The following is a 144,179-nucleotide window of genomic DNA, read 5'->3' on the forward strand; positions in this document are numbered from 1 at the left end:
ATGGAGTGGAAGAAGGGAGGAGATTTTCGAACGAGGAAAAGGATCACCGTAAAAAAGATCAATGTACCACTATACTCTTGCTTTCTTTGCAGTACCTACAAAAGTTATTCAATGGTAAACCGTGAGTTGATATACCTCTCTATCCTTCACAATACATTCTTGAAATAAAAAAATTTCTCTATCCTTTTGTGCACCAAAAAGCTTTTGTCTTGCCATACTAGACACGTTGAAAAGAAGACAAAGCAGATTCCTTGTAATTGTTATGATCCATTCCATACTCTATGCTTTCGATCAAGCAATGTGCATGTCAATCTAGCTTTTTAGATAATGAAACTGATTGATGGTGTAGATTAGACATAATTCTTCAAAAATATAGATTTGACATCTGAAGCATATCAAATTCTGAACAGAACAATCTAGAAACTAGAGTCTAATTTGCCTGTTGTTTATGGACAATCTGCATTTCCTTCTACTACTTGGTAAAACTTGTCACTCCCCCTCCCAAATAACCCTCTTTGGGTTTTACCATTGACTCGCAGATCTTTGTTGCTTTACCTTTTCCATTTATATGCCCTTTTAAGAAGATAAGAAATCATAAATACATGCAAACGATAAAGAGAGTACTGAGTAACATTGTAAATTCAGTTACAACTTTACCTTTTCCACTCAGTTCTACTGACGGAAAGGTACTCTGGGTGTTATTTGGAGTGAATGATGGAAACTGGGAAACAGTTGGTGGAGTTTGGCAATACGGTATTCTTCAAACCTTGGGTCTGTATGGAATTAGGCCAAAGCGTTTGGGGGAATCTAAATTTTCTTTATTTAGTACATATTGTATCATGTGCTTGGAGTGGAGTAGGCCAAACAGCAAGCACTATATTACATAAGAAAGTAGCTGTAGGTTTAAATGAATTTGTTTCTTTTGTTTTATGGAACACCAAAGATATCATTGTGAGCTAATACTATTGCTAATTTATGGTTGGAAATGTGCAGAGTTTCAGCAACCTGCTGAGCTACTTCAACAGGGCCCTGACATGCTTGTTAGCTCCCCTGCACGTGAAATCCCACCAAAGACATCCAGACGCAAGAAGCACAAGGGTTCCTCTGCAACAAGATCTTCTAAACCTCCCAAGCATAAAACTTCAAACGCAGATAAGCTGGTACAGATGCGTGTAGAGCACGATGAAAGCTGAACTGAGTCTACAACCCTCATTACTTGGTGCAAGTTTGTCATGACCAAAACACTTTGTTTGCAAAGTGCACATATTGTTGGACAATCAAAGTGCATTTAGGAATGGTTGGGTACCACCTTTTATGAGAAAGATAAGCATGATTGGTGTCAATTAAGTAGTGTTGGTGGTTATTCTTGGACCCCTCACGTGAAGGACAAAAATGGAGGAATTTGGACAGACTACCATATGTAAATTAAATTTATTTATTTTTTAAATCTTTTTGTGAGATAGTGTGGTTTAACTTTAATGATTTAGGCATGCTATGTGGTTTTTAGTTTCATTTCAAACATTCTTTATTCCTTCTAATCTTTCACATTGTGAATTTTTCAACAAATTATTTGAAAGCGTTCGTCTTGATTTGCTAAAACTGAATGAAAATGTGGTGATTGATTATCTTCTTTTCCATATGCTATAAATTCTCTTCCATCATCACGACATGCAATAAGAAGAAAGCGTGATGGGATCAGGTGCAATCACATTGCACAAATGCAATGTGCCGCTGCATCTGATGACCATCCATTTGCTGTTGAGCCCCACACGTCAACAGAAGATGGAGGGTGATCAGGTGCAGCAGCACATTGCATTTGTGCAATGTGATTGCACCTGATCCTGCCTGGAAGAAAGCACTCTATACACACTCCCAGCTTCTTAATGGGAAGTTGGGACGAACAGAAGGGATGGATGTCGTACTTCAAGGCTTGCTAAGTCTGGCAGTGAGCTTATTATTAGATCTGCATAAGCTTTAGACATGAATCATATTCGGCGAAGGCCTAATGATGCTCCAGTTAGAAGGATGGAAAAATGGAAAAATATATTAGTTAAAAGAGGTCGGGGTAGGCCTAGAAAGACTTAGATGGAGATGATAGGAAAGGATATGAATGCTTTGAACCTCATCGAGGACATGGCATTGGATAAAAATGATTGGAGGAGAAGGGTTCATGTGGAAGACCCAGAATGATTTTCTTTGTTGGTTCATATCGCCGACCCCAATTGTTTTGGGATGAAGGCGTTGTTGTTGTTGTATAAGCTTTAGACAGGAATCATACATAAAGCATAACTTATAACAATGTTTGAGAAACCAACAATGTTTGGAAAATGTCATGACTTAAGGTGAGAGAGCGGTTCCACTCATCCCCCATCTTAATACCCCTCTTAAATCTTGCAATGCAAGTTGTTTTGATTGAATTGAGCCTTATTGGATTCAGCATGGTCGATTTAATAAGAACTGACCCTTGGATTGTATTTTTTTACCAAAAAAATATGATTTTTTTAAATACAAAATTGTATGTTTTGTCAAGTGTTGGTTTTTGAATCGCCAAAAAATACTGCACACAAGTCAGATTTCAGCGATTTAATTGTTGATCTTTACTAAATGAATGGCGTAAATCACATCTATGGAGATTTGATTAAAACAACTTGAATGGCCGCATCAAATTGCACCAAATCCCTTGAGTTAATTTATTTGTTTATGTTATATTAGTATTAATTGTTTTTAGTTTCATGTTAAATGATCATCATTTAATTATTAAGTCCTTAGGCATTGTTTATTTTTTATCTTTTATTTGAAAAAACTTTTTAATATTTTTTGTGAAGCTTACTCTTTACATCTCACTAAGTCTCAATGCTATTCACAACATTTTTTCTTAGGTACCGTTTGGATTACACCCAAAACCCAGTTTTAAACAAGGTTCTCGGTGTAAATCCAATTTTAGGCTCAAAACCCGGTTTTCAGCTAATTGAAAAAATTATCCTCCCTTCACTACTAAATAATAAATATCAAACTTGGTTTATCGAGAGGGCCCTTAAACCTTTCAACACCCCCCCTCCACATCCAATGATGGTCCGATCATTTCCGGCTGCCCAGCAGCTGGAAAATGATTGGATTCCCATTCGGCCATTTTCTGGTTGACGGCTGACCGAAAATGGTTGAAAAATGTTCTTTTTTTTTCTTAATTTTCTGGCCATCTGACCATTTTTTGGCAACCTACTGGCCAAAAAATGGCTGAGATGGTGTTGCCTGGTGTGGGGGCAACACCATCCTAACCATTTTCTGGCCACCCACAAGTTGGAAAATGGCTGCGATGATGTCGTTCAGAGTGAGCGACACCATTGTCCAGCCGATGGTTGGTCGGACTTCTATTTTGATTATTTTTAGATTTTTGACATTTCGGACAACCACCGGCCGAGAAATGATCGAGATGGAGCCATACTTACCGGCCGGACACCATTCAACCATTTTTTGGCCCAGTGGCTGGCCGGAAAATGACCAGTCTTATTATTATTAACTTTTTTGGTCACCCAAACAAGTTAAAAAATTGGTTTTCTCATAACCAAGTTCCCCCTATCATTGAAAGGCCCCCTTAAAAGGTTGTCCTTTTTTGTGTAAAAAAAAAAAGCACAGTACAGGAAGTCACAAGTTAGAAACCCATGAGTGGGCATCCTCCTTTACAGTAATGTCGAAGCTGAGTGTAGTCTCTTGTAGGGCAAGGGGGCCCTCAAGTGTTTTACCAACCTAAGGTCGGTGGACTACAAAAAAAAAAAAGGGCAGTAAGTCAAATTTCTACTTAGAGGTGGGCACAGGGCCCGGCAGCCCATGGGCCGGCCTAGCCCACAATGAACCGGGCCTGGGCAAATATATTTGGCCCTGGCTCGGTCCAGCCTAAAGCGGGGGCCAACATGGGCTGGCCCGGTCCTACCAGTTATATATATGTTATATTATATATATAATATATTATATAATAGGCTCGATTAGGCTATGGGCCTAACGGGCGAGTTTGGGCCAGGGTTTTCCCAACGGGCAGTCCGAATCGGGCATCATTGATGGGCCAGGCCGTTGACCGGGCGGGCCCGATGCCCCCCTTATTTCTAAGTATGATCCGGAGTCCGGACTGGGTTGAAGAGGTGACAAAGGTACTGTGAGTGAGAATGGGAAGAGGAAAAGGAAATAGAAAGACTAAGAATGAAGCATTGTGACGAATATCTCGAGAAATACGATAAATTCACTCAACGATAAAAAGCTTTGCCAATTTGGCGAATTTCTTGCGAAAATTCCGTTTGTGACAAAATCCTGCGAGAAATTGAAAATCTCGCAGCAAAAAATCGCTTCCCTTTTGTTTTTTTTTTAAACAAAAGGCACCCAAAGCCCAAAAACCCCATCTCCCGCTGTTGCCCTTTCCCATTTCATTGCTTACTTGTCTCTCATTTTTTGCCTCTCAGAACCGGATAACCCTAGCCCCATCGGAGGTCGGATTGCCGGGTGAAGGGGCATCGACAGCCAACCAGCGGTGCGGTGGCGGGTGACTTGGTGATTGAGGCATCGTCAGCACTTAGCAGTGCAGTGAGTCTTTCTCTCTCTCTCTCTTGGCAGTGGCGGTGTATGCTGGTGTTGGAGGTCTGGGTGATGGGGCAGTTTTTTTTTTTTGTGTCTGGGCGATGGAGCAAGAGTTGGTGTTGGAGTTGGGATTGCTGGAAGGGATGGAGATGGGTTTGATGGTGGAGGGGGTGGTAGACTTGGTAGGAATTTTGTGGCCTACCATTAACCGAATTCTTCAAGTTGGTCTGACCATCGTGAATAATGAGAAATGACCCAAATAGTTTTGTAGTAATTTCATAAAGGAATATGTTTGTAAAGTGAAATTTTGTTAGAAAACTTGCTTGGTTACCGTATGTTTGACATAATTATTGATCATGAAACCATAACTAAGGTTACCGATTGATTTCCTGGTTTACTTTAGTGTCTCTAGGTTGCATCTTTCCCATCATTTTTACTTCCATGCAAATGGTTTGATCATGTGCTGTGGTTTACATCCCTGAAGTGTGTCTTTTATGCATTATGATTGTGTATTAGGTTGACCTTGTACTTATGGAAGTCGTTATACATTTGTGCAAGTCTTTTTTGTTTTTGGATAATTTTTGTGCAAGTCTTAATAACTGAAAATACGTTGTGTTATCTTCCCTTCTTTCGTTTGATTTATTCTATTAGGGCACGTCTGTTACACAGCGGCCAGAGGAAAAACTGTCACAAAAAAAACCCCTCCCATGGGAAAATCTCATAGGGGCATTCATTTCACCTGTCTGCTTTCACTCGTTTTGGGCTGAAACAAATGTGCCCTTAAGGCATTTTTAAGCACAATTTAAATTGGAACTACATTTTCCGCATATTTTAGGCATAGTCACAAATATCTGTCTCGGCTATATCTCGGCAAGGAAATTTCTCGTGATAATGTAGGTTTAGTTGATAAATCTTGGGAAAATCACGGAAAAAACTAGGTGCTTAATTTTTTTAAAAAAATATAAAAATAGTATAAATTAAGAACAATAACATGTCTGGATAATAAAGTACACATGTAATAAAAGAAATAAGTAAAAAATATAAAAGCAAGAAGAAAAATGTAGTTAAGATGTAGAAAATAAGTAAAAAAGTAAAAGGTAACTCATAATATCATGATAATACCCCGACAATATTGTGTCATATATAAATTTCTGATATTTTCAAAATATCGTGATATTTTGCCTTTAGTATCGTTTTATGAATTTACAGCTATGTTATCGCTATATTTTCAAAATGTCACCTATAGCTGTGACTATGATTTTAGGATAGCTTCTTCACTTGATTTTGTGTATCAACATTATTTTGCTTCCACTTACAGGAATAACCAGAGGTGCCAAATATTTAGAAGGATCAAATGGAGATGGAAAATCCACCAAATGATGAGGTAGAAGCCTAAAACACTTCATCTTTTGATTTGTATAGACCATCATTTTTGTTTTACATCTTCCTTACATGATATGTATATGGAAGTCTGTTTTTTGTTGCCTTTCGGTTGTGATCTGAAGGCAAAACCTGTCGATGAGGACATTTCATGCTCAATAGGAAAGTTGCATATTGGGGAGACATCATCTGCCAGAGCTGGAACTTCATCAATTAACTTCAAGAGAAAACCCGTTATTATTATAGTTATTGGGATGGCAGGTATAGTCCCTGACAGAATGTGTTACATGATTTTTTCTTGCTTCTTGTTTTTTCATGAATATGAAGTTTTGGCAGAGTTATCAATTAGCTTTCTAGATGATGGTAATACAGGCAATACTGTCACTGTACTCATTCAGGAAGTGGAAAGACCACTCTGTTGCATCGCTTGGTTGGACATACCCATGCATCAAATATCCGGGGATATGTCTTAAATCTGATCCAGCAGTCATGTCCCTTCCATTTGGTGCCAATATTGATATTCGAGACACTGTTAGATATAAAGAAGTAATGAAGGAGTTCAATCTTGGGCCAAATGGTGGTATTCTTACCTCACTAAATCTGTTTTCTACAAAGTTTGATGAGGTATCAACTTAAATGACCTATATTTTGCTGGTTACATTTGTTTTCTCAGCCATGTTTATTTACATCTTTCAGATGCATATTTATGCTTTAATGGATTATGTAATAGGTGATATCAGTTATTGAGAAGCGAGCAGATCAATTGGATTATGTTCTTGTTGACACTCCTGGTCAGATTGAAATATTCACTTGGTCAGCTTCAGTATCAGGGGCCATAATTACTGAAGCTTTTGCGTCAACGTTTCCTACTGTGATTGCATATGTTGTTGACACTCCTCGCTCAACAAATTCTGTGACTTTCATGAGCAACATGCTCTATGCTTGCAGCATAGTCTTAATACTCGTTTGCCGTTGGTGTTAACATTTAATGAATCGGACTCTAGTGCAGCATGAAATACGTCAAAATCTTGCATCCACTGAATGGTGACAACAACATTGACAATATGTCAGGGAAAGACAAAGTGCAGAAAACTGCAGCATTCTTTGTAGAAAAATAAAACTAGGAAATTTCCACACAGGGACACATGAGATCATGACACATCCTAGGGTTTGCAAATGGGTCGGATCCAGGAAGAAGAATTTGCAAAATTTAGCTGCCCCAGATCCGAACTGACCTGACTCCCCAATGTATTTTGGGATCCGAAAACCAACCCGTTTTCATCCCTAACACATCCTAAAAGCCACCAAACTAGAAGTACAAGTACCTCCAAAGCAAACTCATGTCGAGCCATACATCAACTTTGTCTAGAAGCCTTTCTCTGGTGCTCGATGAGTTCTACAGAAACCTCAAGTCTTGTGGGAGTGTCAGCACGAGATGGTGAAGGAGTTGACAAATCCTTCAAGGCCATAGAAGCTAGTGCAGAGTACATGGAGAGCTACAAGTACAAATCTCTGATGTTTCTTCTGTCAAATTAGTGTGCCTGCATTTAGGATATCCTCTGATTGGCAAGTGCTTTTCTTTTGCAGGGTTGATCTTGATAAGAGACGAGCTGAGAAGCAGCGATTGGAGGAAGAGCGTCGGCGTGCAAACATGGAGAAGACAGGAGGTGAGACTGTGGTCTTGAGCACTGGTTTAAAGAAAGAAGAGGAAGAGGAAGTTGAAGAAGAAGATGAAGAGGAAGATAATCAGATTATCTCTGACATGGAAGAGGAAGAAGATGACGGCGAAGATGAGGAGGTTGCAAGATTCTCATTTTGAAGATGTGAATCAATGAACTTTGATCGATTACAAGGATGATTTGCCATATGAAGGGAATAGTCCAAGTACAGAGTGAGGCTTTCTGCCATCTGTTCTTTTGTGTAAAGTAGTTTCTTGCGACTTCTTGTGTTATCTGAGGCAAGCTGGCCCTCTCCCTTGTGGATAATTTTGCGTTTGACTTGTTCATTGATCATGTATCCGAGCCAGCCCAGTTCGAGGATAGCCGGGTTTACCAACTATGCTGTTCACAAGCTCCCTAAGTTATTATGTTCACAAATTTATGTGGTGGTACGTTAGGGAGAGAAAGAAGCAAAAGAGAATCATCATAAATTGCATTATTTTGTTCATGCATTCTGCATTATACCCATCGTTCCAATTTAAACTTGTCCTTGTGAGGCCGGCCATAAAAAGGCATCCGAATTTTGGTCATTTGTGGTCATAATTTGACACTTTTAAGAGCTGTGTTGAACATGCATTTCAGTACTTTCGACACACCTGCCTTGGCATGTTAGTCTCAACCTAACTCGTACTACAAAAAATGCTTAGTACGCGGATATGGATGAGTTCGTTAATGGAGAGGTCCAATCAGAAGAGTTGCATGACTTTTAGATGCACGTCTGCATTACTGCTTTTGTAAAAAACTATAGAGCTAGCAGTTCTTAAAGCCGAACCGGAGGAGTGAAGAGTGTCCATCTACGTGCTTATTTAACTTTTCTTCATGTAACAGCCTTTTAATTTTGACATTTTCTGGCATTGACCTGCCCCCTTCATGACATAATTGGATTTAGCTGTCCCCTGGGTACGGGTAAGGAGGGTACTATACGGCAATTCCAAAAAACATGGGCATGGGACATGGCTATATATATATATATATATATATATATATATATCAACAACAACAACTACGCCTTCATCCCAAAACAATTGGGGTCGGCGATATGAGCCAAAAAAGAAAATCATTCTGGGTCCTCCACATGAATCCTTCTCCTCTCATCATTTCTATCCAATGCCATGTCCTCGGTGAGGTTCAAAGCATTCATATCCTTTCCTATCATCTCCATCCAAGTCTTCTTAGGCCTACCTCAACCTCTTTTGACTAATAGATTTTTCCATTTGTCCATCCTTCTAACAGGAGCATCATTAGGCGTTCGTCGAATATGTCCAAACAACCGTAAACGATTTTCTCTCATCTTATTTTCAATGGATGCAACGCCTACCTTCTTACGTATCTCCTCATTTCGAATTTTATCTTTTATTGTATTTTCACACATCCATCGAAGCATACGCATCTCACCTACACTCATTTTTTGAATATGATGTCACTTGGCAGCCCAACATTTCGTACCATATAATAAAGCGGGCTTAATTGTCGTCCTATAAAATTTTCCCTTCAACCGCAATGGCATTCTATGATCGCACAACACTCCAGTTGCACTTTTCCATTTCATCCACCCAACCTTTATCCTATGGTTTATATCTTCATCAATTTCTCCATCATTTCGAATGATAAATCCCAAATATTTGAAACAGTCATCCACCGATATTTCTTGCTCGCCAAGCTTCACTACACTCTCATCACTATTGCGTTGCTTACTAAACCGACATTCCATATATTCTGTCTTACTCTTACTCAACGTAAAACCTCTTGCTTCCAATGTCTGTCTCCATAATTCTAACTTAGCATTAACCCCAGCTCTATACTCATCAATCAAAATATATATATATATATATATATATATATATTAAAAATATAAAGTTATAAACTAAAAATATAATTATAAATTATAAATTGAATACAAACTTATATGTACGAAGGTAAAATGGTGTGTCCAGGAGTCTACGTGTTGACACGGGGACACGCTGATTTAGTTGATACCGTCTGTCATTTCTGATATCAGCCTTTAAATTCAAATGTATTCCATCTGTGTTTTCACCTCTAAAGCTTCAATTTCTGCTGTACTGTGTTTTCACCTCTAAGGCTTCAATTTCTGCTGTACTGTTACTGTTCTCCTTGCCCCTCTTGGGGCCATTCCACATGGTTTCTTTTCAAAAGGTGAGACTGTCTTGTAATCCTGACCTATACGCCAAGACAAGAATGCAACTGTTGTTTCTTTTATAGATGCTTATTTTTCAAATGTGAATGATGCTTTCAAGAGCACCAGGGGAAAATGGCAACACGGGAGCTGTTAATGAGCTTTTTTATCTTTTTGGTAAAGATTCTGAACTGATATGGTTTGTGGTTGTTAAACTTAGTACATTAATAAGAATGATTAAACAATCAAATATAGTAGTACATTAATGGGTTCACCTAAACACTATTTCAACCAATATGCACATTTCAGAGTAAAAAAATGAAAATGTAGAAGATAGTGTTTTTCTCAAGCTTCATGTCAAATTGCTGATACTTTTATTAATATACAACAAGCTGCCAAAATGTTGGCGATCGTACATGTATGACAACACAAGATATACAGAGACGATCCTGGGAACACCGATTTTAGAAAACCAAATGCCCCAGCAATAAATACACAGATCCAGTTCATCCGTCTTGTTGAATGCAAAGGAAAATACAGGGAAAGGACCAATTCAATGTGGGCTTGATCATCACAATAAACAAATCATGAAATTCAACCTATATAAATTACTTAGTCAGCTTGGCTGCTGTTTTTTTTTTTTTGAATTTTCCTCCCTTGTTATGAGGTGTGCTACATTCAATCAAGAATCCATGCTTAGACCGTATTAACGTTCTTCTTGGCCTGAAAAAGGAAACAAAACTTCAAGCTAAAGCTCCACAATTGGTAAAAGAAAAGGGGAAAATGTCGCTGGGTTCACTGACCTTCTTTAGGTACGACTTGTGAAGCTTAATAGCAGTGCTGCATGCTTTTCTTGCATCCAGATTTCCGGTAAGATCATTCAAAATCTAACTCCCATATAAAGACGGAGAGAGAGAGAGAGAGTAATCAATAAACAAAAGCAAGATAGAGCACTTTTTGAAGTTCAAATTATCAATAACCTCAACAACATACAGAGGATGGCTTCACATGAATATGTACCTTTACAACGTCATCCAGACCTCGTGCTTCCTGCAGAAGCTTTGCACTATTGCCCTTTAGAATACTCGCAACAAGAAAGACTGATATAGGGGTGGGTTCAAGGTTCTTTGCTCCATTTTTCATATTCTCCCGTTCAAACTTTCCAAATTGTTTTCTTGGCTTTTCTTTGGACCCCTCAGCTTTTTCATCGGCCGACCCAGGCTCTTCGTACATAATGAACAAATTAGGATCGTACTCCAAAGCCCACATCATCTACAGCAATGTTGACAGATAAGTCAACGAAGGTTTCCAGAGGAGAAACTGAAACTGAACATAGAACTAAAACATAGAAATTGACTCTTGACATAACACTAGTGCATGTAGAGAAACATAGACACATGTATACAGATGCAACCATGAATCTGTAGAGCCTTGGATATGAAGTATTTAACATATACATCCAAAGATGGAAACATACAACATAAATTACCCAAGCACATGGAGCACACACACAAACATAAACACGCACTAGCGCATGGACATGCATATAAGTATACAAATGCAACCATAAAGAGGCTCTTCATGTAGGCTTGCAGATGATAAATTCAGCATACATGTCCAAACATTCAAGCATACAACATAAATTACCCAACCGGTGTGATATTCACATCCACACACACAGTGCATAAGCATGTACTAATGTCACATAGGTATGGATCCAGGAATGGTGTACAACAGTTACAAAAGGTCTAAGAAATTTTCTAAAAGAATGATATATGAGGATATGACCACACACACACACAAAAAAAAACACACGTAGAAAGTGCACAATTATGATACGATTTATGAAACGCCCTACATAAAGTAGTAGACTGCCACCACCGCAAGGCTCTCCCGCATGGCCAACGCAGTGGTTGTGAGGGTGCTGATATGAAAGCACTGGATCAAACCCCACTGGTGCAAGGGTGTGTCCGTAGCTTTCAAAAGTGGGCCACATAAGGCAGGGTGGTTGTGAGGCCCCACCCGGGGCTTTCCTCGCCTTGGCGAGGGTTGCTCATCATAAAAAAGAAAAATTTACAAAAACATGCCTAATTTTTGAAGGTGTTTCTCTCAAGTACATTAGTATAATTAAAGATATGTATGAAGGAGTAGTAACCAATGTCCGCACTTGTGGAGGGGTGACAACCAATTTTCCGATAACGGTTGGGTTACATCAAGGATCTGCTTTAAGCCCTTTCCTATTTGCGATAGTGATGGATGAGCTTACGAGATCAATTCAAGAAAATGTACCGTGGTGTATGTTGTTTGCTGATGATATTGTTTTGATTGATGAGTCTAGAGCTGGGGTTAATGCTAAGTTAGAATTATGGAGACAGACATTGGAAGCTAGAGGTTTTAAGTTGAGTAAGAGTAAGACTGAATATATGGAATGTCGGTTTAGTAAGCAACGAAGTAGTGATGGGAGTGTAGTGAAGCTTGGTGAGCAAGATATACCGGTGAATGATTATTTCAAATATTTGGGATCCATCATTCAAAAGTATGGAGAAATTGATGGAGATGTAAATCATAGGATAAAGGTTGGGTGGATGAAATGGAAAAGTGCTACTGGAGTGCTGTGCGATCGTAGAATGCCATTGCGGTTGAAGGGAAAGTTTTATAGGACGACTATTAGACCCGCTTTACTATATGGTACGGAATGTTGGGCTGCCAAGAGACATCATATTCAAAAAATGAGTGTAGCTGAGATGCGGATGCTTAGATGGATGTGTGGAAATACAATAAAAGATAAGATTCGGAACGAAGAGATACGTAAGAAGGTAGGTGTTGCACCCATTGAAAATAAGATGCGAGAGAATCGTTTACGGTGGTTTGGACATATTCGGCGAAGGCCTAATGATGCTCCAGTTAGAAGGTTGGAGAAATGGGAAAATATATTAGTTAAAAGAGGTCGGGGTAGGCCTAGGAAGACTTGGATGGAGATGATAGGAAAGGATATGAATGCTTTGAACCTCACCGAGGACATGGCGTTGGATAGAAATGATTGGAGGAAAAGGATTCATGTGGAAGACCCAAAATGAATTTCTTTTTTGGTTCATATCGCTGACCCCAATTGTTTTGGGATGAAGGCGTAGTTGTTGTTGTTGTTGTATGCCTAATTTTTGAACTATTTACAAAAACAACCTAACCTTTGAAAATTTACAAATAGCCGCCTGAGTTGAGAAACTAATTCTCAAAGGAATGCTCCCCTAACTGAGCTGGCTTTACCATGGACTGGCATAATAAGATTACTTAATTGCCCTTCTAATGCATCTTTTAGTCATTTTATCCTAAACTTGAGTCAAAACCACTCTCTCACTCTCAACACCTTCTCATCTTGTGCTCTCAATCAACACCCATCACATGAAAAAGGGAGGAATCACACCCACATGGGGTCGTGGGTGCAGATCAGAGACGAAGGGACTGGGACGGAGCTAGAGTTTTGAAATTGAGTGAATGCCCATGGAGATTAGTCAAGTAACGGATGGAGGAGACAAGAAGGAAAGAGATGGTGATAATGATGGGAGATGGATGATGGGTGATGATAATGATTCTCTCTCTCAATCAGGAAGTCTAAGACGTCTTTCCCCTTACAAAAAGAAAAATGGGTCACTGTTTAAATGGTGTTAATGGCAGCTCTCTCAAACTCATTTGGCTTTGGAGAACAAAATTCTGTCGTTTTTGCTCCATTCACACCTTAGACATGCTGTATGCCACACAAACTTTGGCTGGCGGTGGATTCTTTTTGTTTTTGAGGTGTTGAAAGGTGATGAAGCAAGAAGACCTTTCAAAACCTTCTTGATTGGCTGTTCCTCCTTCATGTTAGTTTAATGTTGGAGAGCTCTTATTATTTTTTACATTCATGTTGGAATAAGGGTTTTCCCCAAGAGTTTTCTTGTAATGATTTTGATTTTATTGCCTAACAATGTAGACCTTGTAGATCATTGCTAGAATGTTGGTCTCTTGTTTGAAAGAGAGGGAGAGTCTAATGATTGAGGGCCTTCAACTAAATGCATAATGAAAACTCAATTTTTTCTTTTTAGTATATTTTCTGTTGCCATAAGTGGCAGCCATGGAACGACAGAAGATTTAAACACCATTATTGAGAAACAGACAGAGGAGAGCCGTAAAGTAATTTTGTCATGCCAAAACTTAGCTGAACCATAGTAAAACCATTTGAGTTGGGGGAGACATGTCTTTGAGGATTAGTTTGTTAACTCAGGCAGGTATTTGTAATTTTTCAACAGTTAGGTGTGCTTTTGTAAATAGGTCAAAAGTCAGGCGTGTTTTTGTAATTTTTTCAAAAAATAAAGTTGTAGACCATCAATTACGAGATAGATGTGTTAAGTATGTTAAGATATAAAGCTTACTAATAACTAATAATCAACAAACATAGACTAATGTTGACATTTTGATCCTGAGAGTTGACAACAGTTTGACTGGGTTATAAGATGGACAAACAGATAAAGTCCAAACTCATTGACCTATACCTAGGAGTACCTAGTACCAATACCCATGTTGACATGGGTATGGAGCTGAGTAGGAGTACCCATGTTATATAGGTGCCATGTACTTGTGTAAAACTGCTCGTTGAAATGGGTTGTACTACCACAATAAACTTAGTGCCATTCACAGTAGTGCAAGGGCTAGATGAGCTGATGATTGTTATATAACCCACATGGCTTCTAGTACTAGCATAAAATAGATGAAGCACACCAAAATCACCGTAATTAAATTCAACAGTCACTAGAAGCCTCAAAAAGTACAATGATTATGTGAAGCAATGCAATGTACCATACAAGGTATCTCACAAACAGATGCAGGTGAGAACATATAGGAACAACATGATTCCAGGATCAGTTTTAGTTCCACTTCCAAAATTCTGCTAAATAATTGCATACCTCCCAAAGAAATAATGAGTCTCCAAATGAAAACTCTCTACGAAATAGCACCATCAGCATGCGGAATGCAAATAGGTAGTCTCCTCCACCAAGTGTCTCTGCAGTCAATGAATCGTCTTCCATCATATGATGCAACTCATTATCAAACTTTAACATGCATTGCATTTTTTATTTTTTGAAATGAAATTATCGAAGTGCCATAATAATGAGCTATTCTATCTTATTCAGTTTTTCCAAAATAAACTTAATTCTCACACACACTTGAAAGATACCTTGAAAGGTGCATGTGAAGCTGTTGTTCTCCTACACAGGACCAAAACAAAATGAAACCACAAAGGTTGCAGATCACAATGATCATGCACAAATACAAGAGATTTTTATTCAGGAAAAAAGTTCATAACTTCATAGAAATTGAGGACCTAATGTTCGATAGATTTATCACTATTAATATATCATATATGACTTCCAAAAGGATTGGAAAAATATTCATGTACAATTATGGAAATGACTTCACTGGTTCAATCATGCAATGCCTTAATTCAAAGCTAACAGTAAGCAATTTGAATAGTTGAAGGTGAACCAACAACAAAAACAAACCCAGAAGGAATGAGAAAGAGTTAATTTACCAAAGTGCTGATGAAGCTTTGGATCAAGAACTTGAGTTATTGATGCTAGACTATGAAGCTGTTGCTCCACCCCCACTGAGCTCTCTGTGCATCTAAAGTTTCGTCGCTTTAAATTTCACACAAAGGAAATATGCAACGTAAGTAACTATCTCATGGAAAAAGTATCACAAAGAGAGAGAGAGAGAGAGAGAGCAATTCAAATAGCACAGGATTAACATTCACCCATTGAATGAACATTATTAAATATCTCAAGCAATATCATAATGTGATAAAGGACCAGCAAGTGGTTGTGGAGTTGTACTTAAACAGTATAGGCATTGTATTCCATGGTTGTATAAAAAATGTTCACATCAGATGGATATTAAAGGATCACTGAGCACCAATGAGAAATTATACAAATTTGAGACTTGATACTAAAACTGCACCAATAAGAAATTATACAAATTTGAGACTTGATACTAAAACTAAATACAAACATGCCATCAATGGAAAAAAAAAAAACAAAGTAATATAGAATACATCATCTATAAGATTATGGAGATCATGTGGCTAATACCATTAAGGACTAAAAACTCACACAAATGCATGTTCAAAACATAGTCACAAAAATCCTTCCAGGATATTTTTGTTATAAATATTTTTCCATGATACTTTTGACCAGGTAATATTGGTGGATATTTTCAAGAATATCTGTTCTTCTAAAAGAATCTTAGCAAATAAAAATAATGCACAACACATCAGTACTATACAGAAATATCGTCAATATCATTGAGAATCGGCCAATTCATATCATATCAGCTTAAAATTGATACGAAACCAACCTGTTTTGGCTTATTTTAAATATTTTGTAAAAAGGCTTAAATTAATTTTTGTAATATTTTAATATCTTAATATTATTTTAATATTTTTTGTGACATGTGCCATTTTCTGGTTAAAAGTTGGCCGATTCAGTTTGATTCAGCTTCGAATTGGAATAGGCCGATTCCCTGAGACAATTCTTACAACATTGCTATACAGATAACCACATATGTATGATATAATATATTACTCCACACATACTAATATAGTATACATAGAATATAGCCATAATTCATAATTCATCATAGACTAATATTGGCATATGGGATACAGGATCCATGCTAAATATGGCACGATGCTAAATGAAACATTTTATTGGATTTTTGGTGTTTTTCAAATTTCTGACCGTACAGATGTGTTCAGCGTGATTGATTTACTAGAAATAAACACTTGGATCATGCATTTTGGATGGAAAAAATGGTATTTGGAACCTCGAAAATTTATGAAATTTGTACGCCGTTGATTTTTGAAACCTTATAAAAACCTATCCATGCATCGGAATCAAAAGCTCCAATAACTGGTTCCTATAAAAACAAGCATACATATCACATCATCTGTACGGTCAGATTTTCGAAAAAACACCAGAAATCCAATAAAATGTTGCATTTAGCACCGATCTTGTATCCTTGGCATATGAAATTTAAATAGCTATGAAGCAATATCATGCTTACTGTTTTTCAGTCCTGTATCAATGAGGAACACTCCAACCATTATAAAAAGCTTTCCCATACCTTTGAGTCCCCATTATCCAAGTGTACCTTCCACATGGAATTCAGAGTGGAATGAGTTTTTACTTTATATTGCAAAATCTGTGGTAAGGTCCTTCTGATTGTATATGATGGCAGAAATACACTCCATGAGTTCTGGTGAAAGTGTTACTTCTAGGGACCTCTCTTATCTACCAACTTATGATGCTGGGGAGAAAAGGTTTAACACCCAAAATTCCCTAAAATTTGCTGGTATATTATAAATCATGATTGTAACATGATTTTTTTCATAAAATCACAACAAATAGAGAATATAATAAATTCAACTTATCACTTTTTTCCCTTTATTTAAGGGTTTCTTAATTTATTACAAAAAGCACAGTAAATTGTAATTATTGGCAATACTTGTGACTATGGTTCGAGGTCCTCAAGGACCATGTGTTGCTTATCAGCAATGCAGCACACAAATGCTTGCAAAATTTCGGTGGACCAATAAACATTTCTGTGCAACAAATATATCTAGAGGATAGGTTGCAGGCAGAAGTTGTATAGAGTACCAGCCTGCACATTAGGCGCTCAAAGCACCAGAATGCATCAGCTTCATCCTCAAGGAGAATAATCATCGGAGAACACAGATCACTCATCCCTGCATGCAATTGCATACAAAATTCTATGAACAGAAATAACAAACAATACACAATTCCAGCTAAACTTTTTAAGAGCAGTAAACTAAATAAAAACATAACATGTGTCAACTAACAAGGGGCAATTATATTTCTTAATTTAACGAGCAACAGGAAAGTACAAACATACCTTGGCAGTAACCGACATCCTTATCTATCCATGCATAAACAGCCAAAATATCCCACAGCTTTGACAAATTTTCTTGCTTCTCATAGAAAACTAATGTTCTATCAGTACGAACAACATCCAAACCTAGCAAAGAGATCAATCATGAGAACTTCACCAAACATCATAAAATATATGATATGAAGTTACGGAAATTATATTTTCATCATACTAAATCCCTCATTAACCAACCAGGCAACCACCATAGAGCCAAAAAATATGGATAGTATATACTATTTACATATTCTATTTCCAATTCCAAGTGCTATTGGGAAGCTCCTAATGACCACAAACTTCCAATAAATGCACTGACAGGAATAAACTATAGGGAATATTATAGACTGGGTTAGAAAAGATTCAACATCTCTTCCTGATCATTTTTCATCTCATACAATAAAAGATTTCATTCCAGACATTCTCAACTGATAGAACAATACATGGCAAAAAGTAGAAAAAGAAGCAAAATATAACACAAAAGAGAAATAACAAGATGCAAAAACAAGCATATTAAATTAGGAATACATCACTAATCATATTGTAAAGGCCATTGTAACAATGAACCAACAGTGTTGAGAAGAGATGTAAAAAACTGCTTAAAATAGAACAGCAATGTCCAATGTGCTGATTGAACCACCAATATATCAGTTGGACTTAAAAGGTCAAAGAAAAGACCTGAATGGTGGAAAAACAAACCATACAGTTACATGAAGAATACTTCCCAGCCATGTTCACCATAGCAGCAATGGATATGATACTCAAAAGCATACCTTTTGGAGTTCTCAGAAATCAAAAGGATCAATTAAAGTTGTACGACTTTTATTTCTTTCTATTGTTTAAGCAACAACAGGAGAGTTTGATAATGATTATAGCAGCTCAATGTAATAGCAAAAGATAAAAAAAAAAGGTTTGTGTTAGTCAAATGCTTTGATTGCAACACAACATTTAAGTTGCAAATTGAAGTACGGAAAATGCCAAACAATATGATGGTTATTAATCACGTGAAAGGGATTAAAGGTCTCTGATAAACAAATGACCTATATCTGTTTGTTGAGATATCCTTACAAGTAAAAATGATATAAGGCATACAATAATGAACAAATGGCAAAATACAGCCTTAAAGGTCAAAGAATTTAAATGCAGAATTATCTATATATGCTGCTACGTGGTGATCATATCATCAGATAAGCAGAATTATTAACTACACAGGCTGCAGAAACATGATACAGACTGGAAAAAGAAAACAAACGTCTACCTATCTGGTGCAGAGTAAGCTTCCACTGAATTTCTTTCTTGTCTAATGGAGCCCTTTCAGTAGACTCTATTTTATCAAACCCAGAAGCATAAGCATTCAAACTCGATTCGTCATGTACTCTACTTTCCTGATCTTCTCCATTGCTATCATTCTCACTTTCATCACCACCACTATCATGCTTGATTGAGGATAAATCTCTGTCTGGGTTAGCTTCCAAAAGTACTATGGGATCCTGAATAGGAACACCATCTTCAGTGATTATTGGTGCGGTTATAATCCTTCCACTACCAATGACGGCATTCAACTTTCGACATTCTTCTTTCCACACAGCGTATTGCTCCCTACAACCAAAGATGAAAAACTCATAAAAGTAAGCAAACTTATGAATTTCCTATAGAAGAAACCACAGTAAATTCACAAAAAAAGGAGCTTGAAAATTGAAAAGGAGAATTGTGGAAATAATCTAAACACAAACTTTTATTCTCATAAAATCTGGCACTAGTATCCAAACTGACTAAGCTTTCTGATGAAGAGAAAAATAAATGGGTATCACAGGAAAGTCATCTATATAGCAGAATAGAAAGAACATAATGAAGTCCCCCAGAAGAACTATATACTTTTACAAGTTTAGAAACATCTATATGGTCTTCTTTTCACAAAAGGCAGATCTAAAAGATATAAATATGAAAGAAACTATAAAATATTCAATAAATCACAGCTAATATAACATGAACTCATAAAATTTATGTTTGTGATAAGAAAAAAAAAAGCAATAAGAAAGAGTCCTTTATCAATCATTTGGCCATTTTACATTAACAAAAAAATACCTATGGAGGATCCCATAATTGAGGATGTTACAAAATGATGAAGCTATTGAAAAGAACTGAGGGAAAAAAGAAGGATAAAAGTATAAGGATGAAATAAACCCAAGAAATGTCAAGGGTAACATAATTTCATAGAGAAATAAAAAGTGTTCTCCTTAGACTGTCATTACAATCATCTCATCTTGTAGGTACTTTGAAAGAGAAAAAGATGATCAAATAACACCCTATTGCAAAAAAATTTAAAAATAAAGTCGAAGTATGATGAGAGATAGAAATAGCACCAGCATATGTACATACTAGTAGTATAAGATAAAGATAAAGAATCTTAAACCACTGGAGAAAACCTTCTAACAAGAACTTACTATGGATCTGATGCTTCAATTAGGACTAAAGCTACCAAGGTAAATCAATGAAACATGACATTCTTGAAGAGAAAAGGAAGTAGCAAGCAACCATCTGTGGCCTACAAGAGTGTCAAAGATAGTAATACAGTTTTATGTTTATATTTTCTGTATTGTGCATATATGGTTTTGTCCTTTACCCATATTGTACAGATTAGTAGTTTTTGTCTATAAGAGTAGCTCTGTCCATGAGAAAATATATGTGTATGGCATTGAGATATTGAATGATCGATGTCACAAAAGTACCATAGGACCCAACCTGTGACACAAGTTCATAAATTTTTTGAAAAATAAGATACAATTGCACACATTTTTAAAACACTTATCAACAAAATTTTCTTTTGATATTTTAATACAAAAAAGATATCTTTTTTATTGTACTATTAAAAACAATACAAATTTTATTAAAAGTAATAAAAATAACATCCATATGTGTCATTGTCTGTGAGGTCGTATCACCAAGGACACCACAGCCAAAAATGGCATGTCCCTGTAACATAGTGAATGATAGACATTCTTTTTTTTCTCTTTTTCTCTCTCACTCGACCCTCATTCACTTCCTCTCCTCCTATCTTTCTTACTCCCATAGGACCAATTCACAATTCATTGTTGCATACACGCACTCCATTTACACCAACAGCACATTACACCATTATCAAAATGTGGTAGTGCATGGCTCAAGGGGACCATCTTAACCATATGTTTTGTAGAATTTCAATACCAAACTGCTCAGTTAGCCAAACAAAATGAAGTCCCAAAACGTGAGTACAGAGGAAATTGTTGACATACCTTATGCAAGCATTTCGATATGAAATTAGTATGTTCCCTATGCAAGCCAAACAAGCCATGAACATGATACACACCTGCAGAAAACTAGTCCTGTAGGATGACTCAAACAAAGGAAAAAATAGCAGGTATGCAAGCTAAGCACCAACAAATCAGGAGGATACCTAGCCGAATGAGATGAATGGCCTATTCTAGTGTAAAGAAATGAAGTCCACAATTGGATCTTCAAATGATGCTCACAACCAATCTCACAAAAGAACCACGAAGGTTCACAAATAGCATGCACTCACAAGACCCACTAGGGTTCATACAGCAAACTCAAAAAGAGTATGCAAAGCAAAAGGGAATAAGAAAATACTTTCATTCAAGTGGGAGAAACCCACACTCAAGAATACAAAATAAGAGGGGAGAATCCCCTATTTATAATACAAGAGAATGAGAGGGAAGAGGGAAGAGGGAGTCGTTGGTCTCCCAACGGCTCTATTGAGAACCGTTGGGAGTCCAACGGCTCACTCTTCTTTGTGCTTTTTGACTTATGCTTTTTGACTTTGGTCAAAAAGCACAAAGGCTAAAAATGTCTAAAAAGAAACTAAAAAAAAAGATAACTATCCTAACCCTAACTAGACTATGTAACTAAACTAAAAAAAGATTACATATGAGGGATGTATTACATATGAGATAAGCTATGAGATTACAAATGATAGTTTTCTTTTAACACTCCCCCTCAAACTTACGGTTGAATAACCAAAAGTTTGTCCAAGAGAAAGTGAAATTGAGAAGCAGCGAGAGGTTTGATAAAGAAATCTGTCAGTCTATGTCACAGGGATTCGGCTAGCAGGGTGCCGCACCCACGTCGACGCGACTCGACGCGGGTTCGGGTGCAGTCAACCCGACCCTGGGTGCGTTGACCGCACCCAGGGTCATTTTGGTCCATTCTTGGCGGAAGCGGGTGGCAAGCTGGGCACACCGAGGACGATGTCGATGCAGAGGTTCCCGAGCGTCGCGATGTCGACGTTCTTCGCCTAGATATCGCTGGCTTCGCGAGCTCCCGTCGATTGCTGGCGGTCGGAGTCGATCCTCTTCGGGGTGGCGGAGCCGAGATCTTCGCAGTTCCTGATCGCGGGAAGCCCATGCTTGATGCATGGGAAACCGGGGGATTTCGCGAAATCGGTCCTGAAAAAACCGGGAAAAACGCGAAATCGGGAAGATGGGTAGAAACAGAGATGATTGTCGACCGGAATGGGGCTCTCCGCGATCGGAAATCTTAGGGTTTGGGGATGCATCGATGAGAGAGAGAGAGAGAGGAAAAATTGCGGGAAGACGGGAGCGAATATTTCGTTCTTTATTTATTCCAGTTTTATTTTTTTTTCAGTAAATTTATCGGGTTTTTTCTAAAGTAAATTCAATAAACCCAAAACTTATCTAACATTTACAAAAGCAGCTTAAACTTTAATTATTTGCATTTAACTGTGATTGAGTAGATCGTTGATTTGCCAAATCGATGTTATGAGATCATCACCCGTTCGTTCTCTTCATCTAGGGCTGTCAACGGGTCTAGTACACGACCCATTAGGGTATATCTGACCCCCCCCAAATAACAAATCACAGGCTCGAGTTCATGTTCGGGTTTTATCGGGTTACAAAAGTGGAATTCCAGATTCAGACCTGCATAATTTCAGATTTTTTATTATAAATAATGCATTTTATACTTGGATCGGGTCAGGTACATGACAAAAATCATGACCCAAATCCCGCCTACATATTACTCCCCTTAACAGCCCTAATCACCACCATTTATTGTGCAAAGGACCCAAGCTGATAGCCCACATAACGTCACTATTATCAGCAACCAATGTTCATAAACAACCCAGCTTGGGGTGTTCAAACTCGGCTTATAACTCCAGCAATCCGATCAAGATTGAGCTCATGACAAGCATGAGTTGAATGAACCACACTCAGCTGGCTCAATTGCAAACTGCTTTTTTTTTTTCAAAATTGGATGCAATAGGATAACCCCCGGACCCCCTTATATGTATATATATTTACATTTTTGCCCCTGCCGCACCCCCGCACCTGGGTTTTTTGAAAGTGCCGAATCCCCGCACCCGCACCCGCACCCATGTGACATAACTGTTAGTTGATATTCTGAAGAGACATATAAAAGATCAATGGTGTCGCATAAGAATTTCTCTCGTACGTAGTGACAATCCATCTCGATATGCTTAGTTCATTCATGGAATGTTCGGTTGCTGGCAATGTAAATAAAACTTTTGTTGTCGCAGCACAACCGTGATGCTCTTGTACACATAACTCCCATGTCTTGAAGCAATCACCTTAGCCAAACTATTTTCATGGTGGTTGTAGCCATGCTCTGTACTCGGCTTCTGTTGATGAAAGAAAAACATTTTGTTGCTTCTTGCACCTCCATAAAATCAAAGATTTACCTAGAAACACAAAAAAACCAGTAGTTGAGTATCGATCATTAGGATCACCTGCCCAATTTGCATCAGTATAAGCAGTTAATTCTAACGAGGAAGAAGTAAATAAAAAAAGTCCTCTAAAGATGAAAGTTTTAATGTATCTAATAATGTGTAAAATAGCTCCCATATGAACAGTAGTAGGCGCATGCTGGAATTGACTTGCGGTGTGGACAACATGCGCAATGTCGGGTCTGGTAATAGAGAGATAAAACAACGCCCCGACAAGTTGTCTGTAAGGTGTAGGATTTTTCAGTAGCTCTTCCTCATCAATCTTCATTTTGATGTTCACCACTTCAGGAGTGTTAACCTGTTTTTCATCAGAAGTACCAGACTTGTCAATAATATCTAGGGCAAATTTAGACAGAGTTAACAAATAACCTCTAGAGGAATAAACAACTTCTATACCAAGGAAAAAATTTAAGAATCCCAAATCACTCATTTTGAAATGTGTTTTGAGAAATTTTTTGATATTGTTAACTCCCTGTTTATCACTTCCTGTGATGATCATGTCGTCCACATAGAAGAGAAAAATAATAATACATGCATCAGAATTCTTAACAAACAAAGTTATGTCAGTAAGACAAGATTGAAAACCAAAATCAAGCATAACTTGACTGAATTTATTATACCACGCCTTTGGGGCTTGCTTAAGGCCATATAAAGCTTTATGTAAACGAAGAGCTTTCCCTTGAGGGGTCTTAATACCATGAGGTGGTTTCATATATACTTCCTCAGCTAGGCTTCCATTGAGAAAAACATTCTTGACATCTATCTGGTATATATGACATTTCTTTACAGAGGCAAGAGCAATTAAGATTCTAACTGTGGTCATTCTGGCGACTGGTGCGAAGGTTTCTTCATAGTCTATTCCATATTCTTGAGAATAGCCTTTGGCAACTAGTCGGGCTTTAAACCTCTCAAGAGTACCATCACTCTTGGTCTTAACTTTGTATACCCATCGACATCCTATGAGCTTTTTACCTGGCGAAATATCTTGAATAAACCACGTATTTGCCTTTTCTAATGCATTTAACTCTGTTGTCATAGCTTCGACCCATTCAGGGTGTTCTTTTGTTGTATCATAATTAGAAGGTTCTGTGTAGGAGTGTATTAAAACGATGTAAGCTTGATGTTTCGGTGAGAAAGACTCATAGGATACAAATTTTCTGGGAACCTTTGACACCCTAGATGATCTCCTGGTTACTATTTGATCTTGTGCTTTAGTATATTTTTCTAGAGCACAAGGTTGTTCAGAGTTACCCCGTCTGGAGTATTGAATACAACCTTGATTATCATGAGATGATTCAGTACTTACTATGTCATTTTGATCTTCGAGATCAATATCGCTTTCACTGATCTTTGGAGCTAAGTGCAATAGGAAAGAGTACTTATCTATTTCTCTAGAGTTCTTGACTTCAAAAAAACTTTCTTTTTCAAGAAAAGATACATTCTTTGACACATAACCTTTTAGTTTTGAGATCAAAACATCTATAACCTTTTTTATGGTTTGCGTAGCCAAGAAACACACGAAATAGCACAAGGAGAGAGTTTGTCATTTTTGTTAAAAAAAACAAAGCATTTACACCCAAATAACCTTAATCTCGAATAATCTGGGATTTGTTTGAAAAGTTTTTCAATAGGAGATATATTGTTTAGTGAAGATGATGGCATTCTATTAATGAGATAAACTGCAGTTAGAGTAGCTTTGGCCCAAAAAAAATTTGGTACTTTGTGAGTAATGAGTAAAGTTCTTGTTGTTTCAATAATATGTCTATGTTTTCTTTCTGCTAAACTATTTTGTTGTGGAGTATACGAACATGACCTTTGATGTGTAATTTCATGTAAATTCAAATAGTCTTTAAATTCTTTTGATAAGTACTCTCCCACCGAATCAGTGCGAAAAATGAAAATATCATTTTTAAACTAATTTTTAACTAAGTTGTAAAATATTTGAAAGTGTAAGAAAACCTCAGACTTATATTTGAGAAAATAAATCCAAGTATGCCTTGTAAAGTCATCTACGAAGATGACATAATATGTAAAACCTCCTTCGGATATGACAGGTGCAGGGCCTTATACATCTAAATGAACTAACTCAAGTGGTCGAGAAGAGATAAAATTTCTTTCTTGAGAGGGTAATTTCTTCATTTTTCCAATGCATTCTTCACATTTAAAGGGCTCAAAATTACAAAAAATGCTCCATCTTTGGAAAAAAATGAATCTTGGATATACTAGGATGGCCAAGTCTCTTGTGCCATAGATCCAAGTTCATTTTTTGAACATTACAACATAAATCATTCTTGGGAATTTCCAAAAAATATATGTAATAAAGGCCTCATTCTTTATGGCATTCCCCAATCAATTTCCCTGACTGGTGATCCTGCACTCGACAACCACGAGAGGAGAAGGAAACATTATATCCATGGTCAAATAATTGAGAAACAGATAAGAGATTGAGGTTTAACTTAGGGATATATCTAATTTTTGGAATGTAAAAACCTTTTGGGTCTTTGAAATTATTTTCAAAATTTCCTATTCCTTTGATTTCAAGTGATGTCCCATCAGCGATAAAAACATTTGATACATTTGAGTTATGGCATTCCGATAATATGTTTATATTTGGTGTCATGTGAAAGGAGGCACCTGAATCAAGAAGCCAAGGAGATTTACCTGGATCAGAAGTGCTAACGAAAGAGACTGTGGCTCCAGCTGATGAAGATGTTTCCTTGAGTAGTGGTTGAAGTGCCTCCACCAATTGAGCTAAAGACATACTTCCAATAGAAGATTCATTTGATTCTTGTGGAGGTCCGACAGAGGCAACCTTTTTATCATAAGGTCTCTTCAATTTTGGACAATGAGTTTTGACATGTTCTGGTTCACGACAATAATAACAAATAATTTTTCTTTTTTCAGATTCATTTCCTTGCCTTTCATCATTTGTTATTTCGTAGTTTGGGGGTTTGTATGTTCGAACATTATTTCCTGGTCTGGATACAACAAGAATCGAGTCATCATCACACTTGGTGATTCTACTCTTGAGCCTATTTTCTTCCATACTTAGCTCTTTCTATGGTGTCTTCTATCGAAGGCACCTTCCCTCGATAAAGAATAATGAACTTAATAGATTCGAACTCCGATCTTAGTCCTTTAATAAATTGAAAAAAGTGCTCTGCATTTATTTGGTTTTGGCAGAGTTCTATATCTTGTGGGCAATGCCACTTCAGTTCAAAAAGTGTCAACTCTTCCCATAACTCCGATAAGCCATTATAGTATTCTCTAATATTCTTGCCTCCTTGAACCATATTTCTAACTTTGATTTGTAAGTTGCACATGTGCAATATCTTTAAGAGAATAAATTCTCTTAAGATAATCCCAAGCATCATTGTCATGCTCAAATTTTGCAAGGCTTGAGCATTTCTTGATGTCCACGCTAGATATGAGCCAAGACATAATCTTGCGATGTCCCATTCTCCATTCTTTGAAAAAGGTGAAAAGGATCCGACCCGATCCATGTCGATCCATGGATTGTGTAATATTCATACTTATGTATTATAACCCACTTAGACTGTCGGGTCTGGATACACCAGACCCGGATCCATATCTCTGTGTTGCAACATTATAAAAACACCTTTTAGTTCACGATTCTAAGGATGAGAAATAAAAATCGTAACAGCCAAAAAGGCCTTGGGTTTCTTCCTCGTCTCTCTCTCTCTCTCTCTCTCTCTCTCTCTCTCTCTTTTCTCTATACAGGTGAAAAACTTTCATGGTATCAGAGCAGGTTCGTCTAAGGCTGAAAAGGATTCCGGCAAGAGCGAAGTTCGGAAAATCAATGTTTTTTTTTCCTTTCTCCCTTTTCTTCTGTTCCTCTCCATTTCCTCCCCTCTTTGCTCACTCGTCCCCTCTTTCTGAAATCTCCTGTGTACCCACACCTCACGTGGGTTTCTTTTCTTTGTGAAACCGTAATCCACGTGACCTCTATTCACGTGGGTTTCATATTTGGTGAATCTGTGATTCACGTGCACCCTGTTTACGTGAACACAGACTGTGGGTGACTGTTTCACGTGAAACACTGAATCTCTCCTTAATTTTTTCTTGATCTTCCTTACCTAATCTCCTCTAAGTCTGTCTTTGCATATTCGATTTTTTTTTTATGATTCTTTACTGCTATGTTGTGAAACTTATTCCTTTATTATCTATTTCTATTCTTATAAAAAAAAGGAGTTCTTTTAACGTGTGAAGGCATTCTTCATCACATCAATCTCAGTTTCTGGACTGCATAAAAAAGGTTCAGAAACTGAGTTCCCTGAATCTGACAACCTACGATTAAAAAAAAAAGGAAAGCGGGCTGAACTTTTTGTGAACACTCTGGTTGACATTCTTGTTGTTTTTCATTCTCAAATGGACCCTTATCTCTCTCAATCAAATCTTTCTTCAAGCTTCCTCAACCAACTCGTTTCTGAAAAATTGAATACCTCAAATTTCTTGATTTGGAAGAGACAAATTATTCCTTTTATAAGGAGTCAAGGTCTCTTAGGTCACCTGGATGAAACCACCCTTGTTCCACCAGAATTTGTCCCGAGAGAAGAGAAAGATGATCAAGGGGCGAGTTCGATCGTGTATGTCAAAAATATAGAATTTCTCAATTGGGAAAGGAAAGATCAATCAATTGTCGCATACATCACCTCAACCCTGTCTCAAGAAGTTCTAGTTGCCATTCTCGACAATTGTATAGCGCTACAACTCTGGGAGCGACTGGTTCAAACGTATTCGCAGGTTTCTCAAGCAAGGATGGTTTTCCTGAAAAGGGAATTTCAGTTGTTAAAAAAAGAATCCATGACCATCAAGGAATATTTGAACAAGATGAAGACCATCACAAATCAACTTGCAGTTATAGGATGTGCCGTAAGCGACAATGACATGGTGCAACAAACTCTGAGTGGATTGGGATCTGACTACAATATGATAGTCAATTCACTATTGTGCCTTCCTGCTCTTTCTTCCTTCGATGCGTTACGGGCGAAATTGATTCAGTATGAAATGACTCTGAAGGGATTCTCTGAAGAAACTCACATCCACACAAATTCTCAAGAAGTTTTTGCCACAAGAGTGACTTATGGTAGAGGACGAGGACGAGGAGGACAAGGGCGAAGTGGATACGGAGGGCGTGGTCTGCTCCCCACTCCAAATATGTCTGCTCATGCGCAGGGATCAAGATCCATCCCCACTTGCTTCTTTTGTAACAAAAATAGGCATATCATGGCGAATTGTTGGCACAATCCAGAGAATAAAGGAAAGGGCCCACAGACAAAAACGAAAAGAAAGTTCACAAATACCAGAGATAGTGGAGAGATGAAAGATCTACTAATATCTGCCTTGTCAGAGTTGAAATTGAAGCAGAGTGATGAAGGCACTTGGTTTGTTGACTCAGGAGCAGCGACTCATGTGACAGGTGATGCAGGTAAGATTACTAATCCTATTCCTTATTTTGGAAAAAGTAAGATTGTTACTGGAGATTGATCCCACCATCCTGTTTCTCATGTTGAAAAAACTGTCATTCTCATGTCACATTCCACTCTTACTCTTTCTGACGTTCTTCATGCTCCTGACATTAAGAAAAACATTATCTCAGTCTCCAAGCTTATTGATGATAATAATGCTTCAGTTGAATTTACTCCCTTCTCTGTGCAGGTCAAGGACCTACGCATGAGGGAAACATTCGCTGAAGGAAAAAGACGAGGCAATATGTTGTTAAAATGTATCTCTTATATATATATAATATTGCATCAATACCTGATAGGGGTATTTTTGTAAATTCACATAGTTGTTTCAGAAAACAACTATTTTCAATTTTTTGTTAAAATGTATTTTTCTTTTCTTATTTTTTCATTTATTTTTTTGTATTTTTTAAAGGCCAAAAGGGGCTTCAACCATAGAGTCGTTGGAGCCCCCAACGGTCACAAATGTGACCGTTGGGGGCTCCCAACGACTCCATGGGAGCCCCCTTTTGGGCTCTCCTTTTGAGGCATTTTGCCTCTCTTTCTCTCCTCTCCCTTTTGTATAAATAGGGGTGATCCCCTTGTATTTTTATCATTCTTGAGAGCTCTCTCTTTTTTCAATAAGAGGCTTTTTATATCGAAACCTAAGCTTATGCTCACAAAGGACGAAGAAGGTCAAGAAAAGGCTCTTGAAGGAGATGCTCGCCTCAAGGCCATTGAAAATCATCAAAAGGAAGTGGAAGATTGGGAAAGCAATCACGCAAAAATCCTTGTGTGGTTTATGAACAATGTTGAGCTTAAGGTATGTGCTAATATAGCTAAATTTCGTAGAGCCAATGAGACTTGGTCCTTTATGAAGGGTATGTATACCCAAAAGGATCTTGCAAGAGCATATTTCTTGCAAGAAAAGATTAGAACCACCAAACAAGGTGATTCTAGCATTCAAGACTATTATAGTGCCCTAAACCCACTATGGGATGAATTGGCTCTCTTGGAGCCAAAATAGGTTTCTATGGAAGATATTGATTTAAGACAAAAACAAATGTAACAAGAACGATTGTTTCAATTCCTTTTTGGGCTATGTCCCGAATTTGAGCAAGTGAGATCCTCACTTCTCCATAGATCTATTTTTCCTCCTATTGAGGATGCTATTGCCAAAATCACTCAAGAGGAGACAAGACTTGGCATGAGTAAACATGTTGATGAAGTACTTGCCGTATCAAAACCGGGTAACAATGTTAGAACCTATAAACCTCCTCATTTTGGAAAACAAGGAAACTACAATGGAGGAAGAAAAATGATTGTTTGTCATCATTGCTATGAGCCGGGTCACATTAAACCCGCTTATCCAAAGCTTAATGGAACTTTCAAGCCTAAGGTGGCCTCTCTTGAAGAAACTATCACCAAAGAAGACGAAGGCAAGAACAATGACATCAAAGAAACTCTTGGACAAATATCTATGGCTCTCCAACAAATTCTAAAAGTTTCTTCCTCCACATCGGGTGCGGCTATTGCTTCGTCATCTTCACCCGGTACGTATTCTTAGATCCTTGACTCCGGAGCCTCTTTTCATATGACCCCCATGAAAATGCACTTATTGATGTTTGCACCAATTCAAAGGACTCTTGTGTCTCTACGGCCGATGGAACTTTTTTAAAAATTTCAAGTATTGGCTCTTTTAAAGATTCTCAAAATTTTTGTGTTCCAAAAGTAAGAGTTGTTCCCAAACTAAATTTAAATATTTTTTCGGTCTCTCAAATTGCCGACCATGGATGTGAAATATCTTTCTCATCTAATGGTTGCTTTGTGCAGGATCTCCGGTCCGGGAAGCGGATTGGGCAAGGCCATAGAAAGGGAGACCTCTATTATATGGACCATCTCGATCTCCCTACAAATTATTTTTGTTCTTATGTCCAAGAAAAAAAAACATAGAAACTTGGCATAAAAGACTTGGTCATCCAAGTTATTCCAAAATGTATCTCTTTCCTTTTGGAAACAAATTTTGTAAGGAAAAAGAAATTAATTGCAAATATTGCATTTTTGGAAAAATGAAGTCTATTCCATTTCCAACTAGAACTTTTCTCTCATCAAGACCTTTTGAATTCGTGCATTCGGATGTTTGGGGGCCTTCTCCGGTTATGTCTAAAGGGGGTTATTCATATTATGTTACTTTTATTGATGACTTTACTCGGTATGTTTGGATTTATTTTCTTAGTCATAAATCAGAAGTATTTACTTCCTTTAAAGATTTTCATAAAAAAATTCAAAATCAATTCCAAAATAACATATCTATTTTAAGATCTGATTCTGGTGGTGAATACTTATCCCACGAATTTCAAAACTATTTAACCCAAAATGGAATTTGCCATCAAAAGTCATGTCCTAGGACTCCTCAACAAAATGGCCTAGCGGAAAGGAAACATAGGCATATTATAGAAACCGCTAGAACATTACTTGTCTCTAGGAATATTCCAAAGAAGTTTTGGGTTGAAGCCGTTCTAACCTCAACTTATCTAATCAATAGAATGCCTTCTTCCAAATTAAAAAATGCTTCTCCCTATGAAAAGCTCTTCAAATTTTCACCTGATTTCAATCGTCTTCGTATTTTTTGTTGCAAATGTTTTGTCTTATTACATAAAAGGGATAAGTTGTCTCCAAAAGCAATTAAATGTGTTTTTCTAGGATATGGTGAAAATAAAAAAGGGTATAGATGTTATGATTTTAAAAATGATAAACTATATGTTTCAAAAGATGTAACATTTCTAGAAAAAGAGAACGGTTTTGATAAAATAGAAGAAACAAATGAAATTGATTATATATTCTTATATGACCTTATTTATGACATACAAGAAGATTTTCTTGAAAACATAGAAGATACACGTGAAGTGTCCCATCTTGATATAACATCCTCAAATGATAGTGATTCAAATATAAATGATAGTGATACAAATATAAATGTTTACTCAAGAAGAAATCAAGAAAATCCTATTAGTGCCCTTGAAAAATACTCTCAAATTTCTGAATCTACTGAGGAACCACAAGTTAGACATTCTTCTAGAATATCAATACCCCCAAATAGGTTTGTATCCTATGATTCCTTAACCCCCAACTATCGGGCGTGTTTAATAACCTTACATTCTTATTTTGAACCCGCTCACTATAATCAAGCTAAATCTATACCACATTGGGTTGAAGCAATGCAAGTTGAACTAAATGCATTAAAAAAGGCTAATACTTGGGAAATAGTTAATCTGCCCTCACACAAAAAACCTATTGGGTGTCGTTGGGTCTTCAAAGTTAAAACTAAAAGCGATGGCTCTTTGGAACGATATAAAGCTAGATTAGTCGCTAAGGGATACTCCCAAGAATATGGCGTTGATTATGAAGAAACATTCGCTCCCGTAGCCCGAATGACCAGTGTCAGAACCTTAATAGTTGTCGCATCAACCAAAAATGACTTGTTTATCAACTTGATGTAAAAAATGCATTTTTAAATGGCAGTTTAAGTGAAGAAGTTTACATGGATCCGCCACCCAGAATTAATGTTAAGCAAGTCGGCTTTTGAAGGCATTATATGGCCTCAAACAAGCTCCTAAGGCTTGGTATGATCATTTCAGTGATATCATGGTAAAGTTAGGATTTCACTCTTGTTATACTGCCACTGCTCTTTTTGTTAAAAATGCAGGTACTAGTATCATAATATTGTTGCTTTATGTTGATGATATGATTATCACTGGGAATGATCAAAATAGTATTATTGATGTTAAAAATATGTTAAAAAATAATTTTGATATGTCTGATTTAGGTTTTCTTAGATATTTTCTTGGAATTGAAGTTGCATATTCTTCTCGAGGATATATTTTGTCACAGATGAAGCTTGCTGCAGATATCTGTTCTAAGTTTGGGATTTCTGATGACAAGAAAGTAGAGATTCCCGAGGCTATTAATGTCAAATTACGGTTGGAGGATGGGGTTCTTCTGGAAGATCCCACACCTTACAGACAACTCATTGGGTCTCTTACCTATTTAACCATCACCAGACCAGATATCACCCATGCGGTTCACTCAGTTAGCCAATTTCAGCATGCTCCTACAACTGTGCATATGAGTGTTGTTCTCTGAATCATCCGCTACATTCGGAATACCATCAATAAAGGGCTATTTCTATCCTCCTCTTCTTCCTTAATTCTTCTTGCTTATACTGATGCAGATTGGGGAGATAATCCCAATGATCGAGTCTCAACTACTGGTTTTTGTGTTTTTTTAGGGGACTCTTTGATTGCTTAGCGATGCAAGAAGCAGCAAAAAGTTTCACTGTCATCCACGGAAGCTGAGTATCGGGCTATGGAAACCACGACAATGAAACTTGTATGGCTTCGCAGTCTGCTTAAAGACATGGGGGTTGATATTACCGAAGCCTCAAAATTATGTTGCGACAACAAGAGTGTCATCTATATTGCGAGCAATCATACATTCCATAAGCGTACAAAACATATCGAAATGGATTGCCACTATGTTTGTGACGAATTCTTACGAGGAACAATTACCCTACCGCATGTCACTTCAGAATATCAGTTGGCGGACTTCTTTACTAAAGCTCTTCCGGCTCCTCGCTTCATGTTCCTTCTTGGCAAACTTTTCGTCATTTCCCCGTAAAGTTTGAGAGGGAGTGTTAAAATCTATGTCACATGGGTGCGGGTGCGGGTGCGGGTGCGACACGGGTGCGGCACAATTTTAAAAATTTTGGACACGGGGACTCGGCTATATATATAAATATTTTTTTTTTAAATATATATATATATATAATAATATATCCTGTGTGTGCATATATCTATATAAATTTTGGACACTCGGCTCGTGACTCTTCCGAGTTGTCTCAGATCCTGAATTAACTGAGTTAAAATAGTAGTATAACTGGGTTAGAACCAAACTTGGCTGAGTTTATCATTGACTCGGCTGAGTCTTAGCTACCATGGGAATAAAACATCATCAAGGTATTAATTAAAAGCATTAACTAAAAGCATGTTCTGGTAAATGCATTAAACATCTTTTGCTAAAATTATAACATTAATTAAAAGCATTAAAAGCTTTTAATTTTTCAAAGCTAGATTTGAAAAAGAGAGAGAATTAAATGATCTCGGTGGATGAAAAATGTTGGTACTGGTGGATGAGAATTTATTAGCCTTTATAAGAGATAGAACTCGGTGGATGAAAAGTGTTGGTACTCGTGGATGAGAATTTATTAGCTTTTAAGATTGAGAGAGAGAATTAGATGATAATATTTAAGAATAATTTTTTATGGGGCTTATGAGAGAGAGAATTAAATGATAATTAGCTTTTTTCATGCTATATATATTTTAAAAACTATATAAAAAGATCATTTTTTTTGTTTTTTGCTATAAAAATGGACAATTTTGGACTCGATCAAAGTTGACCGAGTCCAAAAGTGGACGGACTCGGCCTCGACTCGTTGACCGAGTCCGACTCGGCGTTGACCGAGTCCGACTCGGCGTTGACCGAGTCCAGGCCGAGTCCGAAGCCGCACCCGTGTCCGCACCCGTGTCGGGGCGTGTCGACTCGGGTGCGGCGCCTCCCTAGCCGAGTCTGTGTGACATAGGTTAAAATGTATCTCTTATATATATATATATATATATATATTGCATCAATACACGATAGGGGTATTTTTGTAAATTCACATAGTTGTTTTAGAAAACAACTATTTTCAGTTTTTTGTTAAAATGTATTTTTCTTTTCTTATTTTTTCATTTATTTTTTTGTATTTTTTAAAGGCCAAAAGGGGCTCCAACCATTGGGGGCTCCCAACGACTCCATGGGAGCCCCCTTTTGGGCTCTCCTTTTGAGGCATTTTGCCTCTCTTTCTCTCCTCGCCCTTTTGTATAAATAGGGGTGATCCCCTTGTATTTTTTCCATTCTTGAGAGCTCTCTCTCTTTTCAATAAGAGACTTTTTATATTGTTGCCTTCTTAAAGGCTTGTGCTTGTATTGTCTCTTAGTGGATTTGTGATATTGTCTCTTTTATTCATTGTTGTAAGTGCTTGTATGCACTCTTTATATTTTCGCAATATCTCATTACATATGTATGTCTTTGAAGAAGCTCCATGTCATGCTGTCCGCCCTGCTCATCTGAATTTGAAGCCTTAGTTAAAGTCGTATTCATCTTCTTCTGTCGGTGTTTTTAGTATTTCTGAATGTAATAAGCCGTTCTTATGGCATAGTCGGTTAGGACATTATGGGAGTCATTTCATTGAGAAACTTGTCTCTAATAATCTCATTCCAAAAGAAAGTCTCAATGGGAATGAGAGCAGTCATAAGTGTTTCAGTTGTCTTTCATGTAAGAGTCATGTATTGCCTTTCCATTCCATTAATAAGAAAACTTCAAAACCTTTTGAGATTATTTGTTCTGATGTATGGGGACCCACCCCAATTGTCTCTGGATCTGAGAGCAGATACTATCTAATCTTTGTTGATAGTTATTCTCGATACACTTGGATATATTTCATAAAGAATAAGTCAGAAGTTTTCTCTTTGTTTCAAAATTTTCTTTCCTTGGTCAAAAATCAATTTTCTGAGTCCATTCAATTTTTTCAATGTGATGGAGGTGGGGAATTCTCATCCCGTGATTTTGTTTCTTTTCTTCGAAATAATGGAATAGGAAGAAGGGTGTCCTGCCCCCACACCCCTCAACAAAATGGGATTGCTGAACGAAAACATAGACATATTGTTGAAAGTGCCATGAGTATGCTTCATGACAGTAATCTCCCTATCAACCTATGGACAGAAGCCTTTCATTCTGCCGTGCATGTGATAAATAGACTGCCCATGGTTGTTCTGGAAAATAAGTCTCCTTATCACTGTCCTTTTGGAGTTCATCCTAGTTATAATGATTTGCGTGTCTTTGGTTGTGTTTGTTATGTGCATATTGATCAGTCTCTGAGAAACAAGTTTCAGGACAAAGCCCAGAAATGTAGGTTTGTGGGATATGCAGATGACTACAAAGGATATAGGTGTTATGATCCCACCAACAAACGTATCAGAATCTCAAGAAATGTTGTCTTTGATGAACAAAATTTTGATGACGGAGCTGATGCAACGAATATGCCAACTGAAGTTTACTATCCTTGGTTGAGTTCAGAACTTTTTGTTGACTCCAATGAAGCATGCTCCTTAGATTGCGTGCAGCAAGAAGAAGAGAGTTTTGAAGACACTGGGACGTCGGGATCACAGAATACAGAAGAAGTACCAGGCAGATACAAAGGCATCGTCTATTCTAGACAGAAACCGACAACATCAAGCCATTCAGATCATGTCTCAGACGGCAATCCGACTCCTTCTCATACTCTTGAGGTCAGAAAATCAAACCGCATACGACATCCCATTGACAGGTGGGTTAGTTACAACAACTTCTCATTGGATTTTCAACTCTTCTTAACTGCTCTCAATAAGGAAGATGAGCCCACCATGTACTACCAAGCAACCACTTCTACCAAGTGGGTAGAAGCCATGAATGATGAAATGCAAGCCTTGCATGAATGTGGAACCTGGGAAGTTGTTCCCAGACCACCTGACAAAAATGTTGTCGGATGTAAATGGGTCTACAAAATAAAGTACTAGCCAGGTGGAACTATTGAACGATACAAGGCAAGGCTTGTGGCAAAAGGATTCACTCAAGAAGCAGGGCAAGACTATGATGAGACCTTCAGTCCGGTTGTAAGAATGGGAACAATCCGAATTATTATTTCCTTGGCTATTGAACATGGATGGAAGTTGAGTCAGCTTGATGTGAAAAATGCATTCTTACATGGGGACTTAAAGGAGGAAGTATACATGGAGCAACCCCCTGGGTATCAAGAACAAAATTATAAAACTCATACGTGCAGGTTAAAAAGAGCTATCTATGATCTGAAGCAAGCATCTCGCTCATGGTTTGATAGCTTCTCGCTAGAGATTCAGAAACATGGATTTTCATATTCTATGCTGGACCACTCATTATTTATCTTTAGAAGTCAGACTGTGAGCACTCTGTTATTAATTTATGTCGATGATATTGTCATCACAGGAAACTCTGTGACTCACATCCAAGAAGTAAAAGACTTACTAGGTCAGAGGTTCAAAATGAAAGATCTTGGAGTTCTACGTTGTTTTCTTGGCGTAGAAGTTGATAACCAGGCTCATGGCTTGACACTCACTCAGCACAAGTACACCATAGACGTTCTCAGCAAGGCAGACATGCAAGACTGCAAACCTCTGGGAACTCCGAGTGTGCTTCATCAAAAACTTAGCGCTCAGGATGGAGATCTGTGTGATGACCCCACCAGGTATCGAAGCATAATAGGAATGTTACAGTACCTCACATTCACCAGACCTGATATTGTTTATTCAGTAAATCAAGTGTCTCAATTTATGCATGCGCCACATACTGGACATATGGAAGCGGTCAAGAAGATCCTTAGATATCTGAAAGGGACTATTGGGGATGGATTGATATATTCACCACAGTCATATGGCAAAGATGAGCACAGACTCACTGTATATTGTGATGCAGACTGGGCAGGAGATCCTGATAAACGAAGATCTACATCAGGATATTGCGTCTTTATCGAAAAAAATTTAGTCTCTTGGAGCAGTAGAAAACAAAAGGTCATCGCTAGATCAAGCACTGAGGCTGAGTATAGATCTATGGCTGCTGCTATTGCCGAAGTCACATGGATCAGGAATCTACTAACCGAAGTAGGAGAAAAGATTTCCCACACTACTTTACTATGTGACAACCAAAGTGCTATCAACATGTCATTCAATCCAGTACATCATAGTCGTGTCAAGCACATTGAGATCAACCAACACTTTGTGAGACAGAAGGTTGAAGAAAAAGAGATTGAGCCTGAGTTCGTCAATACTGAAAGACAAGTTGCAGATCTATTTACCAAAGGGTTAACAAAGGATCGTTTTTGGATGCTTAAAGGCAAGTTGTTCATGGTCCAAAACCATGATCAACTTGAGGGGGGGTGAAAAAGGTGAAAAGGATCCGACCCGATCCACGTCGATCCATGGATTGTGTAATATCCATACTTATGTATTGTAACCCACTTAGACTGTCGAGTCTGGATACACCAGACCCAGATCCATATCTCTGTGTTGTAACATTATAAAAATACCTTTTAGGTCACGATTCTAAGGATGAGAAAATAAAAATCGTAACAGCCAAAAAGGCCTTGGGTTTCTTCTTCGTCTCTCTCTCTCTCTCTTTTCTCTATACAGGTGAAAAACTTTCATTCTTTTCATTTTTTTTTTGTAAGTCGCAATAGCTCTAATTTTTTCCACTTCCATGAGAGGAATTTCTCTCTTTCTCTCTCCTTCTATCTTTGTGAGGATTAATGTAGGTTCCAAATCGGTCTCATCCACTAATCCCCACAAGCCCTTTCCCCATATAAGATGCTTCATGATAGAAGCCCATGTAACATAGTTTGAGTCGTTTAGTTTGATGCTCTTAATGGTGACATTATCGTTGTCATCCATTTTACAAGTATTGAGAAAAGAAATGACTAGGAGAAGAGTAAAGAAGAAGATGAGAAAAGAGAGGACCAAAGGTAATATTACTCCACCACGGATGATGTGCACAAGAATTTCTCCAATCTCCCAAGCTTTCACATGATCACCACTTGTAAAGAACTTCACCTCTTTCTTTCAAAAAAGAAATTTTGAATGACACGCTTCCCAATGCACCAAGATAAATGACTTGATCACAACTATCGCTTTGATACCATGTAAGAAAATGAAGTCTACAATTGGATCTTCAAATGATGCTCACAACCAATCTCACAAAAGAACCACGAAGGTTCACAAATAGCATGCACTCACAAGAACCACTAGGGTTCATACACCAAACTCAAAAAGAGTATGCAAAGCAAAATGGAATAAGAAAATACTTTCATTCAAGTGGGAGAAACCCACACTCAAGAATGCAAAATAAGAGGGGAGAATCCCCTATTTATAATACAAGAGAATGAGAGGGAAGAGGGAGCCGTTGGGCTCCCAACGACTTACTCTTCTTTGCGCTTTTTGACTTTGGTAAAAAGGCACAAAGGCGAAAAAGGTCTAAAAAGAAACTAAAAAAAAAACTATCCTAACCCTAACTAGACTATGTAATTAAACTACAAAAAGATTACATATGAGGGATGTATTACATATTAGATAAGCTATGAGATTACAAATGATAGTTTTCTTTTAACATCTAGCTCTTGACATTTTGTTAGGACAAACCGCACATCAAACTGCACAAGTGGCTAAATGATGTAAACCGAGAGGGCCTAATTTACGAGAAAATCTAACCAACTATGATTATATCTAGGAAAATATGGGAAATACGAGAAATAGCTAGAAAATGAGGGAATTTAACACAAAGCAAGGAATAAATCAAATTAATTGGAAATTAACAAATATGAAATTCAATTCAATCTGAACTCTGAGCTTTACTGACTCTAATCCTAGATCTTCCCTATATTTATAGGGAAAAAATTCTAATCCTATTAGACTCCCTAAGCTGATAACCCTCTAAAAGATAAAACTCATCCTAATCTAATAAAACCAAGATCATGGATCCAAGTTCCATTTCAAATTATTTAAGTACCAAACTAAATAATATAGATCTCAAATAATCCAATAGACTGTGTGGATTTGGATATGGTCGCTCCGCTCCTACATCATTCTCCCTCGGTTAGAGAAGACTTGTCCTCAAGTCTTGATTCCACTTACGATGACAGACTGTTGCAACTTTTGAGGGATGCAGATGCACGAACACTGATGAGATCGGAGCCAAAGAATTCTCAAGCAAGCGATAAATGATGATCCGATCAACGAGTGGTTGGTGTAGCAAAGAAGCAAATAGATATTCATATGGAACATGGAGCAAATTATGATGTGCCAACTTAAGAGGTAGTTCGATCCATGTAGTATCAATTGGACCCAAGTATTCCTTAAATGGGTTGAAGTAGGCTTGGATGGGTCCAGAGTCAAATGGATAGGATATGTTGTCAATAAATGATCGATGTAGGATTTGTTTAGGAGATAAGGTCTAGATAGGTTCAAGTGGGTTTAAAAGGGTTTTTGGGTAAGGGTGTGGATCAAAAGTTCTTGGATAGGAAGGGTTTGGGGTTTGGGTAGAAATAGGAAAAAAAAAAGTACAGACCCAACCCGGTAGACCGAAGTAGTGAAAAAGGTCCATCGGAGCAGGAATCGATGATCCAAGGCCTGGAACTAATGGGTTTTGGGTCGGGCTCGAGCCCAAAACACTTGAAACCGGGTTCTGGGCCTGAGAACAAACATCAAAACCGAGTAGGGGGTTGAACCGGTTCTCTCCCTTGAATTTTCGGGTGGGAGTCCACCCATGTTGGGAGACCACGAGAAAGGGCTCCCCACCCGCCTCGACAGGGGGCAGGGCTACCCTCGCCGGTAGGGATCCTACTGCCCGTCATTGTCCAATGGATCACCATCGAACGGTTGTCGTCCGATGGGGTGTCCCCCCTTCACCAAGTAGGGTTGGGATGAGAAGAGAGGGCCACTGAACCAAGGCTCACCACTGGTGGTTCCTGTCAGGGGAAGGAGCCCCTATCGGCCTGGTCTGTCCGACGGTAGGTCGCCGGATGGTGGTGGGTCGGTAGGAAGACCCCCACTACCTGAACTTGATGGAAAGAAGAAGAGGGCAATGCTGTGGGTGGTCCGACTGGGTCAACTCGTGGGGAGGCTGTGGGTGGGTAAGGATCCGGCAAAAAATCGGAAAGGGTAGACAAAGGATAAGAGAATGATGTTTGTGATGACGGACAAGGGGGTGGTGGGTTGCAGCTCACTGTCAATGGGTCTGACCTCCATCGGTCGATGCTCAGGTTAGAGGAGAAATTGGTGGTGGTGGTGGTGGTAGTGGTGGTGGAGATAGTAGGAGAAGGGTTGGGTGATGTTGCAGGAGGGGATATCGGTGGTGATGGAGAAGGCAAAAGGGAAAAAGGAACAGATGATGGTGGCAAAGACGAAGGGGTAGGTAACAGTGGAGGAGGGGTCACTAGCGGTGTTGCTGGACTCGACGGTGATAGGGCTGGGAGGGCTAGTTGATTCAGGTTCTTACCATCCCCTTTGTCATGTGAGATCTTCATCCATTTGATCTTCTTCCAAGCATCTACATGTTGTCTTACTTCTGCCATAAACTTTTTCAACTCTAGAGATATTCACTCTGCCTCCCTTAGTAGCTCCTTGCGTTCTTGCCTAGATAACTCCATACTCGTTTCTGTCATTTGTTGCTCCCTGAATTGAATGCCCCGAAAATGAAGAAACCAACAGGATCTTCCCTCAAATGGAATCGAGATGATGATCCTTGCTTTGATACCTATTGATATAAACCAGGAGGGCAAGATTTACAAGAAAATCTAACCAAGTAAGATTATATCTAGGAAAAGCTGAGAAATACAAGAAATAGATAGAAAATATGAGAATTTAATGCAAAGCAGGAATAAATCAAATAAACTGGAAATTACCAAATATGAAATTCAATTCAATTTGAACTCTGACCTTGACTGACTCTAATCCTAGATCTTCTCTATATTTATAGGGGAAGAATTATAATCCTATTAGAATCCCTAAACTGATAACCCTCTAAAAGATATAACTCACCCTAATCTAATAAAACCTGAATCTTGGATCCAAGGTCCATTACAAATGATTTAAATACCAAACTAAATAATATGGATCTCAAATGATCCAATAGACTGTGTAGATCTGGATATGGTTGCCCCGCTCTTGCATCACTAAATCAGCATAAACGCCTTTATTTGGTGATGGTTATGATGCCCATGACCCAAGCAAGTCTACAGTTTGCTTTACTCTCCACTGATTCATAGTATATAGCTCGGAAGGTAGGCCTTCCTGAACTAGCACAACGCAGTATGTAACTAGATAGAAGACCAAAAATGAAAAATTAGTTACCTGATTCAGCTTCATAACGCTGTAATAGTTTCATAACCAATAAAAGTCAAGAGAAATCAACGTTTTGGCAGCACAAGTTATGCCATCTAGGTTATACATACATTGTATAATAGGACTTGGATAAAATATGCAGAAATTTGGACAGAAAATTCCCCAAACCACCCACACTTATCCAACCTTTGTGAAACAATTGATGAACTAGTTGATATCTTTTGAGTTTTAGTCAAGTTTCTCAACAAGAAAGTTCCACACATGACCCCAAATCATTGCATCTAAGAGAACTCTACTCAATCTAAACACTGTTAGTCAAAATCTTGAATCCAAAGCTACTGAACTTGCATATACCACTATAAAGGGTTGTGTCAGTCCAGATTATTTTAATCAAACATGGTTTGTGTCTAACTACGATACGTGATGAAGTAGCAAATGGTTCCAAATTCAGTTCATGTTGTTGACCATGGCCGGATTTTGAGAGGGCCCAAAGGAGGGGATAACAGGAACAAGGAGTTACCCAACTGGATCAGGCAAGGATTAACATATGCACACACACACACATGCACGTGTGTATGCATGCATGCACACACACACATGCACGTGTGTATGCATGCATGCACACACATACACTCTCTCACAGGCTCACACAAAAAGTCTGTGTGTGCTTGCGGTGTTGTGTTTATATATTAGAACAATAAAATCACACCAAGAAAATATTCCCATGACGAAGGATTGTACTGTTAAACTGTATATATATATATATATATATACAATAATGTGTATATACATATATATATATATATGTATGTATATATGTACAGTTTATTTTTTATTAAGTTATTATTTTTGGGACTGTTTTGGACTTAGTCAAACTAAGTTTGACTAAGACCCCCAATCCCCAAATGTTAGATTTCTAGTTGTTGGGCTCTCCCAACAGCTAGAAATCTGGCCATTGGGAATGGGCCTTCTTCTCTTTCTTTTTGTCTTCTTCCCTCTAACTCCCCTTCGTGAATGTGTATATATAGGGGTCTTCTCCTATTGTATGCTTTTACACACTCTTTCCATTGAATAAAATAATTTTTTTTATTTTCTTCTTGTGTATCCCCTTTGTGAGATTTGTGAATGTATTCTTTTAGAACACTTTGTGGTTCCCCTTGTTGGTGATAAAGAACTGGACTTTTGGTTCGTGATTGAAGCCTCCTTGAATCTTTACGTGGTATCAGAGCTTGGACGTATTAAACTCATTTGAAGACTCTTCTTCAAAGTGTCGATGATCTTGCAAGTGTTCAAGTGATCGTGTGAATCATTGGTGGAGTGCTTGTGTTCCTTGTATTACCTCTCCTTTCTCCTCTTCTCTCTTTTCTCTTTATCTTTCTTTCCTCCTCTCTTAGCCCTTGTAAAAAATGGATGGCAATGATAATGTCACCATTAAACCCATAAAACACAATGATTTCAATTATGTAACATGGGCTTCTATTATGAAACACCTTATTTGGGGAAAAGCGTTGTGGGGACTAGTAGATGGATCCAATAAGAAACCCAAATTAGTTCTCATTAAGGTAGAGGGTGAAAAAGAGGTACCTCTAACCGAAAATAAGAAAGCTAAGGCTATAACTACTTATGAGAAGAAGCGGAAGGAACGGAGGATGAGACATGCCAAGAGCATGTCTTGGCTTATTAGTAATGTGGATGTGAGTCTTGTCAAATTTGAGCATGCTATCAAGGCTTCGAATTATCTTAAGAGAATGTATTCTCTTAAAGATATTACATAATATGTAAGATAGAGTTCGCACTATGGTCCAAGGAGATAAAACTATTAGAGAATATTATAATGACCTATCTGAACTTTGGAAAGAATTGGCTCTTCTAGAGCAAAGATGGTATTGTCCCGAAGATATAGAACTCCACCAAAGACAAATAGATATGAAGCACTTTTACCAATTCATTAGCGGTTTAAGACTGGAATTTGAATCTACAAAGTTTATTCTTCTCTATAGAGGAAAAGTTTCTTCTATTGAATATACTATAGAAGAGTTAAGTATGAAAGAAAATAGATTGAAAAAGCATGTAAGCAAAAGTACAGTTAACTCGGTATTGGTCGTTTCTAAACCAGGAAACTATGTTCGTGTATATAAGTCACCTCACTATAGAAGACAAGTAAATGACTATGAGAGAAATAAATCATTTGTTATTATTGTCATGAACCCGAACACACTAGGCCCCAATATCCTAAACTAAAAGGGACATTTGAGAAGAAAGTTTATTTGGTTGGTTCTTCACAAGAGTCAAAGAAAAATGACATTCCCACACCCCATGAATCATCTATTGGAAGCATGTCTCTAGCTCAATTAGTTAAAGCCCTTCAACCTCTTCTTAGAGGATCATCTCACTATAGAAGACAAGGAAATGACTATGAGGGAAAGAAAATCATTTGTTATTATTGTCATGAACCCAAACACACTACGCTCCAATATCCTAAACTAAAATGAACATTTGAGAAGAAAGTTGCTTCGGTTGGCTCTTCACAAGAATCAAAAGACAAGGACATTCCCATACCCCATGAATCATCTATTGGAAGCATGTCTCTAGCTCAATTAGTTGAAGCCCTTCAACCGCTTCTTAGAGAATCAACTTCCTTAGCTGAGCCCGTTGTATCATCTAATTCGGACCCAGGTAAGATTCTTTGGCTTCTTGATTCTAAAGCATCTTTTCACATAACCCCAAACTATCATATTTTATCCAAATGTTATAGCAACTCAAGTGTGTTAAAAGTTTTTATAGCCGATGGTATGCTTCTTGAAATCAAAGGAATAGAAAGTTTTGAAAAGGACCTTCCAAACTCCAAAAAAAATCTCGTTTCAAAAATTAAATATATTCCTAAATTAAATTTAAATCTTTTATCAGTATCTCAAATATGAAATTGATGGAGATGTAAATCATAGGATAAAGGTTGGGTGGATGAAATGGAAAAGTGCTACTGGAGTGCTGTGCGATCGTAGAATGCCATTGCGGTTGAAGGGAAAGTTTTATAGGACGACTATTAGACCCGCTTTACTATATGGTACGGAATGTTGGGCTGCCAAGAGACATCATATTCAAAAAATGAGTGTAGCTGAGATGCGGATGCTTAGATGGATGTGTGGAAATACAATAAAAGATAAGATTCGGAACGAAGAGATACGTAAGAAGGTAGGTGTTGCACCCATTGAAAATAAGATGCGAGAGAATCGTTTACGGTGGTTTGGACATATTCGGCGAAGGCCTAATGATGCTCCAGTTAGAAGGTTGGAGAAATGGGAAAATATATTAGTTAAAAGAGGTCGGGGTAGGCCTAGGAAGACTTGGATGGAGATGATAGGAAAGGATATGAATGCTTTGAACCTCACTGAGGACATGGCGTTGGATAGAAATGATTGGAGGAAAAGGATTCATGTGGAAGACCCAAAATGAATTTCTTTTTTGGTTCATATCGCTGACCCCAATTGTTTTGGGATGAAGGCGTAGTTGTTGTTGTTGTTGTTGTATCAGTATCTCAAATATTCGAATATGGTTGTAATATCTCCTTCACTTCAAATAAATGTTTGGTGCAAAATCGCCAGTCAGAAAAGCTGATTGGGCAAGGCCACGGAGAGGGAAGTCTCTACTACATAGATTTTTTGGAGATACTGAAAGATGTTTTTTGTTGTAATATCAAAAAATTGGATTTAAACTTGTGGCATAGAAGATTAGGACATCCTAGTGTATCTAAAATCTAATATTTTTCAAGTTTTGGAAAAAAATTGTAATATTAATGATTTTACTTGTGAAGACTCTATTCTTAAAAAAATGAAAAGATTGTCATTTAAAAATAGAGTTTTTATTTCATCTAGACCATTTGAGTTGGTTCATTCGGATGTTTGGGTCCAACAACAACTGGCTAAAGGTGGATATGCATATTATGTTATTTTTGTGGATGACTCTACTAGATATATTTGGATTTACTTCCTTAAGCATACATCTGAAGTATTTTCCCATTTTCAAAGTTTCCATAAGATGGTCAGAAATAGATTTGAAAATGATATTTCTATATTTCGTGCTGATTCAGGAATAAACAAATGAATTTAAAAATTATCTCGACTCATATGGCATCACACATCAAAGATCTTATCTACACACACCACAACAAAATGACTTAGTTGAGAGAAAACATAGGCACATTATTGAAACTTCAAGAACTTTACTTATTGCTAGCTATATGCCTAAAGTTTTTTGGGCAGAAGTTGTCATGACCGATGTTTATCCTATAAAAAGAATGTCATCTTCTTCTTTGCACAATATCTCATTGGTTGAAAAACTCTTTAAACTCACCCCTGATCATTCAAGATTATGAACTTTTGGTTGCAAATATTTTATTTTTACAAATAAGAATGATAAATTATCTCCTAGAGCTATTCTTTGTTGTTTGGTTGTGCCGATAATAAAAAAGGATATAAGTGTTATGATTCTAAAAATGAAAAATTATACATTGCTCGAAATGTAGCCTTCTTGAAAAAAGAAAATTTCTTTGATAAACCAAAGTAACCGAGTACTTTTTTTTGTTTGATCATGTTTCAAAATAAGATATTGACAACTGTGATTGCGAGCGTGATTTGGAGAACGTTATTAAATCTAGCAACTTTGAATCACTTGATAAATTTCCCCACAATGATCAAACTTGTATTCAATATTCTAGGTAGGGAAATCAAAATCCTCCATGTGCACTTGAAAAGTTTTCTAACCATAATAAAGATGAACTGCAAATTAGGAAATCATCCAGAGTATCAAAACCCCCATCAAATTTTTTATCTTATGATTCCTTTTCTTCAAAATATCAGGCGTGCATAACCCTAATTCACTCATATGTAGAACCCTTGTAACGACCCAAAAATTAACTCAAATTTCTATACTTTTTTTTCCATTGTACCATGCCATAACGTGTGACATGATGGGTTTAAAAAAAAATTGGATTTTCTACACTGGATCCCATGATCCATTATGCTTTTAGGTTCATGTTTGAACTATCCGGGTCCATTCAAGGATCCAGATTTTCTGGAACTCCATTTCGAGATCCGAATAAAAGTTATGGATTCCATATTAAGAATTCAAATCCAATATCTGATTTGGATTTGTGGATCCACATAAAATGTTATGGGTCCAATATCTGAATCTAACTGGACCCTTTCGTTTAAAAAAAAAAACAATTATTATATCGGGGATCCGACATTCCCAATCCAAACAAGCCTTTTGGGAAGATCCTGATAGGATTGAAAGGAAGCACTAATATTAGTGCTAATCAAGTCAAATAATGACTTGATAATAATATTTTGTCACAAACAATGCACTAAGGCAAAAAATATCATAGAATGCACCAAGGCATAAGTGAAAACTAGAATCTTTATTAAAAAAACTTCTCACAAAAAGTTCATTTTACAAAGGGGCCAAAAGCCCAATATATATACACGCTGACTCCCAACGGCGGTTCAAACAATCAACAAAAAGAAAAAGAAAAAATAACAAAAAGAAAAAAAACAAAAATAAAAAGAAAGAAAGAAAATAAATATACAAAAATAATTAAAAGAGGGTGCCACCTATATATGTATATAACTTAAATATATATATATACATATTCTTACATAAGTAGATTATGAAGAGTATGTATATATATATGCACATATATATATATACATACATATATATTTAAGTATATATGTATCTACAACATTAATTTCTATCAGTCCCCTGTGCAATCACTGAAAGTTTGTCAAGAAGAAAATTGAATCTAGGTGAACAGAAAGCCTTGGTGAAGAAATCAGCAAGTTGATATTCTGATGTTACATACGGGAGGTCAATTGTCCTCTTTAAGTACTCTTCATGAACAAAATGGCAGTCCATTTCTATATGCTTAGTCCGTTCATGAAATGTGTGATTGCGAGCAATGTATATAGAACTCTTGTTGTCGCAGCATAATCTCGTAAGATTCTGAAAATGAACTCCCATATCTGCAATTAGTTGTTTGAGCCATACAATCTCCATGGTGGTGGTGGTCATTGCTCTATACTTAACTTCTGTGGATGACAACGACACTTTTTATTGTTTCTTACATTTCCACGAAATCACGGATTCCCCTAAAAATACACAAAAAACAGTTGTTGAACGTCTGTTATTTGGATCTCCTCCCCAATCAGCACCTAAGTAAGCAATAAGATCAAATGAGGAAGAGGAGGACAGAAAAACTCCCTTATTGATGGTGTCTTTAATGTATTTGATGATTCTCATGACAACACTTATATGAGCCGACGTTGGAGTATGCTAAAACTGACTGGCCACATGAACTGCATGAGCTATAACAGGTCTAGTAATACTTAGGTACATGAGAGATCCAACTAGTTGTTTGAATGTAGTTGGATTGTCCAAAGGAACCCCATCATCAGCTTGCATCTTTGTTCCAAGAATCTTTTGAGTGTCAGCAACTTTGTCGTCTGATAGTCTTGACCTGTCAATGATATCTAAAGCAAACTTTGTTTGTGACAATATATATCCTCTATTAGAGTATGAGACCTCTATTCCAAGAAAATATGTTAAAAATCCAAGATCAGTCATTTCAAAAGTATTTTTTAAAAACTGTTTTACTTTTTTAACTCCTTCCTTGTCAATCCCTATAATCAACATATCATCAACATATAGAAGAAGAATTATAATACATGTAGAAAAATTCTTGACAAACAAAGTTGTGTCAGTATAACAAGCTTTAAAACCATACTTTGTAATAACGTCGTTAAATGTGTCAAGCCATGCTTTAGGTGCTTGTTTAAGTCCATACAGGGCTTTTCTTAATCTAAGCACTTTGCCTTTAGGGACTAACAACCCAGGTGAAACATCCATATATACTTCCTCATTAAGATTGTCGTTTAAAAAGGCATTCTTAACATCCATTTGAAATATATTTCAATTTTTAACAACAGCAATAGCCACAAGAATTCTAACGATTGTCATTCTGGCAACATGAGCAAAGGTTTCTTCATATTCTTCTCCATACTCCTGAGAATATCTTTTTGCAACTAACCTGACTTTATTTCTCTACAGGGATCCATCACTCTTTATCTTGATTTTGAAGACCCATCTACAACCTATGGTTTTCTTTCCAGGAGGTAAATTTAGGATTTTTCAAGTATTGGCACCTTCTAATGCATCTAGTTCAATACGCATTGCTTTTTCCTATTCAGGAAGATTTTTTGCTTCATTATAACAAGAAAGTTCGAAGCATGAATGAATAGCTAAAAGGCATGCCCTATGTTTAGGAGAGAACGAGTCATAAGAAACAAATCTATTGGGAATTTTTGGAGTTCTCTCAGATCTACGAATGATAGTTTGTTCGGAGAGAGATTCTAATGATTCGTGAGTATTTAGGTTTTCTGTGGGTATGTTTCTATTCCTTCTAGTGTATATTATTGGTTCAACTGTTGTTTCTCTTTCTATAGAAGTAACTTGGCTATCATCATTCCTATAATTAGAAAGTAGTTTAAACAAGAAAGAGTAATCAACATTTACATTTTGTGACATACATCCTTTAAATCCATTTTCATTTTCAACGAAATTAACATTCCTTGAGACGAGAAGTTTATCATTTTTAATATCATAGCATTTAAACTCTTTTTGTGATTCAGAATACCCAATGAAAGTACAAGGAATAGCCTTGGAGGATAATTTGTCTCCCTTATCATTTAAAACATAACACTTGCAACCAAAGATTCTAAGTCTTTGATAATCAGGTTTATACTTAAATAGTTTTTCAAAGGAAAATTTATTTGATAGCGATTTTGATGGCATCCTATTGATAAGATATACTGAGGTTAGGGCAACTTCAGCCCAAATTTTTTTTAGAACATTTCTAGCAATAAGTAATGTCCTTGTAGTTTCTATAATATGTTTATGTTTCTTTTCTGAAATTTTATTTTGTTAAGGTGTTTTAAGACACGATCTTTGGTGCAAAATTCCTTCATTTTATAAAAATTGTTTAAAATCATTTGATAAATATTCTCTCCCAAAGTCTGTTCTTAGGATTTTAATCTTGCTTTCAAATTGAGTTTTGATCGTGTTATGAAAACTTTTGAAGGATGCAAACACATCAGACATAAATTTAAGAAAATAAATCCAATAATATCTAGTATAATCATCAATGAACACAACATAGCATGAGAATCCTCCTTTAGAGACTATAGGAGCAGGACCTCACACATCTAAATGAACCAACTCAAAAGGCATAGAGGGAATAAAAAGTTCTTTCTCGAAAAGGCAAATATATCATTTTTTCAAGTATGCATTTCTTACATTCAAAATTGTCTTGGCAAAAATCTTTAGTTACAAGTACAAAATTTAATTTTCTTACATTTGGATGACCAAGTCTATGATGTCAAACTTTGATATCTTTTTTTTGGGCAACATTACAAAAAGATTCTTTTGGAATACAAAGTGAATTCATGTAATAAAAGTCTCCTTGCCTAGAACCTTCTTCAATCATTTTCCTGAACTGGCGATCCTGCACCCAACATTTGTTTGATGAGAATACAATATCGCATCCATGATCCAAGATTTGAGAGACGAAAAGTAAGTTAAGGCGTAGTTTTGGTATAAATATAACTTTTAGAATGTAAAACGTGTTGTGTTTAGTCAAATTACTTTTAAAATTTTCAATACCCTTTATTTCCAAAGACATTCCATCAGCAGTAAAAACAAAAGATGCATTTGAGTTAGGTTGACATTCGGATAAAATAGACTTATGTCGGGTCATATGAAACGAAGCTCCAGAGTCAAGAAGCCAAGAACACATACTGGGAGCTGGAAAAGATGCAATAGCCGCCCCCGATGTAGATCCTTTAAATAGTGGTTGTAGTGCCTCCGTTAATTGTGCCAATGACTTGGAGAAATCTTTGAGGCTTATGGTGTCTTCTTCTTGTTTTGATAGAGCCACCGCAACCCTTTTTGAATCTAGGACATTGGGGTTTGATGTGATCGGATTCATGACAATTATGACAAATTATTTTGTATTCTCCTTTATTTTGATTTTTAATGAAGTGTGGAGACCTATAAGGCTTGATATGATTTCCCGGTTTGGAGGCGGCGAGAGCACAATCATCTTCTTGAGTGATACTAGGTGTAGCAAGAACATTATCATTCTTGCTCATATTAAGTCTAGTCTCTTCTCCACTAAGTTTAGTAAAAATTTCATGAATAGGAGGAGGTGATGAAGAAGATAATAAAGAGGCCCTAGTTTATTCAAACTCGGGTCTCAAACCATAAAGAAATGCAAAAAGTCTATCTTTTTCAACTTGAGCCCTCCGCATCTCAATACATTTTCCTTCCCATTTTGGTTCAAATTGAGCGAGTTGAGTCCAAATGGAAGACAACTCCATAAAGTAGTTTCTAACATTCTTATCTCCTTGTTTGATGTTTCTAGCTTTTTCTTGGAGATAATATTTATGAGTCATATCTTTCTCGGTAAACATACCTTTAAGGTATTCCTATGCTTCACTTGCCTTCTTCTAGCATAAAAGATTTGAAGCAATCTTGGTTTCGACCCCACTTAGCATCCAAGATAAAAAAAATTGCATTTTTCATGTCTCATTCATCTAATTTTTTATAATATTGTTCCATTGCTTTTTCTCTTTCTTTTCCTTCAAGACTTGTCTCAACATTATTTTCACATATAGCAAGTTTAGGAGTAGGTTCCGAGATAGTACCTCTAACGTATCCCCATAATCCTTGACCTTTTATGAATGTCTCCAAATGTCCTGCCCAAATGATATAGTTGCTACCGTCAAGCTTGAATGGTAGGACGAAATTGGAGTTTCTTGAGTGATGAGACAAGAATTCAGCTATGTTGAAGGAGGAAACAATATAAATGGAGGATCACCAGCATACTTTACGATGCAGCCACCAACACGCTTTTAGGAGACAGCCTCCACGAGAGAAAAATGAGCGAAGTAGTCAACCCAAGTTTGATACCATAAAAGAAAGTACTAATATTAGTGCTAATCAAGTCAAATAATGACTTGATAATAATATTCTCTCACAAACAATGCACTAAGGCAAAAAAAATCATAGAATGCACCAAGGCATAAGTGAAAACTATAATCTTTATTAAAAGATTTTCTCACAAAAAGTTCATTTTACAAAGGGGCCAAAAGCCCAATATATATACACGTTGAAGAAGGACTGTAGCCGTTGGGCATCTCCCAACGGCTCTAACATTGAAGAAAGATTGTAGTCATTGGGCATCTCCCAACGGTTCTAAATAGAGTCGTTGGGAATCATCCCAACGGCTGTTTAAACAATCAACGAAAAAAAAAAGAACAAAAACAAAAAGAACAAAAACAAAAAGAAAGAAAGAAAGAAAATAAATATACAAAAATAATTAAAAGAGGGCGCCACCTATATATGCATATACTTAAATAAATATATATATATAGACATACTCTTACATAAGTAGATTATGAAGAGTATGTATATATATGCACATATATATGCATACATATATATTTAAGTATATACATATGTACAACATTAATTTCTAACAAGGATATCCGAGATCTAATTTCGAAGATCCAAATAGGATATCCTGGATCCAAATTAAAATAAAAATAAAAGCAATGAGAATATCCTCGTACCAAATTTGACCATGAAATTCAAGTCTAATTAGGCGATAAAATTTTATAAGTGTTACAACCCTCATCTTATGCTCAGGCCAAAGAATACCCTGAATGGGTGAAAGCTTTGAGGGTAGAACATAAAACTTTGGAAAAGGCTCAAACTTTGTTTATTCAAAATCTTCCACCAAGAAAGAAACCCATAGGTTGTAGATGGGTATATAAAATAAAAATCAAGAGTGATGGTTGTTAAATTATGTATCGATATTGTAATATCACATATATATATAGAGAGAGAGAGATACATATACATATGAACTATGTATATATGTATATGTATCTCTCTCTATATATAAATATATTTATATATTTCCTTTTGTCTCATTGTTCACCCGAAAAGGGTATTTCTGTAAATTCATGTTTTACGCATATTCCATTTTGGAACATACTTGTAACTTTTTTCTTCTTTTTTCTTTTTCTTTTATTTTTTTGTTTTTGTAATATGTGCCACATAGGGAGGCTCCCCAAAGAGTCGTTGGGGAGCCTCCAACGGTCACATATGTGACCGTTGGGGGCTCCCAACGACTCTCTTGGGAGCCCCCTATGTGGCTCCTTTGCTTGCCTATAAATAGGGGCTTCCCCGCCTTTGTATTCTTATGTCTTTGAGTCAAAGCCCATGCTCCTAATAAAATTCGAATATTTGTTTTTATGCCTTTGGTGCATTTGTGAGAAGTTTGTGATTTTGTGCTTGTACACACAAGTGTTATAAGTGTTCTTTTTGTGCATGTGTACCATTCTTTATCAAGAATATTGACGTCTTGATCATAGTATCTCGTTGAGGATACTTTTACATGGTATCAGAGCCTCGTTGAAAGAAGAGGATCGTGCGTATCCTTATTTTCGAGTGTCTCGAAAATCGTGCCTTCAAGATTTTGAAGATTGAAGCGAGTCATCCTTCTCGAGCAATATTTTAGAAGCCTCTCTTGTCAAGAAAGACGTGAAAAAATTTTGAGGTACGTGTTTTTCTCATCTTCTATCCTCTCTAATGGGCGAAAAAGACTCTCATTTCTCCCTTGGTTTTAAACTTAATGGTTCGAACTACCATGTTTGGGCCGGCAATATGGAAGCTCATATCAAAGAAAAGGGCCTTTGGGGGTCCGTTCAAGGTTCAATACCGGAACCCGAACCCGAACCTAAACTTACCATCATTGAAAAAGGAGATATTAAGATTCTCAAAGGGGAAGATAGACAAAAAGCCCTAGAAGAGTATTAAAAAAGGCATGATGAGTGGGAGATGAAGAACTTCAAAATCTTGTCTTGGATTTTTTCATCCGTAAAAACCAAGATCAACGCCAACATCATTAAGTTCAAAAATGCCTCTGAAGCTTGGTTGTACCTTGAAAAAATGTATACTTCAAGGGACTTATCACACAAGTATTACCTCCAAAAGAGGGCATTGACCCTTCAACAAAATGATATGTCTATTTGGGAATATTTTGCCGAACTATCTTCTATTTGGGACGAGTTCGCTATGCTCGAACCAAAATGGAGCAGAGAAGCGATCGAATTAAGACACAAACAACTAGAGGAAGATCGATTCTTTAATTTTCTAAATGGACTTAGACCCGAATTTGAACAAATTTGGTGCTCTCTTCTATCCGCCTTCACATCTCCCTCCATTGAAGATGTAATCACTAAGCTAAGTGGTGAGGAAACCCGTATGGGGATTGGTAAGAATAATCCTAGCATCCTTGCTACCTTTTCTTCTCAAAATAATTATGAAGGGGTAAATGTCGTGTCAAGACCCAGGAATAATATGAAGGCCTACAAACCTCCTCATTTCAAAAATCAAGGTCAAGGAAGAAATGATCGATATGACAAAAGAGACTATAGCAAATTAACTTGCCATTTTTGTAAAGAACCTAGGCATATCAAACCCATTTACCCCAAATGGAAGAAAATACTTGTTGCGGCTATGGCATCCTAACCAGAGGAACGACCATCTTCATCAAATGGGCCTCTTTCCCTTCAACAAATTTTGGATGCTCTACAACCTCTTCTCAAGGGAGGCATTTCCGGAGCCGCTATATCATCCTCTTCACCTATCGGTAAGACATCTTGGCTCCTAGATTCCGGTGCATCTTTTCACATGACTCAAAGTGCTTGTTCTCTTTCCATTTTTTCTAAAAATTCTCTTTCATCTTTTGTCTCAACAGCAGATGGAATACTTCTTGAAATTAAAGGAATAGGCAATTTTGAAAAACAAGATTTCTTTGTTCCAAAAATTCGTCTTATACCAAAATTAAACTTAAATTTACTTTCGGTCTCTCAACTCTCGGACTATGGTTGTGATATAAAATTTTCTTCTAATAAATGTTGGATACATGATCGCCAGTCTAGGAAGTTGATTGGGGAAGGCTCTAGGAGAGAAGACCTCTACTATGTTGATTTTCTCCAAATTCCCAAGAATCAGTTTTGTAATGTTGCTCGAAACAAAGATATTCATGTATGGCATAAGAGACTAGGGCATCCCAACATTGTTAAAATCTCTTATTTGTCTTTTATTAAGCATCTTTGTAATGAGAATTTTGTATGTAATGAATGTATTCTTGGGAAAATGAAAAGTCTACCATTTACTCAAAGATCCATGTTTAGAACAAAATCTTTTGAAATTGTTCACTCTGATGTATGGGGTCCGGCTCCTGTGATATCTAAAGGAGGATTCTCATACTATGTTATTTTTGTGGACGATTACACTAGATTTTGTTGGATCTATTTTCTTAAACATAAACATGAAGTTTTTTTAATTTTTAAAACATTTCATATGATGGTTTTAAATCAATTCAATGAAAGTTTAAAAATTCTTAGGACCGACTCCGGTGGCGAATATCTTTCAAATGAATTCAAAAGTTATCTTGAAAGTCATGGAATTCTCCATCAAAAATCTTGTCCAAAAACCCCAACAACAAAATGGGTTGGCTGAACGAAAACATAAGCATATCATTGAAACCACTAGAACCTTGCTCATTTCGCAGAATATTCGAAAAAGACTATGGGTTGAGGCAACCCTTACATCGGTCTATCTCATAAATAGACTCCCATCAAAAAATTTGAACAAGATTTCTCCATTTGAATGATTGTATGAGAAAGAACCTGATTATAGCATGTTAAGGGGTTTTGGATATAAATGTTTTGTCCTTACTGATAAAAATGACAAACTCTCCCCAAAGGCCATTCCTTGTGTTTTTCTTGGTTATTCCGAAACTCAAAAGGGTTTTCAATGTTATGATATTAAAAATGATAAACTATATGCTTCCAAAAATGCAAGTTTTTTGGAAAATCTCAGTGGTTTCGAAAATCTTGAATCTAATGCCGAGAATGTAAACTATTGCTTTCTATTTGATCTTTTAACTGAAAGAGATGATACTAGTGATGATGAGTCAAATCAGAATAACTCAAATGAAAATGAAACCAAAGAAACCAGTCCTGTATCCTCTCCATTTCATCAACATATCGATGAGGAACCTCCTAGAGATCCCATCATCTATACTCATAGAGATAGAAACACCTTCAGAAGTGCTCTTGAAAGATATGATGATACTAGTAGAACTACTCCTCAAAGTAAGGAGAACCTTCATAGGACCGAAAGACATAAAAAAACTCCTTCTAGGTTTATCTCATATAAATCTTTTTCACCTAAACATAGAGCTTGTCTAAGCGTCATTCATTCTTACATAGAACCTATAAACTTCGAGGAAGCACGGAAATGTCCTGAATGGATAGCCGCAATGGATAATGAACTCAGAGCGCTGAGAAGAGTCAAGACATGGGAAATTCAAGACCTTCCTAAAGGTAAGAAAGCAATAGGGTGTAGATGGGTATTTAAGGTTAAGACTAAGAGTGATGTGTCCCTCGAGAGATATAAGGCCTGTCTGGTTGCAAAGAGGTATAGTCAAAAATATGGGATTGGTTATGAAGAGACCTTTACCCCGGTGGCTCGAATGGTCACTGTCTGATGTCTTATAACGGTTGCCTCAATCAACAAGTGAAACATCTATCAAATGGATGTTAAGAATGTCTTCCTAAACGGAGATCTAAATGAAGAAGTATATATGGATGCTCCTCCTGGAATAGAGACTCCTAAAATAAAGGTGCTTCGCCTTCGAAAAGTGACATTGCTTTGTTTGTTAGAAAATCCAATGCAGGGATTGTGATCTTGCTGTTATATGTGGATGATATGTTCATCACTGGTAGTGATTCTAACGGAGTTAAGAGTATAAAATCAATTTTAAAAGATAAATTTGAAATGTCTGATTTGGGTTTTCTAACATATTTTTTTGGTATTAAAGTAGCATACTCTCAGAGAGGGTATTTCTTGTCTCAAACTAAGCTTGCTTCTGAGATCATTGACAGATCAGGTATTACAGATTAAAAGGTTTGTGAAACTCCTGCTATAGTAGGGGCTAAAATGAAGATTGATGATGGTGTTCCCCTTCCGGATCCTACTCCCTACAGACAGCTTGTTGGATCATTTATGTATCTGAGTATCACCAGACCAGATATTTCTCATGCAGTTCATACTGCAAGCCAGTTTCAACATGCACCAACTTTCGCCCACATGAGTGTCATCTTGCGAGTCGTAAAATACATAAAGGGTACTCTAAATAAGGGAGTTTTTCTGTCCCCTTCTTCTGATTTAAAATTAATTGCTTATACTGACTTTGATTGGGCAGGTGACCCAAATAACCGTCACTCCACCACTGTTTTTTGTGTGTTCTTAGGAGACTCACTGATTTCGTAGAGATGTAAAAAGCAACAAAAAGTGTCTCTATCGTCAACTGAAGCCGAATATCATGCCATGACAACTACTACCATGGAAATTGTATGGATCCATCAGCTGCTTGAATACATGGGGATCACTATTGAAGGGCCTACTAAGCTATGTTGTGATAACAAGAGTGCAATTTACATTGCCAAAAATCATACTTTCCACGAGCGGACTAAGCACATTGAAATGGACTGTCACTATGTTCGTGAAGCCTATTTAAAAGAAGTCATTGATCTACCTTATGTTACTTCAGAATATCAGTTGGCAGATTTTTTTCACCAAAGCCTTATGTGCACCACGATTCAACTTTCTCCTTGGCAAACTTTCGGTCATCATGCCCTAAGTTTGAGGGGGGTGTTAAATTATGTATCGATATTGTAATATCAAATATATATAGAAAGAGATACATATACATATGAACTATGTATATATGTATATGTATCTATATATATATATATATATTTATATATTTCCTTTTGTCTCATTGTTCACCCAAAAAGGGTATTTCTGTAAATTCCTCTTTTACGCATATTCTATTTTGGAATATGCTTGTAACTTTTTTCCTTTTTATTTTTCCTTTTTTCTTTTTTTTCTTTTTCTTTTATTTTTTTGTTTTTGTAATATGTGCCACATAGGGAGGCTCCCCAAAGAGTCGTTGGGGAGCCTCCAACGGTCACATATGTGACCGTTGGGGGCTCCCAACGACTCTCTTGGGAGCCCCCTATGTGGCTCCTTTGCTTGCCTATAAATAGGGGCTTCCCCCCCTTTGTATTCTTATGGCTTTTAGTCAAAGCTCATGCTCCTAATAAAGTTCAAATATTTGTTTTTATGCCTTTGGTGCATTTGTGAGAAGTTTGTGATTTTGTGCTTGTATGCACAAGTGTTATAAGTGTTCTTTTTGTGCATGTGCGCCATTCTTTATCAAGAATATTGACGTCTTGATCATAGTATCTCGTTGAGGATACATTTACAAACCCTTGAGGGATATAAAGCTAGGCTAGTTGCAATGAGATATTTGCAAGAACATAACATTGATTATGAAGAAACCTTTGCATCGGTTGCCTGCATGACCACGATTAGAACTCTTATTGCAGTGGCTTCAATTAAAAACTGGTCTATATACCAAATCGATGCTAAAAATGCCTTTTAAATGAAAATCTTATGGAAGAATTATAAATAGAGGCACCCCTTGGTATGAGTCTTCCTCAAGGAAAGACTCTTCGCCTATAAAAGGCATTATATGGGTTGAAATAGATACCTAAAGCCTAGTATGATAGGTTTAGCAAAGTTATGTATTGACCATGAATCAATGTATTTCATTATGAACAATATCACTTGCATATACCGATGAATATTAGGGATGAGATCCCAACAATAGGCATTCAAACCACTGGTTTCTGTATTTTTCTAGATGAATCGTTAATCTCATGGAGATGCAAAAAGCACAAGAATGTCTCTCTTTCTTCAACTAAAGTTGAGTAACCGGGCTATGGCCACAATCACAATGGAGGTAGTTTGGCTGAGAAGACCGTTGGCTGATATGGGAGTCCATATACTAGGAGCGTCAAAGATGTGTTGTGACAATAAGAGTGTTATCTACGTTGCCAACAACACCTTTCATAAAAGAACAAAGCACGTTGAGATGAACTTCCACTATGTGCGAGAGGAATACCTTCAAGGGATTATTGAACTACCTTATGTCACATCAGAGTATCAATTGACAAACTTCTTCACCAAACCTCCCGCTGCTCCTAGATTTCACTTTCTTCTACGCAAACTTTTGGTTATTCTACCGTAAGTTTGAGGGAGTGTTAAACTGTATATGTGTAATTATATATATATATATATATATATTATGTATATACAATAATATGTATATACATATATATTATGTCACATGGACTCAGCATAGAGGTCGTCGCACCCACGTTGACACGATGTGAAGCAGGTGCAAGTGCGGTACCCAGTGCGGTCAATGTCACCCTGGGTGCAGTCAACTTGCACCCAAGGTTATTTTTGTCCAAAATTTAAAAAAAGAAAGGGGCTCAAGAGTACCTCGAGAATGGGGTACCTCAAGCCCCCCCCACCCCCAAGGGGTACCCCCGAAAAAGATGCTTCACGTCGGAAATTTAAAAATATTTAAAGTTTTATCCCAACGTCAGCCACGTATTTTACAAAGCTTTGAAACGTTGTGCATTAAATGCTCTGAGCCACGTACATTCTGTTAATATTTTTATAAAAGTTTGTTATAAAAAGTTGAGCCATCCCAGCGTCAGCCGCGTATTTTACAAAGCTTTGAAATGTTTTGCATTAAATGTTCTGAGCCACGTACATTCTTTTACTGCTTTTACAAGTTTTGTCATAAAAAGTTGAGCCATGTACATTCTTTTATACTTTTTACAGAGCTTTGTCATAAATGCATTGGAAGATTTCTGTATTAAATAGGGAGAGATTTGCTCCAATTTCAAGCAATTGTTTTATTGTTGAATGATTGAATCCGCTTGTAACCCGATTAACTAATCAGATCCTGATTCAGTATGAATTTTTTGCATTTGAATTTGAACCCAAATTTGAATCTCATTGGGAGCTTGATTTATGGATAAGTTATATATATATATATACATATATATATTAAAATATTAAAAAAATTATATATATATATTAAAATATATATACCCTCCCGCACCCCCCGCACCCAAGTTTTTTTAAAGTGCCGCATTCGCACCCGCACCTATGTGACATATATATATATATATATATATATATATATATATATATATATATATATATATATATATATATATATAGCTTTTATTAAGTTATTATTTTTGGAACTGTTTTGGACTTAGTCAAACTAAGTTTGACTAAGCCCCCAACGGCTAGATTTCTAGCCATTGGGCTCTCCCAACAGCTAGATTTCTAGCTAATGGGAATGGGCCTTCTTCCCTTTCTTTTTGTCTTCCCTCTAACTCTCCCTCATGATTGTGTATATATAGGGGTCTTCCCCTCCTTGTATTGTATGCTTTTGCACACTCTTTTCATTGAATAAAATATTTTTTTTTATTGCCTTCTTGTGTATCCCCTTTATCGGATTTGTGAGTGTTCTTTTAGAACACTTTGTGGTTCCCTTTGTGGGTGTTGTAAGTGTGTCCTTAGAGAACACTTTTGTTATCTACTCAAGTTGAAGATTGGTGGACTTTTGGTTCGTGATTGAAGCCTCCTTGAATCTTTTCATGTACTCCATTTGAAATGTTCTTAATGTTATTCACTTAAACTTTATTGAAGAAGAAAAGGAAAAAGAGAAAATTATAGCCAAGGATGCATGCTGATATTTCTAGGCAACTCAAGTTTTCTTCATATTGGAGTAAAGAGAGTAGAATTCTAAAACCTTGAAAGGATTATTATGGATACCAACAAACTTAGGGAAGCATTTAAGAAATTTAGATACCTCCTACGTTGTCTTATTTGGTTCCTCTCTTCGTAAGTGCTATCGGGATCAAAACAACCAAGAAGAAACTCCCAAACTTCTCCTCTGATGGATGGGTGGATTCCCTAATCAGGAAAATAAGAAAGTGCATAAATCCATCAATCAGACATTGAACATGGAAAGGGCAATTAAAAACTCATTAACATGAAAAACCCTTCAAATATTACAGTAAGAACAAGATGTATCATGAGCAAAAGGTAAACGTATCCATTGACCACTGAACTATATTTACTACAATCATTTTTTGAGAAGAAATTACATGCGTAATTGAAGGTAATAAAATATCAACTGAGGTAAGACAATTTAATCCCACCAAATAAGACTTAATTAATACAAGTGAAGCAGAAAATACATGCATGAGATTAAGAAAAATGAACAGGGAGTATTAGATATCAAAGCTGATTAAATCAGAGTCTAGTTTTTCATCCCAGACTCAATTCCTTTTAAACTAGAACTTTCTTGAGGAATAAATACAGCTGCTAGGGAATTTTCTTCGGCCCAAGAAACAGTTTATCCATCCTGTCAGGCAAACAAAAATTGTGCAGATTTCCTATACATATTTTGTCTTTTTTGTTTGATTTTTGCAATTAGTATGTTAGCTGGTAATGATATAGAGATGGAAAATGCAACATGTTGCACACGTCTACACATATTGAGAAGTTTAGAAACTAGTCCAGTCCACCTTGTAGAAGTATCTGTATTCTGTAGCAAAAATAACAGATTCATATGTCATATTTGCACAGCAGATTTAGTTATATCACAAAAAATAATGGATATTTTCACAACATTCATCTCTAAGACATAAGCATTGAGTCCAAAACACACTAGCACTTTAGACTAGGGCGTGAAAACTAACTCATGATGCCTCAGTAGTGCATCTGTTCTTTCTAAGCATGACTGAGTGAAAGCTTATGCATTTGTTCTTTCTCAGCATGACTGACTGTAAGTAGACACTATTTGATTCTTACCCATCGATGAATTCGGCCAAGTGTATCACCAACTTGGACACGGCCTTCTTCTGTAAAAGCAGCACGCCATGCTCGTTCACTGAGTGTTCTTTTTCTGTTCTGCATAGAGATAATAGTTCATTCCATCAATCATTGGTCAATGGCCATCCTTTTTTATATGCTTGCATGTGAGTGCATGCCATGTATTGTGTGCATTTTGAACTTTTAACAAAAAAATGAAAATCAATCTTATGAAAAATGTTCAGACCTAAACAAGCTTCCACCATTTGAGAGAAACATGTCCAGGCTTTCCATTTGTTAATATGAAGGTTAGCAACCCTAAGTCTTTTTGCATATGAAAGGAAACAAGACAACATGGAACTGAAAATGTTTGGAAAGAAAGCTTTCCTGACACACTTGTGAGTGCAGTTCTCATGATACATTTCCTTGTGAGTGCTAGGTGAAAGCACCAACCAGCCTTCAATAAAAATATAGTTGAGGGCATGTCAATCATTATAATCTATTCTTGGAGAATATAGTTCAAACTGTAGAATGTGTTGTAATCAAATCTTAATCGCTATGGCAACAACCTTGTTTCTTTCAAAAAATAAGGTCAAACCTCTTAGCAAAACTGCAAAATCCAGATCTTCAGATAGAAACCTTGTTTCTCCAGTGTCTATGCACCTATCTCTTCCTCCCAGTGTATAGCTCATATTCAAATATAAGAAAGTAGAATCTCATGTCATCAAAACATATCTGGGTCAGGCCGGAGCCACCTTGTGGGGAGGGTGAGCACGTGCCCACCCTGACCCACAAAAAACCCCCAAAGGGGTACGGGTCAGGGTGGGCAGTGCCCACCCTAACCCGTAGGGTATGTGGGTTGTAACCACCCTGACCCGCAAGGCAGGTGGGCAGTGCCCTGGGTCAGGGTGGGCACCACTCGTGCCTGATGGCCCAGACCCAAAGGGGGCACGCGCACGACCCACCTAATCCCGACTCAAAGGGGAGTATGATACCCCTCTCTCTCTCTCTCCTCTTCTCACCAGAGGCGGCAATGACACCTACTTCTGCTAGTCCTCTCATTCCTCCTTCCCTCATTTCGCAGGAATCCAGGAAGGTTAGATAGTTTTCTTTGTTAGGCATAGCTACTCGTAAGAATCAACAAGGGAAAAAACCCAAAAGAGAAGGAAGGAAGAAGTCTTCCTATAGGAATGATCAAGAGGTTTTTACTGTAGTCTCCAATTACGAAGAAGGGTGCAGATGAAATTGTCTGGGGAAATGTTGTTTCTTAGGTACTCTCTCTCTCTCTCTCTAATCGATGCCTTGTGTCCGTCCATCTGCCACTCGATTCTCTCCGACTAGATTTTTTTTTTTTGCATGCCCTATTTTAGGATTAGGGTTCTTGTGTTTTTTTTTAAATTAGCATGAGGCAAGTAATGGATGCTTGATTTTGGTTAGACAATTAGGTCTTTTTCAGTTAGCATAAATTTATAATTTTTTTAGAAATTAAGGTATTGATTTGAACTTTTTCAAATGACATAAATGTTTAATTATGGGTTTAATTTTTTTTTCTTTTTATTAGGAATTATCTAATAATAGCATGAATGTTTTGATTTTAGGGGCTTTATTTTCTCTTTTTGGCATAATGTATGATGCTTGCTAGGGTTTTTGTTTTCTTATTTAGTTTTTTTTAAAAAGCATGAATGTTTAATTAGGGTTTTAAGGTTTTTGTATGTTTTTAATTAGCATTAGTCATGTAATGAACACTTGATTTTAGTTAGAATATTAGGGTTTTTTTCAATGAACATAAAACCATGATTTTTTTAGTGATTAGGGTATTGGTTTGCATTTTTCCAAATGATACAAATGTTTAATTACAATTTTTGGGGTTTTTTGTGTTACTTTTTGTTTTTATATTTCATTAAAATGATTCCATTAATGAATGCTTGTTTTGGTTATTACTTATCAAACCCCTAAACCTTTGATTTTTGTTAGAATTTAAGTTTTTTATTTGGTTTCTTAAATGTCATGAATATTTAATTAGGCATTTTTGTCTTTTTTTAATCAACATCAAACATGATTTATGAATCCATGCTTGATTTTGGTTAGAATTTTAGGGGTTTTATGTTTCTTTTTCAATTAGCATGTCTATGAATCATGTCGTTAGAATTTAGGGTTTTGATTTATTTTTTACTGTGCATTTGTGCCCAGACTAGTTTAGATTCCTGGCTCCACCCCTGATCTAGGTGAATGAATGAATTTTTATGGAATAGACCAGCCTGAAGATCTGAGCCTTGTTCATTTAAGTGGTCTGTTTATAACTTGACATGCTATGGATAAGTCAACTTTGATGTGAAAATAGGTTTTTGGTGAAAGACACAAAACCAATGACCCAGATGACAGCAATATAGCATGGCCAAACATCGTGCTAGTTTCACTTGATTTGAATCATGCTCTGTATTAAATAGATCGTGCCATGCAACATGTGGGATCCAGTCAAATTTAATATCATGTGGATCTATCCTGCACAAAGATTAATGTTCCAGGAGATTCATGGTTGCATAGCATAAGCTTTCTTAGTCACAGAGAAAACTGATATTGTCTTATATTCCAAAATCCAAGATACAAGTCATTCATTAAAGAAACAGGGAAAAATCACTCCATCAACTTGATCCAACCTGAACAAGTTGCAAAATTCCACAATATCTTAAGACTCAGGGGTTCTCAAGTTTAATGAGTACATTCAAAGTACTGTAATACAACTTCCTAACAGAAAAGCAATAAGCATGTGAAATTCCAGTTAACAGCCTCGCTCAAGTAGGAGAACAAATCCTGAAGTAGCAGACTCCCAAAAACCATTCCCCAATTTTGAGATTATAAATTGATATTAAGAGAGAGATCTACCAATACCTAAGGAAATTAAACATTCAAGTCATATATCAGCTGTGTGGGAGGTTGAAAGTCCACTGGAAGTGTAAAACACTGGTTTACCAAAAAGATGGTGATGTTAGGAGGTTTTACCGAACCATGTAAAACCTTCTTGTCTTGTGGTTATTTGCTTATTTGCTGGTTTTATTATGATTGTATGTGTTCCTTAATCGCATCAATATCAGATCTGACCTAGTGTGATTCTGGGTGCAGGCCCCAAAATCACAACAGATGCCCACTGCAAAATAATCGACAATATTGGCAATGGTGGTTGCAATATGATAACATGAATTTCCAGCTCACAACACATAAGAACGAAAGCCCAACATTCAAGCATTCAGCAATCATACTAGTCATCACCCACTAATAGAAATCATTGACAATTACAGTAACAAGCAACTTTGTAACATATCTGAAATCTCAAATGCACGCAGCACTCAGATCATGAAGAATGGAATTCAGTTTGAGAGCAATCACCAAAACAATGAATAGGAAATTATCAAATTATAGCAACAACAAGGATAGTTCCTACATTCAACATAATCCTACTGAAGGGAGGAGTCTCGATATCCTGTTCAAGGGTTCCTGATAACACCAAAAGGGCAGAAAAATGATGCATGGTAGATGGCACTCAACGTTTTATTGCCTTTATTTGGATTTTCTTCAACGATTGTTTGTTCACATTTCGACTTTGAACTTTGCCTCCCATTCGCCCCTACTTTACTGTCTAGATTCACCTGCATTTCCAACCACTTCAACAAATTTTTTACTACTCGATACTCGCAAGAATCATACTAACAATAATGAACGTAATCCGCCACCTCCTTTCTATTTTCCACTTCATCCTTCTATTGATCGACCCGGTAACAATCTTCCTAACTAATCCCAGCAATAGCAATGAAAATCAGAAGAACTTGCTTCCTTCCTGAATCCAAATTATTCAATCGCGTAGTTGGTATCATCGTTTGTGCCTCCAGTAAAACCAAATCCTAATGCCAAATCCACATCTCAATCACCAAAAAGACGGCAAGGAAGAAGAACGATCCCACCAATTGAACCGTTCACAAGCATTTACAATATCTATCGACATTATCAAAGCATCAAGCAATTGGAAAAAGAAAGAAAGAAAGAAATAAACTCGATTCATCAGGATCGAACCAAAACACTCTAAAAATAGTTTTTTTTCTTTTCATACCTTGATCCTGAATTGAGTCTTGGGTACTTCGCATCCTGGCCGAATCTCATAGTACGAATCGGCGTCCTCGCTACTCTTCCACATTACGACGACTCAAAATAACGAAAATTGTAACAATTACAAGAAAAAATGACGAAAATATTCAAAAAATGAGGAGAGCAATACAAAATCGATCCAATGAACGAATTCGACCTCAAAAAATCGATGGAAAATGGAGAAATTTAGCAAAAAATGAAGAAGAATTCGTTTGATTCTTCGCTAGCAATCACGAGATGGATCCCCAGAGAGATGGATCGAAGAGAAGGCGATCTGCGGGATCCAGATCGATCGCTAGCGATGGGAGATAAGGGACGAGCAGGAGGGGAGGAGATTGGGGCATGGGAGATCGATATTAGGAGATAATGATGGGTTTGGGAAGGAGATGCTCCCTTCAATTAGAAAGAGTTAATCGGTGGATTAATGAGTTCTCCGCTAAATCCTCTCGCTCTCTTACAACCAGGCAGCCGTTATGGCGTCAACCAGCCTTAATGTAACTTTTCTTACACCTTCCTCCCGCGTAACTCCCTTCGTACTCCGGACACGTTTACCCAGAAAATTACAAAATATACCACTCCTCTCCAAGCTTGGTCTTTCTTTCCCAAGTAGGGTTCCGTTGGGTTCGGTTCTAATGTTGGCATTACCGAATCCAATGTGACGGGACTTGGATTCCCATGCAGGTGAGAAAAGCTATTATCGAGTTTGGATCCGATTGGCTTAAAATCTGAATATGAATATTAATTGGATGTCATTTCTATTGCGAAAACTGAGTATATGGATTTTAGATGTCCCACTCTATTCCTTATTTGTGTTGAGAGGTTTATAACATGCGCTTGGATTTGGTTGAGTCAATCAAGGTTGGCTTAGCAATGCTAACAAACCTTATTCTCCTTTCGGGAGTTTTGAATCAGAGGTGCTTTGCAGTTTCTCTGATGCTTTCTGCTGTTTGAGAACAGTGGTGTTGACAAAAACGCTGCATTGAGAATGGAATTGGCAGCTCCCATGCTGCAATTCAACATTATTCACAAGATGATGTTTTTGACAACGCTATCCTTAACACTAGGTTTTGACAAAATCATATTTTGGCAACACATAGAAATAGTATTTTCAGCTCATTGCAATTCTTATTGTATGTAACATGTCCTTCAATCAATCAACTTGTCTAATAGGAGCAGCTAGTGCACGTCACCTTGAGTTGAGATGTCACGGGTTCAAACCCCAATGGTATAGTTGTATAACTGGTAGGGGTCTGCCTAACCCGAAGCAGGTTATATGCCCCCCCCCAAAGACGGTTGTTCGCTACATCGCGTGTTCGGGGGTCCCAACGAGCGCCACATATGTAAGCATGTGTGGCTCGTATCCTCATGTTTGTCAGCATCACTTAACATCATAATCCGGTGTGATTGCAAAGACATAAGTACCCTTTCCCGTCATTCTTTCCATGAAACGACGGTTCTGGAAGATGACAAAAATATCCTCCATTCAAAAAAAGGGAAATGATGGTTCAAGATCCTCCATCTAGAAAAGTGAAACGCCGGTTCGACAATAATGTTAACTCTTTATAGTCCAAATGTTTCATTTTCGCCCTAAGCAGTAAACTTTTGCACCATCTGCTATAACATGAGCTCCCTTTGACGACACAAACTTTGTCATCATCTCCTGCCACTGGAGTAGCAGTTGTATCGTCTTCTGCTATCGCCAGAGCACTCTTTGTCATCGTCTGTTGTCGCCAGAGCACCATTTTTTGTCGTCTGTTGTCGTCAGAGCATCTTTTTTCATCGTATGCTGCTATCGGAGCATCCTTTGTCGTCGTTTGTGCAGTGACAACATTGTTGCCACCATCGGCTGCGTCTACCTTTTGAATGTTTCTCCTCCACTATCGGATTACCAAGGTTTCGTTATCCAAATAAATCGATTTGTAAATATGAATGCTAAATCTTACAATTGGTTTTACTATTCATGCTAAATAACACTTATTTTCATACTGAAACAAATCGATTTGTACATATCCACCTTCTAGGCGTCGAAAAACAGTTAGTTAGCACGATTTGTTCTTATGAAGGCTAAACATTTCAACGATATGTACTTATGAAGGCTATATTTCTACAACGATTTGTACGTTCGATGCAACAACAATTTATATGTTTGAAATAGTAATGATTTAATGAAAATACCACAATTTATACTTAAGTTTGATAAATCGTACAACAATGTATATGTATGAAGCCAAACGTTACAACGATATGTACTTATGAAGGTTGTGATTTATACAATGATTTGTAAGTTTGAAGCAGCAACGATTTATATATTTAAAGCACTAAAGATGTGTATTTATGAAGTTACCTCGATTCGTACTTAAGTTTGCTAAATCTTACAACGATGTTTACTTATGAAGCCAAATATTGCGACGATTTGTAATGTTGGTGATTGTATAACGAATAGGATAATTTGTATTATTATATACTTGGGGAGGCAGTTGTAACATATAATGATGCGGTTAAATTTATGTGTTGTGCAAGTTAACAATGTCTAAAGCTCGTCAGACAAGAAATCCCCCGCCATTCTATATAATGAATATTAGAGAAGTTATCTGTTAGTCTTATCTATATGAGTGTTATCAAAGGTACCAAAATAACATGAAGATTGAGAATAATAAAGACAGAGACAAAGAGTTGGAATTGTATTATGTGGAGGATTATCCATCAGATATTGAGGCTGAAGACCAAAAGAAGAATAAGGAAGAACTAAAGATAATGAAGAAGGATGACAAAGAGAAGAAAAAGCAAAGGAAGAAGGAGGAGGATCGAGAACGAAAAGCAAAGGCAAAGGAAGAAGGAGGAGGAGATGGAAAGGCAAAGGAAGAAGAAGGAGAAGGAGAATGAAAGGCAAAAAAAGAATGAGGAGGATGAGAGGAAAAAGCAAAAAAAGAATAAGGAGGAGGAGAGAGAAAGACAATTGAAGAAGAAGAAGGAGGAGGAAGAGAATAAAAGGCAACTAATAAAGCAAGAATATTTTGATAAGCAAAGGCAGACAAGGCAAATGAAGAAAGAGGAGGAGGAGGAGGAGGAGGAGAAAGAAAGGCAAAAAAAGGAGGAGGAGGAGGAAGAGAGAGAAAGACAATTGAAGAAGGAGGAGGAAGAGAAGAAAAGGCAAATAATGAAGATGAAAGATGAAAGGCAAAAGAAGAAGCATCAGGATGAGGAAGAAAATGAAAGGCAAATGAAGGAGAAGGACGGGGAAGAGAAGGAAAGACAAATGAAGGAGAAGGAGAACGAGGAAGATAAAGAAAGAGAAATGAAGAAGCATGAGGAGAAAGAGAAGGAAAGGGAAATGAAGGAAGAAATTGAAAAGCAGATGAGAGAGACGATGGAGCGAATGATAGAAGAAGTAGAAAAGCAATGGGAGGTGGCAGAGTAACAAGAAAGGCAGAGAAAGGAGGGAGGGGATGAAGAGGAGAAAATTATGACCAAGGTACGTAAATCGATCATGTCTGTGACGATTTACTGTGATAGGTATTACTGTAATAGCGATTACTATGTATAGCGATTAATGTATAGCGATTACTGTGAACGATTTACTGTGATAGGTTATATAGCAATTACTGTGATATTGATTACTATATATACCGATTATTGTGATAGTGTGTGCAATGATTATTATTTATAGCGATTATTGTTTATAACGAGGTGTATAAGTACAAATGAGACTAATTTACAATTAATATGAATAATATGCTATTTTGTATTACAGAAAGGTCAGAAGAGAAGTAGACCACCAGGTGAAAAGCTCGAAGGTCAGTGTCAGTGGCCTGTAGTTCTATCGTGGTATGGACAACTAAGCGAATATAAGAAGGATCGATTACAAAATATGCACTTTGGTGGCTTTCTGGACCAACATTATTTTGAAACGTGCTGGAACACCATGACCAACTGGTAAATAAGTGAATTCATCAGACGAACACATTCCAGTTTGATTCTTTTGATATCACCATGACCCTACAAGATGTGGCGCGGATTACTAGCCTTAAGTGTCATGGCAATGTTGTCTTATTACGGGATTCAAACTATAACGCAAGGGAAAAGTGCACGGCCCATATAGGAATGTCAATGGACAACTAAAGTCAATGTATTTCTGGTGGAAGCAATTCTACATCGATGAAAGTTTCTTCTTTTCATAATAAATGGGAAGGCCGGTCCACTACATGTGCATCTGAAAGAGTTGACTAAGAGTTGTGTGGCTTTCTTCTTTATTTTTTTGGTCTTACTTTATTTTTCGATTGTTTTGATTCGAGAATAAGTTACTTGTGGTTGCAGTTCCTGGAAGACTTAAATGAAGTCGACAACTATACATGGGGTGCTGCTATGCTCGCACACTTGTATAATCAACTTTATCATGCGAGTAAGGGTATAAAAACCGTTGGGGGGTTTTGGCCATTTGTTCAGGTATTTATTTATTACATATTTAGTACTTGTAGACTAAGCTTGTTGAAGGTTGTAGTCTTACTAATATATTATTTTTTTAGGTCTGAGAGTGGGAGCATATTATCGTGTTGTGTCCTTAATATGGCCCTGCGATTTGTGGTTTTCCAAAGATCGATCGGTGAGCTAGAATAAATGTCAAGGAGGATAATGCTAAGTTCATTTTAGATGGTCTGCAACTAAATGAGGTACATGGTTTAAAATTGTTTATAATCGGTTCAACATTTATCATTCAGTAGTATAAATCGTTAAAATGTTTAGCATTCTTAAGTAATCATCGTTGCAAGAATTTGTCTTCGTTAGTACAAATCATTATTGCTTTATCATTTATCTTTTAGTACTGTAAATCATAGTAATCATTTGTATTCTTAGTAACAGTCATTATAATATATTTAGCACTCGTTATTATAAATAATTTTAATATTTAGCATTCATTAGCATGAATAATCATCTATACCTAAACCATAATCTCCAATATACAGGTTGTGTGGAGACCGTATGGAGATGGAGAGGACGAGGACCAAGAGCTTGTTGTTGAGGGTGTGAGAGTGTCTGACCGCGATAATTGGTTGTTTAGCAATTATGAAGCCGAGTTCCAGCATGGTAGTCGAGTTCTCCTACAATCTGGCTTGGGACAGTCTATCACAAAGAAGCCTGTGGAAGTCAGAAGGAAGATGAATAGTGGTGGGGTCAGGAATGTGAATTGACACAAATGCTACAGGGAACAATTGGATAGCTGGAACAAAGGAGGTGTCCGTGCCATAGCGTATGATTATAAAGAACGACAGTATGATCCTAACTATTTCCAAAAATATTGAGAACCCATGCGTTGAAATCTGAAGATTGAGAATATTGAGAACCCATACCTCTCTCTTGTCCCTCATCATGCCACATCCCAGCATAGAAAACACGTCCATCGTCTCCCTCCGACTACAATAACAATTACCTCAATAACAGTATACGATGAGGAGCGAACACAGCTCATAAAAGAGAACGTAGTCTTCAGCACAAGGTTTGAGATGTTAGAGAGGGAGAATAAGGACTTACAGAAGGAGGTGAGCAATTTGGGGAGACAAATGCAGTCACTGGTTGAGATGATGACCAATGTTTATAATAAGATTGATGGAACCAAGAGGCCACCGAGGATAGAGAGTCCACCAAGAAAAAAAAAGAGACAATTTGTATATCATAGTCCATATGAGTCATCAAGTGCCACTGAATAAACAATAGTGATTCTTTCTATCCCGATAATTATTTGTTGTAATTCTATAATTCTTTGTTGTAATTCTATAATTATTTTTTGTAACATAATATTCTTTAATTATTTTTTTTAATAATTATAACACACAAGTGCCACTGAACAGATCATTGTAATGTTCTTCTTTCATAAATAAAAGTGATCACATTTATTTTTTATAAAAGATCATGATTGGCTTGCAATCAGTTGTATATAAGAGAATGTGATTTGTTTTTTTATAGAAGGTGTTTTATCACGATCTGTAAAGCCATCCCACCAAATAATCAAGCCAAATCTGTTTGAATATGCTATTGTGATTTTCCTTCATGAGCTTTGTCCTAAAGAACAATACGTTTCATCGTGATTTACACAATGACATTCGAAAATGGCAGACAAGAAATAATAAACAAATCGACACGATGTTTAGATTTAGTAAAGAACAAATCAAGTTAACTTGACCGATACAGACGTCATTGTGTATATTGCTTTGGGACAATATTTGGTATAATGATTCAGATACAATACATGTACAATGATTTATCTTACCGCGAATTACACAATGACTGATACAAATCGAAAAGTAGAAAAAAATTTGTTGAAGGTTATAGTCTTACTAATATATTTATGTTGTAGACCTAGGCGTGGGAGCATATTGTGGCGTTGCGGCCTTAGTGTTGCCCTGCGATTTGTGGTTTTCCTAAAGATCGGCTGGTGGTCTAGAATTAATGTAAAGCAAGATAATGCTAAGTTTATCTTAGACGGTCTACAACTAAATGAGGTAAATGGTCTAAAATCATTTAGAATCGTTTCAGCATTTATCATTCAGTAGTATAAATCGTTGAAATGTTTAGCAATCTTAAGTAATCATCGTTGCAGAATTTTGACTTCGTTAGTACAAATTGTGATCTTTTTAGCATTTATCTTTCAGTACTGTAAATCATTGTAATTGTTTTCATTCTCAAGTAATGATCGTTGCAGGATTTTGTATTCCTTAGTATAAATCGTTATTGCTTACGCATGTAACTTTTAGTACTGTAAATCATAGTAATCGTTTGCCTTCTTAAGTAATGATTTTTGTAAGATTTTGTATTCCTTAGTACATATCATTATGGCTTTAGCATTCAACTTTCAATGTTGTAAATCGTTGTAATCGTTTGCATTCATAAGTAATGATTGTTGCAGAAATTTATATTCCTTAGTACAAATCGTTATCACTTTAGCATTTAACTTTCATTAGTGTACATCGTTGTAATCATTAACATTCTTAGTAACAGTCGTAAGATATTTAACACTCGTTATTATAAATATTTTTAACGGTACATTACAACCACATTCATTTACATGAGTATTTAGTTACAATACATCATGACCAATGGTTTGACTTAGATACAATACATGACCATCATCAACATCAAAGAAAACATACATCATCATCAGCATCAACCCATGTCCAAATAGCTATGTGCTTCGAAACAGACATCATCGACATCATCATCAGCATCAACACTTTCAGTTTACTTAGTGGCCTTCGGTAGTCACTGAAAACGATTGAAGGCAAATCTATCTACCAATGGAGGTCCTTATCCGTTTGCAAGTTTTTTGTCATGATGTATATTGGCAGCAGATAAAGTTATGGATCCCAACAGGCAGAGAAGATGCAGCCCGCACGACTAGCATATTTGTCATGAAGTATATTGAAGATTAGGTAGATATTTTTTCAACTGAAAAGTATGGTTTGCGAATGATTGAGAGTCCGACGGTAGGAATAGATCAAATAGATTATCATCAGCACCCACCTGTCTATCATACAGAATATTTGTGCTTGCTCTGGTATGGTGGCAAAGATTGAGGATGATTATGGTTGTTATATTTTGTGTAAGCTTCGATATACTTCTTGACAAATATGCCACAGTCGTATGTGTCATGAATATATCGATGTATCCACAGAAGATAACCACTATAATCATCATTAAAGATTATACAGATCTTTTTGCACGCCATGAAACAACTACGGTATCAACATCAAACACCATCCATCAAGCAAAAGTAGAAGGAATACAGAAGAAGAAAGAAAAAAGAAAAATACAAGAAAGAAGAAGGAAAATAAGAGGAAGAAGATGAAGGCGTAAGAGAAAAAAAAAAAGAAGTTGCTCTGCCGCAGAAAAGAAAGAGGAAGACAAGTTAAATAGATTAGGGTTTTAGACTTAGACAACGAGTGGGGTCTGGTCACTCCCTCACCTAAAAACCCATCACACAAATCGAGACATTGTTCAGACTACAAATCTAGATAATTTAATAAATACAAATCTAGGTAACTTAATAAATACAAATTGACTTACAACCACAATACTTTAAGTTTCATAATTTAACAATATTTGTCCTATTGTGATTTGTTGTTACGAGCTTTGTCAATATAAACGATATGTCCTATCGCGATTTACACAATGACTGATTCATAAATTGCGAAAAAGAAATAAATAAATAAATTGACATGATGTTTAGACTGATACGTCATATTGCATCGACTAGTTTTGTAAAAGTAAGATGAAATGATATTTTTTTTATTTAATTAATGCGCAATGCAATTAATTTACGTGTGGTAGGTGAAATAATGTTTCCTTTATATATGAATGACACGTCGCACAAGTTCAGGAGGGTGTCGCTTCGCTTTGCTACGTGATTAAGGAACAGACGAACCAATAATTAATTCTTGTGTTCGTGAAATGAACATATAACCTGCTTCGTCGTAAAGGGGGTATTCATATCGAGGAAGGAGATGATGACAGCTACACGACTAGTGATGTCGACGAAGAAGACGATGACAGCTAGATGGACAACGATGGCGATGAAGTTGACGACCACAGCTACACGACAAGCGATGGTGATTCAGGCATATATTTTTTAAACCTCGTGACTAGTTTCTGCAACATTTGTCTCTTTTATGGCATATATTCGATTTGTGTTGTGTACTGTAGAAAACATTTTCAATGTCGTTTACTGAATATTCTGCTCATGTCAGTGGAATATCCATAAAAAAAAGTGGGCAAAAATGCTGCAAAGATCTCCAACAGAACATCAATCGGCTGCAAGATAAATTTATAGAAGGGAACACTATCAGTAATTTTGTACGTATGAAACCACTATCAGTTATATATTTATGTATGCCATGGGTATGTATGTTAACAAGTTTATATTTGTTACAAACAGACTATATTCGATTTCGTCATGTATATTACAAGCAACGCAACAAGTAATACTAGATCCATCGCCACCCCTTATTTCATGGTATATCGGTACTTTTATTTGTTTATTTTTTTTTATGATTTACTCTTGTTGCTTCTTGTTTTAATCTTACTATTATCACTCTTTTGTTCAATGAACCATTGGATTTCAAGATGCACTACCATGCTAGGGTAACGATGATCACTGCGAAGACTTTTGGTCAAGTGAAAAGGTAAGTGAACAAACCTCTTGTCCAAGGTTTAGGCCTAACATCCCTAACACAATTTGTCTATCAATTCATAAATATTGATTCCTACACTCTGGCAAACTGCTGAGCATTGGGTCTTATTGGATTTACGAGAAAAACAACTATGGTGCTACAACTCATTGGACTTTCACACTGGTGTACAACTTGACATTATGCATTTGGTAAGTTTCTATCTATAAGTGTATTGTATCTTTTACAGTGGCCCAAATTTTACTATATTTTGCATTAACTACAAGAGAGATTCCTAAAAAACATCTTGGGTGTCAACATTGGCGAGTGGAGTTTGCTCTATGCAGGCCATGCTCCTTTACAAAGTAATGGCATCGATTATGGCGTATTCATAATGAAGTATATTGAAGCAATATATAATGGACGAGAACCTAATTTCGATGATGTATGCTCTTTATTATCCTCTGTTATTAGGGACTCAATTTATATATTGGTGTCATATTACATTTTTATTGCAGGATGATATATCGGGATTTCGCACTAAACTGTGCCAAAAATTGACTGAGTTTCTAAATGGGGAAAAAAAAGAATCAGCCGTTAAGAGTACTTACAAGGCAATGAACGACGCGACCCCCTCAGGATTAATATGATGTACAGAGATTTCTAACAGACTTTGTAGACTGTGTATACCAAATTTTATATACAAATTTTATAAGACTGTATACAAATTATGTAAATCTTTCTGGGTTGAAATAAATTTTTAATTTTACTAAACACACAAATAAGTTGGACTATTATTTGTCACCTCTATCGCAAAAGGGATTAGCGATGTATGCGGTGAACAAAGGCTTGTAGTGTTAAAGCTTGTAATGTTCGCCTTTCGTAAATGAAAATCCTATAAGCGATTAGAGATATGTACTATTCCGAAATCGTTGTAATGCTCACCCTACGTAAATAAAAAACACAAAAGGGATTACCGTTGTGTACAGGAAACAAAGGCTTGTAATGTTCGCCTTTCGTAAATGAAAATCCTATAAGCGATTAGAGATGTGTACTGTTCAGAAATCGTTGTAACGCTTACCCTCTGTAAATAAAAATCGCAAAAGGGATTAGCGATGTATGCGGTGAACAAAGACTTGTAATGTTCGCCCTTCATAAATGAAAATCCAATAAGCGATTAGAGATGTGTACTGTTCAAAAATCGTTGTGATGCTCACCCTACATGAATGAAAATCGCAAAAAGGATTAGCGATGTATGCGGTATACAAAGGCTTGTAATGTTCGCCCTTTTTAAATGAAAATTATATATGCAATTAGAGATGTTTACTGTTTAGAAATCATTGTAATGCTCACCCTCCATAAATAAAAATTACAAAAGGGATTAGTGATGTATGCGGTGAACAAAGGCTTGTAATGTTTGCCTTTCGTAAATGAAAATCCAATAAGTGATTAGAGATGTGTACTATTTAAAAATTGTTGTAACGCTCAGTCTCCGTAAATGAAAATCGCAAAAGGGATTAGCGATGTATGCAGTGAACAAAGGCTTGTAATGTTCGCCCTTCGTAAATGAAAATCCAATAAGCAATCAGAGATGTGTACTGCTCAGAAATCGTTGTGATGCTTACCCTACGTAAATAAAAATCACAAAAGGGATTAACGATGTATGCGGTGTACAAAGGCTTTAGGGTTTAGGGTTTAGGGATTAGGGATTAGGGTTTAGGGTTTAAGGTTTAGGGTTTATGGTGTAGGGTTTAGGGTTTTGGGTTTTGAGTTATGGGTTTAGGGTTTTGGGTTTTGGGTTTTGGGTTTTGGGTTTTGGGTTTTGGGTTTTGGGTTTTGGGTTTTGGGTTTTGGGTTTAGATAATATGAATTTAGGGTTTAGGTAGTAGGGTTTAGTGTTTAGGGTTTAGATAGTAGGGTTTAGGGTTTAGGATTTATCTTTTTGGGTTTTGGGTTTTGGGTTTTGGGTTTAGGTAGTAGGGTTTAGGGTTTATATAGTATAGATTTAGGGTTTAGGTAGTAGGGTTTAGTGTTTAGGGTTTAGATAGTAGGGTTTAGGATTTTGGGTTATGGGTTTAGATAGTATGGATTTAGGGTTTAGGTAGCAGACGATCATGACAATGCACTTGACAAAGGTGCAGGCACCTCAAGTCTACATGATAGTACACTTGACTATGTTTTCGTAGAGGGAATGCAGTTTAATAATGAGGAAGCTGCATATAAATTTTATAATGATTATGCCTTACAACTTGGCTTTAGTGTTAGAAGGTATTCTTAGGCAAAAAATGCACAGGGTGTCGTGGTGAAAAAGGCATATGTTTGTTTTGTTTGTTAATATCGATTTGTAAGCTATTATGCTGAATTTCTGTATCGATTTGTAATATATTTTGCCATATGTATAATGATTTGTAAGATTTTATGTGTTTTGTAGAGTCAATTTATAAGCTATTATGCTAAATTTCTATATTGATTTGTAATATATTATGCAATATATATATATCGATTTGTAAGATATTATGTGTTTTCTAGTATCGATTTTGTTCACAAAGAAAGAGTTTTTAGATGAAGTCATTTTCATGAATCGTGAGCCACAAAAATAGAATTGTTAATATTTTTTGGATCACCATTCATGAAAATGGCTTCATCCAAAAAGCTATGAAACACAGGAATGGCGTGTGAATTCTGTTTAATAATATATCATTCACATGTATAAATTATTGTAATATGTATCATTCACATGTATAAATCGTTGTCTCATCTAGCCTATAGAGCTATAATTTTGATACCGTAGGTAAATCATCGTTGCTCAGTGCTTATACAATTAGTGAAAATTGTTGTCTCATCTACCATTCACATATACAAATCACCATACATAAGCTGTAGTTGAATCGCAGCTTCAAAACCATACTTTATAGTTGGAAAAATATTTGCCTAATCTTCGATATACTTCATGACAAATATGCTACAGTCGGTATCGACATTCACTCAGTATATGCAATGTATCGTAAATCGCGGTTGTAGTAACATTCTACCAATTTGTGAGATATTGTTTTGTTTGTTAATATCGATTTGTAAGCTATTATGCTGAATTTTTGTATCGATTTGTAATATATTTTACCATATGTACATCGATTTGTAAGATTTTATGTGTTTTGTAGAGTCGATTTATAAGCTATTATGCTGAATTTCCATATCGATTTGTAATATATTATGCGATATGTATATCGATTTGTAAGATATTATGTGTTTTCTAGTATCAATTTTGTTCACAAAGGCGAACAAAGATATATCGTTGTCGCGGTAGATTCTTAAATCAATTCGTACTTTACTAAGTCTAAACATCATGTCGATTGGGTACACATGCATAAAACCCTGCAAAATATAAAACCCTAATATAGATATATATAAAACCCTACCCGACCCATTGTCCATGTGTAAAACCCTAGTCTATTTAACCTCTCTTCCTCTTTTCTGCGACAGCGCAACTTCTTTTTTTTTTCTTCTCCGCCTTCTTCTTTTTCTTCTTCTCCTTCTTCAACATTTCCGTCAAACGCATATCTATCTTTTCGAGACTGATTTTTACAGAAGAGATCACCAAAACATCTATATCGTTCATCATCGAGTTCATTTCCTACTGCAAAGCAATTCTATGTGTAGCTGCGGATACATCATCGCCAAGAAAATGCGCTCATTAGTAATGACAACCCACTGTACCATTTTTCTCGGACTAAGGTTGATTCTTAGAGACTCTAGCATTGGTGCACTCTTGACAACATGCTTCACCAATTTCAGCTCAGGCACTATCCCCTTGAAGGAGCCGATGAGCTACATCATAAATCGCTTTTAGGTATTTGTTTTCGATATACTTCATGACAAATACGTAAAAGCGATTTATGATGTAGCCCATCGGCTCTTCAAGGAGACAATGCTTGAGCTGAAGTTTGTGAAACATATTCTCAAGGTGCACCATTGCTAGAGTCTTTATCAGTTTCAGTCCGAGGAAAATGATGCAATGTGCTGCCATTACTAATGAGCTCATTTTTATGAAGAGGATGTATCCGCAGCTGCATATAAAATCGCTTTGCAGCAGGAAATGAACTCGACGATAAACGATATGGATGTTTTGGTGATCTCTTCTGTAAAAATGGGAGTCTCTAAAAGATAGATATATGTTTGACATAAATGTCCTCCCATAAATAGCTTTCCACATTCCTGCACCTGGATTGCATTAGAAGCACATCACTATTTTAGACGTGGGTTTCATACTGGTGATGATATTTTTTTTCTTTCTTTATGATGGTCATGTATTATATCTAAGCCAAACCATTGGTCATGATGTATTGTAACTAAATACTAATATTTTTTGTATATGAATGTGGTTGTAAATAATGTGGATTTGTAGTTATGAAGTTACGGTGAGACCAATATATCTTTGTGAATGAAATCGATTTGTATTTAAGAAGTTAACTCGATTTGTATCGTTGAAGTAAAACCCAAAATCCTTAAACCTAAACCCTAAACCCCAACTGCCCATAAAAGCGATTAGAAAATATCGTTGACATAGACATAGCCCGTAAAAACAAATTGCGATAGCATGTAGCCTTTATACGTCATTGTGTAAATCACGATGGTACTCATCATTCACTTAGACAAAGCTCATTGTCTAAAAGACATACGTCATTATGTAAATCACGATGGTATAACGGTTTACATAATGACGTCTATGTCGGCTACATCTGGATAAAAATCACATTGTGCATCAGTACAAATTGCGGTAAAAGTGCACGGTCAATGTTAGTGCAAATCGTTTCAGACGTTTATCAATCATTGTGTAAATCGCGATAGGAACACAACTCATAAAAGCAAATCAGTGGCATTTTTACTGTACACAACGCTAAATGCTTGTTTGATTTTTAGTTACGAACATCTATCATTACAACGATTTGTTCAATGGCATTTGTGTGCTACACTTATACATAAATCGATATTAAAAAAAAATCATATCTCACAAATCGACACTAGAAAACACATAATGTTACAAATCGATATACGATAATTCAACATAATATATTACAAATTGGTATACGACAATTTCGCATAATGCCTTACAAATCGATATACGACAATTCAACATAATATACTACAAATCGATATTAACAACCAAAACAATATCTCACAAATCGACACTAGAAAATACATAATATCTTACAAATCGATATACGGCAATTCAGCATAATATATTACAGATCGATATTAACAAACAAAATAATATCTTACAAATCGACACTAGGAAACACATAATATCTTACAAATAGATATACGGCAATTCGGCATAATATATTACAAATCGATATTAACAACCAAAATAATATCTCAAAACACATGTGCCATATTATATCGATTTTTAAGATATGTCAATTTGCAAGATATTTATATTATGATTTTGAAACATGTGTCTGCAAAATTTATATTGTTACGATTTGCGTGCATGAGGTGGCGATTTGTGTATTCAAAATATGTATGCTAGGTGCGTAATTCTGGTTTACAGTTGAGGTTTAGGGTTTTAGGGTTTAGGGCTTAGGCTTAGGCTTAGGGTTTTAGGGTTTGGGGTTTAGGGTTAGGGTTAGGGTTAGGGTTTAGGTTTATGGTTTAGGGATTAGAGTTTAGGGTTTAGGGTTTAGGGTTAAAGGGTTTAGGATTTAAGGATTAAGGTTTAGTAATATACTAAGGGTTTAGGGTTTAGCGTTAGGGTTTAGTAAGATATTAAGGTTTTAGGGTTTAACGTTAGGGTTTAGTAAGATATTAAGGATTTAGGGTTTAGGGTTAGGGTTTTAGGTTTAGGGTTAGGGTTTAGGATTTAGGTTTAGGGTTTAGGATTAGGGTTTAGGGTTTTATGTTGTACGATTTATAATTTTAAGGTTTAGGGTTTAGGGTTTAGGGTTTAGTAATATATTATGGGTTTAGGGTTTAGCATTAGGGTTTAGTAAGATATTAAGGGTTTAGGGTATAGGGTTAGGTATAGTAATATATTATGCGATATGTGTACCAACTTATAAAATATTAAGTGCTTTCTAGTGTTGATTTGTTAGATATTTGTAGAATGTAATTGAAACCTGTGTGTAAGGAATTTACATTGTAGAAACATGAGGTGACCATTTGCGTGTTCAAATCGTTGCTCATTTAGCGATTTCTATGAAAATCACTTCAACGCGTCGTACCTGTAATTAAATAGTTGTCATGTGAATCGTTATCGCAACAAGTATAAATCACTATTGCATCAAACGTATAAATCATTCTGCTTTAAACGTAAATAATAAATCATAATCTCATTGTTTATTATATTTTGGTACTTTACATAACCCTCATATATATCGGATTGGCGGATGATTGGCGACGGGTGAGGTAAGCGAAAGAGAAACTTTGGGCATGGGATGAGGGGTGGGAGGCACAACATCGATAAGAAGGGATGGTGGTGGTTGGAGGCTGAGGAGTTGGGAGGCACAGGAGGCGCCCTTGCTTCTTAGAGCTGCCGCAGGCGACTTGTGCGGTGACATTGCGGTTGTCCTCTCCATTTCAGACATCATTATCGTCAGAAAGAGAGAGAGAGAGAGAGCGATTGGGGAGTGATAAGAGGAAATGTGTCTAAAAAAGCCAGTGTGATATAGCCGTTACAGACAGAAAAAAAAATATTGCGGCTTTTCTCCCCTGCTAGTTCAAAATTTTAAATCGATGTTCTGTTCTCAACGGACAACACTTAAATTTAACTGCATCATTATATGTTACAACCTCCTCCCCAAGTATATATTATTACAAATTATCACATTGGTTACACAATCACCAACATTATAAGTCGTCGCAATATTTGGCTTCATAAGTAAACATTGTAGTACGATTTAGCAAAATTAAGTACAAATCGAGGTAACTTCATTATTACACATCGCTACTACAACAAACATATAAATCATTGTTGCTTCAAACGTACAAATCATTGTACAACTTCAAGTTGCTTCCCATTCATTGTTTGTGTAAATACTCTGAACAGTCACTCAAAGCTTTCCTTGGTCTGGTCATACAAAAAAGTGCCACCTAATATACAACTCTATGAGTGATGGTTCACTCTGACAAACTGCGCAAATGACCACTATTCAGTATTAATCTTCATTGTCGTATAAAAAACAAGCACATCATTGAAGCATTCATAATCTACTCTTGACTTTGAATCTGCCCAAAACATATTCACAACATATCCATCTTCATCCAGTTGCATTGCACTAAAGAAACCAGGGTCAATGCTTGATTCCTTATGTAAGTAATCAACCAAAGAACATATTTCTCCATTCTTCATGTTATATGTCATCTTCCTTCTCAAGTGGTTTCTTAGATCCATAGGTGTGAATGACATATTCTCGTGACCACCATCTATGTGCGCAAATAAATTATATGTCTTTCTTGGTGTAATGCCGACGATATCAGCTATTTCAGCAATTGCAACATGCACTTCAGTTACTTTACGATATGACCTTAACATAGGACTCATATGTGAAGCTGCTAATTCATGGTTATAATCACTGATTAAAGTATGAACTACATATTTCTCATTCAGGAGTCTTCTTAACACCATTTTCGCTGGACATTTACATCTTGATTATGACATGCTCCTTGTTGGATTTCCACTTGACTTCTTCCAACCTTCCTTAGAACAAACATATGTATTTCTCACCACGATACCCTGTGCATTTTTTGACCAAGAATACCTTCTAACACTGAAGCCAAATTTTAAGGCATAATCATTGTAAAATTTATATGCAGCATCCTCATTATTAAACTGCATTTCTTCTACAGGAACATGAGTCAGGTGTACCATCATGTACATTACTAGTGCTTGCACCTTTATCAAGTGTACTGTCACGATCATCTACCTCATTATCGAATTGCATTTCTTCTGCTGGAACATTCAAGTCAATAGTGAATTCAATGCCTACACCCTTGTTATCATGTGCATCATTAGTGCACATGTTCACTTCTTTAGGTGCGTCATTAGTACAAATGTTCACTTTTACATATCTTTCAAATGATTGAGATAGATCATCTTCATTACAACCAGATGATAAGCTCACCACTGTTATAAGCAAGATATAAATTTGTGTTAGCAAGCGCATATGTTTACTACAATTTATTCAAAATGCATATAACAACGGATACTGATAAGGTTTAGCAAGTCAAAAAAATGATTGAATGAATCACAGTATAAAAGCAGCGACGATTTGTTATTTGCTTATACTATGCATCGAATTGTTACTTACCGTGCCAATAAAAGAAACAATTTGTCATATATGTGTGGTGACGATAGCGATTTAATTATATCTACGATGCTGTGAAGCGATTTCAATAAAAATCGCTAACAGAGCAACAATTTGAATACAAAAATCGCCACCGCAAGCGCGTAATAATGTATTTCTCCACGCACACGTTTTAAAAGTCTTTCTACAAATATCTTACAAATCGATACTAGAAAACACATAATATCTTACAAATCGATATACATATCGCATAATATATTACAAATCGATACAACAATTCAACATAATAGCTTACAAATCGATACCTCAAAACGCATAATATCTTACAAATCGATATACATATCGCAAAATATATTACAAATCGATACAAAAATTTAGCATAATAGCTTACAAATCGATATTAACAAACAAAACGATATCTCATAAATCGGTAGTATGTTACTACAACCGCGATTTGCGATACATTGCATATACTGAGTGAATGGAGGATACCAGATGGGGTAGCGGCCCTTCCTCGCATCTGTAATTAAGCATTCTTGTCAACAGGTCACAACGTCTTACAAATATCATTAAGTTTTCAACCATCGAAAGGACAAGATCCACCTGCAATAACAAAATAATGCTTTAATGGCACTCACGACTACGTTCTTCAACGATAGCATGATGACATGAAAAGGTACTCACAACGCCATAATGACACTTGTTGGAATGTTTGTGCATCATTGCTTTCTTTTATAACGCCTAACGATAACGAAAAAGAAGAGAAGACTGTAAAAAAAGATGGTTGGCAAATGCCCTATGACACCCACCAATGATTGAACCAGTCGATCGCGAACCCATGAATGTTTTGTAACACAAGGTAGGAACGAGAAGGCGACAACGTGTTGTAACACAAGCTAAAAATCAAGGCGAAAACCTAGATTCGAGACGACGGAAAAGGCTGCTACTCCGGTGACAAAGTTTGCGTTGTCAAAGGGAGCTCTTGTTACAGTAGATGATGCAAGAGTTTACTGCTTAGGGCAAAAACGAAACATTTGGATTTTGAAGAGTTAACATCATCCTCTACTTTCTGGATGGAGGATATTTTTGTTCTTTTCTCGAATCATCGTTTTTTTTTTTGAATGGACATTTTTATCATTTTCTCGAACGTCGTTTCATGACGAGAATAGCAGGAAAGGGTATTTATGTCTTTGCAATTGCACCGGACTCCGATGCTAAGTGATGCCGACACACATGGGAATACGAGCCTCATGTGCTTATATATGTGATGCTTATTGGGACCCCGAACATGTACTGTGGTTAACGGCCGTCTTCGGGGGAGAACACACACCACCCTCCCATGCGTCTATGATGCTTTCTCGTGATTGAGAATAATGGTGTTGACAAAAACGCTGCATTGAGAATGGAATTGGCAGCTCCCATGCTGCAATTCAACATTATTCACAAGATGATGTTTTTGACAACACTATCCTTAACAACTAGGTTTTGACAAAATCATATTTTGGCAACACATAGAAATAGTATTTCCAGCTTATTGCAATTCTTATTGTATGTAACATGTCCTTCAATCAATCAACCGGCGCTCAGCTTGTCTAATAGGAGCAGTTAGTGCACGTCACCTTGTGTTGAGATGTCACAGGTTCAAACCCTTTTTTAATGGTATAGTTGTATAACTGGTAGTGGCCTGCCTAACCCCATTTTTTCTTTCGTAAAAAACCATGTACTTCAATCAAAGCCGTTAGTACGGGTTAGGGTTGAGCGATCATGCAAAAGAATACTTTTGTAGTTTTTTGACATTGTAGGGGTTTTGCTACAGGAGTTCCCAACGCAAGGAAGGAACCAGCCAGCAAACGCGCACACGTGCGGCTTGGTAGAGAGAGAGAGAAAATTGCCGCTCCAGCGTGGTGGACCGCAAAATAGCACAAGAACTTTTGTCTTCGGAACATTTTTCGCCCTTCAGGTTATCAGAAATAACAAGATTGCCACCAGTTCGGCTTGACCAAGTCTCTTTGAAAGACTCACACCTACTCTGGACCGAGTCAAAATGAGCCTTATCGATCCTCTGTCCACTTCGTGGTCCTCAACCAATAACAAATCACCATTTACTAGAATAGGAATACAATGAATATGATGCCCTGCCATAGGGTGCGAACGGGTCACACAATGTCTGTATTATAATAGATCCGAGTCTGAATCTGAATTTTATGCATTAAGTCAGCGTCGGAATCCAGATCTAAGTTAGGCCCGATGCAGTAGAATTGGATCCATACTCGAGTTTCATCGTGCGAATCTCGATGCAGTAAGTTTTAAACATAAATATTGCGAATGGGTCGGATTAGATCTAAGATTTGATAACAATGACACAAAATATTGATCTCAGTTTGAATGTTGAAGTGTCTGTTCATGTAAGTTTAAATGTAGCCTAAAGAACTTAGTTTAACCTGCTGTACGTGTTACAACCAGCAGGATTTCGACCATGAAAGTGACGTGGGGTGGGCCGGGTGGCTAGGTGTGACTTTTGTTGATGTTTGCATCCACTCTACACTCTTACAAGGACACGTCCAATGTTATAAGAGCCGGTTCTTAGGTTTTTAATCCTGGATGTCACATTTACATGGTTATATTTGCTAAAAAAAAATATATTTAAAAATATGTTTTTTTTAAAAGTGATAGGACTGCCATAGTTGTACTTTCTTTCTTTTTTTTTACGTATCTGACCATCAGATATGATCCATCTATCAAGTTTAGTAGAAACTGGTCTTTGGATAATGTTTTTCATGTCAGATTTCTTGAGGATTGAAAAATCAGCAGGCCTACAATGTACCAAATTTTTAAACATCAAACAAACATGTTTTTTAAGTCCAAAAATTATGATTAAAGATTTGATTTCTACTATTTTGACCATGATGAATACATCCATGAGTTTAGATTTGGTCAAAACTAATGTTGTCAGTATCAGGGCTTGTATCGGACGATCCTTACCTTATCGGAAGAAAATCAATCACTTCCAGCCCTGAATCGGCTATTTTTTAATAAATATAAAAAATACTTAAAATTATATTTAATGTTATTTTAATGGATTTAAGACGTGTCACATTCTAATTGACATGTAATATTTTTTAACTATATTTGGTCGATTCAAAACGATTCACTTGAGTATTGATATTGGTCAAACTATTCAGGCTGCAACTTACTGAAAAGCACACCAAACTTATTACGACCAGACCTGCTAATCAGGAAATCATTTAACCCAATTTTTTTTCACTTTACATAGCTATAAACTCAAGGAATTCCAGCATAAAGACCTGTCTCCTGTCCTTTATTGGAAGGGGGTTATACCGAGGAAGCTGGATCCCGGATCACCAATTACAACAAAGAACCAAAACCTTTGGCTGAGCACTAAAAGCTTGCATGACAAACATAATGGCCAGAAAAGGCCATTCCCTTGTGAAAATTTGAGAGTTTTTTTTCTTCTGTTTTTTATGTTTCTCATTTTCGTTGTCAGATTTGATCGAAAAAAGTAATTTAAAAGAAAAAAAAATTAAAAAGAAAAAAAGAAAAACTATCGTTATTTACCATGTTAAACAACTGACAGAATATCTTATTATTTTACTTTTCTTTTTTTGAAAGAACACCAACATCTATCACTGTGATGATTACAATGATCGTGGTTGTAAAACAGAAGCCACAATTTTGTAATGATCATAACTGATAGAAGAGAAATGGTGCGGGTACAAGGCAACAGTACTGGTACTTGAGGGTCTATAAAGTTTCAAGTAACATTTTAGCTTGAAACCCATATTGGTGCAACTTTAACAATATGTAAGAACAAGTTTCTGATAAACATTGAAATAGTTTATAAGAGGTGTCCATTTTCTGAATCGTGCAACAAGTAGCAAAGTCAAATATCCTTCAAAAAAGAAAAAAACAAGTATCAAGGGCAGATTAACCACTCGGAAAGCGATTGAGCTCGATGGTCCTTGAAAATAGATCCATCGAATCGAGATCAGGTGTGCTGCTGCACCTGATCATCCACCATCTGATGTTGGGCCCCACAGCTGATAGGCTGTATCCCAAAGATGGTAGGCAATTAGGTGAAGCAGCATACAAAAAGTGTGCAATCACATTGCACCTGATCCAACTTCAGATCCACCAGAGTTGACATGGGCTCGGCTCAAGTTGGACCTTCAAAGAGCTCGCCATAAGCCCAAGACCTTTCCAGGCTCAGGTCTGAGCCTACTTATTATTGGCTCCCGAAAATATGGTATAATTTGACCAATTACATACCCAGCTGGGAGCATAGATAGCCTGTGTGTGTGAGTGAGTGTGAGAGAGAGAGAGAGACTGTCCCCATGTCCTATACTCAATGAGCAAAATCTAAATATTCAGGCCCCTCCATCAAAAGGGCATAATACACTGAACGGCGATGATTAAGTACTAGTGTTACGGAAAGCAAAAATCTGAAGTCCAGTAAAAAAAAATAAAGACAATAAGAGAGCAGGAGTCAATCGTTCAGCCGATGCATCCATGATGGTAAAACCACAAGACATGAACCACGTCCTACTTTAGTGTTTGAAGATTGCTTTCACCTGGAAGCAGACACTTTCTAAGACACCAGAGTGTTGGCCGTGGCAGCTTCACTGTAAAACCAGAAAGATTGCATCAGTCTCATTCTAAGCAAGTCCAGTAGCAAAAGAATCACGTCTAATATGTAAAATCAACACAGGCAGGACAAAACTGAAACAAAGCAGCACATGAACATCCATCAAATCCTCCAAACAGAGGTTGTTAATGAAGAAGGTTCTAGATTAGGGTATTAAATATCCATTGACCGGCAGGAGATGTGTATCGAATCAGGTAATGTTACGGAACCTTCCTAGAAGCATTTCCAAGGAAGATCCCAACACCGTGGGTAATAATGAATCTTAAAGGAGACATCAATAGTAGAAAATTGCACAATTTTCAAGTGAAAGCAAGTTGAACCATATGCAAGGATTTGGATAGAATCCACCAGTAATGAATATTTGCAGGACGGTAGAAAGATAAGTTGAAATTGCAATTATAGACACATCAAACTAGGTGATCTTCCAAGAAAGAACAATTAACCAACATTATACTCCAAAAACGAGAGAGAGAGAGAGAGACAGAGACAGAGAGACAGAGAGTTAACCAGTTTTACTTAACTTTCATTTAGCATCTCTCAAAAAAATATTGACTTTAGATCAAACTCATATAGCTCATAAAGAAGATGGTATCAAATTCTTTTTTCAGGAGTTTAAATAAATGGATGCAAGGAAACCAATGTCTGTAGAATTTTAGAGGAATGAATTTTAAACAGGAACAGCATATACATCACTTCAATGATAGGGAAAAAAACATAATAAACTTCTATCACACGAGCAAATTGCAAGCTTACAACATAAAATGTCCTGAAAACTGTTTTCAATGGTGGAACATAAAATTATTGATCATGGCACGATGCCTGTTCATACCACTATAATAGCATCAATTACTAAAGACAAACTTCACATTCAATGTTTGCAGCTTGACACGGTATCCCAAAAGTAGTTATTATATTTGAACTCGGAGAAGAAATTAATTATTAATGAAGGTGGCCACAGATTTTCTTATTCAATTCTTTCAGGATAGTTGCTCATCATGTAAGGAGATCAGATGATGAAAGCGATCAAACTTCTCATCTGCCCCTCTGTTTATCAAATGAATGACATACAAGTTACAGTAAAGTAGTCAAATTCTCCCAGTACATATGAAACATACTGATAGTGTTAAAATCTAGAAATGTCTGTACTGCAATTGCTGATACAAACATTCAGTGGACAACTGCATATGGTACACTGCTAAACATATATGGTTAACTAGCTGTGATTTTAAAACTGATTAACTAAAGCATGGAAGATTCAAAAATCTGAATGTACACCTCCTACTTGATAATGAAAACATAGCCAATAAAGTGTAAGTTCACATTTATTTAAGAAACCCTGATAATTGAAGTAGTCAGCCAACAGAGCATGATGCCACATTTATCTTGAAAACACAAGCATATGAAAAAACACACATTTCATGAACTAACTAGCTGAAGCATTAGTTACTCACTATTTCCAGATGGGGGCAAGTTTCTTCGTTCTCTTGTAGTAGCGAGCCAAACGATGAATCCGGCTCTCAACCAAGATCAATCTGAATTTTGAATCCTTATCCTTGCGGTTTCTCTCAAGGTGTTTCCTAACAGCAACGGCCTTCTTGATAAGATGGTACAAATCCTCAGGGATTTCAGGTGCAAGGGCTGCATCATAATGTATGCCAAGAAATAATTTAAAATCCTCAAAATAAGATCCCAACACAATGTACACTAGGGATGTAAATGGTTCGGATCGGGATTGGATGTGGCCAATACCATATTCAACTAATCGGATGTTGGCTAAACAGATTTGAATTTGAATTTGGATTCGGATGGTTAAAAGCTCATACCAAATCTGCTTTTTTTAAATGTAAACGGATTCGTATATTCATCAAATTCGGATATTTGTTGGATTCAGTAGCGAAAAATCAAAACAATATTTGTGTCCAATTATAATCGGACATGGTTTTGGCTTACCAAATGAAAATAAACAGAATCTAATTCAGTGGTTCATTGACATCCCTAATATACACTCAAGAGTATAGCAATAACATACCATGAGCTTTAAGAATACGAAGGATCTTACTCCCAGTCACACTCTTGACCTGTGCGATACCATGGGAGTCGCGAAGAATGACACCAATCTGGGATGGAGTCAAACCCTTCTTAGCAAACTTGCATATATTCTCCTCAACCTGCATAGCAAATAAATGTTAAACAAAGAATAAGTTCAGATGCTATTCTTTGTCAAAATAATGCCAAGCAATCATAGCCAAAAGGGAAAACCCATACAATATATGAATACTGAAACCATTAAGGAGATTTTTTTTACCATTATGCACATGTTTTGTGATTACCATATAGACATCCTTAGAACAAGAAATAAAGCAGACCCTTTTAATTAAAAAAAAAGCTTTGTAAGCAGAACAGCGTCTTCCTAGCAGAACTAATATTGCAATAAAATGGGGATCGTGAATGCAAACAATAAACATGACCAAACTGAATACCAATTATTTAAAATATCAGAAATGTCAAATAAAATGACTTCTATTGATCTAGCGCCGATAAGGGGTTGTTTGGATGTCCCCACTTATTCAGAAAAGTGAGATAAGCTGGGAAATTGGCATTGTCGTTTACAATTCAAATTTCCAACTTATCCAACCTTTCAAGATAAATGGATGCATCAAAACACCCCATAAACAAAATAAGATAACAAAATGCAGCCACTTTTGCAACAAGCTCTAAAACGTTCAAGGACGTGAAAGGAGAAAAAGAGAAACTTTAATCCCACTTCATATCATTCGAAACGCTTGTTTCAAAGAATTCAGCAGAGAACGACAATTCTATCGCTCAAAACATTAAGACAAAAAAAAAACCATTTTGATCTAAAGGAAAAAGATCATCTTACATCCTGAGAGGAGATCTTGAGCCAGCTGGGAGGAGTCCTCTTGTAGGGCAAAGCGGAAGAAGAGATACCCTTTCTGTTGCAGACAAGAAGAGACAATAAGAACCGCAATGGAGAGAGAGAGAGAGAGAGAGAGAGAGACTTACCCGAGACTATGCATACGACCCATGGTTGCAGAGAATTGCTGGGAATCGAACCAGAGTAGATTGCTCTAGTGCGCAGCAGCAACGGCCTTGCTCTCTCTCTCTCTCTCTCAGCTACGCGAAAGCAAAAACCCTAGCGACGAGCGCCTCATGGGAATTATAGGTAAATTACTTTTCGGGTCTGGGTTGGATTTGAAGTTTGAACCAGATCTCTTCTCAAATCCAATTGCTTACCCAAACCCGCTCAAATAACAAAGTGTCAAGTTCGGGTTTCATCATGTCACGAAATTGAAATCTTAAACCTGAATCCGGATAATTTCAGAAGTTTACTTTTACTTAAAAATATGTATAGAACACTTTGGTTGGGTCGAGTACCCGTCAAAAAAAGCAAAGTAGAATCGGATACCTGCCAAAAATCATAACCCAAACCGGACCAACATATTGGTCGGGTGGGATCAACCCTAATATTATTGAAAACAGTATTTTTATGCTCGTACTCCAGAATTTGGGTTCAGGTCAAGGTCATACCCGTCACCCATTGATAGCCCTAACTAAGGGTGGACAACTGGCCGACCCACTAATTGACCGGGTCGTTGATCAGGCTGACTCAGTCAAATCCCGAACCATCAATTGACGGGCAGGGCCAAAAGCCCAGTTTGGCCGGCCTATTGGGAAAACACCAGCCCATGGCCGAACCAACCTTATTATATTATGTATAACATGTATATTATATCATTTATGTTACACACGGCCCGAGCCAGGCTGCGGGCCGGTCCAGTTCGGGCTGCCCGTTGCCCACCTCTAGCCCTACCTACCAGACCAAAATTGGGCAAAACGTTTCAAAAGTTCCTGAAAACTGCGAAATAAGTTGGGCTTTCATTATTATTTACCCTTTTGTCATGAAGATGAATCGAGTATTTCCAATTCAAAAGGACGGATGTTAAGCTTAGCTGAGGTCCCTACTTGACCGTTTTTACCAAAGTTGTCAATATGGGTGGGTATCGTATCGGTAGACGCTTCACTCATGAATCGGTTATTTTTTAATAAATATAAAAAATACTTAAATTTATTATTTTAATGGCTTTAACATGTGCCACTTTCTGACTGGCGAAACTGATTCAGAACGATTCACTTGATTATCGGTATCAGGCCGATTCACCTGAATAGTTGGCCAAACGATAAGCGACACAAGGCCGATAACATTGATTAGGAAACCTGAGCCATAACAAAAATTAAGAAGAATAAAGCCTCTTTTTTAAGATTAAAGGCAATATGTTGGCTCTTAATTGAAAATTTTCCTTGCATGTACTGTAGTTAGAATATCCCACAATTTTGGGTGATCATTTTGAGAGCAATTTGTGAGTTGGATGGTCCGACCCATATAAGTTGAAGCAAAGGCAGCTTTAGGTCCAAAATAAGGGCACGTTTGATGTCGCGCGGGATGAAAAAGCTATTTTTTATGCTTTTTTACCAAAATGTGGGCTACATGAAGGTCCTACATGTAATCAATTTTATAACTATGCATGAACTCTGCATGTACGTTAATTTATCATGCATTGATGATAGATGTAATTATTTGATATATATATATACATAACACAATACATTCATTTTAAGCATATTTTTATTATACAATTTCACATGAAATGCATAATCAAATCGAAAATAACTTCATGCAAGCATAGATAGTTATGTCAAACATTGCAATACATTTAATCATTCATATCATAATAATGTGAAACATGTACCTGCAACAAATACACTTAATATCCCGCTAACTACAACCATGACTAGCATGGTCTCCGAACTACAAAAATAAAAACACTTTTATTCTCATACATTCAAATCATGCTCAGCATGATCTTCAAACTTCAGCAAAACAGTGTTAGATATCCACAACTAAGTGAGTGTGTGAGCAAGAAAATGTTGCATCCAATAAAGTAAATAACATGTGATGCGCTTACATCACTTACTCACCACTGGTATTTACCCAATTTGCATGCTTTTGCATTTGTATTTTTCTTATTTCTTTTCGCATGACATTTTAAGTTGCATGCGATGCTTAGCATTAAGCATCGCACATTTTGCTCTGCTACGCACCTGCCATGCACGTTACTCTTGTTGGCCAAAGACAAAGACACAGGGAGAAACAAAAGAAAATAGGTTATCGGCCAAAGTCAAAGACACAGGCGGGCTCCCCTCAAGGTTAAGGCAAGTAAAATAGGTGGCTTTGAACCTCTCTAGGTGTAGAATGGGGAAAGTGCACCACCAAATCTCTCCAACTGTCGTCTGTCGGTCTTCTTGGTCTTGGTTTTCTCATTTGTACTTTTTCTTTCCTCGAAGGCATCTTTGAAATTCTCCAGAATAACTCACTCCACTCAAGGTTGAGGCAGAGGAAGCTGCCAACTTGGTGCAGATTTTTCCATCTAGCCAACGATTTACGGGACTGGGATTTTTTTCTTAGGATTTGAGCATGATGCAATGCGCACATCTTAATCATGCTAGGATTTGAGCATGATCCAAAACTATGCATTCAGTTACTTTGAAGAGTTGTCCAATTAAGAATCATGTTTGGATAAAAACCATGGGCTGTAAAATGATGGAAGATATAGGGATTTGACACACTTTTAACCTTCACTTATGCGAATATAGGATTGGGAGAGGATTCATACCGCTATGGGTACATATTATGTATAAAGGAGCCATCTTTGGCAAATTTTTTCGCAAATCCAACCTTGCGGCTATGTTCAACATGTTCCATTTGCCAGGAATGGTCCATTAAATCATTTTCTTGATGAAAAAACATGATCTTTTGGGGTTTGAATATTGACAAAAATTTCGAACCATTGATTTTTGAAGTCCTAAAACAATTATTCACGTCACAGTCAGATAACTCGAGCTAATACCTACAAAATCAAGCAAAAATGATCACATCTGAACAAATTTAAAAAAAAAGAAAGGAAAAAACCCTTGGAAATGCATCTTTCATAAGCTATTTGCACCTCTCTCTCTCTCTCTCTCTATCTATATATATATATATATATATATATATATATATATATATATATATATAAAGTTGCGGGCCATATTTTCCTACTGTGTCCCTTGTAGGATGGGTCATAGTCTTCACTAGGAGGTTTGCTGATTGGACCATAGTAGTGGCAAAACGATTTTCAGTTTTGGTCCTAAGGTTGATCAAAGAGGATCCTCACTTCTTTTGAGGAGTTGTTCTTTGTTGACGAAACAGCAGACTGCTTAGAAAGTGTCTCACAAGTCATGAGAGGGGTGCTAGTTTGGTTGTTCCAAACGTTAAATGAGTTCCACTTATTCCCAAAGCCATCCCTATCTTCAAATTTTCATACCAGCTTCTTGAGATTTCATTGTTGCAAGTTGTTTTGATCAAATTGAACTATATAGATTTGATTTGCATCATTCATTTAGTGAAGATCTTCATTTAAATAATTAACTAGAATCAGACTTATGTGCATGATATTTTGGCAACTCAAAAAATCAATAGTTAAACAAACACAAAATGTTGTGCTTTTAAAAAATCAATTTTTTTTCATTAAAAAAACACATCCAAGGGTAGGTTCTTATTAAATCCATAATGTTGAATCCATCTATAAAGTCAGATTTGATCAAAACAATTTTTTTAATGAAGAATGGAAAAACCACCTTTGGATCAAAGACCTAGTCGAGCTAGCTTAACTTACCGTACTTATGATTATATCTTAAGATTTAAGAGGGGTACGAAGATGGGGACGAGTGGAACCCAACTCTCTAAACGTGGGAAGCTTCACATCCCTGGTGTTATATATATATATATATATATATATATATATATATATATATATATATATATATATATATATATATATATATATATATAGAGAGAGAGAGAGAGAGAGAGAGAGAGAGTTCACCCACCCCGATATAAAATTAAAAAAGAAAAGGAAGGACAGAGACTCCCTGTCGACATTCGAAAGAACAGGAGCGAAGCCCTCTGTCCTACTAGAGATCGGGGCAATAGAAGGGCTTGGCAGAGGCGATTGGGGCTTCTGTCAGCCCCCATCGACTACAGAGGGGTGGAGAAGGCCTGATAGAGGCTGTTAGGCCTCTGCTGACCCTTCAATAACCATAGGGGGAAGGGGAGGCTCCAACAAAGGTTGGAGGCCCTCTGTCGGATTGTCGGTGACCCTTATTTCAAGAGAAAAAAGCAAGGGAGAGGGTTACCTGTGGGAGGCACCGACGAGAGGTCGCTGAGAGGGTCATCGTGGGCTGGGGTCGTCGGTTCGCCGAAAAACGCAGAGGGAAAGCAACGAGAGAGAGAACGAAAGAGGAGGTCGCCAGACGGGGCACGTTGGAAAACACAGAAGGGGAACAACGAGAGAGAGAATGGGAGAGGGAACGAGAGGGGAACAAGAGAGGCGGTGGGCGGGCGACGGGTAGCGGGCGGGCGACAGATGAAACATAAAGGGAAAAGGAGCTCGCATTAGAGTTTTATGAGAGAAATTAGCGACGGAACAATTTCGTCTCTACTCCGTCGCTACTTGGCGATGGAGTAGCGACGAAATTTTTTTGCCGATGATCCATCACTAAAGTGTGAAGGAACTTGAGATGAATTTTTCCCGTCGCTAATCCGTCGCCAAGTAGTGACGGAGTAGTGACAGAAGTTTTCTGTTGCTAATTACGCAAATGTTAGTGACAGATAATTTTCTCTAGCTAATCCATCGTAAATTGGCGACGAATTATTTCTGTCGCAAATGTCTGTCGCTAATTAAAGTTTTTCTTGTAGTGGACGATGACAAAGGGTGCTCCAGCGACAGTAGACGACGACAAAGGGTGCTTCGACGATAGTAGACGATGATAAATGGTGCGTCGTCAAAGGGAGCTTATGTTACAGCAGATTGTGCAAAAGTTTACTGCTTAGGGCAAAAACGAAACGTTTGGACTCTGAAGAGTTAAGATCATCCTCCATTTTCTGGATGAAAGACATTTTTTTCCTTTTTCAAACCATCGTTTCGTAGCGAGAAAGAGTACTTAAGTCTTTGCAACCACACCAAACTCCGATGCTAAATAATGCCGACACACATAGAGATATGAGCCCACGTGCTTATATATGTGGCACTCATTAGGACCCCCCAAAGATGCACCTGCGTGTTTTGAGGGGGGGGGGGGGACATATAACCTGCTTCGATCAGGCGGAGCCTTGTAGGTGTGACCACATTGATAGTCTTGTCTCTCTGCCTCATGGAATTTAGTGTTCACACGACAATTCCCCCCGTATCTCTCAGCCAATGCCAATTTTTCTTTCTTCTTTTACATTCGGGTAATGACTAATGATGATAAAAAAAAACTGTATACATGGAAAATGCCAGTGTGTTTACAAAAACGCTCAGGATTCTCTGTTCAACATCATATTTATACAAGCAAAAGCCAATCATGATCAGATGTTAGAAGTTGTCATGGCGGGCACTTGATCCACCAATAAGAGAAGAGCGGGCACTTGATCCACCAATAAGAGAAGAGCGGGCTCTGATAAACGATGGAGTCCAAAAGTATATGTATAAAATGAATTGACATATCACCTGATCTGCTCTCAACTATTTATCGGTAAGCTTCTAGTTTATGAAAATCTCCCTTACCACCCATCAGGACACCCAACTTTAACTTTGCAGCAAGGGACACCCCCTCGAGTTTCAAACTCACAATGGGAGTCAAGAAAGTCTACCTTCCTTGTACACCCGGTGGGGGTCTGCCCTAACTCTAGCTTGCCTATAAAAAAAAGAGTCTACCTTGATCAAATGAATTCTTCTTGCCCTCGCGTAGACTCAACACAGATATGCTAAACGGCCAGATTCAGGTACAATCACATTGCACAAAATTGGTATGTACCCACCATCTACTGCAGGGATCCACGATTCACAGCCACCAATTTTGTGCAATGTCATGGAACTTTTTTTTTTGAATTTATAACCAAGAAACTGCGTCCGGCACGAAGACTTGGTTGCGCTGGCTCAGCCTGCCATACCTATGATCATCATGCCAGCAGCGTAAAACTCTGAGGCTAGGACCCCTGCCCCGAGGCCTGTGCTACGCAGAGAATCAAACTTTGCCTACCCATCTAGAAGCCAAGGCCAACCCCCCTTGGGGCAATGTCATGGCACTTGATCTGGCCTCTACACAAACGTAAGCAAAAATTATGCGACAAAAGGAAAGGAAAAGTGTTTAAATTAACAAGTCTTATATAACCTGAGAGGGAAGCAGATCAGGTCATGCTGAACATGAGCGTTTTTGCTCATGCCGACATCATGGCCGTCTGTTTGCATTTTGGATGAATGCCACGTGGTTCATGAGCAAAAACGCTCATGTTCAGCATGACCTGATCTGCTTTCACCTGAGAGTGTGTGTTGAATATCAGGTAAAACATTTTATGTAAAATGATCAACATAGAAATGATACCTCCACCGTGAAGTAATTACTTGTACACTAAACGAGTGTCAAGTTTCGTTGGTGTTTCACAATAATATTGTAAAACACCATTTTACTTGATCTATTCTCTTGCTGAACAAGTGGATGTCTTGATTTTTTTAAAGAGAGCCACGCTTTTAAGGCATGGCCTTAAAAAGTTAGTTATACGCATGTTCAGAGATGCTTGGGAAAGGATCTGGCAAGGTGGGCTCCCAGCATTATTATGTGTATTATCTAACCAGGGTCCACATGACGGCCCTAGGTTGGTGATACCATGCCCAAACCAGCTGGCTCGGCCAGACCATTCCCTATGTTGGGTCCAGCCCTATTCTTAATTAATGGTGTGGGGAAGTGGAATAGCCACCCACTTCTCATTAATGCAGGAGAAGTTGAAGGGTCGGCCCTATCCCCTCATTAATGATGTGGGGAAGTGAAATAGCCACCTAACTCCCATTAATGCAGGAAGTTGAAGGGTTAAAACCCCTTCGGTTTCTGTAATGAGTCTAGAAGGCTCACTTCTAGAAGGTTCATATCTAGAAGACTCTATGCCATCTATAAATAGGGGTGCATAGGCTGTGTGCTGGAAGGAGAAGGGTAGAGTGGTTGTGTGCAGTGTGTAGAGAGAGAAAAAGTAAGAGAGAGAGTAGAAAGAAGAAAAGGAAGGAAGAAGGTTCGTCACTACGCATTGATCCTCAGAGAGAAGTGTTGGTTGTGGTGTGGGCTTTGACTCGGGTTGTGCACCTGAGAGGTAATCTTGTATTCATTTCTTCCTGTGATTTCTTTGTTGTTATTATCTTTAGCTTTGGGCAAGCTATTGGACGTTGTACTCTCTACATTGTACTCTCTACTTTCATTATAGTGGATTATTCTCTTTGTGCCCCGTGGATGTAGGTCGTGTTGACCGAACCACGTAAATCTTTGTGTTGTGATTTGATTGTGCCTTTGTTAGATCCTATATTGCTTCCGCATATTTTTTGTTATCTTAATTTTCCAACAAGTGGTATCAGAGCAGGTTCGTGGAAAATCATGTCTTCTAAGTCAGTTAACTCTAAGTTTGAGGTGGAGAGGTTTGATGGCAAAAGAAACTTTTCCTTATGGCAAAAAAGGGTGAAAGCTCTACTTGCACAGCAAGGGTTGCACAAGGCTCTTGTCGGGAAGGCGAATAAGCCAAAAAGCATGATCGATGATGAATGTGATGATCTTGACTTGAGGGCTGCTGGTGTGATTGAGTTGTATCTATCAGATGAAGTCATGTGTAACGTGATGGAAGAGAGGACATCAACGAGATTGTGGTTGCTGCTAGAGAGCCTCTACATGACCAAGAACTTGTCCAACAAGTTACACCTCAAGAAACAACTTTATAGTCTTCGTATGAAGGAAGCTACTCTCATTCTTGGCCATCTTAGTGTGTTTAATAAGATTATTGCTGGTATGTTTAGTCTGGATGTTAAACTTGAAGATGGGGATAAAACTTTGTTGTTACTAACCTCATTGTCACCATTTTATGAGCATATTGTGACAACCATAATTTATGGAAAAGAAATATTGGATATGGAAGAGGTCACAGGTACGCTAATTTCCAATAAAATTAGGAGAAGACCATCACCGAATGAGGATTCTGGTGAAGGATTGATGGTGAGTTCATCCAAAGGCAGGGGTCGGTCAAAGGGCAGGAAAATGACCGCAGATATAGGAGCAAGTCCAGGTCAAGGAAGAACATCACTTGCTATAATTGTGGAAAGAAAAGGCACTTCCAGAATCAGTGCAAAGAGCCAAAGAAAAATCAGAAAAAAGGGAAAGAGACATAATCATTAGAAACTAAAGAAGATACCACAGCCACAGTTAAGGTGAGCTTGTGATTTTGTCTACTACTAATGATCCATGTATCTGTGTATATCAGGATACATATTGGGTCATAGACACAGGAGCCTCGTACCATGCCACACTACGGAGAGAATATTTCAATACATACAAGACCGATAATTTTGGTGTTGTCCGAATGGGAAACATAGGAACGTCAGAAATTATAGGTATTGAAGATATTCATCTCCAGACCAGTCTTGGGTACATGTTGGTGCTCAAGGATGTCAGACATGTTCCAGACTTGAGGTTGAATTTGCTTTCAGTAGGAAAGCTTGATGAAGAGGGCAGAAGCAGTGTTTTTAGCCAATGACAGTGAAAACTCAGCAGCGGGTCATTGGTTCAGGCCAGAGGAAAGAGATGTTGTACTCTTTACAAGATGCAAGACAAGGTATGCAAGAGACAGTTGAATACAACTGAGGACTCTTTTATTGATTTGTGGCACAATCGATTAGGCCACATGAGTGAGAAGGGCTTGCAGATTCTTGCTAAGAGGGAGCAACTCTAAGAGTTAAAAGGTACACGTCTAAACCCGTGTGTTCATTGCTTAGCTGGTAAGCAACATAGAGTATCCTTTGTTAGAAATGTCTTTCATAGAAAATCTCACATTCTAGAGCGAGTTTATACTGATGTTTATGGTCCTCTGAGAACAAAAACTGTTAATGGTTTTACTGATGTGAAAACTTTCAATGGTGCACTTTATTTTGTTACTTTTATGAATGACTTCTCCAGAAAGGTTTGGGCATACCCTCTGAAAACCAAGGATCAGGTTTTTGATGTATTCAAGCAATTCCATGCTATGATTGGGAGAGAAACAGGAAAACAACTGAAATGCATCAGGTCAGATAATGGTGGCGAGTACACAGGTCCATTCGATGAATATTATAAAATTCATGGAATTCGCCATGAGTTGACAGTTCCAGGTACCCCACAACACAATGCAATTGCAGAAATGATGAATCGTACAATTGCATAAAGAATCAGGTGTATGCTTGCACAGTCCAAGCTGCCAAAGAAATTCTGGGGTGAGGCCTTAAGGACAACAGTTGATGTGATCAACTTGTCTCCTGCTCATGCCTTAGTAAATGATGTTGCAGATAGGGCATGGTCAGGAAAGGATGTGTCTTACAAGCACCTGAGGGTATTTAGATGCAGGGCATTTGCACATATCCCCAAGGAGGAGAGGTCCAAGCTTGATGATAAAACGAGGCAATACATTTTTCTGGGATATGGTGATGCCGAATTCGGCTACAGGCTATGGGATCCAGAGAAGCAAAAGGTATTCAGATCCAAAGACATGGTATTCTTTGAAGACCAGACACTTGAAGATATCAAGAAAGAGGTGTCAATTCAGACTTCTGCAGGTGGATCTATCCAGTTAGATCCAGTTACTCCTCCAGTGGCACAAGTTGAAGGAAGAACATTACAGGAAGATGATGCAGAGGCAGATGTTGATTTACCTGTAGGCCATGTTGAGCAGAAAGAAGTTAGAGAACAACCTCTTCCAGAACCCCAACTGAGAAGATCTTTAAGAGAGTCACAACCTTCCAGAAGGTGTTCTCCACATGAGTATGTGATGCTTACTGATGCAGGTGAACCAGAGAGTTACCAGAAAGCACAAGAGTGTGAGCAGAAAGAGCAATGGCTAATAGCTATGCACGATGAGATAGATGCATTGCAGAAGAACCACACTTATGATTTGGTGGAACTACCAGAAGGCAGAAAGGCCTTGAAGAACAAGTAGGTTTTCAAGTTGAAGACTCAAGAACAATGTTCTCAACCAAAGTACAAAGCTAGATTGGTTGTGAAAGGCTTTGGTCAAAAGCAAGGTATTGACTTTGAAGAGATTTTCTCTCCTGTTGTTAAAATGTCTTCTATTCGTGTTGCTCTAGGTATTGTTGTTAGCCTAGACTTGGAGATTGAGCAGCTAGATGTGAAGACTGCTTTCCTCCATGGTGATTTGGATGAGGAGATATACATGAAGCAACCAGAAGGCTTTAAAGTCAAAGGTAAAGAAAATCTTGTATGTAGGTTGAAAAAGAGCTTGCATGGGCTGAAGCAAGCTCCAAGATAGTGGTACAAGAAATTTGATTCATTTATGGCTGAAAGTAGATACAATAGATCGACTGCAGATCATTGTGTCTACATAAAATGGTTCGGTGAGAATTTTATTATTCTCTTGTTATATGTTGATGATATGCTTATCCTTGGAAAAGATATGTCTATAATTGACAGGCTTAAGAAGGAAGTGAGTAAGACCTTTGCAATGAAGAACATGGGGCCAACAAAGGAAATATTGGGCATGCAGATCTCTCGTGATAGAAAAACCAAGAAGATATGGTTATCACAGGAGAAATACATCGAAAAAGTGTTGGACAGGTTCAGTATGAACAATGCAAAGCCAGTTGGTTCTCTTTTTGCAGGTCACTTTAAGCTGAACTCGGAGCAGAGTCCATCAAGTGACGAGGAGAATGAGAAAATGAAGAAAGTTCCTTATGCTTCAGCAGTCGGAAGCTTGATGTACGCGATGGTATATACGAGACCAGACATCGCATATGCAATAGGTGTTGCTAGTAGATTCCTTGCAAATCCAGGAAAAGAGCATTGGACAATAGTAAAGTGGATCTTTAGATATCTCAAAGGGAGCTCCAAAGTTTGTTTAAGCTTCGATGGTGGATCACCTGTCTTGACAGGTTACACAGATGCAGATATGGCTGAAGATATTAATACGAGGAAGTCCATATCTGGTTTTGTACTCACTTTTGCAGGGGGAGTTGTGTCATGGCAGTCAAAATTGTAAATGTGTATTGCTTTGTCTACTACTGAGGCAGAGTACATTGCTCTTACAGAAGCTTGCAAAGAGATGTTGTGGATGAAAAGATTCTTGATGGAGTTGGGTTTTGAGCAAGACAAGTACTTGGTGTACTGCGACAGTCAGAGTGCCATTCATCTCGCCAAGAATCCGAGTTTTCACTCAAAGTCAAAGCATATAGATATCAGGTACCATTGGATCCGAGATGTGTTTGAGAAAAATTTGCTTCATCTTGCAAAGATCTCCATAAATGATAATGGTGCAGATATGCTGACAAAGGCCTTACCGATGGAGAAACAAAATACATGTCGGCAATTGGCCGACATAAACTTCAGTTGATTAGTTGAATTGGAGTATCCCCTTGGGCTGGAGGGGGAGATTGTTGGGTCCAGCCCTATTCCTAATTAATGGTGTGGGGAAGTGGAATAGCTACTCACTTATCATTAATGCAGGAGAAGTTGAAGGGTCAGCCCTATCCCCTCATTAATGATGTGGGGAAGTGGAATAGCCACCTAACTCCCATTAATGCAGGAAGTTGAAGGGTTAAAACCCCATCGGTTTCTGGAATGAGTCTAGAAGGCTCACTTCTAGAAGGTTCATATTTAGAAGACTCTATGCCATCTATAAATAGGGGTGCAAAGGCTGTGTGCTGTAAGGAGAAGGGTAGAGTGGTTGTGTGCAGTGTGCAGAGAGAAAAGAAGTAAGAGAGAGAGAGTAGAAAGAAGAATAGGAAGGAAGAAGGTTCGTCACCACACATTGATCCTCAGAGAGAGGTATTGGTTGTGGTGTGAGCTTTGACTCGGGTTGTGCACCCGAGAGGTAATCTTGTATTCATTTCTTCCTGTGATTTCTTTGTTGTTATTATCTTTAGCTTTGGGCAATCTATTGGACGTTGTACTCTCTACTTTCATTATAGTGGATTATTCTCTCTGTGCCCCGTGGATGTAGGTCGTGTTGACCGAACCACGTAAACCCTTGTGATGTGATTTGATTGTGCTTTTGTTAGATCCTATATTGCTTCCGCATATTTTTTGTTATCTTAATTTCCAAATACCCTATTGGGGATCTCTGCTTATCGTGGTATATATTTATGTGGACAACCTTCCATCCATGCCTAATTTCCTATACATGAGCTGACATATTGGCAAATAGAAGTCCTTCCATTAGCCTCCAGATCTTGATTTCCTCCCCATGATTTGCAACCATGGTATATATGCCTGGACTAACCACCATGCTACTTGCACAACTTTTATGCGGACAACGTGATTCTTCACTTACTTTTCTTACTCCTTTTAGGAAGGCAAGATTTGCAAACATTTAGTAATGACTGGGTGCTCTCGGAGCGCACCTACTCCCACGTAATAGAACCTTAAATTTTTTTTTTTAAATTAGTTTGTTTTGTTGATCGCATATAGATATAATCTACAATCATTATTTGGAAAACAGGTTTTGGATCATGTGACTATAACATATATGTAGTTTTTTTAAGATCTTCAAAAATCAACAGATTACAATGCACCAAATTGTATTTTTATGTCTAAAAAACATGATTCCTATCAAATAAGCTATGTTGAGTATATCTATAAGGTCAGAACGAGAAGATGCAAATCTATAACTATGATTTCTATTAAGTGGAAATAGGTGCTCCTAGAACATGCTTTTTTATTGTCGCTGATGATTCTTAACATGATATCACTCATCCTTCTAACTAACTAACTATATACATGGATAATATTGGTTACACTCAGTGGTTAAGGAACCTCTAGTTAAAAAATATAATATTTTTACTTTTTTTAGTTTTTTACACATTTGATTCTCCAAATGTGATATGCACATTAAGTTTAGCATAAAGTGACATTTGGATCATGTTTTTCTGACATATATGTCAGATTTTATGAGAGTTGAAAAATCAACAGCCTATAATAACTAAATTTTCAAACCTCAAAAAAAAAAGATGGCTTTATGTACAAAAATTATGATTCAAGAGTTGATTTCTACTATTTTGATCATAATGAACACATCCATGGTGTTAGATTTGATCAAAACAACCTCTCCTTATGAGTTCTAATTAGGGAGTTCCTTACCCAATAGGGCAACAAACTCTCTCTCTCTCTCGTTCTATATATATATATATATATATATATATATATATATATATATATATATATATATAGAGAGAGAGAGAGAGAGAGAGAGAGAGAGAGAGAGAGAGAGAGAGAGGATAAATCTTGTAGGATTTTAGACCTCTAGGTTATGATAGTATGACCTAACCATTGAGCTATCTCATTCCATCCTAAAATGCACTCATGTTGTAGCACAAACAATTACCACTTCATGAGATCTTTCTACTTATCACCTAGAGTATGACATCCTCAAGCATAGTCTATGACAGATAGGGGGTCGTCAACCCTACTAGGGACAATCCCAAGCCTGGATGAAGGAGGAGAGTTAGCGTCAATGACAAACGGCCCTTGAACTCTAGCTACATCCTATGAAAATGAGTTACTCTTTATATGTATCTAAGTCTTAAACATCTTATACTTGACTTGTCCTTTCATTGACATGGATGAATGTGCGTGGCATTTAGGTCATAAGTGTTAACGGTTGTGAGCACACCAATGTCAACTCATATTCGTATATCGCTATTAGAATAATTTCAATATGAGCACACCACATTTTCAATATTTTTGGACCACCTGAGTATGACCTCTCTCCACACCAATTTGGCAGCTCCAACGAATCAACAAGATGGCCTTTCTTCCATTTTTTTTTAATTCAGAGAGTATTCATTAATGAAAAATATGGAAAGCTCACATCAACTTCCATGGGAAGCAAGAAAATATAACAGAAAACAAGGCAATTACAACAAAAGCAAAAAGAAAACATAAACAAGAAATCGAGCATGAGAGAGAGAGAGAGAGACAAAAGAAGATCAACATTACCACATATGAAGATCAACAAAATGTTGAACCCATGAACCGAACAAGAAAGAAAACAGAAATAGAAAAAAAAGAAGCTGAAGAAAAAGAAACTATAAACATATAGCAACAGACAACAAAGCCAAGCTCAACTAGGATCCGCTGGACTAGAAGGCACCACCAATGAGTGAACGTTGATCAGATGGAAGGGAAGGTCTCTAAGATGCATACGAAAAATCACATATACATCAACCAGGATTTTATGAACAAGATTATTAAGAACGACCAAAAGTTGTCAGAAAATAGCATCATTACGCGCCATCTAAACAAACCACCAAGTAGTAAGCAACCATGTCTTCCAAATCAGCTTCCACCGCTTGCATCGTCTAATCCGAACAGGGCCCAGAAGAAGATCAAGCGCGAAAGACTCCTCTTTGACAATCACGTTTGGAGATCTCCACGTCCTATTAAAGAGGACCGCGAAGATTGGGCATGTCCAGAATAAATGAAAGGTAGTTTCTTCAGTAGCTTGAGAAAGCACACACCAGCTAGGTAACTGAAAACCCAACCTCTTTAAATAACTATGAGTTTGAAGCCTATCATGCAAAATTAACCATGCCAGGACCCGAGATCTTGGAGAAGGGCCCTTAGCCCATAACATGCACTCAAAGAACCAATCAGCCCCCCGAAGGATCAACGATCTATACACTTTGTGGGTGTGGAACACACCATTTGGCGCAATCGCCCATTATGACCACTGATCGTAATTTCTCGCATCCCCAATTTGATCTATGAAGAACGATAAGGTTGTTAGTCACATGCTTCGCAAGTGCGAGATCGCCAACCCCCGATTTTCATGATGAAGAAGAAATAGACCATGAGCATCATATTTAGCATGAAGCAAATGAGCACATGGAGAACTCGGTTGATGGGCCAACCAACATTGCTTGGCCACAAGAGCAATACTCTTCTATCTGGGCGCAAAAACACCTAAGTCAGCCATACGCCTAGGTAACATCACCGTTCGCCAACCAACCAAATGGCACTTCCCTTAGAGTTGACACCCAGACCAAAGGAAATCCGCCATTAAGCGACAAATCTGCTTCTCCACACCCACGAGCATCACGAATACTAACATAAAAAATTTAGGGATAGAGGAAAAAACATATCTGATTAAAGTTAGACGGTCAATGATGGAGATAAGATGTCTGTCACGAAAAAAACTTATTTTTCACTTTTTGAATAGTTTGAGCCCAAGCAACGGAGGAGAGGTGCTTCACTTGTAACAGCAGGCCCAAATACGTCATCGATAACTTAAGGATCGCGCAATTAAAAATTGGTTGCCCCGCTTCAAGCATAGAAGACTCAGCATTGAACATAGTAAGAGAGCATTTGTTATCATTTAGAGAAAGCCCTGAAAGAGAGAGAAAGAACTGAAGAATAAGTTTGAATCTAAGCATCTGTTGCACGTTTGGTCGCCCAAAAATAACTATATCATCAGCATAAATAAGAATATGATATGAGAAATCTGAAACATCTAAAGGATCTATTAGGCGCTTCTCCGCAGCACGCTTAAGCAACACCATGAGGCCCTCAGCAATGACGTTGAGCAACAAAGGCGAGAGAGGGCAGCCTTGTCGTAATCCATGCCCTAACTTGATCTGGCCACCTCTAATGTCGTTAATCTTAATCATGGTCTGAGCATTAGCAACCAATTCCAGAAAAATGATGACCAATGACAAAATTGGATAACATTTGAAATAAGAAACGCCAATGCAGATAATCAAAAGCTTTGTGAAAATCTAATTTAAGAGAAAAATAGTGTTGACCACTAAGATATAAGGAGTGAATGACTTCAGAGGCCAAGATGAAAGAATGGTGAATCATCTTATTGTGGATAAAAGCGAACTGAGAGTTCAAAAATATTTGGTGAGTCACGACCTTCAACCTATTAGCCAAGACCTTGGCGATCATCACAAAAATCGAAGGAAACCTAGAGATATCAGTGACAACATCATTTTTCAGAATTAAAGATATAATAGTCAAGTGAGTTTGAATAGGCAATCTGGAATTGCGATAGAACTCATCAAACATGTTAATAACATCAGGCTTGACATAAGAGCAAATTTTTTTGAAGAAATCCATATGAAACGCATTAGAACATGGAGCTTTCCACCCCAACAAACCTTTCATGGCCTTAAAAATCTTGTCTTCAAAGAACTTCATTTGCATAGATCTGGCTTGATCTTGTTGAATCGACCCAACAAAAACAGGATCAATAACACCCTCCGTGGTAAGCTAAATAGAGTATAAATCTTTAAAATACTGAGTGACAACTGAAATAACGTGTTGATTAAAGTAAAGAACGTTTCCAATGGTGATTGATGGAATGATATTCCTTCTATGACGATGCAAAGCATATGAGTGAAAAAATTTAGTATTACCGTCTCCAACCACAAGCCGTTCCAAAGCACCTAGATGACATTCATCATGAAAATCAACGACACCCAATACTTACCAAAAGCACCTGGTTTTGGAATATTCTCAGCCGTCTATGTATCTTTCATGGATGTTGTTCATCTAGAAAGTGAACATCAGATTTTTTATGGGGCTCATCCAGATAAAACACCGACCTTTTGGATGGGTTTTGGGTGCCATTTACCTTCATGATGGAGGGCATCCAGTTGCTTTGGACTGTTTTTCTGTCCAAGGCTACTTGGATCCGTGTAGGGACCGACCAGTCTCTGTCTGGCCACTGTCTTGCGTTTGTTGTTCGGCAGGGCTCGTGGCATTCAGGACAGGACAAAGCACGTCTTGTACAGATGCTTTATAAAACATTGCACAGGACGCACCAGTCGTACGTGGGGGTAAAGCAACATCCATGCACATCATCTCTGTAGTTGTCTCAGCGTAAAATACTTGCATCTTTTTACATGTGCTAAAGAAGGGGCACTGTGGTTGGCTCTATGCAATTCAAACCCTGTTGTAATTTCTCAACTGGCAGTGCCCGTTGCTGATGCTGGTAATATGATCAATAACCACAGTTAAGCAAAAACCTTCCACCTCGAAACTGTGGGATTCTTATGGGGTTATGCAATTGCAAAGTGATGGACTGTTTTCTTTTGGTGTGAGCACTGATGCAATCAAATACAAGTTAGCCCAACCAACTAGAACGTAAAATCAGGGGTTGCTTAGGAAGAAGGTACCGTTTATTCAATCGGACAGCTCATGCTTCGAACTAAGGTGTACTATACAAGGACAAGGGGTTTATGATGAATTGAAGATCATGATCACCTTCTTCCCTTTCCTTTTGCTTTTTTTTTTCTTTTTTAGATGTTTCATGCATTATCTAGAACTTAGCATATAATCTTATCGATGGCAAGTCTTGTGGAAAGTTAGGGCTAGTAAGAGCTTGAAGTGTTCAAGCTTGGCTCAGTTTGCCAAGCCTAGTTCGGGTTGAGTTCAAGCTCGCTTGTTTATAAAAAATACATTGTTTTAGAACTGAGAGAAACAGGATTACAAAGAAGAACATATAAAATGTGTAAAACATATAAAATATATTTCTTACTGCTGAAGGGTTTCTGCAAGCCTAGCCAAGCAAAGCTGAGTACCTATTTGTTCATATTCAGCTTGCCTAGCCTACTTTATGAGTTTGAATGAGTTCTTTACGAGCCGAGCACGAGTCGAGCCACAAGTGGATTGGCGTGTCTCCCAACCCCATGGGAGGTTAAGTCCTAATGAGCAAGAGCAAAGTTGTGCTCCATGGAATGGATTTGATCTCTGCATATATATGGATCCAAAAGAATACCGAGATGAGCTACTGCAAGTATGGTTCGTTGTTGCTGTCATCATCATCGTTATCATTGTTATCACCACTATCATCACAGTCGTCACCAACGTTAATTCCCTCACCTCTTTCATTAGAGTGAAACTCTAATCATTATGCCAATTTTCATAACTTAAATGGTATGTTTTTTTAGTTAGTAAAACTAAAACCCTTGAGGCCCTCTCCACCCACCAAAAACTATACACAGTAATTTCGACCTTGCAGTAAGGGATGCCACCTCCGAATTTCAAACTTACGATGTCCGATCAACTTGAAAATAGACTTTTCGTTTTTTCACACCCACCCAAACAGTAAAACATAATTTGTAACAGTAAGTTTGCTTTCCCAAAACAATTTGGTTTATCCAGTCAAACCATGAGCTTGAAGTAAGTCAAGTCCCCAACCTCCTCCAACTTTGATATGGAGACGTTACACTCAACTCCATCTCCAAGTCAATAAAGGCTCAGGGTCATGAACAATCATTTTTGAAGGGAGTACTATTCTCCTTTTCTCATAAAAAAAAAGAAAGATAGAAAATCGAGAAGATAATAGAAAGATTGAACCAACCCTAGCAAAAGCACCACAAACTTTACTTTCCTTCCAATGGTCAAAACCAAAGATCCCCTGGCACCAGTTGTTAGACACCAAACAAATAAGACACAGAAGTAAACAAGCGAGAGAAGTAAACTAGGAAATGACGCATATATCTCTAAACCTTTAATCCTCCATAAGATGAAAAGGCCTTGCTTTTGAGCCCTAAAAGGTCAAGAATAGTAACAATACTTTTGAAGGGAAAGTCAATACCCGAACCAATACCCTTGCATAGAGGTGCATGTGCACGCCACGTGGCAAGGTGCATCCAAGGTGCGTTCTTGACTTCCTACTTTCTTTTCGACTCGCACGCTTTTCGCCACCCGTTACTGCAGAAGCAATCAATGAGAGCCAATTGATCAAAACAGAGGAAAATGACAAAAAGTGCACAAGTTTCAAAGGAAATTGTGGGAACCAACTTTTTCCCTCCAACCCTAGTCCGAACCCTAACCCTAAAAAGTGAGGAGAAAGTGACAAACCCTGGTTTGACCTTGGAAAATAAACCCTGCTTCCGTCATCAGTTTTGTCCACACATGCAGAAGCACACATGGTAAAAAAAAAAAAGTGAAGGAACCTCATCATGTGCCTTGTGTCATAAATTGACAGTTTTGGTCCTTGACCATGTAAATGGTGTAGGAGGGGAAGGGGTGAAAACTTAGGAAACTTTTACTATAACGAAACGGACCAAAATGCCCCTTGTTGTAAACGTCCCTTGAACCGGTTTACGTAATTGAGAAGGCAAGAGTAGTGAAGGACGACTTTCTCTTTTAACTTGCAACAAGCTAAACCCTAATATGAAATCTTAAACTATGTGCATATGCTTGAAACTGTTCTCATGAACACATCTTCATTCTTCTCCAGTAGCTTGTTTAGATCGGTTGACTCTTACTACCTATGAAGAGCACCAATTAAACGTTTGAGCAAAGCCCAAGTTTCAATGGAAACAACTAAATATAGTTTCAATATTCATCATCTTCAAAAACACCTGCCAACCCATTTCTCAAAACAAGAATGTGAACAAGTTTCAAAGAAGGTTTTGGATGCTCATTCCACGGCCACCCACCTTATCCAAGCCAACCAAATTCGGCATTTTTTAGATGACTAAGTTCTCCACCGAAACATGTAATCTCCTTGTGGGCTCACCGACATCCAATCCTTTACAGAGCCCTCCAGTGAAAGGCACCCTTTTATACCCGGTGGGAGTCTAACCTGAGATGAAGGGGTCAGCACCTTCTCGCCATGCCCGCTACCACTCCGGCGACTAGGGCGGGTGTAAATTGCCAACTTTTTTACAAGTAAATGAACGTGCTAACGCTTATCCGGAAGAAACCCTAGGAAAGTTTCATGTGTGCATGTATTGATGTGTACAAGCACGAAATGAAAACACATTTCTGCATATATGTATATCATATAGAAATCGGTATATAAAGAACAGAAGAAACTCAATTTTACCTGTCATTGCGGATATGAAAGCATCCATGCATGAACTTTATGTTGAGTTCATGCATTATTCTCGCACGTAACGGAGGCCTTAATCCTATCAACGGTGCACGCAATGAGGCTGTTAACGGTTGCCACTGATCCTAGAGAGAGCTTTGCAGTGGGAGCCGAATCGACCAATATCTGAAACGCCACAGTCAAGAGGGACCCTCCTCCAGTGGACCCCATCTCTCCTCCAGTCGGGGTGGTGGACCCATCGGGCACTATGGCGAACCCTGAGGGCAGAAGGGCCACACACTCTGGGTCCCCACCCGTCAGGACGGCATTCATGGCCACTATGTCGACGGGTGCATAGACCACATACGACCCTGATGCATCCGTGCAGCTCTCTTGCAATATCAGCATGTTGCTTTGGTTTGAATTTGTACTCTGAAAAACAATAAGAGGAAAAAAAAGTTCTTTTAGATTCTTGCACCCTCAGCAGTTGTATACTCCTTTAATGTACACACACATACTGACTGTCCCAGGCCAATAGATATATAAATTATTGTTTTTTTATGATGGAAAACCCTCACGGATAAGTGGGTCACTTAATGGGTCCCCTTTCTTGCATGGTAAAACTCTGGGTTAAGGACACGATCACCCAGCCTTACATGCCCCCAACTATGATAAACTAATGGCATCCCTCATGTACCAGCAGGATTTGATCCTGAGCCATTAGCTTGACACAGGCCTCCGCTGACCACATGGATCACCACTGCAGTGGTACAATTATTGACATATATAGCATCATGTCTTATTGGATATTGAAACTGCAAAATACACTCAGTAAAGTATGCAAACATGATGTTGCAGTTGGTATTTTATCCCTAGAATGAGACCATAAGATATATGTCTATGTTTACGCATCAAACATAAAATGATGGTGCAAAATTAACTTACATTTACTCGTAGAAGTGAGACACAGTTGCCTGGATCATGGCCATTGGCAATATGGGCCATTTCTTGTACTACTCCACCGTTTGAGAGAATGTCCCACTGTTACAGCAAACAATACAAAAGATTAGTTATCTGGAGCAAATTTCTGGTCATTCTCAAGGCGTAGGCTTTTATCTACTTTCCCTTGAATCAGCACATCTATGTTTCTTCCAAATGATTCATTTTGCATGTTTCACATACTTTTTTTCTCAGAGATAAAGAGAATCACATCACTGAAAAGCATAAAAACAATAAACAACAGCACAGAGATGGCAGATCCAATGATCGGGCCAAGCACTTAACAAAGTACTCAGCAAGAAAAATCACTGTGCGTGACATGCAGCGATTTTCTGTGTTTTTTGTGGCTCACAAGAAGTTACATCTGACCGTGAAAACAACAGAATGGAAACAATGTTAGACATGTTTTACGCAATCCAATATGAACAATACATGCATCGAGCCTCAATGCTAACGCATAATATGCATACTTGTATTAACTTTGCATTACAAACATATAATACCTTCTGAATCCTACAGAAACCTGTCGATGGCAACTTGTGCCATGGAAGCATCTGATATATTAATTTTTTTCAATTTATAACACGAAAAAACCACACCCAACACGAAGACCTTGTTATGCTAGTGACGTAGGGTCGGACCCTTCACTGGGCGTTCTTGTGCAGAGGGGAGACGCCGATGCAAATCTGATATTTGACATCTCTCTATACCAACGTTATCTTTATTTCAAAATAAAGAAGATATGCTAGTTCTATTCACAAAATAGAAAAAGAGAGAGAGAGTACCTCATTTCTGGAATTCTCATCTCGAAGGAAATCAAAGACCTTCTTTGGTGGGACAGGTAGCCAAAAGGAAGTAGCTGCGCTAAGAACAATGCCTGGTGGCCTTCCTGGATCACCAATGCTCTTTCTAGTCATGACCCTCACGTCCTCCGCCCCACTTCCTGATAAAGTAGTCCATGTGTGCGCCGTAGTTGCACTCACACCCGCACAAAAACTTATAACCATTCTCTCTGCCAACTTCAGCATACTCCTCCTCCCCTCTGGGCTGGCTATAACTGAAAAAGAAACACAGTAAACCAAGATACCAATTTTCTGAAAAGTGTCCACTTCGTTGTATTTTCTTTTCCGGAGACTATACATGCATGCTTTAATGGTGCAAAAGAAACAACGAAATTTGGATCTTTATGAATTTTACGGTTCATTACATACCACCACCATCTCTTGGAGGAATGTTACTAGCCATGGCGCTGGCCAGTCGTTCACATTGTCGATCGAGGGTCGCTACCCATCTTTTTGCACCAAAGGCCAGGCCATTATTGACCAACGATCTATAAATGTTATGAACTGCTCTGTCGTCAGCCTCAACATGCTCGACCCACGTAACCTGCAATTTTACAATAATCCATTATGCAAGGTAAAAGAAAAACAGTCAAATTGGAAAACGTTTCATATTAAAAATATATATGGATGCAGATACAATTTCGTGTATGGTATGGGATTGAACAACTTGGTTTTGTTTGTTAGACATTATATTATACAGATATATAACGTTGAAACATGTCATTGACAAACACATTACTTGATGCAGATTTAACGAACTTGCTAAAATATAAAAAGTGCGTGTAAACGCACGAAACACATGCGCATACATTCATGGATACATGCAATTTGTTAAAAAATTTAAAAAAAAAACATATGATGAACGCGCGTGTTGGCATGCATTTTGCACACGAGTGCTTGTGTATCTTTATGCTCAAGGACGCCCATGAGTGCATGTTTGTTCAATCGAACACATGAAAACTCATGCCCGTGCATGTGAGCGCGCAAGCACGTGCACCCAAACACACGCACTGCGTGCTCTCGCTCTCTCTCTTCACGTCTCTTGTTTACACACATACACACATTCTGCATGCATCGTTAGAAGCAAAAATTTGTTGTATATTAAACTTGTGCAGGTAGGGGGAAACAGATCTGCACCAAATTGTATATCTGCATGTGTGCGTGAGTGTTCTATTTGCATATGCGCCACACTTGTAGTTAGTTGTCGTTAAACTGTGAAACCGGTTTAACGGCACCTGCATGATCTAGTTTATCTATGACAGAGAATTAGTGCAAGCTTATCAATTCAACGTCAAAAGCATCCTGAAATATAAGTTGCCCAATTAAACCATGATATCAATAGTCTTCAACTCCAAATCTTCAGCTTGAGCATCAAAATTAAGAAAAAAGGAAGGAAAGAATACGCATATAAATGCCCATGCGCATGCATCTTGCTAATGTATTGTCTAAATAAATTGGAAAAAAGAAAAAAAAAACTGGTTCATTGTTTCTAACCTTAGAGTAACCATTAGGCATTTCTTGGATTAGACATCCGGATGGCCTTCTTCTACACCTTAATACTGGCTGGGAACTGGGGCGTATACTGTCCAGGGAGACGTCAACAACCGCCCAACTTCCATCTGGATGGTGCTTGCAGTATCTAACAAAGTAGCTCTCTCTAGTAGGCACTAGTGGAGAGGGCATTTGGAACTCAGCTGACATCTGTTAAAGTGATTAATTAGAACTTCTTGGTTCTTGCTTTATAAAGCCAAAGGAAAGCTAGATGACAAACCGGTTTTTGCTCTTTTCCACCTTTGAAAGTCTAACAAAGGTATGATATGTAAACCCTAAAAATCAGAGAGAGGGAGAGAGAGAGATACCACTTGTAGTGCCCCATTCCAATTTCCTGCAACTCCAGTTGACAAAATATCCAACGTTATTGCTCTTGAAATGATGTGAAAGAACACACTTGACCACTGATTCTGTGAACAAGAAAAAGCGGCAGTTACCGATTACAATAGCCACAGAGACTGAGCAATATATACTTGGGTCGCAGTGTCGGCTTGTTTAAGCTAAGTATATCAGCTTAAAAAATTAATCAGAATTAACCTGTACTGTTGCAAAACAATCTATGAACATTCTGCTCTTCAGACCTCATTGCACGTTTTTTAACCATTAATGAACCACCGAGAATTTCCGCAAAACAAACTGCATGTATTGGATTAATGTAGTTCATATTTCATATAAGCACCTCCGGAATGTTGTTCTTACCACATCCATGAGGATCTCAACCAAGTTGGTTGCGTTCATGATCACAACTGCCGATTCTCGCGAGGCTTCAGATTTCAAACCGAAGGGCCTAGGCCCAATCCCTCGAGGAAATGTTCTAAGGTATTCTTCTTCACAGAGTACTTCAGTCGAGTTATCGACACCTCCGGGAATCCACAAGGGTTCACCCAATTGTGCCATTTTGATGAGTTCTTCCATTGCAGCAACGGCTAGTTCTATAACCATGGGCTTCTCTATTTCAAGCTGTCCTGCCATAGGCTTGTTCAACAAGTCCCCACCTCCAAAAATTTCCCCTCCCATGCCTGGTTGAACCCCAAAGTTCCCTACTGCAAGGTCTAGAGAAGAGCGAGAGATAGGCTGCAACAATGGCGGGTACGAAACCATGGGCTTCCCAACATACTTGGCAGCAATTCCCGAAATCCTATCAATCTGTGAGTGAAAAATAAAGCATAGTGTGGACTTCATTAATTTAGATAATGTATCTTACCTTACATAGTTGTGCATGAAAAATCATATAATATAAGTGGACACAATTTGTCCATGATATTGTACTTTCCATATGAATAGGAGACTACAATATTCATTTATTTGCATTAGTAGATGGATGTTTTAAGTGTTGTATTGGAAAACCATGGTGTTAAGTTCTCAATGTTAATAAATGTCATTTTCAGTACCTCCTCTCTGAGACGGGCATTCTCTATCCTCAAGTGTTGTTCGTCGAATGACATTTCACCCAAAGCAGTAGGGCCACCACAGTTGGGGCAGGAAGCATTACCTAGTGCTTCCTTGTATCTCATGTTCTCAACTCTCAGCTTCTCATTTTCCGCTCTAAGCTGTGAATTCTCATGGCGCTCATGTTGTGTCTGCAGCAAAAAAAGTAAAGATCAGTCCAAAAGAGAAAAAAAATAACAAACAATTACCAAAATAGTCTTCCAAGATATTCTCCTTCCATATATTACTCTCTTGGTCACTAACGTCTACAATTTATTTAATTTTTTTGAATACTTGTCATTTTGCATGTTTTACCTTCATTTGTGTGCGTTTGTTTTGAAACCAAAACTTTACTTGGAGGGGCTCCAACCCCAATTCCCGGCTTAACTCTTTCCTTTGCTTATCATCTGGATGTGGGCATTCTTTAAAAAACCTGCACAAACAGAGAAATATTTGCATCCAATTTTGTTTCGATATCTTACTCTGTAAAATATCCTCTTTCTATGTTTCAGAGATGCTTAGACTGACCCTTGCACACAAAAAACAATTACAAACAAATAATTGATTATGGTATTTTTTATCTCCCAGATGAACAAATGGGAAATGGAAACCTCAAATTGATAACTAAAAACCAAAATAAGAAACTGAATGTGAAGGATTTTCATGTGTTTATAGAAATAATATGGGAGGGTACTGTCTCTTACGCTTCCATTTCTTGAATCTGATGCTGTGTGTGGCGATGGTATCTCTTCTTCTTGGGCCGGCGGCCCTGATCGTTATCCTCCCCAGATGCACCCTCAAGATTTTCACTTCCTGATTTGCTCTCGAACTCATCTTCTCTCATCTTGGCAAGGGCCATCTCGCTCTCTGTTGAATGGCTCATGTCATGCAGTCCATCCATCAGGTTCGGCTGCAGCACACCCACACATCCTTCAGATTTCCTCTTGTTTTCCCCTCATACTCATGTATATGAAACAAAGAAAGGGATCCAATATATCAAGTCAACCCAAGACAAGAAAACAAACAAGGCAGACGAGAGATGATAAGAAGCAGAAGGTGAGGGTGTGCAATGGTAAAAAGTTTTACGCGTTTCTCGCATACCAAAATGGATTCCTTAAATTAGGACGGCCGTATGCAGGGAAGTTTTCTTATATATGGGCCTTTTTGTTTACCGAGGAGTGACAAATGTTCACGTTTCTCAGGGAGCCTGGAAGCAGGAATTGTTCTTATCTTTTAATTTGATGTTTTCCCTTTCCTTTCCTTTTCCTTGTTTTTTTGGGGTTTGTAAGAGAGAGAGAGAGAGAGAGAGAGAGAGAGAGAGAGATTCTGACCTGCGTCGGTGTGATGGTCGAAAACCCAAATCCGACCCCTCTTTGAGCTAGGCTCGCCATCTTAGGCACAGAATGCCTTGCCGGAACCATTATTCCGGCCACCTCTCTCGTGCTCGCTGTGGTCTAGGCTTAGGTTATGGAGGGTATGCATATTTGCTTTTATTTTAATACTTTACACATGTTTTATGGGGGTTTCACTAGAATCCGTTGAACAAATCCATGATTAACAAGTACTAAGCCGACTGAGGTAGACTAAAGTTTTTGCTCCCTAAATTCCAACTTTTTAACTTTTTTTTTTATTTTTTTTGTGTAAGACGTAACCAGAACTAGGGTTGACGATGGAGACTGACTTTTTGAAACCACCTATGAAAAATAGATCTCACAAAACCGCCCTAAAAAAATACAGACTTATCTCGGGGAAGGAAAAACGTGTAGACCATCTACCAAAAACAAAAAGTGCGTGGAGATCACCCAGGTATTCTAAAACCGTTTTAAGAAAAAAAAACATGAAGAGAAGGAAAAACACAGAAACAACTCTCTCTCTCTCTCTATATATATATATATGATACTTACTGATGAAGGAGTTTTCTTCAAAACTGAACCGACCCATGTGTGATTATCAAAGACCCAACTGGAATCCAGGTTTTCGTTCATACCCACATCCATTTTTCTGTAAAGCAGGCCATCACTCATCGGAAGAGTCCCGGTATAAGAGCCCTGTTGGTGCAGTTCCAGCTGTTTCACAAAGAGAGAGCCAACAACAGCGTCAGGATTTTGCCTTTGACCTTGTATGAGCATCTGATGGGCGGCAGATCCACCCTCCCCCTCCTCTCTCTCTCTCTCTCTCTCTCTCTCTCTGTCTGTGAGAGCGTTCAAAGGGATGTGAACCTTGACAGTGAAGTGGGAGAGGAATGGGAAGGGATGGGAGAGGGTAAAACCGAGAGGTGCGGATGCATTTAATTTGAGAGAGAAAGAGAGAGAGAGCTTTAATAAGAATAAGATTGTTAGGAGCAAATTTACTGCTACTATCTGTCAAAGGATAATACACGTATTATATTTGTAAATCTAACATTTACAGTACATGCGCGGGTGGAATTTAAAGGACAAATGCCCTATTATCGTGGCATGGACGAAGAATCGGAGCAAAACTTGCAAATCTGCACTTTTCTTGAGAGAGAGAGAGAGCAGCAGCAGCAATTACGTCGCTTGCATTAAGTATTGCGCCTTTTTACTTCATTTTCTTTTCTTACTACTAATCGACTGGGATTCCAGTAATAAATATTAAGTTTTCAGCCTCACCTTCCCTCTGCAATCACTCAATAAATGCTCACTGCGCTCACGCAGACGCGGCTTGGTTATTATGCTCATGCCTTGCTTGCATGGCTATAATATATATATATATATATGTGTGTGTGTGTGTGTGTGTGTGTAGAGAGAGAGAGAGAGAGAGAGCAGTATTGTGGAAGCGTTAAAGCCATAATAGCTTTTATTTACTGAACATTTTAACGAAGGCAATAGTAGTAGAAAATTTAAACATGCATCTCTTTTTTTTTTGTGAAAGAAAGCATGCCTTTTTGATTGAAGCTCTCATGGTACATTTGTTTTGCATACTCCAAAGGCTTTCAAAAAATATCGTAATGATAATTTTTTCAGCAAAAAAGATGTCGCAATTTCCTTTTAAAATTTGTTTTTTGCAAAATATTAACTAAAACTTGGGGAAAAAAGGAATTAAATAGTATAAAATTATAGAAAACATTTGAAAATGAAAAAATAACAATGTTTGGGTTCTAAAAAATTTGTGTTGAAGTAGTCATTACTATACGATAAATTGAATTTATGGTGATATTATTTCTTTCAAAAACAAATTTAGCATGATTTATATGAACTTTGACATATTGCGAATTTGTTGCATTAAAATCACAACATACTTTAAACCAATATTTGCGACTATTTCTTGCAAGGTTTGTTTTCGAAGTTAATTTGCAGCTTATTTCAAGAGGCAACGGTACTCCATGATTGGTTGTGAAGGATGTACACATCAATTCACATAACTTTAACGCTAGAGAAATGTCTTTGGCCTACATTACAATATAATAATCCATCGCTTCGAGAATATTTTTCTTTGGACATAATATAACAAATCGAAACAATAGATCTGTCATCTGCCCTGGTTACTGTTGTTTGTTTGGACCCAATATAACAAATGGAAACAATAAATCAATTATACTGCACTGGTTAGTTTTGTTTTTTTGTAAAACCCGGAGCATACTATAACGAAGTCCCGCACTATAGTACCATTTCTCTCTCTCTCTCTCTCTCTCTCTCTCTCTCTCTCTCTCTCTCTCTCTCTCTCTCTCTTATGGTAGGTTTGATAGATATAAAAAAACAACGATTTAGATATAGACCACTGTTTTGATATTGAAGTAGAATGAAGCATGGAAGGACCTTTTGCTTTTTTGGACACCAAGGGACTCCCACCCGCCCACTCCCCCTCCCGCGCCCACTGGGGAGTACACGGAAGGACCTTTTATTGGTTTATCTTTTAGCAAGATTTACCAATTAACCTGAATAACTTAATGGCAGATTAAGCTGTGTGTGTGTGTGGTTAATTACTATGCCACAAATATATACTTCACAAGGTTCAACTTCTTAGTGTCCCTTTCTGATGTTAATATAACCGAAATTTATGAGGTATCACTCCATCTACTATTCGATTTGATTCCATTGGCAATAGAAGTAGTCATTGACACTGAATCATTATAATCTAATTGAAGAGATTGGCTTAGTCCGTATTGTAGTGCCTCCCCTTGATGCAACCCATGTTGTTTCAACCTCAATGGACGGCAACCTTGATAATCACATTTCCAAAATATGGTACTATAGATGTCAGAAAGATACATTTCCACGAGTACTCAAATCACATTAGCATTGGAATGATGGTAGAATCGTTATGCAATATCGAACCCACTCGTAGTTAGGATTATAGATCTGGGATTCCAGGATTTTGGCATTCCTAGGAAATATTTTGAGGTATTTATAGCTAGCATAGTTCTGTTTATAACTTCATATTTATTTTCAACTTTTTTCCTGTTGGAAGTTCTGTTTCTATTTATGCTCATATAAAGAGTTATTTGCCAAATCAGGGCCTGTTAACATCATATGCATACCTAACAAATTAAGCCTCATAATTCAGATGCACACCGCATTTTTTTATAGTTAACAAGAATAGAACCGGTAGTTTTTATTTATTTATTTAATAAGAAGAAGAAAACAATGCTTGCATTCACAACACCAAAATCATAGTATAGATGAGTTCAAGGAGCAATGCATAAGAGAATTTAAAAGATCAGTGGTACATGAAAATAGCCACTGTAATTCCCTCCCTCTCTCAAAAAGAAAAAAATAAGAAAATAGCAGCTGTAACCAATATAGGTTGTGGAATCCCCACTTTGTATCAGCCATATAGAAAATATCAACCAGGATGAGCCTACTGTTGGAGGAGTGTGGAGCCTATTTTCTACCTGGATATAAATCCTTAATTTTCACAAATTTTTTGAAAGGTAGTTCTATAATTTTTCCGTAGACTCCTTGCAACCAAACCTGGCCTCAATAGGAGATCACGGGCCCAAGAATTCAGATGAACTTGAATTGTACCTAACCTCCCACAACAATAGAAAACAAACTTAAAGAATGAACATTCCCAAAACAAATGCTACATAAATAGCATGGGCAGTCACCATTTTCGTTGCCCTGTCAAAGATAAGATAGTTTGGTTGAGCTCATTCATACCCTCTTAAATCTTATGATGCAAATTGTTTTGATCAGATCTAACCCTATGGATGGATTCAACATGCATGCTTGATTTAATACAAATCGACCCTTGGATCATATTTCTTCAACATAAAAAAATAATAAATAAATCACAAAATTTGGTGTTTTATCACCTGTTGCTTTTTGAATCACCAAAAAATATTGCACACACAAGTCAGTTTTAATGACTTAAATGTTGATCTTCACTAAATGAATTATGTAGATCACATCTACGGAGTCCGATTTGACAAAAAACACCTTGCATCAATGAAATCTCAATCAGGGGCATCATGATAGGGATGACATAAGGGATGAGCGGAGTCTACAACAACAACAACAACAACAACTACGCCTTCATCCCAAAACAATTGGGGTCAGCGATATGAACCAAAAAAGAAATTCATTTTGGGTCTTCCACATGAATCCTTTTCCTCCAATCATTTCTATCCAACGCCATGTCTTCGGTGAGGTTCAAAGCATTCATATCCTTTCCTATCATCTCCATCCAAGTCTTCCTAGGCCTACCCCGACCTCTTTTAACTAATATATTTTCCCATTTCTCCAACCTTCTAACTGGAGCATCATTAGGCCTTCGCCGAATATGTCCAAACCACCGTAAACGATTCTCTCGCATCTTATTTTCAATGGGTGCAACACCTACCTTCTTACGTATCTCTTCGTTCCGAATCTTATCTTTTATTGTATTTCCACACATCCATCTAAGCATCCGCATCTCAGCTACACTCATTTTTTGAATATGATGTCTCTTGGCAGCCCAACATTCCGTACCATATAGTAAAGCGGGTCTAATAGTCGTCCTATAAAACTTTCCCTTCAACCGCAATGGCATTCTACGATCGCACAGCACTCCAGTAGCACTTTTCCATTTCATCCACCCAACCTTTATCCTATGATTTACATCTCCATCAATTTCTCCATACTTTTGAATGATGGATCCCAAATATTTGAAATAATCATTCACCGGTATATCTTGCTCACCAAGCTTCACTACACTCCCATCACTACTTCGTTGCTTACTAAACCGACATTCCATATATTCAGTCTTACTCTTACTCAACTTAAAACCTCTAGCTTCCAATGTCTGTCTCCATAATTCTAACTTAGCATTAACCCCAGCTCTAGACTCATCAATCAAAACAATATCATGAGCTGAGTCTATTTGCAATAAATCAATATCATCCAGATGTGAGCACATGATACGGCCCTTTTTGGGGTTAGCATATGAATGTTTTCCAGTGTATTTAGAATTAGAGTTTTAAGGGCTTTGTATCTCAGCATTGTAAACCTTCACATCTTGCTAGTAGATTTTTCATTCCTCCTTTGCCTGTAGACATAGACTTTTCTATTTTTTTCTTGTGGTTTGCTTTATTTCGTACATAGTTTACATGACACCGAACTTGGCATCAGACAAAAGCGTTTGCAAGGAAGTGCTACATTCCTCATAGTCAGATAATTATGGATCTTCATCATCTTTCATCCTCTATTGTTCTCTTGATAACAACTTCAATGTGCTTGCATTCATTGGTTCAAAATATGTGCTAACCATTCATTTTTGGCTTGCTACTCTTTTGGCTTGTGGATCAAAAGTGATTCAAAGATTCATGCAAAATAAAGAATAAAAAAAAAGAGTTATTGAATTTAAACTCTTTCTGGGGGTGTAAACTTAATCAAAGAGTTGCGCGTAGCCTTAGATAGCAAACAATTCGCACAATTTTGGATTCTTTTAGTTACCTTGTCCTCTAGAATTGACCAACAAAGCTTTCTAGAGATGCCAAAGTGGAGAGGAAGGCCAAGATATGTTATGGCTAAGGATCCCGCTTCACATTAAACAATCGAGGTGGCCAATCTTTGCATCTCTCTTGAAGGACCGTTGAATTCCAAGACTTTGGTTTTAGAACCATTCATGTACATACCAGACATGTCGACAAAACTTTGCAAGAGAATCCAAAACACCCAATAATTTGGTTGGAAGCCTCCCTAAACACCAAGGGATCATCAGCAAAAAGAAGATAAGAAATGAAAACATTATTCGAGACATTGCAACCCGTGAATAAGCCATTTTCCATCTCCAAATTTCTCAAAACTGAAAGGGCCTCCAATGAAAAAGTGAATATTAGAGGTGAGAGTGGGTCCCCTTAACGAAAACCTCACTTGGGTTTGAAGAAAATGCCATTTTTCCCATTCATTGACATAACGGATAAGACATTAAACAACCCCTCTATCTAAGAGTGCCACTTACCATCCAAACACAATAAATCCATATAGTTTAAAAGAAATCGCCAATCTAAGGAATCAAATGCCTTTTCCAAAACAATTTTCAAGACGAAGTGCTTCTTACCCGAAGATCTAATGTAATGAAAGGCCTCATGCAATAATGTTTGAATTATGCAACCTTCTTCTGGGAATAAAGGCACTTTGGGACTTTGAAATTACATACCCCACCATGAGCTTTAACCTTGTTGCAAGCACTTTAGAAATGATCTTGAAAATGGAGCTCACTAAAGAAATAAGTCAAAACCGATCAATCGAATCTGCTTGTGGGTCTTTGGGGATAAGAATAAGGGTCGATCTATACAAGGATTGAGGGATCATCACATTAGAGTGGAAGTCGACCATCATTTGTAGGAGGTCATCTTTTATAAAATCCCAAGATTCTTCAGAAAAATTAATAGGGAACCCATCAAGTCCCGGTGTTTTACCATTGGAAAAACTCCAAACCGCCTTTTTATTTTCCTCCAACGAAAGGGGCCCAATGATGTTGTGAAGACTAGCCTCACTTAATTTTGTAAAGTATAAATTTGACATATCATAAGAGGCATCAACCACATATGAGAATCGATCTTTAAAATAGGAAGTTGCATGAGGTAGAATGTGCATACCTTGAAGAGTGTTGCCTCCAATGTTCATTGATGAAATATGATTGATTCTCCTTCTATTTGATGCACACATATGAAAGAATTTGGTGTTATGCTCCTCCAATTTTAGCCAATGAGCTTTGACATATCATAAGAGGCATCAACCACATATGAGAATCGATCTTTAAAATAGGAAGTTGCATGAGTTAGAATGTGCATACCTTGGAGAGTGTCACCTCTAATGTTCATTGATGAAGTATGGTTGATTCTCCTTCTATTTGATGCACACATATGAAAGAATTTGGTGTTATGCTCCTCCGATTTTAGCCAATGAGCTTTGTCATGTTACTTCCATTGAATGCATTCTCGGACCTGCTATTCACAAATGTCATAGACAAGTTTCTCCTTTTATAATTTGATGGTGGTGGCCGCTTCTACATCGACCATGTCCCCTTCCATCCTTTGCAATATGGATAAGTGGGCATCCCATTCATTGATGACCTTGAACTTAGCTTGGCAATGGTTTTTGTTCCAATAAATTAATTTGGCTCTCACGAAACCCAATTTAGATTGGATTCTTAATGCAACCCACCTTTTCGAGGAGGGAGCTTCGCCAAACCAAGTCTGAATAGCCTATGACATTTGCCTCCTGAAAACACCAAAGCTCCATAAGGAAGGAGCTTTTAGTGCATAGTCCTCCTAAGCCCCAAGACAACTAAATCATGGAGTAGTCCAAAATAGATATAGGATCCGTTATTGCACCCAAGTCATGATGATTTCGAAGCATCGGTAATGAGGAGAGAAAATGGTCCAATTTTCTTAAAGTCAAGGGCACTCTTTTATTGGACCAATTGAACTTCACTCCTTACATTGGCATGTCTGTGAGGCAACAATCATCAAGGAAATGCACAAAACAACACATGCTAGTAGTATACTGCTGATTGGTATTAGAATCCATCATCCTTAAGATGGAATTGAAGTCCCACATATGCACCATTGGTTCGTAATGGACATAATCGCCTCATTGTGAATATGCTTGTGCTCATTCCAAAAATTCCTTTTGAGCGAGCTAGTGCAAGGTCCGTAAACCGTGGTAAAGAGAATATGCCCTCCACTTGTGGGGTTATCAAGAAGTAGAAAAATGGAAAACTCTCCCAAGGCATAAATCTTAGCTCGAATACTCAATCCCCAAACAAGCAATATGCCACCTGATTGCCCTCTAGTTGGTTTATAGGAAAAATCACAATCTCTCCAAAACTCCATGAATTGCTTATCAATGAAACTCAACTTTGTCTCTTGAATGCAAATTACATCCAGCTTCAAGTGAAGAATCTTATTAGATAGAAAAATCTACTAATTGTTGCCACTCAAGCCATGAGTTGCATTAGGCTTCCTGTGGCAGGTTAGGGTCAGACAAACTGGTCGGAGGTAGAGTAGGTAAGGGAGATGAGTCGAGAGTAGCATCATCCATGCAGAAAGAGGGTGGCAGAGGGGTTAGCCGAGGTGCATGTTGATGAGGTTGATTGCACTAAACTGAACCAACTAGATCGTCTAGTTCAACCAAAAAGCATGATAGACGGGGTTGGTTAAGGTGTTGACCAAATAGAGGAATAGACGCAGGCAGGTTCAGGTCTGGGTAGAGGGAAGACGTGGGCAAGTCCGGTACGAGGAAGTTCAGATGCTGGGTAACTGGGACTAGTTCAAATGGGAGCAGGTCTTGGTAAAAAGGCCCCAGGTCTGGTTCCAAATCAGGGGTAATCCAACGATAACTAGATGAAAACTAGATGGGGGACACCCAATCCAAGAGGTTAAGATTCAGATCGAGAGGGGTTTGGTGAAACTAAAAGCAGTTGAGATCGGGTAAGGTGTCCTCAAATCCAAATGTGGGATTTGGCCAAGATCAATCCATAGGGCGGATATGGGAACAAAGTTTGGCCCAAAGTCCGGATTCATTGAGCCATGATATGGGTTAGCCTCCCGTAAGTAATCCAGGATGACATTTGGCTGAGAAAGGGCCATTGTCACTGCAACAAACAAAGCCTATATAGCACCTTCATCATCTGAAGCATTTGGTCTAGTATGTCCAAGCATAGTCCAGTCGGTATCCAACAAGGTCAAATAAATGACTTGATTCCATAACACGGTAACTCCTGAAGGTAGATCCGGGTTGAGGGTCAGATACACTGGATCCTCCACCTGCATGTTGGTTAGGTCCATTTGTGGCAGGGAAATGGGTCAAGACCACGAGGCATGGCATGATCAGTGCAGACTTCAGAAACCACTGAAAAAGAGGGTGGGGCAATTGGATCCGGGGCAGGAACCGGCCCAATCGATCCCCTATCAGTCGATTGGGAGACTGTTGTCTTCAAAAATGTGTTGAGTGGCTTGTGGTAGCCCCACAACCTCCCAAAAAGGAAAGAGGAGGCTGGCTTATTATGACTTCGTATGATGGTTGGGAGTTTCCAAGAAAGGATTTCACCTTTGAAGGGATTTGAAAAGCCAAAAAATGGATCCCTCTTGAAAAGAAGCTTTGGGAGAAACAACTGCCAATGAGATGTCCTTGGGAAGCCCCACCTCATGATGATGAGGTTGTTCACCTCCCACCTGTGAAGGCTCGGCCAAGGCCGGACTAACGAAAATCCGGCCAGCGTAAGCCATGAAATCGAGAGGGTGGTGTATGTTCCCCCCCGATGATTCACTGAATCCCACGTCTGTGTTCGGGGCTTTGAATGAGCACCACGTATACAAGCACATGGGGCTCGTATTCCCGTGTATGTTGACATAACTTTGCATCGGACTCTGGTGTTGTTGCAAAGACTTAAGTACCCTTTCTTGCTATTCTTCTCATAAAGTGATGGTTTGAGAAAATGACAAAAATGCCCTTCATTCAAAAAAAAAAAAACAAACAGTTCAAAAAAAGGAAAAACATGTCCTCCATCCAGAAAGTCGAGGATGATGTTGACTCTTCAAAGTCTTCTTCTTCTTTCTCCGTAAAACACTGTAAAACCCTCTCTCTCTCTAGAGAAGAAATCAAGGGAGGATTCTTGAAAAGACTTAAGTGCCCCAAAAATGATTATTTAAGACCCAGTCTTTGTACTGCATGATTATCCGAGAAAGAAATCTCCCCTGGAGGAGGCAATGAACATCAACCCTCTCACTCTCTCTCCCCATTCTCTTTTTGCTTCTGTGCACATCCAGCAGAAGATCCTACATTGCTCCATCAAGCACCGACTGACCTGCACATTGACTGTTGTGGAGCCTGATTCAGAGTTTTTACCCTTACAGGAGGAGGGTTTGGGGGCTCCTCCCAGCGTGGGTAGCATCATTCAACTAAATGAGTTATAGATCCTGATTCAGAGTTTTTACCCTTACAAGAGAGGGGTAAAACCTCATCTCACTCTCTCGCCCTTCTCTTTCTACTTCTGTGCACAACCAACAAACGATCCAACATTTCTCCATCAAACACCGACTGACCTGCACACAGACTGTAGCATCGTTCAACTTGATGAGTTGTGGAGCCTGATTTAGAGTTTTTGCCCTTACAGGAGGGGGGGTGAGGGCTCCTCCCAGCGTGGGTAGCATCATTCAACTTGAAGAGTTGTGGAGTCTGATTCAAAGTTTTTACCCATTCATATTTTAAGGCATTAGAGCTCATGTTTGAACATCCACGCATGTGCAGTTTGCTTTCATCATGTTCAGTTGCTTTCTAGATTATACTTTGAATTATGGTACATTTTAGATCTATCGATTTGTATGTAACCAGAGCTCATTTTAATCTGAATTTTTTACTGCAACTTCATGCATTTGTCTTCATGCTCTCCACCAAAAATAAGATCATTCTGAGTTTGTTTGACTCACTTTAAAAATTGAGATTCAGAACCTGTTATTTTGCACCGTCAGGATTTTAGCAGAATCAGGACCAACTTGAGGGAGTGATTTCTCCCTAACCAGAGATGATCTTTCCAATCCGTAAAAAGGGTTGTTTTCTAAATTGAATCTAGTTTGTTAATACCAAATTTCATTGATTTCTATGGTGTTTTTATACCAGTTTTGGGTCAAAAACCATAACCCTATCACCCTATGTCATTTTAATGGCTCAGATTTTGATCCATTTTGTTTGAATTTTATTTCCCTAATGGGATATCATTTTTCAATTCTGTAAAACAAGTTCTCTTCGTTTATGTGTCTAGTTCATCCCATCCATTTTGTTTGAATTTTATTTCCCTAATGGGAGATCATTTTTCAATTCTGTAAAACGGGTTCTCTTCGTTTATGTGTCTAGTATATTCCTGTAAATTTTCAGAAATTTTCATGGTCAATTATTATTTTATTTTGATTAAATACGAGAACCTTGTATCCAGATTTTATAAATGTTCTGATTTTGGCCCCCATATCATGACTGTTATAGCACTTCTTCAACAAATCGCTATTTGATTGACAATATTCTTCAGCAAATCATTGTTATGATTTTTTTGGGTCTCTAATGAGTCCCTACTATGATTTGTAGTATTTTTGGGTCTCCAACGAGCCTCACAATGATTTATAGTGTTGTCCGGTCTTTTAACTATGATTTATAGTGCTTTGGGGTCTCCAACGAGCCCCACAACGATTTGTAGTATTTTTCGTCTTTTAACTATGATTTATAGTGTTTTCGGGTCTCTAACGAGACCCACAGCGATTTATAGTATTGTTGGACCTCGCTATAGCGATTTGTAGTGTTTCTCGCTAAACACTACAACAATTTGTGATACAAATCGCTATCCGAATCAGGACCAACTTGTCAGGGTCATATCTCCCTAACCAAAGATCAAATTTCAAATTCGTAAAAAATGGTGTCTTTGTTATAAAGTCTACTTTATTTCTGTAAATTTTCAGCAATTTTTATGGTCATTTGATACCCCATTTGGATCTAAAACCAGACTCCTATCAGTCTGCCTTATTTGAGTGACATAGGTTTTTATTTCATTTTGTAAGAGTCATATCTCCCCAACGAAAGATTATTTTCCAAATCCGTAAAAAAGGTTTTCTTTCTCTATGTGTCTAGTTTATATCTGGAAAGTTTTGTAACTTTTTATGCTCATTTGATATTTCAAACATGTTAAAAACCGAGACATGTCTCCAACAAGTTATAATTAACTTCCATCCACTTAGTTAAAAGGAAATAATAACATGTCTCAGTTTTTAACAGATTTGAAATATCAAATGAGCATAGAAAGTTATAAAACTTTCTAGATATAAACTAGACACATAGAGAAAGAAAACCTTTTTTACGGATTTGGAAAATGATCTTCCGTTGGGGAGATATGACTCTTACAAAATGAAATAAAAACCTATGTCACTCAAATAAGGCAGACTGATAGGAGTCTGGTTTTAGATCCAAATTGGGTATCAAATGAACATAGAAATTGCTGAAAATTTACATGAATAAACTAGACTTTATAACAAAGACACCACTTTTTACGGATTTGAAATCCAATCTTTGGTTAGGGAGATATGACCCTGACAAGTTGGTCCTAATTCGGATAGCGATTTGTATCACAAATCGCTGTAGTGTTTAGCGAGAAACACTACAAATCGCTATAGCGAGGTCCAGCAACACTATAAATCGCTGTGGGTCTCGTTAGAGACCCGAAAATACTATAAATCATAGTTAAAAGACCGAAAAACACTACAAATCGCTGTGGGGCTCGTTGGAGACCCCAAAGCACTATAAATCATAGTTAAAAGACCGGACAACACTATAAATCATTGTGAGGCTCGTTGGAGACCTAAAAATACTACAAATCATAGTAGGGACTCATTAGAGACCCAAAAAAATTATAACAACAATTTGCTGAAGAATATTGTCAATCAAATAGCGATTTGTTGAAGAAGTGCTACAACAGTCATGATATGGAGGCCAAAATCAGAATATTTATAAAATCTGGATACAAGGTTCTCGTATTTAATCAAAATAAAATAGTAATTGATTATGAAAATTTTTGAAAATTTACAAAGATGAACTAGACACATAAACGAAGAGAACCCGTTTTACAGAATTGAAAAATGATATCCCATTAGGGAAATAAAATTCAAACAAAACAGATCAAAATCTGAGCCATTGAAATGACATAGGGTGATAGGGTTATGGTTTTTGACCCAAAACTGGTATGAAAACACCATAAAAATCACTGAAATTTGGTATTAACAAACTAGATTCAATTTACCAAACAACCCTTTTTGCGGATTGGAAAGATCATCTCTGGTTAGGGAGAAATCACTCCCGCAAGTTGGTCCTGATTCTGCTAAAATCCTGACAGTGCAAAATAACAGGTTCTGAATCTTGATTTTTAAAGTGGGTCAAACAAACTCAGAATGATCTGATTTTTGGTGGAGAGCATGAAGACATATGTATGAAGTTGCAGTAAAAAATTCAGATTAAAATGAGCTCTAGTTACATACAAATCGATAGATCTAAAATGCACCAGAATTCAAAGTATAATCTAGAAAGCAACTGAACATGATGAAAGCAAACTGCACATGCGTGGATGTTCAAACATGAGATCTAATGCCTTAAAATATGAATGAGTAAAAACTTTGAATCAGACTCCACAACTCTTCAAGTTGAATGATGCTACCCACGCTGGGAGGAGCCCCCAAACCCCCCTCCTGTAAGGGCAAAAACTCTAAATCAGGCTCCACAACTCATCAAGTTGAACGATGCTATCCACATTGGGAGGAGCCCCCAAACCCTCCTCCTATAAAGGTAAAAACTGTAAATCAGACTCCACAACTCGTCAAGTTGAATTATGCTACCCACGCTAAGAGGAGCCCTCAGACCCCCCTTCTGTAAGGGTAAAAACTCTGAATCAGACTCCACAAGTCTTCAAGTTGAATGATGCTACCCACGCTGGGAGGAGCCCTCAGACCCCCCTTTTCTGTAAGGGTAAAAACTTTGAATCAGACTCCACAACTCTTCAAGTTGAATGATGCTACCCACGTTGGGAGGAGCCCCTAGACCCCTCTCCTATAAGGGTAAAAACTCTGAATCAGGATCTACAACTCATTTAGTTGAATGATGCTACCCACGTTGGGATGAACCCCCAAACCCTCCTCCTGTAAGGGTAAAAACTCTAAATCAGGCTCCACAACAGTCAATGTGCAGGTCAGCCGATGCTTGATGGAGCAATGTAAGATTTTCTGTTGGATGTGCATAGAAGCAGAAATAGAAGGGAGAGAGAGAGTGAGAGGGTTGATGTTCATGGCCTCCTTCAGGGGAGATTTCTTTCTCAGATAATCCTGCAGTGCAGAGACTGAGTCTTAAATAATTATCTTCGGGGCACTTAAGTCTTTACAACCACTTCTTTTCAAGAATCGTCATTTTTTTTTGCACCAATGGAGGAAAGGGTACTTAAGTCTTTGCAATTGCATCAAACTCCAACACTAATTAATGTTGACAAACATGGGGATACGAAACACACATGCTTACATACGTGGTGCTCTTTGGGACCCCCGAACATGAGATGTAGCTAAATGCCCTGTTCGGGGGGGGGGGACATATAACCTGCTTTGCATGAAATCCTATGAACATTGCAAATGCATAGGGGAAGATGGGGGCATCAAAATGATACCCAACGCCTCATTTGCTTTGACCGGGTAAACTTGTTTCCATGTGGTGGCATTGTAGTAGGCCTTGCCGGCGATGATGGTGGTACCACCCGAAAGAGTGTTGTTGCCATGCCCAACAGAAGTGTTGACCTCAGCAACATTACACTCAATATCCGATAACCTTTCAGATGTTGCATTGTCAAGCGGTGAGAAGATATGGGCTGTGGGCGGAACCCGGTTGCAATGGTTCAGACATGCAAATTTTTAAGATTTCAAGATAGGTCGAAAAGAGATTTATTAGATTGTTTCAAAGATTTATTTGGTCGGGCAAATCGGCGGGCTCTTTCAATCCCCTAGTGTGTTGGCAATTGTTCTCGACTATGGTTGTCTAGGAATTCATTACTTGAAAAGTTCAACCTTGCTCTCTTGGCAAAATGGTTATAGGTGATTGTACAAGGAGAGCAAGTTGGACACCATTTTTATCGAAAAATATGTTCTTGATGGGTGGTCGTGCAATCGGGCCAAAAACCATGCTTAGAAAAAGGGCTCTGGTATTTGAAAAGGGTGGGTTGAGGTTATTGAAATCTTTTGTCTTGGTATTCAGGATGAAGTTGAGAATGACAACTCTACTCTCTTTTGGCAAGACAATTGGTGGCAACTTGGGCAACTTAAAGATACATTTTATGTCTTTATGTGGCCTCTCAAAGGAAGTAAGTGTCAGAAATTTGGTCCCCTTCCCAAACTACTTGGGACTTGCCTTTTATAAAAATCCATCCGAAAGGTTTTTTGTCCAATGGACTGCCCTAACTGCATAAGTTAGGCTGATGGTGGTACTGACAAGGAAGATAATGTTATGTGGACCCTCCCTAGCAATGGGGTTTTCAACTCAAGCTCTCTTTACTTGCTCTTGTTCGGTTTGACGGTACCTTGGTTGCCTAAGAAGGCATTATGGAAAATTGGGCTTCCTCTTTGAAAATCTCTCATGGCATCTACAAAGAATAAATACCGATTCAAGAATTCAACATCATGGTGTCAAATCAGGTCATGATGAACACGAGTTTTTTTTGCTCATGCCAACATCATGAACACGAGCATATAACTGTTATGTTGAATTTTTAACTTTTCAAAATACAAAACGGATGGCCACAATGTTGGCATGAGCAAAAAAAACTCGTGTTCAACATGACTTGATCTGCTTCCCCACCTGGCTAGTATGTGTACTCTTTGTGGAAAAGAAGTTGAATCGATTTTCCACCGTGCACATTCTTTCGGTCCTTACTTTCTCTAGCATGAAGGATTTTAATTTGAGTTGGAGTCGTTTCAGTTTTTTAAGAGATGTTCTAATTGCTTTACAATTTGATGGCCGCGGTAGCAACTGAAAATTCATTTGGTGGGTTTGAGTGTTATCGGCTTGGTACTTAGTTTGAAAGAAGAATCATCGCTGTGTTTTTGCTGGTTTGCATACTTATATTGGCCCGTTGACAGGTGTTGTTGCATTCTCTAAACGTTATATGCTGTTTATGTTTGTGTAATGCTCCTGCTGAAGACGTGAAGTCGTTTTATCTTCAATTTGTAAATCTGGAGGGAGATTCTGGTCTTCAAAGAATGCAACTAAAGTTTATGACCTCATAACAAAGGTGGTTCCACAGATCATGAGAGAATGAAAATGTGTGAATACTGCATGCGCAACTGAAATGTTTTTCAATGTTTGTTTACTGTTGTTGTGTTTGGAAGGGCGAGAGTAAAGAGGTTTTTTGTCAAGACTCTGCAATTTTGGTTAGTAGTATGATTTGTAGGGTTTGGCAGGGTCGTTCGGCAGTTCTCTGTTCGATTTCTGGAGGATGGGTTTTCAAAGGCGGTTTGGTACAGATCTACTTATACCTCTGTCTTCTGTTTCTGGTTCCTACTGCAAATGCAATGTATCCTGTTTCATACATCATTTGGGCTTGGCCGAACTAATTCTAGGGTTTTTTGGAATGTTTGCATCTTGATTCTGTTTTGCTGCAGCAAGAAACTCTCATCAGTTACGACCACAATGTAATGACTCACCACTACTGAATAAATTCTTATTTCTCTCTCTCAAAAAAAAAAAATTAAACTCTCTGAAGTAGCTTTCGACGTCGTCGGTCCCCACTCGAGGTTTTCAGGGGCGGGTGACGGATTTATCAAGTAGCCGGTTCTCGGCGAGGGTTTCTCGTCATGTAAAAAACAAGGAATAACTCCTAAAAAAGCTTAAACACCTGTTATTGCATTTCTGATAATGGGATAAAGGTAAAACAGTAGCAAAGTCTCAAACGTTGGGAAAGGTCCATACCTTTCCAAACGGGTACTTTTTTGTCACTATTAGCAGGCTGGTGGCTATAGTTTCTTTCGACATTGAATGCTGCATATTCATATATTACCAAAATGCATCATATCGATTCATTATTTTGCTATGAAATTGTACACTTGGTCCAGCTCTCATGCTTTTATCCACACATTTTTATGCAAATCATCTTGTGTTAGGTAGATGCCTATCCTTTTTTTTTTTTTACCAAAGAAAACCCTCACCGACGACAGGGACACTTAATGAGCAAGCCTTCATAAAACTCCGAGTTGAGTACACGACCACCGAACCTTATGTGCCCAACAGTCATAAAGCAACATCAGCCCCATGTACCAATGCGTTCCGATCCTGGGCATTTAGCTTAACACAAGACACCGATGACCACATGAGTAACCACTGCGGTGGTGGTAGGTATCCATCTCATGTTGAGGGGACCGATATGGTACAACCATGTGCACTGGCAATATGCTTGCATGGCATCCCAAGACCATCTTCAACCCCCATGCTGAATATTTTAGGATGATCAGTATTCTTCATCCCCTGTTCTCTTTTTTTTTTTGTATGCTGCCTCACTTGTTTAGGTGTTTCCTATGTAGTTCTGCTTATTTTTTATAGAAAAATGTTTTGCGCAAAGTCAGTTTTTAACCACTTTAATTTGAAAAAAAAGAGAGAGAGCAGATGGTTGCATCTTAAAACCGCTCTTGGTCTCAGGAGCCTATCGCCAGATTGATGGAGCTTGATCTCAAGCTAGATTTCAATATGTTTAATTTAGGCCACTTTTTAACTCGAAATGATATTTCAGAATCATACACTCATGGGAGCACTTCTTGAGGAATTTCTTAAAAATAAAACAGGATATACAAAGTAGGTTGTGTAAGCATTTACATGTGTCCAAATATTTATGGAACTATTCATTCAATTCACAAGTCCGAATAATTGAAATTGATTGTTTTTTATGCTATGTTTGGGAACCTTGAATCGGAGGTTGTGTCGTGGTTTCCGCCATGCTCCTATACTCTCTTGCAGTTTGAGATCAGCGGCGTTGCTGAAACAATACATTGGGCACATTTCAACACCTTTCACAAGAGGATGATTTTAGCAACTCCTTGGCAAAACACTGAAACCTTGTTTAATTTCATCCCATTGCAAGGCTCCCAAACATGATATCTTAGTGGTGGTTGTTTATCCTAATCATGGTGATCATAATCATTATCACTATATTGCTAAAGAAAAGTTGAAGAGAAATTTAGATGTGTCCCCATAAGTGCAGCACTTGAGAATACTTCATTAAGGATTTTTTTCATCGACATTGGTTGTTATACTTTAAAGCACTGGATAAATGCAGTCAACCATGGTATATTTCTAAACTGACTTTATTTAGTGTTTGTTAATCAATCAGAAATATAATGTTTATGAAGTTTTAATAATGTTGGTTTAGTTGAGAACTTATCTTGTTCAGTTTCCAGTTGGAAATAGGAACAGTGGGAGTTGTTGTTTTTTTGTTTCATAGCTTTATTCTTTTTTCAAGGACCAAGTTCTGACACGACATCCATAGCCCATTTAACCATGGAAAGATAATACTTTCTATTTTCTACAAGCAATCACACTTGAGTGTCAGTTGACTCAATAAATAGTAAGGGGCATCTTTGAAAATTTATTACAAAGATATAGATTCTCTTCTAAAGTGTGCTGTAATGGGAGTGTTTGGACAGGGTTACCGGGAGTTCAAACTCCCAAGAATTTCATGTAGTCACTGTAAACCATGTATAAAAGTATCATGTGTTAGGTGCAAGAAGGGAGGGGAGAGAAAATTCCAAGAAAAAACGTGGGGTGTTTTTTTTTTTTTGGAAAAAGTTTGGTTTTGATGTTGTGGAATAGTACCATATTGATGGTGTTTGAGTTTGTTGTGGGCTTTATAACTCATATGTAAACTCTTACACTTGTTCCTAAGAACAAGGGGTTAGGATGACTACCACACACATGCGCGCGCCCGCCGTGCCGAGCCAAGTTCGGGTTCGGGTAATTGGCCCTTTAGGGCCATATCAAATCACACTTGTTCAAATTTGGTAACTCTTTGCAAGGGTCATGTCTATTCAAAATGGGCAACTCTTCAAGAGTCATGTCTTTTCAAACAGATATCTTCCATGTCTATATAAAAGTGGTTAGAAAAGTTTCAATGGGACGGATGTACACTCTATCATCTCTCTCTCTCTTGCTTTGCTAAAACTGTGAGGTCTGCAGTTGTAGTTCCTGAGGTTGTTTTCGAAGGGCGATTTACTATCGACGTGCACCAATCCAGATCGCCGAGGCTATTGTATCCTGGGGGAAGGGCGTCGGACCCTGTTTGCATTGTATGTGGGGGCGAATATTATCTAAGAAGAGTACTTTCGTACGCCTTAGTCTTTTACACAGTATTAACATGATTTCATTGTTTTTATTGTGTTTTATGCATCTATTTGTTCATATGCTGCTGTTTCGATTTTGGTTTTATGCGGAAATTGTTATGCTTGCTCCTTGTTCTTGTTTCGATCGACTGTCATTCATGATTTCCATACTGTTGTATTTCTTGCTTTATGTCATGATGTTGATTGTGAAACTGCGTGATCCGAAATATGATCCAACACCATGTTTTTCATTTTCTTTTACGATTGACATGTGTGAATGAGATAGCTGAATGGTTAGGTCACACTATCTTAACCGATAGGTCTCGGGTTCGAATCCTGCATGGGTTATCTATAAAAAGTTAACATAGTAGGGACTTTGGAAATCCCCACTTCCTTGTGCTTGGACTCTGCAAACAGTTGTCTTTAACATGAAAGAAGGCACACTGTCCTTCTCCTAAAGCTTGGTAGGTTGTTTTGAAGGTTTTCGTTTAGTAGGCCCGAGTGCTCTACAATTTCATGGAGGTAATTTATTGTTATGTCTACCAGATAATGCCAAAGGTTGGCGATGACTTGAAAATATCCTCAAAAAATGGTACCAAAATATCATGATATTTTCAAAACTCATTATATTATCGTTCAAATGAAAATGTCATAATTTTATCATGATGGTTACGTTTTTAACAGCTATTTCTTGGGAAAATAGGTTATTTTGTTTATTATAATTTTCACCCTTTGTTGCTTTGTTGCATATTTTTGTTCTAGTTTTCTAACTTATTTATTTTTGCCATTATTTTTTTTTGGATAAAGATGCAATGAAAAGTTAAAAACAATTTAAGTTATTCACAAGAATCTTGCTGCCATTATTAATTTTCCCGTTTAAAATTTTTGTCACAATGGACTCTACCCGAGCTAATCTTAGACGACCAACTCTGACCAAGTCGTTGGAGTTGAAATGACCTGCCGAGTAGTATAGTCAAAGCTGGGTCCCTTGCCAGTTATTGTTGTCCCAAACTTAGAGTCATTCAAGTCCACATTTTTAGGCTTGGTGCTGATGTATTCCTCAAAAAAAACCATCCACAATGAAGTTCATTAAGTGGCAATTCTTAGGAGAAAGAGACCCAATTGATCTGAAACAGAAAAGGCAATAATCAATATCCTATAATAATTGATTGTTAAATTGTAGCAATAACATGCATCGAATGTCAACAACGATGGCGCATTATATATATATATATATATATATATATATATATATATATATATATATATATATATATATAAGGTGCTCCTGGTTCACCTACTCCCTTATGTAAACCGTTGGGTTGTATCTAATCTAACGGTTTAGATGAGGTTGAAATTTTGATGGTCTTCTATATTTAATGGCTTTCAAAAAGATAAATGGAAGAAAAAGAGGCACTAAATTTAATGGTTTTGCATTAATAATTGTTCCTGAAAATCAAATGAGGGTGGCATGGCTGGTGGAGTAAAGGATTTCAACGTTGAAAGTTCTCTGTCATTTTATTTGCCAGATCCTGCCATGACTTCAAACTATGCATCATGTTGATCATCCATCCATGTGTCCAAATCCATCATCTGTCCATGCATGCATACGTATAATGCAGCAATGTATAAATATGAACTAGAGAAAGAGAAAGGGCAACTTTTTTATAAATTAGCCCAAAAAATGTGACATGATAGACATGGATGCATGCCATGCCTGTAAGAATATGTCACTCATCCTTATTCATCATCCATTGATTACATGCATTGATGCTATTAATTTCAAGCATTTCATGCCCAAATATAAACTAGAGAAAGAGGGATCATTTATTTCATTTTTGGAATTTGAAAACGGCCTCCCCCTCTCATTTACTTTTCATAAAGCCATTAATTATGAAAAGCTGTCCCACTTTCAACCTCATCTAAACCATTGAATTAGAAACAATCCAATGGTTTGGATAAGGGAGTAGGTCCTCTGAGAGCATCATATGGTAGCTGTGCAACCCTTAGGTAAGCAGCTACCTGCGCAATTGAGCTGGCCGTCCATTGCGGGGCTTGATGGATGGCCAGTGCAAAAAAACCCTAAAAAATGATAAAAACATTTTTAGTGATGATTTTTTACTGTCGCTAAATGCCCTAATTTCTGTTGGTACCTTTAGCGATGGTCAAAACCACCACAGGGGTAAATAGCGCATTTTTTTTCTTTTTTCATGTTTTTTGTGGCCGTCCATCACTCACTATATATATATATATATATATATATATATATATATATATATATATATATATATATATATATATATATATATATATATATATATATATAAGAATGAAAACCTTTTCAATGGAAACCCTTCCAAACCACTTCAAAGGGTTTTTTTTTCAAAATTCAGACCATACCTATGTCTTGGGCATGATTGATTTACTATAAATCGATACTTGAATCATGAATTTTGAATAGAAAATTTGATATTTGAAACCTCAAAAATTTATAAAAATTGTATGCCATTCATTTTGAAACTCATAAAAAACTCTTCATGCATCATAATCAATTGCTCCAAGAATGAATTCCTATAAAAACAAGCATATATATAGATCACATCTATACGGTCAGAATTTTGAAAAAAATTATTAAAAATCCAATAAAACCTCTTGACGTTTTTTGAACGATTTTGTGCCACTGATCAGGCAAGCGATCAGCAGCGCAACAAAAATTATGCAAAATATGACTTTTTAGCGCAGTTTTGAACCGCTGCTAAAGACCTGGACCTGAGCGAAAACTAGGTCTTTAGTGGCGGTTCAAAACCTAAAGGCTCCAAACAAAAAAAAAAAGATGTGTGGCAGAATGTATATATATATATACAACAAGGGAACCGTCCAACATCAACAAATTCAACTCTCCCATGTTTGGTAACCATAAATGCTGAATTCGAGAGGGGCATTCATATGGGAATCGGTAATATCAAAAAAGTTTAGACCCTCTTGTGTTCGGACATGATTTGTTTTAGGGTTTCCATATTTGGTGGATGGTTTAGACAGGGTTCCCCCAAGTACCTTTCAGGTCTTGGAAAATGCAGAGCAGACCCAGTGGTCAGGCCCTTCTGTTCCTCCCCTCAGTGAGGCGGGTTGTTGGGTAGCTTCTGTGCCCTAACCATGTGAATGGGAGGCAGGATGAGTTGTGCCACTGAACCGGTTCTTTTTCAAACCGGTTTGGATCTACGTGAACCTTACAGACCGGTTCTTATTCAATTCAGCCTCGTTCTCATATTCAGAACCGTTTTCTTATGGTTTTGAACCCAGGTACGGTCCAAAATGGTGTAAACCTCAATCTGTTTGACCTGAAATCATATCCACAATCCATTTATCCCAACCTAATCCTATTCGGTCCCAAATCAATACAAGAAACCCCCTACAGACCGAAACACTCACTATAAACCAAATCCATCTACTTACCCAATTCAGTCAGATCCTATTCAAACTCATCCCTTCGCCCATCCACACCATTGCCCAACCTAAGACCCACACGTCATCCAAATCCATTCTCAAGCCCAAAGCAGCCCACAGGTCCAAAGATTTGATCCATGTGATGCCGACAGAGATGCTGAAATGGATCGAGCACACATGAAATATTGCTTACTTACTTGAGGACTTAGATCTGTTTTGGAGTATACTATAGAATTTTACAGCCTCAGGTCTCGAGCTTGGATCCAACAAACTGAAAATAAACAGATCACCAAGTATATTTATGGGGGCTAGATTCACTTAAATACTAAATTGAACAGTTCTAAACTTATATCCATGAGGCATGTGATTCAAGTGGCCTTAATTGTTGAAGAAACACTAAAACATAAAGCCATCTACGTCCACATATCTCCATTCCCAAAATTACTCAGACCCAAGTAGGAGAGACCCATGTGAAGCCCGGTTCTGATGAGCCTACCCTAAAACCTCTCTCAAAGCCCACCCAAACCTATATCCAGTTAAAGAAGATTTGGATCCAAAACATATCTTATTGAACATACTCAAACAATCTATCATGCACTTGTAGGATCTTATTACTCTTTTCAAAATTTCGTATTTATGGAGGGCCTTTTGCCTATTTTCATTAGTATTGCATTTTTGTAATGTGCTTAGGCTTTTTGCTGCATTATTTGGATACTTAGTGTTGTATGCTCATTTTTTAATTCAATCAATGAAACTAGAAATCAAAATACAGAGAGAGTAAGAGTAAACTCTTGCTTGAAATCAAAAGAGAGAGAGAGAATAAGAATGAACTCTTTCTTGAAAGTTTTATGTTCCTGTTTTATACACATAATCTTCAAATTAAAAAAAACATGATTTTTGTGTTTTCCAAACATATCTTAAGATATAATAACTTGAACCAGCCACTATAGTACTTGATTGAAGCATGTGCATTTGTGCTTGCATGTGTGCGTCAGTATTACCAAACTCACCAACTTTAAATCTAACTCATAAATTTCAAAATTACATGATAATTTTTCCTGTGAGATAATGCTACTAAAGGTATTTTCAAAAATTAGATTCATAAAAGTCATCTTGTAAAATTTACTATTGTTAGCAAAATGAAACTAATAACTGGAGCAACATGGCAGTGTGACATTTGTTTAGGGGAATAAAGTTTGATGATTAACAAGTTCAAATATTTATTCCTTAAAGTTCAAATCCTAATAGGCAATGAAATTTTAGTAGTTTTGTGGCAAAGTACACTTCATTTATTAGTCGACTAACACATAGGGCTTAAACATTTTCATAAAATTACTAAAATATTCTTCATGACAACTACTAATACATGTAACTACGTGTTTGACACAATCAAAATTAACTATAACAGACTAAAACTATCAAATATTTCAATTTATCACTAGATGTCAAGTAGGGTTTCCATAACCTAATATCATGGCATCTGATATAAATTCAATAATTGCTAAACGACCCATGTAGATCACATCCATAACATTTGATCTACAAAAAATGATTTTTTTTTTAAAGAAAAAGTGAATTCTACTTCTTAGTTTCTTACCTTCATTAGTAGCCAATATATATAATAAAAGTGGTAGCTGCCTATCACCATTAAATAGGTGTTTTCAGATTGCATTTTGCAAATTTGACCCGTGTTCAGAATAGTTGATTTGCTAGAAAATGATACTTGGATCATATTTTTCGATAAAAAACATGACTTTTTAAGCATTGAATAATTTTTAAAATTATAGACCATTGATTTCCAAATCTTATAAGAACCTACTTGTGTGTTAGATTCGAATGATCCAAGAGTTGATAACTATAAAATCAAGCATGTAGATCATATCTGCATGATCAAATTTTAGAAAAAAATGAAAAATCCTTTAAAGCCAGGTAGGTTGGCTATATCCTTTTAAAGCCAATTATGATTGATCGAGAAGAAGAAGAAGAAGAAAAAAAAAAGTAGAAAAGGAGGAGGAAGAAGAGAGAGAGAGAGAGAGACCTTCGAAAGGGGCCATTTCAACAACATCAGTTGAGCAGGAGGGATGCTAAGGTCTAGCGGCGTCAGCTGAGCAGGGAGGAGGGAGGCCGGGTCCGGCAGCATCACCTAAGCAGAGAGGAGGGAGGTCGGAGAGAGAGAGAGAGAGAGAGAGAGAGAGCACAAAAAAAAAGAAATTATGTTGGTCCCTTGTGCCTTAATAATAGGCTCAATAACAACAACATTTATGTCACCGTTATAGAGCAATGTATATCACTGCTATTGACCCTAATCCAATAACAACAACATTTAATGGCTGCATATGTCGTTGTTAATAACACATCGATAACAGCGACGTATAAGTCACTGTTATAGAGTAAAACTCTATAACAAAGATGTCCTAATATCGTCATTATTGATCAATAATGGAGATATTTAATGGCCAATAAATATTGCAATCAAAAGTGTTTTAATGACAATATTTAACGACCACATATATCATCGTTAAAGAGAATCTATAACAACAATATTTATTAATCGTCGTTAGAGACATATCTTTAACAACGATATATAAAATCACCATTATTTTTATATCTATAACGGCAGTATATGAAGTCGCCTTTATTGTGGCAGTTCAACTCCATCAATAATGGTGACATTTTGTGTCGCCGCTATTGACCCATATTCTTGTAGTGCATTATCACAAAAAATTGTTGGTGCTTGAGAAGTAAAAATACCAAGGTCGCAAATAATGAACATGATCTATGTTATTCCAGTTGTAGTGGATGCAAGTGACCTGCAGTCAACTTCATAGTTAGATAGAGCATCTGTCGGTTACTTTTTTGCACTTCAAGATATAAAATTATCACCAAGTACAACAATTTCATATGAGGCTTATCTATTATATCACATGCATATTTAGTATGGTCTAAAAATAATGCCCCATGAAACTGTTTAACTTGGATCTCCTAAAAATGAATGTCACCTAGATCTTTCATGGCAAATTTTCTATTCAATTTATTAACAACTTTTGGTAAAAAATATGAGATTATTGCCTGTAATTATGATATCATCGATGAAAAGGAGAAGAAAAATGCGCCCTTGTGTGCTTTGATGGATAAAGAGGGATAAGTCTGCAGTAAAATCCCATGGCCAACAAAAAAAATGATAAATCTATCAAACCAAGTGCAAGAGGACTGCCTGAGCTCATATAATGCTCTCTTAGGTTTGCAAACATGCATTGGTCTTTTCAAATCCAGAAATCCTAGCGCTGGTTCATCTAGCTAGAAAACTATGAAAAAAGACATTTTTAATATCAAGTTGACAATTTTTTTAAACGTAAGCCAAAGGCACAAACATGACAATACGAATACTTGTAGGTTTTATCATGGGAGAAAAAGTTTCAATAAAATCAATCCAATAACCTACAATGTACCAAGGTTTTACAATGCAAAAAAATCATATTTTTACATCACGAAAACACGATCCAAAATGTGGTCCATAGTAAACAAATTATGCTGAAGACGTCTATGTGGTCTGATTGAGCCAATTCAACTTGCATCTATAATAGAAGAAAGAATGGTATACCAATTATTGAACCGTCCCCTAGAATTTCTCAAACGATTTTCAAATTTTCAGGGCATTGGTTCTGCTCTGGACCGCCATATTTTTCACCTTTTTGTTTCTGATGTATATACCTCTTTGGCACTCTCGAGTGCCCCACAAGGCCTTACGGCTTAAGAACCCAGTGTATTAAGATCCTTTATTCTCCTCTTTATGTACTTTGCTTTCAAGTATCTATAAAGAAACTTTTTGCATCCTTTCCCCTTTGCTCTCTTTGTGATTGTGCATGCGCATACTCTTGCTTTCGCTTGTGCATGTGTGTTATGCAGTGCTTGTGCACTAAAAAGGCTTGCTTTCGATGTATGTGATTACCTGAAGCTACGTCGTGGGGGCCTTCACTTCTAAGCTCGTGATAAGTTGGTACCAGAGCCTTGTCGACATTGGGATTGACAATGGCATCGAAGAAGAATGTCATGACTCCTTGAGGCAGTATGGTTCTTCCTGAAGAAGACTTCATGGCCAATGATTAGGTGTCAGTCATCTCGCGTGATGTTGCCAAGCTGTCAGAAACAATGACAAACATGGAGAAATTTGTCAGTGGGACTTGTGTTGCTTTTAAAGATATCAACGTAGAGATCAAGACAACGGTAGAGGGAGTGGAAGACTTTGTGGAAAGTCTTGCCACTAGATTTGGTTATTCGGTGGAGGACCTTGCCACCAAATTTGATGATCTGCTAGGTTGGTTCAACATCATGGTTGCTGAATTGGATGTTATATGACAAAAGAATGACCAGTTTGAGCGGCAATTGAGAATTGCTCCAGCTGACGACACTGTGACGCATGTGGATAGGCCACGTTACAGGCTACCTGAGCCCGCAAAGTATAAGGGCATGCGAGAC

At 37.6% G+C, this 144,179-nt stretch overlaps 4 protein-coding genes and 1 pseudogene across 9 annotated transcripts in view; 2 read left to right on the forward strand and 3 right to left on the reverse strand.

The window, feature by feature from the left end:
* LOC149823099 (CRIB domain-containing protein RIC10-like) overlaps positions 1-1,528 on the forward strand; it is a 5,837-nt gene extending 4,309 nt beyond the window's left edge. Inside the window, exon 5 of the mRNA XM_089981417.1 lies at positions 994-1,528. Coding sequence (XP_089837543.1) covers positions 994-1,193 — 200 coding nt within the window. The 3' untranslated portion in view covers positions 1,194-1,528. The remainder of the gene's footprint in view (positions 1-993) is intronic.
* A 2,895-nt stretch (positions 1,529-4,423) lies between these two features.
* On the forward strand, positions 4,424-8,039 carry LOC149823100 (GPN-loop GTPase QQT2-like; annotated as a pseudogene). Its single transcript, XR_016426160.1, has 7 exons — positions 4,424-4,569; positions 5,882-5,947; positions 6,069-6,204; positions 6,342-6,567; positions 6,674-6,948; positions 7,257-7,445; positions 7,531-8,039. The product of XR_016426160.1 is annotated as a GPN-loop GTPase QQT2-like (transcript).
* Positions 8,040-10,097: 2,058 nt separating this feature from the next.
* Positions 10,098-66,531, reverse strand: LOC149823101 (rab GTPase-activating protein 22-like). Of its 2 annotated transcripts, XM_089981419.1 has the most exons (11): positions 66,037-66,120; positions 61,935-62,033; positions 60,928-61,031; positions 19,025-19,365; positions 17,737-17,859; positions 17,481-17,569; positions 15,359-15,464; positions 14,733-14,830; positions 10,816-11,067; positions 10,599-10,682; positions 10,098-10,518 (listed from the first exon to the last, which is right to left on the reverse strand). In XM_089981419.1, exons 1-11 carry the CDS (start codon positions 66,118-66,120, stop codon positions 10,492-10,494), a joined length of 1,407 nt encoding a protein of 468 aa, XP_089837545.1. In that variant the 3' UTR covers positions 10,098-10,491. The 2 variants fall into 2 exon arrangements, with proteins under 2 accessions (XP_089837545.1, XP_089837544.1); XM_089981418.1 differs by lacking the exon at positions 61,935-62,033 and having other exon boundaries at positions 10,099-10,518; positions 66,037-66,531.
* Positions 66,532-87,881: 21,350 nt separating this feature from the next.
* On the reverse strand, positions 87,882-91,351 carry LOC149823102 (small ribosomal subunit protein uS15-like). Its single transcript, XM_089980546.1, has 5 exons — positions 91,214-91,351; positions 91,071-91,143; positions 90,219-90,357; positions 89,641-89,827; positions 87,882-88,166 (listed from the first exon to the last, which is right to left on the reverse strand). Exons 1-5 carry the CDS (start codon positions 91,234-91,236, stop codon positions 88,133-88,135), a joined length of 456 nt encoding a protein of 151 aa, XP_089836672.1. The 5' UTR covers positions 91,237-91,351; the 3' UTR covers positions 87,882-88,132.
* An 18,303-nt stretch (positions 91,352-109,654) lies between these two features.
* Positions 109,655-118,158, reverse strand: LOC149823103 (homeobox-leucine zipper protein ROC2-like). Of its 4 annotated transcripts, none has more exons than XM_089980547.1 (12): positions 117,850-118,158; positions 116,650-116,855; positions 116,261-116,378; positions 115,909-116,097; positions 115,217-115,663; positions 114,826-114,927; positions 114,461-114,667; positions 113,336-113,510; positions 112,910-113,181; positions 112,071-112,166; positions 111,141-111,557; positions 109,655-110,017 (listed from the first exon to the last, which is right to left on the reverse strand). In XM_089980547.1, the coding sequence occupies exons 1-11, from the start codon at positions 118,072-118,074 to the stop codon at positions 111,189-111,191; spliced, it is 2,406 nt and encodes an 801-aa protein (XP_089836673.1). In that variant the 5' UTR covers positions 118,075-118,158; the 3' UTR covers positions 109,655-110,017; positions 111,141-111,188. The 4 variants fall into 4 exon arrangements, with proteins under 4 accessions (XP_089836673.1, XP_089836676.1, XP_089836675.1 ...); XM_089980550.1 differs by having other exon boundaries at positions 116,650-116,905; positions 117,850-118,129; XM_089980549.1 differs by having other exon boundaries at positions 117,933-118,117.
* Positions 118,159-144,179: the final 26,021 nt, after the last annotated feature.

The sequence above is a fragment of the Nuphar pumila genome, chromosome 11, assembly GCF_984573655.1.
Source record: "Nuphar pumila chromosome 11, dmNupPumi1.hap1.1, whole genome shotgun sequence".
NCBI lineage: Eukaryota > Viridiplantae > Streptophyta > Magnoliopsida > Nymphaeales > Nymphaeaceae > Nuphar > Nuphar pumila.

Excerpts from the sequence above, each read along its gene's own strand:
- LOC149823102 (XM_089980546.1), bottom strand. The coding sequence starts at position 91,236 with ATGGGTCGTATGCATAGTCTCGG. Across the intron at positions 91,144-91,213 it reads GGTCGTATGCATAGTCTCGG|AAAGGGTATCTCTTCTTCCG; the intron begins GTAAGTCTCTCT and ends TGTCTGCAACAG. Across the intron at positions 89,828-90,218 it reads TCGTATTCTTAAAGCTCATG|CCCTTGCACCTGAAATCCCT; the intron begins GTATGTTATTGC and ends ATTATGATGCAG.
- LOC149823103 (XM_089980547.1), bottom strand. The coding sequence starts at position 118,074 with ATGCTCATACAAGGTCAAAGGCAAAATCCTGACGCTGTTGTTGGCTCT. Across the intron at positions 115,664-115,908 it reads ATGCCCGTCTCAGAGAGGAG|ATTGATAGGATTTCGGGAAT; the intron begins GTACTGAAAATG and ends TTTCACTCACAG. Across the intron at positions 113,511-114,460 it reads TGCCTAATGGTTACTCTAAG|GTTACGTGGGTCGAGCATGT; the intron begins GTTAGAAACAAT and ends GTAAAATTGCAG.
- LOC149823101 (XM_089981419.1), bottom strand. The coding sequence starts at position 66,120 with ATGTGGAAGAGTAGCGAGGACGCCGATTCGTACTATGAGATTCGGCCA. Across the intron at positions 62,034-66,036 it reads AGACTCAATTCAGGATCAAG|AACAGAAAAAGAACACTCAG; the intron begins GTATGAAAAGAA and ends ATCTCTATGCAG. Across the intron at positions 15,465-17,480 it reads AGCGCCTAATGTGCAGGCTG|CGACGAAACTTTAGATGCAC; the intron begins GTACTCTATACA and ends TGAAATTTAAAG.